A 124,842-nucleotide genomic window follows, 5' to 3' on the forward strand; every position below is an offset into this window, starting at 1 on the left:
GGAAATGCCCACTTGACATAACACATCGCCCCACCAACCGCTTTTCTAATATTAACTAAAAATTGGGAAATTTTGAAATCATTGCACCGCTTGTGATGCTGCGACTTAATTATATTATATTTTTTTACGGATATATTGCGTAATTTAGCCTAACGTTGACAGATATTTTAGATTTATTCTAACGTCGATTTTTTGTTTGAAGTATCCCAACATTGCTAATTTGATGCCACCATCTAACCCAGGGAATAGTTGGTGAAACAAAAATAGTAACGTTGAGATATCTCAAGAAAAAAAAATGATATTGTGATGAATCTAAAAATATCTGTCAACGTTAAATTATAGGGTGTAATAAACATATTTTTGACAGCCATGCATCAAGAGAAAGATAAAGTAAAACAAAAGTGTATCTATATAATATGATTGTATATGCATTTGCCGGACGTCCCTACTGGAATAACCCAGCTCCAGCTCGCCGGCCCCTAACTGACCCGCCCCAATTCACCACCTCTGCGTTGCCCAGCAAGGTTCCCCTTCCCTCTCTGTCATTTCTCACGGAGCTCATTTTCTTGTTAGAGCCCCGATTAGAGCCTCGATTTGCCCCCCTCAGTTCGGCCTCTTGTGGTCTAAGAAGCCTGCCACAATTATCTGTCGTTAGAAACGTCTGATTCGAATTTTAACTATTTTCATAGCTGTTGAATGTTGATTGAATTGCAATTCAGGTTTTTAAGGGGCGTTTGATTTCAGAGTTAAACTAAGTTTGATTTTGATTTTGATTTTGATTATGAAAAAAGACAAATGAGATGATATTATAAATTTGACTTGAGAAACGTGTATTTTTGTTGTGTAGTGAGTAGAGTTAAAATCAAAATCATGATTTTAAAATTACATCATGAAACCAAACGGGCCCAGCTTTTGATTCAAAAATGAATTTTAATCAACCTTTTTAATTTTTAATTAAATTTGCGAGGGAAAATTCCTTGCAAATCCCTCTCAAATTTTTAAGGGATTTGCGAAGCATTTTCTCAGCCAAAATCTTTTCCCCACAAATCCCTCGCAACTTGTGAGGGATAACGGCCAATGCGAATCCTTGCAAGGGAAATATCCCTTGCAAATCTCTCGCAAAAAGAAAAAAACGCACCCAACAATTTTGCAATGGATGTCATCCCTCGCAAATCCTACTCAAATCCGAATGAAAGGACGATTTTGAGAGGGAATTGCAAGGGATTGTTTCCCGTCAATTCGATGTTTTCATGATCATAAGAGGGAGATGAATTATCATTTTCATGATATGGACAATTTAGTTTTATTTGAAAAAAGCACTATGGTGTCTATATGCATGAAATATATTTCATAAATTAAATGTGCTCAAATCGATTATATTAAAGCTAGACAATAGACATCTTTTATTATATGGGAGAAAGAAAATAGTTTGTCTAACTTTCTTTCTTCCAATTATGCCCATTAGAAATGGGATTGAGAAATTAGCAACCATTAAATTGAAAGGAAGTTAAAAACAAATTAATAAATTTAAACCTTTCGTAACATGCCCATTCTTTCCTAAATTTTCTCACAGTCCCGGCCTCCCTCTTCTTAATCTCACGATTCATCTCCTCTCTTTCTTCACCCTCTTTTCCTCTCTCTAATATTTCTAAAATTTTCTTCATTGTTATTATCTTTAAATTTTTTAATTTTATTACTTTAATTCCTTATTAATAATAAATATGTCTTAGATTTTGTAACAAAACGAATGAGTTTACATTATGTCATTTCATTTTAAAAACGGTTTATACTTTATTAGATATTTTATAGAGATCGTAAAAAAAGTATGATTAACCTGAAATGAAGGAATAATATGCATCGAACCGTTAGTCTTAGCATTGGATGGATTTGCCCCAGCCACCTCTTTTGTTGATCACTTTAATGAAATGTGTTGAAACTCACAAAAATCCGGTAGAAGCAATCAAACAAATAGAAATTGTTAGTGACTAATCACAAAAAGACAAATAGAAAGATCAACAAAATTAAAGCATATGGAAGTTGAGACTTACTTGATATGACGCACATATACATAAACAAATTACGGATGCACTAATACAAATGGAAGACACATAATCTCAATATAGCTCTGACCCTTTTTCTATATATATATATATAAAGGTCTATTCTGAATATTCTTGTTGAGGAGTGAGGAGTTACCGCTAGCAGTAAAATGTTGCCGGCATATATTTAACATCCTACAAAGGAGAGCTCTAACGTGTCACCCTTTTTCAAAATAAAAAAGATAAATAAGTAGAAGAAAGAAAAGGAGGAACGATGGTGCCCAAATTGTGCTAGTAGATTATGGGTGTGCTACTGGCCCTCCAATTGCCAGAACGACCGATCGATTTTTTCATTTCTTTTTATTTATTTATTTTTTGGAATAATTGATCATTCGATTTTGATCTATTGTTAAGGTAATGAAGTAATTTGGTCTAGCCATAACTGCTATATCGAGATATCCCCCAGTTTTGACACTTGTAAGGCTTATTTAGGCAAGTAAGTGTGCATCAACTAAAGCTTAAAATGATAGTTTTCTCCCATAAAAAGACAGACAAAAAATTAATTGGATTGGCAATTGTCAAAGAGAATCTTTCCAGAAAATCATCGAGTGATGCTTTTGAATTATTCTCGTGGCCTTCATACACAACGAATTAGAAAGTGCAGTATCTATATTCTTGGGGCTGGCCCTAATTAAAATGGCATAGAGGAGACTTTGAAGTTTGATGTTTTAAGATAAGAATATAACCCTCGGATCGATGGAAACCACATGTTGAACATACCAATTATATCTAATTACATTAATTCTCATACATCTAGTGATCTGCGAAATATGGTTATCTTCAGTAGAGATCTATATATGATGTCTGTGATGGTGCATAGGGATGGTAGGATTCATTATTCTAGAGTCATTAATATGCAATGATTCGTTGTTAATTTTCCTAATCATCTCCAGCGATCAACAAAAAGGGCAAAAGAATTACGATGAAAACACAATTCATATCTGAGGCTCATAATGCGAGAATGGTTCTCTCTTATTCACCTTTGGGGTCGTTAGGGGTAGAAATATTGTTTTTAGATGGCATTATTGTACTAGATCCATAAGTTTCTCTTGTAGTCGAAAAAATGGCATTTTTGTAGCCTTAAACAATTGATTTCGGCTTGCAAGGGCTGGTTTGAAGGAGAACTTCCTGATTGCAGCGACCTCTAGAGCTTGTTTAAATCGCGTGGACGAGGAAATTATGGACGGGGGTTCATGGAAAACTATTATACAAATTTGTGTAAGCCCTCCATAGTCCATTCATTCATAAACTTCCGTGTCCCCTGATCCAAACAAGTTGTTGATAATAGTCATAGTCAGATTAAGCCGCCTCGACCTTAAGGGTGAAAAAAGGTTCCTTAGTTAAACACACTATAACTGCTCTTATACCTATCTTATAGGGTGAGTGAGGATCTTACTAGGATTATTACACTCCGTCTTAGTTCTATTTAGATTCTTAAACTTTTCCTTCATTTATCTACCGAAAGAAGGGGTGCAGTAAAGTAATGCATGTTTTTACTTAGAATTCTAGATTCAATTCTTGTCGACAGAATTATTCGTATTCTTTATTTAATTTTTCATTTTTTGTATGAGTCTCTTGGATTTCCTTTGTAAATCATTTAAAAAAAAACAAACAGTTTATAATGAATCATATCATAAATACACTATATTATAATTCCTCTTATATGCATCTTATAGTGCATTAAGATCTTACAGTAGTCAAGATGCCACCTCGCTATTTTATTTATAGAATAGAGTTAGAAAATTCCACCATAAAAATTGCAAGTTTAGATTAGTACATTAAATATAAAAATTGCAAGTTTAGATTAGTATGCCAAAAAAATGGGATATAGATAAGGAAATTGGTCTTGCAAAAGAGAATCATGAGTTGGAAAACCTCTGTTGCACCAAATTTTTTCGATTATAAAAAAAAAATCATGAGACTAATATAATGAAATAAAAATTATAATAATTACTACATAAATAATTTCACTACGTGTATTGAAATTATAACCTCTTAATTGTTAAGTAAAGGCGTGCAATACTAAGTAACACTCTCTTTAATTCTTTCGCACCAATTTAATTGCTAGAACTTAGAATAATCGGTCTCCCTTGCGGTTGGACAACTGTCCTTTCCAATACATTCAGTTATCATTTTTTTTAACAAGAGATTTTTTTAATTCTTTTTTTGGGTAAGATAGGAGAATCTTTTTTTTTTCCAGTAGTGTAAGATAAGAGAATCATTTTAAAAACATAATTTTTTATGCATTTTTTAATATTCTCCAATGGAATTTTCTCATTTTTCCATCAGGAGTAAGCGGAAAGTTCTTGTAGTGATAGTTTGAATCTAGTATTAATTCAATGTTCATCTACCACATGCAATAAAAAATCTACGTCTAGAAGACCAACTAAATTGAAATGACCACCGGTTCATGATGTAGTGCCCATAGAAAGAGAATTTGTATGTATATTATCATAATAAAATATTGTTGATCTAAATCATTATTATTGCAAATTGTGGATTCAACTATATAACCCAACAGTACGCCTTCAATTTGGTTTTGATGTAGTACAAGCTGATTGTAATTTCTCTCCGTCGGTTCTTTCAAAGAGAATCTTGGCAGTGAAGGAGAGGGATGGAAACTATGACTTATTTTCTGGAATTTATTTTTTAATTAATTAAATGCTATCCATAATTCTAAAAGGTCCTGATTAATTCAGTTCGAGCGAGATCGATTTAGTAATGAATAAAAGTCTCCCAACATGATTTTTCTCCATTTATAAAATTCGAATCTTACACCTTAACTAAAGAGAATAAGTGTCAAGCCATTTAAATAAATTTACGTTAGTCCTATCCTCTATTTTCAAGGCACCAAGAAGGTGCAATTTTTTTTATACAAAAAGATTGCAACCCAATATATAAAAAGGATACAAATAAGAAGGTCAATGGGAATGGGTTAGCTAGAGGATATAATCATGTCGATGAGCAAGCTAGCATTCCATAACCAGTTTTTCCTGTCCCTCCATGTACAAATCTTATCCAAAATCTGAATATCTTAACTTTTTTTTTTTTGGCTTGGAAAGGTAATTCATTCATATGTAAACTGAAAGGATAGAACAAGCGGGCCAAATCACACCTCCATGTCCCGCCACAAAAGTCTACATTATGAGCAATATCTAAGAAGATCCTAAAATTTCAAATCCTCCGTTGTTTTTTTGTCCCTCCTTATATAGAAGAGAATCAAGAGACAGTGGATCATTTGGATAACTTTCTTCGTTTCTTGTCAAAATGAATGTGGCACAATAACGCACGTCCTACTTGATAATCAATAAATTTTACATTTGATATCCAGTAGGATAACTCATGTCCATTTATTAGCTATTAGAATTTTCATCTCATTATACTAAATCATAAACTTCTTCTGTAATTAAAAAAAAAAAAACTTTCTTCTTTTGTTTCCTTCTTCCCGATTCCTTCATTTTCAAGTACATTCTTCTTCGCGAACCCAAACAGAGAATGGTATAAACTACAGTCCAAAACTGGCTATCCCACGAACAATGAATCATTAGTGGATGTTCGACAGATACTTCCTCCCTTTCACTGAGTTATAATTGCGATTAGATCGAAAGCATCAAAAATTTCAAAATCTGCCACTATCTGATCTGATAATAATTATTTCAGAGTTAGGACGATTCCCGTACGTTGATTAGGAGGCCATGTGTAACCAAGTCTAGGGCTCGGTGTTTCCACTGCCTCAGGTAGTGAGAGCTTGAGGACAAATTAAAATTAAGAATCCCTTAATTTTAGTGAAAAAGACCAATTAATTAGTCCCTAAGAACTCTCCTCAGTGATCTTATATACGAAATTCCGATAAATCCGTACCAATTCAGAATCGAGTCTGATTGACCCATTAATGAATACAAAAAAAAAAGAGAGAAAAAAGGTATATAAGAACAAACAAATACGTTCATAATCTTGTCAATTATGTCTCTATTTTGACCATAGAGATGGAATTATGTTGATCCCTATTGACCGCGTTTCAAATCACAGAGTTCCGTCTCATACTTCATCTCAACCTCTTCCGTTGCAATGCCATTTCAAAATTCTGTTTATATTTTAATTTTTAGAAAGAACAAGCTCTGTCTCAATCATCTATCCCTATATCCTAGTTTTCTTGTAGCGAAAACCCTTGCAGCATAAATTTTCTCTGCTTGCAATACTTAAATGAGAACTAGGAAAAATAGGTGTCGAATCACTCTCTCTTCTCCTCTATTTTCTTTTCATTTATTTATTTTCTTTGCCTTTTTGGCTGGCATTATTAATGGTTTATGATTTCTGGAAGAGAAGTTGGTCGGAAAAGATGGGCTTCTAGAAGCCCTTCACGTATGAAGCCCAGAAGTGCCGTGGACCCACCACAATATACCATCCTTCTTCTCTTCTCTACCCCAGAGTCCCCACACAAGTCAAATTGCATGCCCACCAACTCCTTTCCCCCCCACACATTTTGATCTTTTTGATATTTCCTTGTTCATTAATTGACAATTAATGCAATTGTTACTTTTCTTCCTAAATGGGTTGCTTTCGTGAAATTTCTTATAAGGACAAGATAGGGATAATGATCGCCTTACAAGTCCATCATTTGCATTATAATGCATTACTTTGACACTTCGTGACTAGCTAGGCACGATGATGCCCGAAGAGAAGTTAATTTCAACTAGTATGAATTATTATTGCTTAAAAGGATACCATACTTTGACATTCACATATTGTGTCATGTTGTTTTTCATTTAATTCAATCTGATCGAAAGCTATGATTGTTGTGGTCTTAAAAAATAACAATTCATGAGTTGTTAATAAAAATACCAAATTCTTCAGTCGTACAATAATAAGATTGTATAAACTTTGAATAATTTCAAATAAAATGATGCAATCATTTTGATGATAAATTTCTCAATTGAGATTTTATAAGATTAGTTATAATACTTCAAATTTATTAAATTAAAGTTTACGTTAATATAATTATAAGAAATTTTAATTATTTTTTAAAATCATGAATATTTATTTATCAATGAAATGATCCTAAATGATTAAAATATTTTTTGATACTTTTTTGAATCTTTTTCTTATATCCAATATGTTGTTAGTAAAGCAATTTTTTATATTTAATTTCTTTTTAGTATATTAATATATGAATCAGTAAAATATTTATCATTCTCCCTATATATCTATGGCGGAGTCAAGTTTTTGTGTGTGTATATATATACACTCGTAAATTAATTATAACTAGAAGATAGGCCCGCACTTATGCACTGATTGGAATTACTCTTTGTTGTTTAAAATGTTATTAGACATAACGATTTTCTCGTTTTAATAATTTTAAATATTCATTTTAGAAATTCGTTAATATCATGAATTGAGAAAATACAAATCCATGGGAACTATGTTTAAAATGACATTAAATTGAAATATTATATCAGCATGAGCTCTTACATTATAAACCGGAGGCGTCTGCAGGAGCGAATCTACATTGAACCTCGTGAAGTCAATTGACCACACACAATTTTTGAAAAATAAAATGTGTTAAAATTTGTAAATAGTTCTTTAATTAATTTGATTAACTTTCTTATTCTCTAAATAAGTGTGATGTAAAATATAATCCGACCCCACTGCTTTCTCTTTGAATAATATTCACTAATTTCTTTTTGGCATTTATTGTGACTATGCATGGATGGTTTTTGTCTCCAATTTTATATGAAGAACATATTAGGAATTTAAGAGAAATTTAAAAATGAATAATTATTTAATTACTTCTTTTGAGAGGGCGTATGCTTTGATGCGATTATTGATACACAAAGATTTTGAAATATGAAATCTTAAAGAGAAATTTAATTTTTTACATATTTCCTATATTAATGATACCTAAAAATATTATCATTTTATTTTTAAGTATTCTTTACTATGTAAAACGAAAATCAAACATTATCTAATAAATTATTAAGACTATAGCTTAAGATCAACTGCAACCACTGATTTGCGGGTCTTGAATATGTCACTGGTGTATGAGTTCGTATAGCAGTAAAATCAATTGAATCACAACAGAGAAAAACCAATAATTATGGGACGACAAAGAAAATCCAAAAATCCCATCGTTTCTCCTACATCAAATCAGAGGGACCTTCCTATACCCATTACTTTCGTCTATGATAATGTTTTTCTTTTTATATAGTCTTTACATCTTTCATGGAATCGGCACCACGTTATCTCGCCATTAGTGAAATTATTATTGGTGGTCATACAAATGATAATGCGAGGAGATCCCTCCTCCATCCTACGTAGCGTTGGTAGATGTATCTTCTCGAGATCCGTCAATCCCTTTATATATTAAGGGAAAAAGGAAAGACTAAAAAAAAGTTAATAGGATTATTCTATGTAATTTTTTCAATAGAGAAAATTATGGGAAATATTGCTCTAGTAATTTTGAACAATCGAATATTAAAAATTATTTCTTTCTTCAAAAAGTGCCCTTCTCGAAATTTAAACTTTTATTATTCTTTTTACAGATATTGAAATTGATTATCAATAAACCAACCCTTTATTGGTATTACTCTATCGTAATTTAATATTCTTTACTTCGTCCGATGCGGAAAAGTACGTATTCGGGCAAATACACGTACGGGAAGTGTTTGTCACCACAAATATATTTTCGGCTGTTAAAGCAAAATTAATATCTTTTTCCGGCAATAATTAGTGGACCTAATACCCTCAATCATCTTTTCAACTCTTTAGATTTTAACGAAAATTCTAATATGATTTTGTGTTACATTGATACGCTTAATATTTTAATTTAAATATTTAGTATTAAACGTGTCACGATAACACCAATTATGTTAGCAAAACTCTATCTTCAAATACTTTTTTTTTTCTTTTCAAATCAATGTTTTTCAAACGCTTAGGCTAATATTTGAATGTTGAGCAGGCATCTCCCCAGAGAGGAAAGATATACACAGCCTGAGCTCAATCGGTGCCCACCGGGTGATTTGTATAATTGAGTTGATGGCCCAACAATTTGCTATTTTTAGGACTTTCTCATTGCATGTTTAGGCTTCAAAATCAATATTAAGCGGCACTACTACCTTTGTTCAGACTAAACGTATTTTTTGGGTTATAAAAGAAAATCCAAGGCCATCCATACATAACTTGAAAATATAATAGAAAAAAGATGACGAAGTAAAGTAGTGCGTGCTTGTCAATTAAAAAGTTATATGTTCGATATTCTTTATGAAATTATCCGTACCCGCAGCTTATTACGATTAGTTGTATTTTATAACCAAAAAAAAAAGACGGGAATTCCACAAGTGAAAGTTAAATAGAAAGCCTGATGGTTCCGCGTCTAGAGAGGGTACCCATACACTAAAACGTCCATCATGACTAAACTTTCCCTTCTTGATCAATGGACCTTCTCCTGTACTAATTGAAAAAAAAAAAAAACTCTGTAACTTACTAGAATAAGAATATTCATTCATTTCTCTTCAAGTGTGCTGTACATATAAAATCACATACCCAATCTGAATCTGAAAATATATGTATATATTAGTAAGGTTACTGAGCTTTACCTCTTAGTGGGCCGATTCGGCTTGACTAGATTAGTCGAGACCCAATTAAGCTTCTAGATATCATGTTTCACATCGAAAAAAAGGAAACATCTAATGCGCAAATTCTTGTGAATTCAAAATTCTAATTAATTGTTTGATTTATGAACGAAAATGTATTATAATGGGAAAACAAAGATGGAAAAGACGAACATGACATGTGATATTACATGATTATAGTTGGAGGGAGAGTACCAATCTAGAGTTACTTTTGGTTTCAAAGACTCTCGACATAATTTCCTGTATATAGATTCCATCTTAATCAAATAATAATATAAGAATCTACTCTCTTATACAGGTCATATCACTCGTCCCCACAACAAGATAGAAAAATCAAATGCATGCATGGCCGTTGTCATCCTGTGTCTTACAACTATTACTTTTACCTTTGAATATGCGATGCCTCTTTGGACCATACTTGAATTAGGATTGATTCCATGGATTAAAAGTGAATTAATTAGGGTGTACTGTAACTGAGGAGTATAAAACACGTAAGTAACATTGACTCTTGTGGCCATAAACGTCAAGTGGATATGCCGCTGCATGAGCAAAGACCGTCGACGACTTTTCCTTCTATGGCATAGTAATGCATGTCTACGTAAAGAAAGAGAGTAGGTGAACCGAAAGACCGTAACTATTTTCTTCCAAGTCACGGAGATGTTGATATATTTCATGTGAAATTTAGAAAATTAACCTGAAAAGAAAGATGATGCATGCAGGTATGCAGCTTCTTGCCTTTGAAATTGACTGCAAGTTTGATCGATGTTTCTTTTGGTTTGGTATGTATCTGCACGTCTTTCGCTTGTAACGTTTTACCTTGACGTAGCCTATAAGCAAGTGGGGTGTTGAAAATATATAATATAACGCGGGCCTTTGTCGCAAATATTCTAACGTCTTCTTTTTTTTTTTTTTGGGTGAATAATATTCTCACATTCTTAATTACATTTCAAGAACTGATAACATTCTAGTGACTGTATTTTATTTCCTATGTATTATTCCTTGTCCTATAAGAATTAATTTGGATTAATTAAAACTATGGTTCCATTAACATTTTGTTGCAAACTCAGAGAAAGGGGTATAATACGGCAAGCACACGCCCCCATCTAAAAATCAAGAGGTTTCATATTCGATTCTCTTTGGTGTGACTACCTATACCTATTTATTTAGCTTTCAATTCACTTATGTTAGGTGCAATAGACCTTCGTGTAGCCGTAGGGGAAAAAAAAATATTATGTTGCAATCCGCATGCACGTGAGCTGATGATGCAGAAAAGGAGGCCGAGACTGAGCTTTGGGATCTTTAGTAGCTCGGCCCATAAAAGGTCAATGCACAGGCCCAGTTAAAATGTGCCAGTGAGTGTAAGACATGATATGGGCTGCTGTCACGTGTGAGGCCCGTTATGGTCCAATGGGCTGGATCCCAATCTGCAGATCCATCATGCTACAAAGGCATCTACTTATATACCAAGTTCCAGCAAGACAGTGTGGTAAAATCATGTCCTCGATAACTAAGCTCAAAAAAGTTATTATTATTTTTCTTTTTGGCAGGAGTAACTTAGCTCAATTTGTCGATGAAATCGGACTATGATATGACAATGGAGTGTTCCCAATAATTGCACGCAATAAAGGATCAGTTCCTGCACACGTCTCACTTGTCACTGCTCTTTGATTCGTGATCCAGCCTACTATATATTCAAATATCCCCGCTTGGGGCATATGATCCCTTTTTGGTTAATGTAGAGACAAGTAAATGTAAACACTTATTGATTGGACCAAATCGTCAGAAATTAACGTATGATATTCTCGTAGATATGAATTCCATTTGAATTTCGAACATTATAATTATCTTTTGTAAATCTGCCACGTAATGATGCGTGATTGGTTACGCGAAAGATCGGGAATATCTCTGCTTAAGAGGGAATCGTCCCCACCTCGAACGGCAAAGATGCACGTGGTTGACTGCCTGTGGTTCCAAATGAAGTATAAATCTGATCCAATTTTTAGTCTTAAACCGGCAGAGAATAATATCCCATGCGGACCCCTACCTTCGGCGGAAGTATTAGTCTGGCTCAAGACAAAGTCCGCGTGTTCATCCATGCATGATCATAATTCTATCGCTTGATTAATTTTAGTAGTCATCATACATAATTTCTCTTACCCCGAAAGAAGATATCCATGTTAATACTTTTATATGATAGAATTAATTCGATCAGAAATATATTGATGAAGACAAAGTTAAGCTGAACTTGTTCCAAACCATGAATATTTAAATATTCTTTACTCATGAAATTATTAGTTATATATATGTGTGTGCATACTCTTATGCCTCAGTTTATGGTTATCATAATTAGGTTGATACTTAGCAAGGATTAGCTTTTCTAACCACAAATTATCAAATACTATTCGCCCTTTTTTTCCTTTTTGAAATTCTTTTAGCCTAAACTAATAAAGATTGATTAAACCGGTTCGGTACTTATTTTTCTTAAATAAGGTCTCGAATTTGAGTCTTATGAATGGAGAAAATCTTTGATTGGGACAACATTATCCCTTAATGGGCCATCCCAGCTCAAACTAAATTAATCGAAACAACTCGTCGGGCTTCCGGATATAAGGGTACAGATAAAAAAAATCTTATACCCTAATCATGATTAATATATTTACGCAAATATATATATATATATCAATTTACCAATATATTTAGCATTTAATGATTTATTGACTCATTACCTCTAAAGTACTCCACTTTTCAGTACTGAACTTATAAAAATATCATATACTTAGAATAAATTAATCAATTGAATCAGTAAATTATTAAGCTAGGCGCCGTCATGAAATAATTAAATGCTACGATACTCGCTATATCTTGAAAACTTCGATTGATATAATTGAATGATCAATTTAACAACGAGTTTGGTCGGTTTTCTTATTAATTAATAAAGATATAATTATTATTTCACCAAAAAAAAGGATATATTTGGTGCAATGGCGGTGCAATGGCATTATCCTCAATCTGAAATAAGAGATTTTCAATTTGATTTTTCGTCAGTAAAACTTATGGTATTTCTATATTTCTTTTCATTTATCCATCTCTTTTTCTATGTCTATGACTCTCATTTGTAACTAGAAAATAAAAAAAGGAGTATTTAACATTACGCCTACTCTTTCACATCATGAACCGAATAAGCCAAAATAACACTTATAATTAAGAAAATATGATATGAAATTGAGAGAGACGTGAAGGATTCGTAGAGTATCTCGTTTCCAAATTCCCAGCAATGGCATCATGATTTGGATTGCAAATAGTTAGGTCAAATATGATTGACAGAATATATGAAGCTGCACATTGGGAAAATGCCAAACTGAGCTCCGAGACGTGCATAAGCTGTATTTATTGGATATATATAAATACAATATCTTCGCAGTGTATATGTCGATATCTCGAGACATGTCAATTGTCGCAGCATGCTAATTAATTTCTTAAACTAAAAGGAAAATCCCTAAAAAGAGAAAAGATTTGGATATTTAAATTTATACAATCAACGAAAACGAAATAAAACTAATAGATTGAGGAGGAGTCGCATGAGGTAAAAGGAAGCGAGTCAAAAAAGGGCAAAGGTAGGGAAAGAGATATGGTCGGCCGCCCTGATAGGCTAAGCTAGCTCATGTGACATGTCTTTGTAGATTTTATGTGAGTATATGACAAATTAAACGGATCTTGATGTTCACAGATTAGCCATCAATCTAATTTCTCTGGTCAATTAATGTAAGAGTTAACAATACTAGTCGATAAGCTCCCGCATAAGATATGAATTTGCCACTATAAGTAAAATATATATATATATATATATATATTTATTCGATATTAACCTTCTCAATTTTCTCTATCCTTATTGATCAACTTTTATTCTATTGAGAGAGTAATATAGAGATATGAACCGATGTAAAAGAAGGTAGTATCCGGAAACTCTTTATATATAATCTTTTGAAATTTCCTTTAGAATCACTTATAAAAAAAAAATTCTTTCTAATGGAATTTGTAATAAGAATTAAATGTAGTTTGAAAATTAGATAGAAAAATTTGAGAAGTCTGAAATTGTATTACTTAAGCACTGTTATTAGAACCGGACCGGATCGGCTAGTTCGACCATTCAGATCAGGACTCGGCACCGTGATAGGTCCGATGCAACTAAATTGGCCGGTCCATGGGTTCAATGGTTGAACAAACATATAAGAAAAATTATTGATGATGGAAGGTTTTGAACCTCCAACCTCTCCCTCTATGTGCACACCCACTAACCAACTATGCAATAGCTGCTTATTACTTTATTTCTTCCTCAATGACTTTTGTTCCCTAGATATTATGCACTGCTACTAAATTTAGATAAATATTGTGCATTTAATTATCATCAATACTACTTTAAATAATAAAATATTATGATTAATTAAACCTTCGGCCTGACTCATCGAACTCCTGGTTGAACTCATAAACCTATGAATTCATACCCTATCCAGTTCGACGTCCGATCCGATTCCAATAACACTGTACTTAAGCCTTATTTCTTATATAATATATATAATTTACGGTATTTAATATACCGTGAGATGTCATTATGATATTATCTCAATTGTCTTTCATCGATCGGCTAGCAAAGAAAATGATAACTCAATGTAAAGCCTAATTTCTTCGTCCTTTGTGGCATGATTTGGCATTTCATGTCAACTTTTATTAGTGTACCTCCTGATCTTTGAAAAGCTACACTATAATACCTAACTTACTTAAAAAGAAAAAAAGTGCACCCGGGCTACTTTTCCGATGGCTTTTCCGGCCAAATATTAATTTATTAATTTCATATTTCAAGAAATAATTTCAAAAACTAAAAAAACGAAAATTAAAAAAGAAATAAAGAGATCAAGCTGAAAGAGGGAAGAAGGAGCAGGAGTGGAGAAGCAAACAAAAAAGAAAGCAAATCCCCTCCTCCTCCTCCTCCTCCTCAAGCCTTGAGAGCCAATGTAGAGTGAAGAGAAACCTGTACTGAAAATTTTCACATGGAAGATTGAGGTATTCACCAATTTGATTGCAAGGTTCTGCTTATTGCAATGACTGGTAGTCGGATTCTCCATTCCCATTTGCCTATATATATTATTGGCTAGGGCTTGAATTTGTGAGGTCAATTTGGCCTAAGAAGAGAAAGGACAGAAACATGTTCTCGGTTCCAATGACATGGCGGGTTGCTGTTGATTTATCTAAATGGGACAAGAAATGGGTCTCTCTCATTGTTCTTTCATCCTCAAGGCTCTCAAGGCTTGAGAAGATTGAGGGCAGACTCGTACAGCTGACAAAAGACTCAGACATGGCCTAGGCAATCGAGGTCTCTAGATCTCTCTCGCATCCTCCTCAAGCCCGACCACCACTGCTCCTTTCTTGTTCTCTATTCATTTTTTTTTTCCAAATATTTCTTTTTTATAGTTTTTGAAATTATTTCTTGACATATGATATTAATAAATTAAAATTTGGCCGGAAAAGTCATTGGAGAAGTCTTTCGGGTTGCACTTTGCTTTCTTTTAGATAGGTCGGATGATATAGTGTAATTTTTTAAAGGTCAGGAGGCACTTTACCACTAGGCCCAGAGGTTAGGGGACAAGTTGCATTTTACTCAAAATTATAATTCTATGAGAGCTTTTGATGTCACAATCTATGGTAAATTACACTAGTGGTCCAAAATATTTTAATAATATATCAGGTTGGTCCAAAAAGTTTTTTTGCTACTTGATGGTACAAAATGTTTCAAAGTTATAACATGATAGTACAAACCGTCATCTCGTCATTGACGCCGTCAAGCCGACACTGATGGTGCAAAATCGATTTTTATGGGACGTTACATGATGGTGCAAAATGTTTTGAAATTGTAACTTAATAGTACAGAATGTTTTACGTAAGTTACATGATGGTATAAAATTTACAGTATTGTAAAGGACGGTTTGACGGCGTCAATGGCGAGATTACAGTTTATATTATGATGTTATAACTTTGAAATATTTTGTACCATCAAATAGTAAAAAAAAAAATTTAGATCAATCTGATACATTATTAAAATTTTTTGAACCATCAGTATAATTAACCCGACAATCTAATAGTAGTTTAAACTTTTATGTTGGACGTCAACCCACCTATTTACAAGTTCATTTGAAAGTTAAGACGGTGTCGGTTTAGAACTTTTTTGTGGTCAAAATTCAAACTGACTCGGGGATAATTTCGAGAGGAGACACAGAGCTGCTCAACGTTGGAGTTTCTCCATCTCTGACGGTACGGAGATTTTTTCATCTCGGCACAGAAACATATGCACCGGACTTACCCACCTCCCTCCCTTGTTGAATATTGTAACAAGAGGGAAGAAAAATAAATTGTTCCTCTTGGATGCTCCACACAACCATACACGTGTCTCTCCATTCGACTCAAATTCCATGTGAATTCAAACCAAAATCAGATATCAATGAATCTCCTAAATCTAGTTAGTTAATTAATTAATTAATCAGTTAATTGATCAACGCGATTAACATTATATGCACATCTGGAAATCAATTAATCAAAGAGCCGGACGGCCAGTTAGGTATGACGAGTCAAAAAAACTTTAGCGCAGTACGACTCCCAAGCATAGACGTGGTATTGAAAGTTTTACGTGCATCACATAAGATCTGGTTATAAATCGAACCAGACTAGCAAGCTGTATCAAGTGGGTAAATTTTTTATGGTGCAATTATTAGAAGTGGCGATACTATGCACTCAAGTTTTTTAATAAAAAAATTTAAATAAAGTTCCGTCAAAATCTATTTAATTTAAACGAAACTAATTATTTACTAAGAATTTTTCAAAATACGTATAACTTACTTAAAATATATGTGTAATTTGTTCAATATTGAGCTACCTTACTATAATTTTAAGTAGTTTATTTACATGCATATTGTAACCACTTTTGAAGTAATTGCATCTTAGATCTTTTTGTATATTTTTTTTCGATTACAAGTGAGGCTCATGTGCCAAGTGCATTGAAATAGAAATCTTAAATATCTAATAAAGGGTACGGGTAGTTCCACTAGATATCGAACCTAAAATATCTTGGTCACCAGGCGAGAGATGCGCCACTGTACTATTCCCTCTCTTGATAGATCTTCTCGTATCTTTTGTAAACCCCATAGTCCATTGGTTAGGGTCCTATTATGGAAAGATTTGTAGCCTTAGTTAGCCGTAGATATCAATTCCCTATGGACTAGATGTATGCATACGATTGAATGAATGGAAGCAGTAAGCTTTTGCCCTATTCTAAGTTTTGATAGGTCCATATTGTAGTTCTTAAGCTCAGCTAGACTATAAGGGGTGTGTGTATTTCAGCCGTAGTAGGTTTAAAACGAAGACGAAGGTTCTTTTTATTAAAAAAAAAAAACTTTTTTTTTGTGGGCTATGTAGGCGAGAGGCATGTTTACCGACTGTCTCCCCTCCTGACGACCAAAAGGCTCGTCAGACGAATATTCAAACCTCGGACATCCAATCGACAACCTTAGCTTATAAATACAGACCTTCTCCAATGCCTTCCAATTCTTCTACTCCCAAAATATTTAAGAACTCACCAGTCACCACGACTATGTTCCCCTTCTTGAAATCCTTGTCGAGAACGGTCCACGGAGAGCAATGCAACGAGGAGCAGCAGCCAGAATATCTTCCCAAAATTATTCCAACTGTGAGAAGAACCCATGACGCAGCAGGGCATCGGCAGGAGGAAGAGAATTTAATCGTAAAGGGCGGTGCAGTGAAACCAGGTACTTGCAAGTCATTAACGGTGTGGAGGAAGTCGCTCTTGGTCAGCTGCAAAGGGTTCACGGTGATCGATTCCAATGGCAATTTAGCATACCGGGTCGACAATTATACCAGGCATCGTCCTCAAGAGGTGGTTCTCATGGATGCAACTGGAAAATCTGTCCTCACGTTGCGTCGTCAAAAGGTATATTGATTTCTCGTGCTCAATTTGCTAAGTTAGGATGCACTGCAGTATCGTCGTACTGAATAATTTTCGTGTTTGTTACGGTGAATTTGTTTAGTTATATAATTTCTGTGGAGTTCCATTCAGAAGTTTTGAGATAAGTTAATATGATAGATCATTGATAAAAATCTCGATATGGTATGAAAGGTCACTGTCTATACCAGTCTTCAACTTCGTAATTTGCGTGTTATAAGAGATGGTTTGGACCAATGTCAGTGTCATGAAACATGCATGATTTTTGTTTGACCAAACGAGCTCAATTGATTCGCAGAAGCTGGGGATATTGGGCAACTGGCTAGTCTACGAAGGGGAGGTAGGAAGTAATACCATCAAATCTAGGAAGAAGCCTCTCTGCTGCGTCAGGAAGCAGATGAATGCCCTGAGCAATGCCAGATCAAGGATCCTCGCGTCTGTTTCCAGTTGTTCGGGCAGCTTGAGGTCGAGCGGGAAGCGAGATTTCGTGATCGAGGGATCGTATGCGAACCGGTCATGCAAGGTGGTGGAGGAAGAGTCGCTAGAGGTGGTGGCGGAGGTAAGGAGGAAGGAGGAGATGGTCAGAGGGGTCGCGTTCGGGTTAGAGGTGTTTGTGTTGGTCGTGCAGCCGGGATTTGATGTCGGGTTTGCAATGGCACTGGTTCTACTGTTGGATCAGATGTTTTCTTAGTAATTTTGGCAATTACAAGATGTTTTTCTTAATTTAGTTTTTATACTAGAGGATGACCCGTGCGCATAATTTAAAAATAATTTTTTGAAAATCTCATTTATTTGCTAACTTTTGGTATTAATTTTGCTAATTGATATATTATACTCAATTATTTTCTATTTTCTTAGCTTCAATCATATCCATCCAAGGATCCTTTATTTTTTAAAAAAATAATAATAAAACTATTATTAAAACCTTTTTATAGATAAAAAGGGCCACGGTTGATTTGATTTGGAGAGGGAAGAGAGAGAGAAAAGGACGAGGGTGAGAAAGGGAGAGAAAAGTGGAGAAAATGGGTAGTTATGTTATCCGATGGAAGTTACAAGCATGCCTTCAATCTAATGGTAATTAAAAATTACAACATAAACTTCAAGGGTGAAAATGGAAGTTGAAAGTTAGACAAAGGGGGGTTCCTTCTCCTTATTGAAGAAGTACAGATTGAGAAAATATTAGGTAGTCTTATCTCACCAGCACATCAATCTAGCTGGTGAGGAAATACCAATAAAAATTTGTCAAATCATTCGTGTGGGCCCTCATCATTCTCTAGCATTTAACAGTGTTAACCTAACGATTGTCCTCTTTCCAGGAAAAAAAAATCCTTCCTTTTTCCTTCATCTTCTGTTCTCCTCTCTCCTGTACATCTCCATCGTTTATTCTCTCCCCCAGTCTTCTCTCTCTCTCTCTCTCTAGAAAATTCGGACGCCATCTCGCCGGCTCAGTGGAAATCGACCGCCATTTCCATCGTGTCTTCCATCATCCTCCTCTCCCTACCTAGTCTGTTCTATCTCGCCTCCCTCGATGGAAAATTCGAACACCATCTTGTCGGTCTCCATGGAAATCGGTCGTCATCTCCTCGGAGACCTCATTTCTCTTTGAAATTTTGCTTGATTTTGCCTAATACCAACTGGGCTAGTCAGCCTCCTCTCATTTTTCTTGTTCACCGGTTTATTTATTGGTGGGCTGAATCTGCAGGAAGCAGAAAGGCAGCAAGGAAGTGTAGTTGGGTCTGTTCTGGCTACGAGGGCTAATTTAATTGGTTAATTGACATTGTTCAAAAGAGAAGAAATGCAGCCAAGGAGAAGAAGATGAAAAAATCTGGTCTTTTAGGGGAAGTGAATAAGCAGCAGAGCTTGCAGGAAGAGGGAAGTTCTTCAATTTTGCAACGTGTTTCTTTTCTTTTTTTTTTTGGGTTAATGAAAATCAAAATCTCTGCAAAAAAAATAAAAAAATAAAAAAAATATTCTTAGCTAATTTATTGGGGTTAGAAAGTAAGAAAAGGTCAATTTATATCGACATATTTAGCTCCCTTTGCTTCTACAAGTGGCTTTTAACTCCTTTTGTATTCTTCATATATGTGCTTCATTATCTAAACTTTTTTAGATAAATGCTGCATCTCTATTACTCAATTTTGGCAAAATTTATAACAACAAAAGAAATTCCTAATGAGTATATATATATATATATATTATCCGCTGAAAAAAGTTTACAGGTCGGAAAGAGATACGACCTTACAGAACCAGATTGTAGCAAGAAATTTTATCAACAAGCTCAACAAATCAATCGTTCCTGTGAATATATGGACGAGATCAAAAAGCAAATCTTTCTTTAAGTCAACAATAATATAGAGATCAAATTGCAGAAGTAATACCGGCCGTATGCTAGCGCAAATCCAACTATTACTAAAGAACAAGAACTCAAAGTAAGTCAACTTGCGAAATCTATAATATAATATGTTTAATTATTTTAGAATACAAGTGAACTCAAATGCTTGTTCTGGCCAAGAATATAGAGTGAACAAAGAACTATAGAAAAAATGAAAAAAAATTCATCAACATTCATTCGTTCGCTCACAATAATAGTTATTAAGTAATAATATAGAACATAAAAAGAAAAATTTTATGATCGAATTACATATCCATGACCTTCAATAACATAATTGGATTCGAATAAGGTTTGGAAGAACTAATTTCAGAACTGGTGTTATTGCCCTCAAAAATATCATCCAAATACCATCTCCTGAAATATATAAATCTAAACAATTATCTCCTTATACTATGAGAGAATCCTTGCTCGCCCATCCTTGCATTATCGCCTAATTAGATAGAGAGGTCTTCATTTAAATCTGGAATTGTGATCAAATGATGGACTCTGCTACTATCATCTAAGACCTGAAAAGTTCTCACATTAGCATATATTATATTCAAATTGTTATCTTTACTTACAATCATTTATAGGAAAAGAAAAAAGTAAAAATGTTCTAACTTTACCTGACTTCCGAAATTCATACCGAGGGGGCTATTTCCATGCATTACAGTGGTGTTATACTGCATGTTCTACAATAAAGTAGCACAAGTTATTAAGACTAATAATAGTTACTATAAAATTACTAAGGTATAATGAAACATGTAAACACCTGATTCAAGTATCTTGACCTCATAAGATCCATAGAAATGGTTGCATTTATCGGCAGCTCTGGAGTCAAGGGATTATTGTGATTCGCTGAATAATCTAAATATTTAAAAGGTTAGTCGAGTACAATAAGTTGATCATATGTAAAGCAAAAACATAAAAAGAAAAGGCTTTGTTACCTGATGCTTGTCTTAGGTCTTCTTTCTTGGACTTTCTTTTCTTCCGCTTCTCAAGACTATGCTTTATTCTTTTATTAGGTACTCCCTTTGGTCTCATTTGCATTGGATCAAGCACTCGCATTTCATTTTCACGCCCAAAACTAGTAGTTTTAGCATCTCCATTTGCCAATATATTATGTTTTGTTTGCCCCTTTGTTGCCTTTAAATTTTTCAATTCTTTCTCAAGTTCATTCAAGCTTTGTTGTGCTAATTTTTCAGTATCATCATCATCCACACTCAAACTCATAACAGCAAAAGCATGTCGCATTAATCTATTAAGACGCATGGTCTTTGATGACTTGGATACATTTTTGGGGCAAGAGCCATCAATATCAATAGAAATTCTTTCCTTTGCAAATTTGGTCCATCTTTCTAGAATATACTGAGAAGGAATACTTGGACACTTCTTTGCGAAGTTCAATATATGTAAAGCATGTCTACATAACCATCCTAATGATTCGAATAGTTTGCAACTGCAGGTAAGAGTGCAATCAATTGAATTGAAATTCACAACATGCTCCATTTTGCTTTCATTTGCTAAAGTATATGAGTGCATTGGACCCCCTATATCCGAACTCACAATGAATACAGACATGCTTTGTAAAAATTCATCTTGAAACTTCTTAAAAATTACATGAGTATACTCATCAGATGCATGCTTCAATAAACCGTTATCCCTTACTACAAGCTTTTGTTTTCCTCTGGCACATTCAAAATCATCACAAACTTCAACATCTCGCATATTTTCTAGTTGCTTTTCATAATGATTGACAAACTCAGTTAAGGACATCACTTTACTAGCCATAGATTGAAAAACATTGTTTGTGCTTTCACTTCTTTGAGTAGATTCTGCTGAAAAAGTATCATTACTGAAAACATGAGACCATTTATGACGCAATTCATATAAACGATTCAGCCATTTATTATTTGCAAGGTCTCATTCCTTAACCATTTCACTCCAAGTGCTTTCAAACTCACATATAGATTCACAACCATGCAAAAGTCTCGAACAAAATATTTGCTTAAATTTGGGTTTAGATAAAAGATGGGGAATGTGTTGTGCAGCATTCTTAGAAATATGCCATGTACACAGACGATGCTTTGTTTCAAGAAATATTATTTCAATCGCCTTGGCCATAGCATGATCTTGATCAGTAAATATGGTTTTAGGAGCTTTCCCCATTGCATGTAGAAAAGTTTGAAATGCCCAAACAAAGGAAGCAATTGTTTCATCTAAAAGAAATGTACAACCAAAAATAACGTTTTTCCAGTGATGATTGACACCTACAAATAGAGCACATATCATATTGTATTTATTGGTACGATAGGTAGAATCAAAGAGCACAACATCTCCAAAACATTGGTAATCATATTTTGACAGTTCATCACACCAAAAAAGATTAGTCATTCTAGACTCATCATCCACTTGCAAGGAGTAATAAACATTATTTCCTTGATTTTGTAAGCTAATGAAATGGTCCATGACATTTTGACAATCTCCTGCACTAAATGCCTCTCTTCTTTTTTATTGTAAGAAATTATGACAGTTTCTTAAGATGAAACTAATGTTCTTAGACCCTCCGGACTCATTCTTAAGGTAGGAAAATGCCCTTGTAGCTCTATTACCCGCTTGTGCCATAGAACTAAGAACACTTTGACTTGTTTCAGTTATCTTCCTACACGATCTCATTAGATGTTTTTGACTATCATCAATAAATGGGTGATTATGTGTATAGAAATTCTCAATCAATTCCCATATTCCATTCTCAATTTTGAATTTCACGTAAGCTCCACATCCACATCTCTTTATAGTCCTTTCATATTTTCGATCTTGCTCAAAAGAATCTTGAGGTCCAAACCCTTGACAGCTACACAAAAAAATGCAAGTTCGCAGTTCACCGGTGCAATTGTAGTATTTCTTACCTTTGCGAATGCTGAATCCCTTATTGAAGGCATACAAATTGTATGCATTGTAAGCCTCTTCCTCGCTATTAAAAATCTGACCGACTAGTAATTCCAAGTCCTTATTCACTTCTCGTACAATAACGCTTGGAGTTGAGTCTTCTGCATTTGCCAAAGAAATAAAATCCAAGATATAAATCATATAGATACTTAATGGCCATTAGTAGAGAAAACACAAGAAAGATAAGGAGAATCATACCCATCAGTGAAACAAGATGATCTTCAAAATTACACAACTTTTCCCTTAAAAATGATAAGAGCTTAAATGCAAAGGAATATGTTCATCCATGAAATGCAAATTGGAAAGTAAACATGAGTGAAGAGAACAAATTGCAAGAACTACTTATAGGCAATGCATGTCTCTAAATAATTATTGCACAATTAGTATCTGCAAATTCAATAGTTTTGGCACAAAAATCTCAATTAAAAACAGTGCATCAATTCCTTCCCAAATGATCTCGATACATTTTGTCAATATAGAAATTCAAGATGGCATGCCATGTGAGATAACTTATCAATGGAGAAAGAATTATAAGAATGAAATTTCAAAGAAAAATGGAAAGAATAGATGTCATTATCTTCATGCAAATTTCTCTTACTTGCTCAATTTTGGTCTTCACTTTGAGGACTGCGTTAACCTGAGAAAAAAACCTCAGACAAATTAGAATAGCTAAGAAAGGGAAGAATCAAGAACAAAATCAACAAAATAAGAGGGAGATAACGTAATTTCGTATCTCTAATTAGCAGAGATTTTGATTTTCATTAACCCAAAAAAAAAAGAAAAGAAACACGTTGCAAAATTGAAGAACTTCCCTCTTCCTGCAAGCTCTGCTGCTTATTCACTTCCCCTAAAAGACCAGATTTCTTCATCTTCTTCTCCTTGGCTGCATTTCTTCTCTTTTGAACAATGTCAATTAACCAATTAAATTAGCCCTCGTAGCCAGAACAGACCCAACTACACTTCCTTGCTGCCTTTCTGCTTCCTGCAGATTCAGCCCACCAATAAATAAACCGGTGAACAAGAAAAATGAGAGGAGGCTGACTAGCCCAGTTGGTATTAGGCAAAATCAAGCAAAATTTCAAAGAGAAATGAGGTCTCCGAGGAGATGACGACCGATTTCCATGGAGACCGACAAGATGGTGTTCGAATTTTCCATCGAGGGAGGCGAGATAGAACAGACTAGGTAGGGAGAGGAGGATGATGGAAGACACGATGGAAATGGCGGTCGATTTCCACTGAGCCGGCGAGATGGCGTCCGAATTTTCTAGAGAGAGAGAGAGAGAGAAGACTGGGGGAGAGAATAAACGATGGAGATGTACAGGAGAGAGGAGAACAGAAGATGAAGGAAAAAGGAAGGATTTTTTTTTTCCTGGAAAGAGGACAATCGTTAGGTTAAATGCTAGAGAGTGATGAGGGCTCACACGAATGATTTGACAAATTTTTATTGGTATTTTCTCACCAGCTAGATTGATGTGCTGGTGAGGTAGGACTACCTAATATTTTCTCAGTACAGATTATGAGGTCCGGATATGAGAAAGAGTTCAAGATTGCAGAGCAGAGGAAGTCCTCTGTTCTGTTGTGCGTTGATTTTATGGGAAAATTGTCGCCCCGAAAAAAAAAAAAAAAAAAAAAAAGGGGAGGGAAAATGAAACTTAAATGAGAAAAGAATGGAGATGCGGGGTATCGATCCCCGTACTTCTCGCATGCTAAGCGAGCGCTCTACCATCTGAGCTACATCCCCTTGCGGTGTTCACTCTGGCATTTATTATTTATGTCTTACTAATCGGTGAAATCAACGGCATACGCTCCGAGCAACCAGCTTATCGTAATAAGGGAAAAGTTTGTACCAGAATTATGCATCTGCACCAACCGGATCATCGTGGCTAAAGATTCCGGATTAGTAGCAACCGAGTTGCAAAGAGCCGTCCTCAGAAGTGCAGATCACATCGAAATAGTGAATTTGTGTCTTAAGTATTGAGCAGAAAAATTGTGTCTTAAGTATTGAGCAGAAAAATTGTGCTTCCTACAACTACACGAAAAGCCACGTCCCCGAAAATTTCATAAATATGTGAGAATCGTGCAACAACCGAATCGTAATAAGGGAAAAGTTTGTACCAGAATTATGCATATGCACCAACCGGATCATCGTGGCTAAAGATTCCGAATTAGTAGCAACCGAGTTGCGAAGAGCCGTCCTCAGAAGTGCAGATCACATCGAAATAGTGAATTTGTGTCTTAAGTATTGAGCAAAAAAATTGTGCTTCCTACAACTACACGAAAAGCCACGTTCCCGAAAATTTCATAAATATGTGAGAATCGTGCAACAACTCAGTGTAACCAGATGAGACATCAATAACTCCAAGCAACCATATTGCATAACCCAGAAGGGCTGTGGAAGACCCGAAGTTCTTCGTATCTTGCCTCTTTCTTATGATTTACACAAAGGGCAAAAGAATCCTTTCTTGCTCTCTCCTACTTATCCCTCAGAAAGCTAATGTTACAACATCAATAACCCCCCGCTCTGTCTAGTGAAACCCAGACGTACATAGTATGTACACAACAATCTAATCGCTACATCATCATCGAAATGGAATCGAATCACTAAATACAGTGTCGGAGTAGTAAGATAATTATCGTGCCTGAGAAACCATAGGCTATCCAATGTCATTGCAACCCTTCCCTCCCGTCGTTCCAATCAGGCAGTATCAATTTCCTTGGCTTCGAAATGTTGACTACGGAAAGTTTAGTCTCAGAAATGGACTCCCTGACTAGCCTGCTTGGTGATGATCGACTCGATCGTGGAGTGGCCCAACTAATTGGTGCCTTAGCAAAGCACCTCTCTGTTGTGGAGAATTTCGGCTTCTTCGAGGGCCATATTTTGTCAGGATACGTTACGAGACCATTAGGTCTCAATGGGCTGGCTGGTAGTTCTTCAGGCTTGTCGTTGCCCAGTTTCAACTTCCAGGCTTTCATTGCCTTCTGCGAGGGCTGCTTCTTGGGCCATTTTGTCTTGTCAAGGCTTTTCTTCCTTGAAGAGGTTGCAATCTCGCACAGTGTTTGAGCAGCAGCTATTAGACTAGATGAGCAGTCCCCTGTCACGAGAATATATCCATCTCAATGTAGGCCAGAAGCAACTAAATGATCATTGTCAGCAAGCGTGCAACATAACAAAAGAACTTTTAATTTTGCATCCTTGACATAATACGCCGGAGGTCAGAATAAGATAATATTCCGGACCCAATAACCAGCACATTAATCAGATTTAAATCCGGGAATGAACCACAAACAGAAGTCATCCTATGCTGTTTGGGACTATTAACTAATATAGATTCCCTTTCAATGAAGCCCGAAGCGGAATTCTTGAACTTCACAAAAGTACAAATAATGTTGAAGAAAGAAGATCATACCTTGTTGCTGATGCTCCATCTCATCTCCACATCCTGTCGTTTTCAAGGACAGGTTATAACGAGGACACAAAATAGATATATAACATTTCTAGATTCTAAGCAGTGAATCAAGACATCTACTCACCTAAAGGAGCCCCAGAGGCAACAGAAAAAGCTGCTGATGATGATGAACCTAACTCACCAAAAGGTAATGCAGGAGATTCATCAGTGGCAATTTTGCTTTCCAATGCTACCATTTCTACTGTTCGGCAAGGGACCAAGTTCCAATCATAAGTGATAGAGTCCAAGTCCGTGAAACTATCAAGGGTACCCCTGAATAAAGCTGCAGGGTCCTTCATCCTCACCCATTTACCTGGGCAGGTGGATCTCCCTGTGGCCAACTTCGCTGCATCAGAATTGGTCCGACTGTATCCATTGAAGGCATGTGACCAAGGAAAAGGTGGTAGCCCTCCTCGGCGAGCAAGTACTTGCTTGCCCGACCGAAGATCAGACGCACTCTTTGAAGATGAAATGGGTTTGGCGGCATCAACGAGCAGAGAATCCAAGTCTTTGGGCGCTGGAAGTGCCAACCTTTTAAACAAGTCCAGAGGCAGATAGACAGGTGTACCAAGCGGATGCACTGGTGTCATTTCAGACTTCCTATAAGACTCCTGGATTTTGATAGAACACCACAGCAAAATCCAGGGTTAATTATCAACTTTCCCCTAATTATAAGCTCTACCACTAAAAGATCTGCGTTGAGCCCGAAGATCAAGCAAATGAAGCTCAGGAGGCTTCGCATAGTTCAGTGACAATTTTTATTATCAAATAACAATATTTACAAGAAAGATATCGGATTCACCCAAGCACAAAGATCCAAATAGTAATGCATCAATGGAAACTTAACTCTTAATACAGACCTCATTACATGAAGACAGTTCCACTTTGTTCGGATCTCCAGAGTCATCATCAACTGCACTTTCTTCCAAGGAAGCAGAGCTCAATAAAGAGCTGCATACTTTTATGTCCGGGTTATCAAAATCGGGAAGGTTCTGGGATTTGCTAGACTTTACTGGTTGAAGCATACAGCAGACCTTTCTGACCGACTGTATTATAGCTTCGTTCGCATTTGCTGCTTTCTTCCCCTTTTCTTTGCCTAAGATGGGACACTTGATTGTACCCTCAAGGATCTCTTTCAGTGATAGATCATTGACAAGCTTCATAACATCGTGGATATCTGACTTCAGACCATATACTCCTGTAATGAATTGAAATAACATATTTAGCACCTAAAACTTTCAAGACAGCTTCAGAAACAAAAGTAGCAAAACTGATTGGACAGGAAATGCAGAAAAGTAGAGCATCACACGAAACAAACAGAATAGAGATCTGTAAGGTCTATACTCATTGGTCATTTCTCTAGCGAAAAGATATGTAACTGGACCACCACACCCACTTCAGGCCAGATCCACCATGCTGCACAGTTAAACTTTGCCCTTTTGATACGATAACCAATTTGTGGTGCATTTATTGAAGTTCGCCGTTGAAAGACTTTCCGTACATTATATCGCTACAGCATTCTATAGCGGAATATAACTAGCCAAAACACTAATAGTGTGAGCAATACATATTGAGTTGTTTCTTATTCATTGACAGATGAAAATCTATGAGAACCATGCAGACAAACCTAAATGCAACTTCCCCATTCACAGCCCCCGCTTTACAATGGATTTTGCCTAACAGACTGTGTCCTTTAGAATATACTGTAGTCCTATTCCACAAGACTGTATCTTCGATGAGGGCTAGAATCTTGATTTACAAGATTATAATCTTCGCCAAAAGAAAACTAGATCAGAATCTCCATTTAACAACTAAAAACCAGGAGAACATGCTCTATATTCAGCTCCATTAAGCCTGAACTGACCTCAAAGACTGTCTTGAGCCAAGCCAAGCTCAACAAACTACTATTTAGCTGGTGTTCCTTCTTTTGCCCAATCTCTTGACCTGATGGACAACAGTAATGATTATCCACTAACTTGAGCTCGTTGTAGAGTGATAGGAGACAGAGGGTCCCATTGTCAACATGCAACATGCAAATACTTGTCCAACTATAACCATATCCTACCACATAAGTCCAATTATTTCACCTCTCTCCTTAAGGATTATACTTTATTCCTGGAAAACCTCACAGCAGACTAACCTTTTACAGTAACAACCACCTTCAGCCACATGGATCATGACCAAACCCATGTTTTAACCAATCAAACAAAAAAGCGGCCATGTCAATGATGTCATGCCAAAGGAACCACGCCTATTGAGACGCAATTCTCTGATTCCATTCACGTTTCATAGCCAAGACCAGAGACAGAAATCAAAAAAACTATTTCACATGTGGAGATTTGTAACTCAACGTGCTTGGCCTCTATCTTCAGTTTGACAAAACTAAAACAATTATTTGGTCAAATAGAAAATTTAGAGAGCATCATTCTTTCCCCAAAATATTTGGGAACTTAGAATCTCCCCAAACATTTTCAGTTATATTCTGTTCAATATATAGGCATCATTTTCTTTTTTTGGGGGGGAAACCAGAAATGCCTGCAGCAGAAAATATCACACACCGGATTATCAGGACTCACACATACATAATATCCTGCAAATTGCATGGATAGTATATCGTATTTGATGGTAGCAACTCGCAAAGCTTCTCTCTGAAAAGCTATTCAATAAAATCATGGAAACACCCAAAACTTTCATTAAGGTCATTAGAAAATTGAGTAAAACCTTTTCTGACAACTATAATAGCAAATAGAACCACGCATGCATGTAAGCAGCCAGCAAACAGCGCAACCATTTGTTAGCCAGTAAAAGAAAGCTGAATCCAGAAAATGAAATTATGCTGTGTAACAATGGCATACCTAGAGCATTGCTGCCAGCTGTCGATAAGTTAGAAACCGAAGAGCATCCCTTCACGGGGAAATAATCACTTTTAGTCCTCAGGGGAAACTTGAAATTTCTCCTATCGCCACGTTTGCTACCTATATTCCTTTGTTTGCCTGATTGACTCCTCTCTTTGATAGACACAGTAAAACACGAAAAGACAAGGCAGTTACTAGACACTCTTGCGTAGTGTAAACATCATCTGAGGTCATGGAAAGATATTCATTGAGTCATAAAACCTGTAAAAAGATGGCATAATCCATAGAGGTCAATCCTCACAACCTACCACTTGGGACTGGAATGAATAATGAGCATATGTCGGAAAATATGTTTCCAAATTGCCGGAAAAGAAACCATGAGAAACCGTGGCAAATAAGGTCGTCCCTGAGTTACTTGTTGAAATTATACGAGTTTGATCATGCAACTTTACTTTCGTTTTGGTCGCTCCTAAACACTGTAATTTACAGAACCAAAGATGAAAGTAAAGGGGACCAAATTAACTTTTTTTTTTGAAGAAAATTAATCATTACCTAGAAAGGTACTTTTAACCAAAGCTTTGCTGGATAAGTCTCCTACTTCATGAGCATCAGTAATTCTTGAACTTGAAGATTCTTCTTCTCGAGTTATGCGTGCTCTTTTGGAACATTTACCATTACTTCTTGAAACCTTGCCTGCTTTAAGTTGCAATTGGCGTTCATCGCCACCAGGAAGCTGGATAAATTTTGTGTGGCCAGTTGAAGGATTTGGACAGAAATCTTTGTTCTTGAAACTGGGCAGCAAATCATTGTGCCCGCGATATCCAGTGGCCGCAATTTTTCCCTCAAAAAGTGACTTAGAAGCATGGGCAGTGCCTGCCACATCTGAAAATGATTATCCCCAGATAGTAAGTAGCAGCACTAGAATAGCACAAACCAATCTTTAGCTGCAAACAGAAACAAGTGAGACCACATTTACACAATGTCAAATGAGCAACTTAGATCTCTAGTTTCTAGTTGAGTGTAATCAGATGGAGAATGAATGCTCAAATATATCTCCGGAAAGTTCATATCCAGGTCTTTGAGTAACAGAGAAATCCCAGGAAAGAAGTAATAGCACCAAGAAGGGTAAATCTAGTACCATAAGATCACCCTAAATATACAATAAGCAATTATTGTCCATCATCAAATCAACTGCATCACATATTATTCCTAGACTAAGACAATAACTCTCTTCTTGGAATATCACTTCAAGATTTCTCTAGTTTAAAAGGAAACTTGGGAGCAAGAGAATAACTTTATAGTACACTGTCCGTCTTGTTCCATTAAGTCTGGGCCAAAAGAATGAAACCCCCAGCACTACTCTGGAGCATTTCCTGGTTTTGGGTATACGCATGCTAGCTGCATTGGGACTACTGAGCTGAGCTAAGACGTATGGAAACGCATGATAACATTCGCAAGCAATTCTATGAAGTACCCTGCCTTCAGCTAAGCAGAGTCTCCAGGAAAGCACCAATCTCTTCAACCTACAGAATGACAAACTGCTAATCAACACGTATACAAAAACTAACTTCACATACAATCTTACACTTTAACCCGCGGATTTCCATCTACCTAGATAGTTCAAAACACAGCTACTGATTATCCGGTGGGAGCCAGCACAGTGATGTATGCAAAAATTGTTTTTGAGTGATCCTTAACATCCGATGTTCCCAAGTAAGGCATAGCACCTGCTCCTCTGCCTTTAGATAGTCACGCAGTGCAGAATCTTGGGCGTAAAATGCAGATTTTGAAACCTTCCGGGCAGTTAATGACTTCATGTCGGGAATAGTAACCGATACCTAAAACTTCTCCGCGGTCAATTTTGCCGGTCAGAGGTTCTAGAGATTATACCTTTTTCGCCGTGAAGCGCACTGAACCGCTCAATCGAGGGGGGGCTTGCGAGCGTGACGGGGCGGTCAAAATCGCGATGCTCAGCTTCCTTCACAGTGGGCCCAACCAAAGCTCTACCGAAGCCATCCGAGCCCATGAGCTTACACACTGGTGCTCCCGCCACCACATCAACCGGATAGGGCAGCTCCACTGCGTCCATCGCTGCCGGGGAGCGAACACACCACCATGCTCGGAGATCCAAGAAACCCTAGCCGTCGATCATAACACTGCCGGCTCGGCCACTGATTCGGGAGGAATCGGAAGAGGAAGGGAGGGGGAAATGGAGGGCCGGAGCTCGGCGAGCATGAGTGCGGCGAGAGGAGGCGAAGGCGGGGGGGTAGATTTCTAGGGCACGAAACGGGGGAGCCAAAGGCGGAGATATTTATAGTTTTCGGGAAAAGGGTGTGGAATTGGCCCGTCGGTGGGGTATATTGCGGTGCGGTGGACGTCACCGTAGTTGCCTACGCTCGCTCGGCCATTGTTCTTTGGCAAGGGACTTCACGTGGCGTTATCTACTATGCTCTAAAGGGGGCGGTGAGTGATCCACTGTATTGCAGCGCACCATTAGAGCTGGGGTAGCCGGCAGTGATTGGATGTACTTGAAGTGCTGGCATGGGAATCAACGGACTGCATTAGCAGCATTTCTCCAAAGGGTTTATTACCGTGCGTTTGATTTCAGAGTTAAAATTTCAAATTTGTAACTTTGATTTTAGTTATGAAAAAGAAAAAAAAAATGTAGGGCCTGTGGACCCCATCAATTTTGTTGTGTAGTTTATTGGGTAGTGTATAAGATTGTATATTGAATAATATATGGGCCCACCAATTTGACTTTGAAAAAGTATGTTTTGTTGTATAGTGTATTAAATTAAAGTTAAAGTTAAAATTTTAAACCACAACTCCGAAACCAAACGGAGTGTTAGATTTTGATAAGAGGACATTTTTAGTTATTAATCTTGTGTTTTTATCATTTTGATCATAAATATCTCTTTTGGCTATTTTTTATCCCTAATTTTTCGAGTTTTTTTGTCACTTTAGCCCCACAGTTACATTTTGCGTTAACTTTGCTAACATGCATTTAAAACATAATTTTTTTTAAAAAATTTAAGTTAATACAAACGAAATTAAAAGGACAAAAACAAAAAGAAGGAAGGGCGAGATTTGTGAAGCCTCCCAAATCAAGAGAAATCAAGGGATGGAGACTTAGGATGCTCTACCAACAAAGAGTGACCGGCTAGAGAGCCCTACCAGCAAGGAGGTAATAGATAATGCAGACTTAGGATGCTCGGCCATTTGTGTAGCAGTGTCAAATGGTGACAAAATGGGAAAGCTATTCTAATATTATGTAAATAGACAATAACTATTAGGATCAACACCATCGCCTATACTTTTATAAATGCATATGGCACTCTTACCTTTTAAAATAAGGTTCTTGTTGAGGTGCGTCTTATATTCAGCTCGAAGACCATGAAAATAGCAATGAGATCAAATGAAAAAGGAAGAGCGAGATTTGAGACATTTTTTATTGAAAAATTCACGTTTGGAGAGTTTTATTCATTTAGTGGGTCCACACCGTTTCGAATTGGATTAGTGACCCGTTAGGTTTTTATCTACTAAGATACAAGAAAAAAAGGTCTCTATTCCAGCTCGACGATGATGATGTGGCATGCCTAATCCCTCATAATAAAATATTATTCTTGATTATGTTTTAAATTACAAACTACCATTGTTTCTATTCAAAACTTTTTTCGGAGGATTGACTTCGGGATGAATAGCATTACTCTTTCCATTTTTTTTATATCTTTTGAATTTTTAAATGGGGTATAAAAACCTCTAGGAATATTAGAGATATTTTTGTAATATCTTTTGAATAAGGAAATGTATTAGAATTTTAGGATATCTTTGATATATTAAGAGAGTATTATATTTATTTAAAGGGGAAATGATCTTGTATCAAAACAACAATTGTGAATTTGAGAAGCCACATGTTATTCTCTCGGGTATTCTCAGGTTGAATTATTTAAATGGTGAGGATTGTGAGGATCGTGAGACATTTTTTAGATTGAATCTTGTAACGCGAGCCAAAAAACACGAATATGATCTCAATACTGTAAACCCTGATTTTTACATGCTTTATCCGTGAATATTTCCATTAGTTTAGCGAGTTTTACTACGTATTGTTGTATTATTTTTTTTCTTTTCTCGGTCTAAATTTTTCAATATTGTCCTTCTTCCTAATATTCTAACCACTCTTATTTTTGCCGACGTGATTGCAGATTTGACGCTACGTGTGAAGTCGATTAATGTGATATTGTCATTTAATATTCATGATTTTTTTTTCAAAAATGTTTTTAAATCGGAAAATTAAAAAAGAAAATTATGAAAATAGAAGAAAAGGAAGGTTGGACGGTTAAATTGAGAAGTATTAATTTATCGTATTATATATCTATCACTACTTATATATATTAGAAAAGAGGTGATTGGTGTGACATTCACTTTCCTACATTGCCCATAAAAAGATAGCAAAATTAATCTCGAACCATTAGATCAATGGTGTATTAGTAAATTTACACATTACTTCCATCCGTTCACCAATACTTTCTTCCACAATTCTCTCTTCATTTTCTCCCCTCCGTCCATTTAAAAGTTAACTCGTTTTTATTTATTTTTATTCATTTCATTATTACTTAGTTACGTCTTACAGCGTGTAGGACGGGTATCATCTCGTAATATTTAAACTGAATCTTTTATCGAAATAAAAAGATTTTTCAAATGAGAAAGAGGTGCAGTGTAATAGCTAATACCCTCATTTGGTAACCTAGAAATTTCAGTAACCTAGAGATTTCAGGTTCGATTCTCATAAGTGAAACTATTAGGTCATGAGCTTCATATTGTAAAAAAAAAAAAAAATTTTCAAATTTATTTGTGTAATTATAATTTTCATGCTCCGTTTAATTTTGCAGTTAAAATCATAAAAATTTTAATTTTAACTTTAAGTCAACACACTACACAATAAAAATACAGAATTCTCAATTTTAACTTTAACTCAATACACTACACAATTATTTATCATTTTTCACAATCAAAATCAAAATTACTTTAACTCTCAAATGCACCATCAAATTTTCTTCTTCGTTTTTTTTTCCAGCTGGGAAAACTAGAATTAAACGAAAAACAGCTAAAATAATTCTCCAAACGCCACCTGAGCGAGGGAGTCAGGTCAGTTAAATGTCGCTATTTTTGCCGTAAACGTGGGCGTCGTGCTGCGAATAGCCGAGAGAGAAGCTCAGGGGGCGGGGAACCCGTGGCGTTACGGCGGGATGGCCAGCACGGCGATAAATTCCCCACCGCCTTCCTCCGCTGTCAGCACTTTGTACCAACTCTCCGCCTCCATGGTGAACTCCTTGAGAGTCGCAGCCGTCCTCGAGCGGCTCTCGATGCACCTCGCTGCTCCTCCCGACCCTGCTAGCACTCAGCATGCCCACGGCGTCGAGTACTACAATCTCCTGCTCTCACTCGCCAGGTCCTTCCCCTTGCCTTCTCCCACTCCTCATTGCTCGCTTGTATAGGCTTTTCTCGCTTCCAGAACAAGTTCATCTCAGTCAGCGTGCTCTGATTTCTCCAATTTTCTGCTTTTGTTCCTTTTCCCCTTCACTCGTTCTATTTGTCCGAGGTGGGTTTTTGTCGGAAATCTGAACAATTTAGGCTAAATTATGCATGAAATTGTTTGTTTAGTATCAAAAAATTTGCTAGAGAACCAGCCGAGGCCGAATGTTTTGGAGATCCCTGTCCGTTGAGCTTGAGTTCCCTGTTTTGTGGACTTGGACTACGGCGTCTTTCCAGTTTTCCTTTACAATGGAGTTGAAGTTTGTAAATTGATGCTTATGCTCAGTATGGGTACCGATCTATCGATTCACTTTCTGCTTTTCATTGTACTGATTTTTTTTTTAATTTTTTTTTCAAAATCAGAGGGATTGATTACGCAGTAGCAAACAATGATATTCCAGAGAAGGTTGCACATATACCGGAATTACTCAAAGAGGTGCTTTGAGCAAGCTTTCCATTTGATAACGTTTGAGGCTTTTTCCCTCCGTGAATTGCCGCTTTTTACTGTATATATATGTTGTTACCTTTTGATTGGAAATAAGACATGCCTTTTTTTCTGTTTCTGTTATGATGTAGCATGATAGATGTTGAAAGCAAACTCAATCGAGGCAGGCTAACCCCTTTTAATTCGGACTGTTCATGTGGTCTGTTAAATTTCTTGCAGTTTGTCATTGTCGTCCCTCTATAGAGAGTATTATTGTGCTAGGTTGTCCACGCTGCACATAGCTTTCGTGCCGTGAAGGGGAGCTATTTAGGGAATTGTACATGTACATGGAAGGAATATTGATCTCATATCTTAATATTTGGTATCAGTTGGCTGTTCTCTGTAGCACAGAAATAATTGTGTTCTCTGCCGTTATTCTTATCTGTCGTTTCCTTGTTATGTGCCTTGTTGATGGAATTGGCTCTGCTATATAATCATGTAATGTGTCCTGTATGGTGAAGAGAAATATGAATTCCTTGCATAAATTAGGTGTGGTTCGTGGCTACTTACAGGATAAATTAAAAAGCTGTTTGTGGTCAGCACATTTTACTGGAGACACCTTTTGTAGCATATCATGCTTTGCTCCTTGTACTACCACTGCTCAGAGCTAATGTTGCAAGTGAGGTCTAAGCCAAGTGTTCACTAGTAAACTCTGCATGTCTGATTGCATTTTGTTCTGTACCTGATACCATAGTAGGTGAAATTAGAACTGGGCTTACAATGATTAATTTTTCTGTACATGATGTTAGACTCATGTTTATGGTCTTGCCTTGAGAGCTTGCAAAATTAGAACTCGGCTTTCCTTTTCTTTTGGAGGCTAGAAAACTGTGGCTAAGTTTTGATTGGGAAAATATGTAAAAGATAAAATTCTAATTGGCAGTTGAGATGCTTTCATTAATGAGAGATAAGCTTTCACTCTCTTTTGGTTTTCCTCAAATTTTGTTGTGAAATGCCACTTATTTGCATTTTGCACCTAGAGGGCTACTTTCCATGCTTTGAAAAAAAGTGTAGTACGAGAAAAAGGATCCCTTGTTGCTTGTATGATAGATTAATAGTTTCCCTGGATATATGTGTGCTTTATGCTTCTCCTAGCCGAACTTTTCCAGAATCCAGGCTTCTTTGTAACATAAATTAGCTTCGCTTTCATGCGCTCTGTTATACATGGGATGCTATATGCTCAACTTGCTAGAGGAGTCTCATATATATATGTGTGTGTATTTGTAATTATATGCATATGTGCTCATACAACGATACCTTCTTGTACATGTTTTTGGGCAAGTAGATTTGCCGACGGAAAAGTGATGCTTGCTCACAAGCACTCGTCATGGTATTGATGATCTCTGTTAAGGTACTTAAGACTCTGGTACTTTATTTCCTTAAGCTTGATATTGATCAAGAAGAAGGATTACTTTTTCTACTCTCTTTTGCACAATAGAATGCTTGTAAGGTTGGATGGTTTCCGGAGAAGGAGAGGCAAGAGCTCTTCGCCCTCTTTGATGATGTATGCTTCTTCTTCTGCTTCTGAAGAGTTAAATTCAGTTCAATGGACTGCCAGTAACATTGGTTTTTGGCCGTAACAATCATTTTTGCGCATATAGGTCGGAAGCTGCTTCTACAATCCAAGAGATATTAGTGAAACCTATGATTCTCTTTATACAATTTCAACAATTTTTGAGAGGTAGGGATTTTATTGTTCGGTAATCTGCAGAATTATCTACTCCTTACCTTCTTTGCGGGTTTTGTTTCTACAGATACTATCCACAAATGAAGATTGGTGAGATACTTGCAACACTTGAAGTAAAGGTAGCACACCATCCTCCTTTGATCATTATTATATTTCCTAAGTAGCAGTCGTAATCGTGATTTTTTTCATCTGTTTGTAGCCTGGATATGGGGCCTATGTCAGCGATTTTCACGTTTCGAAGAATACAGCACATTCTCCAGATGAAAAGATAGTAAGAATCTTTCCATTTAATGATTGTTAATGTTTCCTGATACGCTGCTGCTTACCATAATGTCTAACTCCTAAATTTTCTTCAGAGATTACTTGTGGCGCAGACAGATAAGCTGGGGACTTCTGCCTGCATAATAAGCCCTCCACAAGTAAAGTATGATATATATGTTAGCTGCCTCACCTTACACTGCTTTGAGCTGTTTTTAGGTTTCTGACACCTAGTTCCAACCTCTGTAGCTTTCTCTTAAATGGAAAAGGGGTGGACCGGAGAACTAATATTTTCATGGTATGTATCATTCTGCTTGTCTTTTGTGCGCTTTAAGGCATTAAGCCTTCAATATTCACTTTAACTTATCCCCTGTTTCTGCATTAGGATACTGGGCCTCAAATGCCCACTAATGTTACGTCAATGCTCAAGTATGGAACCAATCTTCTCCAAGCTGTGGGCCAGTTCAATGGTAAACTACTCCCCCTCTCCTCCCCACCCCCCCCCCCCCCCCCCCCCCCCCCCCCCAAAAAAAAAAAAAACCAAAAAAAATTTGAAAAAAAAAAAAAAAACTCTTATGATCTTGTCGGAAGTTCTGGCTGACTGATTTTTTTGTTCCCCCCCCCAAGGCCGTTGTTTGATAGCTCTTGCTTTTATGAGTGTGACGTCGCCACTTGATTCTAGTGAGCTGAAAGGTTATGTTTCACCAACTTTAGCTGCGCAAGATTCAGGTAACCCTGATGGAATAAGGACAGAAGTATATACTTTAGGATTGCTTTTTATTCTTTTCTATGCACATTTCAGCACTTTGCAACTTCTTTTTCCTGTAATATGGGTTCTTTATATGCCCACCGGTAATATATTTCGTTCTTGCTAATTTCAGACTCTGAAATTATTGAGGGGCCATCAAGAATATCTCTAAATTGTCCCATTAGGTATGTTCTGTATCTGGCGCAATTTTGTTTCTGTTTTTCATCCTTTTTGTTCAGTGAATCTGTTGATTACCTGGGGCATTCCATCTCTGTGAATGTACTGGACAGTAGTTTGAGTCCTAGATAAACATATCCACTCGCTAACTTTTAGGTCTACAGGCTTATGTTTGCTGCTTATCTGCCCATGATTCAGTATATATCTGTGCATTCTTTTTTCTACTGTCCACTGTTCCATGTCAGTAAGTAGAAACTTGTATGCCTTATGCCCGTCTAATGAGCTTTCTATTTGGACAGCCGTTCACGTATTAAAGTTCCTGTGAAAGGACACTCATGCAAACATCCTCAGGTGAGTTACACCTATAAATACACTGTGCATTGTTTATTATGCCCCAGCTGTAAACGTTGGTTTTCTCAATAATAATTGTTTATGTTCTGTTCAATTTCCCTTCAAAAGTTAACTTAAAAATGCTTGCTTCAGTGTTTTGATTTTAGTAATTTTATCGGCATAAATTCAAGACGGCCAATGTGGCGCTGCCCGCATTGCAATCAGTATGTTTGCTTCACTGATCTCTGCATTGATCAAAACATTGCTAAGGTATATCTGCGACTGCTACTGTTTGTCTGATATTTCCCCAAATCTGGTAAAAGATTGATCCACTTCTATTTTCTTTTATAATATATTATTATAAATTATGTTTTCTCCCATACAGATCCTCAAAGAGGTGGGTGGTGATGTCACTGGCGTCATGATCTCTGCTGATGGGTCATGGAAGGCTGTCATGGAGAGCGACGGTGATTTTGATATCATACACAATAAGATCTCTACGGCAGAAGGATCTACTGACCCTCCACCTGTAAGTGATGTTTTTGACCTTACAGAGGACAATGATGAGATGGATGTTACTGTCAACATTGAAGATGAAGACACGAAACCACGGGGTTTAAACCAGACTCACATTGTCAACCGTGATCCTGTTCATCCAGAAGGCGACTTCTGGTCGGGAGCTCTTGCAGGGCCAACAAATTCAAATGCAGGGTTGGACCCACAAGTTGCCGGTGGTGGAGCATTTGAGCCAATTATGCTTTCAAACCTCACATCTCCTGCTATTACTGATTCCATTTCTTCAGCACTCAATAATCAAGGGTTTCATGGGCTCAGGAATATCAGTTCCGGGGAGTCAATATTGCAAAGTCAGCTCTCTGCTGCAAATACTTTGCACTTACAGCAGTCAGTAATGGTAAATTCCATTCTGAATAACGAGAATGGGTATGGGAACAGGCAGCCAATTCCAGTGAATGTGACTAGAACTCCGACAGCAGTGCAAGCCCTGCCAGTTCAGCACCAAACACCAAATCCGCTGCTGAGATCAAGAAGTGATATGAACCCAGTGATCCTAAACAGTTCTTCCATAGCTTCTACTGCCACCCTTCCTCTGGCCCAGCAGCAATTTTTGAGATCTATTCCATCTTCATCTCCATCGTCACTTCACCCAGCCAGGACACTGCAGGTTTGATATCTCTCTTAAATTGTTGCTTGCGTTATTTCTTGGGTTCATACTTCAGTCCACTAGGATCTTTGGTATTTTAGAAGACTATTTACTATAATTATCCTCGGTCAAAAAGCATTACAGCCAAAACATAGTCGGGTTTTGTTTGGTTCTAGTAAATTGGTAAAAATTTTCTGGTTTCTCCACTTCCTTATTTTTGTTTAAAAGAAAATGAGGAAAGCAAGTAATGAATTGTTTTGGATAGCGCAGCCCATGACATGATCTCAAAATATCTTGCAAACTGCAGTCCACCACAAAATTCTCTTAATCTTCCATTTTTCGAGAAAATTGAAATGGTGGAGAAGTTAGAGCAATTTAGTGGAACCAGATAGAGTCATAGAGATGGGAGGCAATCAGGTTTTAATTATACACATCTGCTGTGTTCAATTTGTAACCCCTTTTTGAAATTCTGAGGGTAATACATTTTCTCTTCCTCAATTGGTTCAGCAGGCTACGAATCGCTCGGCTAGTCCTGCTCTGCAACAGCGTCCCAATCAACTCCAAGCTTGGCCTGGAACATCCACTGGACTCTTTATGGGATTCCAAAACCAACATCTACAGCAAGCCCTGAACCAGACCATGCTGCCTCCAATGAGCCAGTCCCCAACTACCCCCAGATACCCCATGACTCGTTTTCAGACTCCATTGGTCCAAACACCCACGACAAGTGGGGCCCCACATTCGAGATTCCAGATTCCCTCTCATCAAGGTAATCCTTCCCATAGGCAGCATGCGCCACCTCCACAGATAGGGATTTCTCGACCTCCTGGCTTTAGAGCGCCTACACCGAGCGAGGAGCAAAGAGGGAACAGCACTGCAGGAGGTCAACCATCCCCGAGGGTTGATGGGTCGGGAGATTTGGCATCGGAGCAGAACTGGCGGCCTGCAGGCCGGATGCGAGGTAGCATAACTGGGCGACCTTTCTCAGATGAAATTAGCCAGCTCGTGATTCAACCGACACAGCCAACTCGACCTAGTGGATCGCTAGCACCATCAAATCCCGTCTCCGCCTCTTTGAGCGCTCCACCCCATTTGCGGGCTTCAATGTCAAATAACAAAAATACTAGCACAGGTGATGCACAAAAAAACCAGTAACGGAAACTTAGCTATTTCATGGGGTGAAGAAGATCGGGTTTCTGCTTGAGCTGTGGTACCGATTAGATTGTATATGGGTTAGTCGATCGGATCACATGCAGTCAGAACTAGCTTTTGACATCATGAAGGCTGCTTCTACGTGGTTGGGGTGTTGAAATGTTGTTTATGTTCTGGGTTAGCTTTACGGGTTAATCTCGAACATGACTTGGGGGGGGGGGGGTGGGGGGATGGTGGTTCACAATCACGCATGCATGCTAACGCAGGTGACTGTTTGCTATGGGTCAGAAACACACATGCTAACCTACGGGCATAGGTTGTGTCTGTTTGCTATGGCTGTTATTAGCTGAGTGACTATAGCTAAACATTTGGTCGATGCCCCGATATCTCTTTTGTATGTAAAAAGTGTTTTGCAGTCTTGGGATATGTCTCCGTTTGGTCCACTAATTTTGACGGTTTTGGTTATGTCCAATTTCGTCATCAGGCCTTCGGGGAAAAGGTTAATGCCATCCTTCGGTCATATTTTAGCCACTAACGCTGTTGGCAAAAGTTATTTTATTTGAAGTCAATCTATGAGGGGAAAAAAAGAAAAAAAGAAAAAAAGAGAGAGAGACGTCAGTTCTGGACGGTATATGATGTGGTATTACATAATAATTATGTTACAGATTTGATACCATTTGTTACGATGTGTTTAACAATCATTGACTTGTGATATTACATGCTTTCTCCTAGAACTGACCAGTGCCACCACCCTCTCCCCTTAGCCGGCCTGGAAGTCATAAAAGGGGCAATTGTCTAGGTCGATTTACTTAACTCGACTAAAATCATCAGTTATCCTCTTTGTACATCGCTCTTCCTCTCTATCGCTATTTACTTAACGCACCGAATTGATGAAAATATCAACTCGCAACTATGTATAATGGTGGGAAGAACTAACTAACGAAATTCTCGAATTAATCGTACAGGTTTATTGTCTATTATTTGTGTCCTTGATAGCCAATTAATTCGTTTGTTGCAATCTCACTAATGCTTTCTTACGCCATGTTTATGAGGTTGGTAGAACGCGAAAAATTTGCTTACCCGAAAAAAAAAAAGGCAAAAAAAATTCGCACACAGAAGACAATCTGCCGGTTAGGTGTTTACAACAGCAAAACCTCATTGATGCGTGTTATAATCAGATATGGCATCGTGCTCGACTAGGGATGCCAATGGTATTGGTGGAAAATCATATTCGCGAATAACTACATCATCGCACCAAATAGTTATGGTATGGATATGATTTTTAATTTCAAGAAGTGCGGCGGTATAGTGCTGATGTGATTTTGATGAAAAAATCACGGATAAAAATCACGCTGCAATTTTATGTTTCTACGCATATAGATTAGACTAATATTTCAACCAACTTTCCAAGCCCAATCTCAATCTCACTTGATTTCCTAATCAACTTAATAAAAATTAATAAAATGGTAGGGATAGAATACTAATTTATGGATAATTTTTATTTAGTAGGTTTTTGTATTGTTTATTTCTTTAATTGCTATGTCTTTCTTGATTTTTATTTAATTTAATTTTGCGGTGCAGTGCGGTGCGCATAACCACGATTTTTTAGTGGTGCAAATATGATTTTTAATTTTCAAAATCATGGCAGACGTGATGCGGATACGGTGCATGGTTTTAAATCGCGATATGATTGCGGTTCTCGAAATATCCGCACCATTACCGCACAGCTGCCGTCCCTATGCTGGACTCGTAATTAGGCAGAAGAAGGCAATACAAAAACGGCGGCTATGGGCTCGGGCCACTTGTTGCCTTGTCGATTAATAGTATTACTCATAGCTGAATTATTATAAATACTGATCTTATGCATCAAGATTACTAATGCATAAATTTGGTCCTGCAGTTTTTTATCAGACCAGTAATGGACCGAGAGGAAAGCTAAGAAAGCGAGTCTACCCCCTCAAAATTACCATTTCTTTATCCAAAAATTCGCTTATATTCACTTAATTTTACGGTGAATTTCTCATCTTTACTCCTAATATTCACCCCTCAAAGATTTTGCGCCCCTCTTACTCGGAATCCTAAATCCCTCCTTGCACGGGACTATATATGGTCCACTTTCTTGCGTGTTGCGTTAATTAGCTCTCCAAGAATGAAGCAAGGACGAGTTCCAGTATGAAGGTTAGAATCATTATCTTACAAACTTTTCCTTTGCATATTACTAGTGTCATCAATTAATTAAGAGCCTAATTTTATTTCTTGGCTACCTTATCTCTATCTGTACTACCTATAGGGAAGAGGTACTATTGGTGTCACTTTTTTTTCCCCTCTAAAAATGTCTAATACCTAGCGTAAAAGCGAATAACCTGTCACAAGCCCATTGATTCCGCAGAATATCGAAACTACGACCTTCAATTCCCTATTGATTATTCGAATTTCTAGGAAATCGGCATGATTAAAAAACGCTCAAATTACACAAAAGAAATAAACTTTTCCAAAAATTGCATAAAATACTCAAATAACATAAAATTGCCCGTTTGAGACCATAAATGATGGAATTCGGCCTCAATCACATCTTTTTATGGCTGAAGGCTTGAGTTGTGCTCCGGAGGTCGTTTCCCTCGAGACAGGGTCGTTAAAACCCGTTTTTCTCGAAGTACCGATTTGGCACGTCTTCTGCCGCATCCTATAGCGTTTCGGTACTCGAGTTTAAGTATTGTGAATGGAAAAAATCCATGCTGATAAAACTTTACCTCTTGGTGAGTTGACTCAGGTCGAACTGAATTAGTGAGGACTTATTGGTCTTCCGGATATTAAGTTACACAGCAAAAAAATGCCTAAGACAAAAATACATAAAAAAAGAATTAACGGCCACTGGATCTAGGGATCAATCAGTAATTTTAGATTCTTTCCATAATTACCAACTACTCGACTACTACCATCATTCTTTCTAAGGTGAACTCCGAAGCCATGACTTCATCCCATAAGGGTTTTAAACAATCTCGAGAATGGAGGTTCATCTCTTGGGTTAAATCCAACAGTGATTGGCTCAAGCTTAATACGGATGGTGCCTCGAAAGAGAACACTGGAGCTGCGGGAGTGGGAGGTCTACTTCAGGAAATTGATGGAAGATGGTTGAGCGGTTTTGCTCACAATATAGGGATCGAGTCGGCTGTAATGGCTGAATTTGAGAGTTAGGTTACAGGAAGATCATTTTAGATGTGGATTCAAAACCAGTCCATTGACTGCTTATGTCAGATAACAATGGTGCTCCACATGTGGCTGGTCTTGTTCACGCTATTCGAATGTTACTTAACTAGAATTGGAGTGTCAAGGTCCATCATACCTACAACGAATGGAATGTCTGCACTGATTGGGTGGCTCATATGGCAACGCAATTGCCACTTGGGTCTCACTTTACCAAAGCTTTGACCAGAATCACTTCGCTGCTATTCGGCGACACCGTTGGGGCTACCTTATCCCGCTTTTGCTTGATGTAATTTCCTTTTAGTTTTGTTGTTTCGCATTTGCTGAGCTGCTGCTCCGATTAGCCTACCGAAAAAAAAAAGACTTTCTAGTTAATAGATCCGAGATTCGATACTTATTATGGGATTATATGTGTTCTTTATTTAGATATTGTGACTTCCTTTTCATTATATTAGATTCATGGATCTCTCTAGTAACAAATAGAAAATAAATTTTAAAACGAAAACAAGTGAATGAGTATTTACATTTTTAATTAAGAAAAAAGATAAACGTACCACCGCACTATGCATGACGTGGTCTAATATACATAATTTGTTCATATGTCACGCTCCTGTTGCGTTACTATCTTGTACGGCTTTAAAAAGGGTTTTTATTTGTCATTCTGCACTGCAAATACATGTGTCGTTGATTGTGGTTGTACTCCAACAATTGCATGGTTTTGACGACTGGGAGGAAGCAAATTCATTCTGCTAGAATCTGGTGAGCAACTGCAGTTGCTTCAGCAGAGGAGCCAAGGTCTCCATGAGCTTCTCACTCGGATGGTTGTGCTTCCCTTCATATGTCGTCACGACGATGCCCGAGTCCGTTGCAAGTCGCTGGATCTGTTTCTTCACATTGCATGTATGGTGCGTGCATCGATAATAGCTCCTGTGTGTGTGTGTGCACATGTCGTTTAAAACGAAACAATTCATTCAGTATGTACATTAAAATTAGAACTTTATTCAAAAAATAAGACCACATCACATGTGTGTGTGTGTGTATAAGGACACGCACCTCAAGTTTCGTGATGATATGATTTTAGGTCGACAATTTTAATAAAAAGGAGCCGAATATTTTGTTTTTCAACAACATATATTTGACCATAGTATTTGTTTCGTTTTGATAGATTCATATATAGTAGAACAAAAGTTAAACTGATCAGATTTCAGACGCAATATCGATTGACATGTCAAAACGTAGTCCAAATTAATCTGGAAATTTGAAATGAAGTTCGCATACTGAATCTTATTTTATGGGTCATTGCTTGCAACTCATTTTATATGCATGTGTAACTTAACCACGCAATATAGAACCCTAAAAAATTCAGATATATAGGACGATGATATGCACATATGTACCTGGGGTGACTACTGTTCTTCACAGCTTTTTGCCCGTACTTCCGCCACCGGTACCCATCATCAAGAACATCATCGGCACTCCGAGTATGGAAAGCAACCCTCTGTGGAACCGATTTCTTCGACCTTCCGGTCACTTTCCTGTTATCAGTAACTCTCGACCCGGCTGCTCCCAAGGATCCATCGTTAGTATTGTTTCCTTCACGACCAACAACATTATTAGCACCAACCATAGAGGTTAAGGACGCATTATCTGCAGGCGCTGGTGAAGTAGGCTTCTGAGAGTCATTGTTGATACCGAACTTCGTCATGGAACCGAAAAGAAAATTATTGACCCATTCCACATCCAAATTGGACAGCTGACAGTACTCTTGTAATAGGTTAGGAGGAAGCAATAATGAAGGGATTTGCAGGGAGTTAATGGCCGACGGGTGGATTGAGCTGCTCGTACCGAGATCTAGGGCTAGAGGTAGTAATGGAACTTTTCCATTCTCCATACCGAATTGAAATAAGGCTATTTGCTCCGATTCAAGCGTCCCCAAGTTAGGGTTTGAGGTTGGTGGAAGGTTAGAAATGGAGTGGAGAGTCCCATATTTATAAGAGAAAAGGCATAAGGTTTTCATAACTTATGGGTAAACCTCAGAAGTGTACGTAGCTAGAAAGCCATATCCACTCCGCCCACCAACTTCTTCAGTTCAACTGCCCTACAAATACTCAAGACCCTGTCTCTTTAAACTCTAGATTTCTTGCATGAGAATTAAGTCGTGACACTCCCGGGATATATAGCTCGCTCGATCGTGTTCCATACCGTGTATTGACTACTAATTCTGTACCATCGTGTTGTGTTATCATACCGTGTTGCTTGTTATTGAAAGTTCGATGTCATAATAATCATGAGACCACGTATTGCCAGTATGATTAAGTATGTATGTCTCGGTTGTGATTGGCTTGAATGATATAGACATACATGTACGTATAATGAATTCTACTGGCGTGTATATGTATGATACTGTTAATTGGCATGGAAAGGGACTTGAAGTACAAGGAGTTTTAATTAGGATATTGTTAAACAACTAAACTATCGATTATTGATGGCTTGAAGAAAAGAGCAATTGAAGATGGTGTGGTAGTTTGGAAAATGCATGCCACTTGGCAACTAATGATAAAACATGAAGATTAACCTTTTCTCGTGGATATGGTTTTGTCCTTCGACCAGCACGCAGCCGCCTTCTTCCAGTTTTCCATTTCGTAAGCAATCGTTGATTGGACTATTACAAAGATCACATATGCATATATATTATTATAGGGAGATTTTGAGATTCAATACCGGTTATTTTAAAAGATTAAGCTCGTCAAATATATCAAGGTGTATTCATTTATTTACAGTTACTCCCCTCATGCGTGCATTAGAATAGATTTGAAAGCCTATCGCTTACAATTTCATCGAACAATGCGTGCACGATCGAACCTGCACTTTTTTTGGGTTACCTTTTGTTCTTTTTCAGTTACCGAACCTGCACTTTGATATCATGTGAATTTTTAAAATGGCACAATTATCTAATTTTAAATTAGATTAATATTGTTGATACGACTTGATTTATTTATTCAATAAGATATGTGTAATGTTTGCATTACACAATTCTTTTGCTTTTTGCCATAAGGGAAGCAATGAACATAAGTCTGAGAGGTAGATTATAGACTATGCAATTAATAATTAACCTCATAGATCAAATGAATATACTGATCTAAAAATTTTCGCATGATATCAAAGCTCATGTTCAAATCGCTGTGTGCACGTGTAGCCCCCCTATTGAACCAATTCCATGTAATATGTCTTCAAGATTATTTTAATGCATGTGGGAAAGACAGTATTAATTAGGTAATAGTAAGCAGGGCATTAGATGTCAACATTAACTTTTGAGTAAAGAAAACCTAGGCCCAAACGCGCGGGCTAGTATTAAGAGAGGATTGACCACTTATAGCATAAGCTTATAAATGATATTAAAATGTTCACGACTAACAAATATTCACCCATGATTGCGTTAACATGACTCATCTCTTAACTATGATTTATTTCTTATTAATTCTATTTCAATTAAAATTCTTAATTTTGATTCTCAAATAAGTTGATAATGTGCTACAAAATAGTTAATTGAATATTTTTGTGTTTCCAAAACAATTAGATTTCCATATTTTGTAGGGTATAAAAGTTTGTGCTTTATTTAAGTGAATATACTAAGAACGTTTATAAACATATAATTATTTTTAAAAATCTTTTTTTTGAAACTATATGATATAACTTTTCATATTCCGTAACTAAAGAGTTTTTAGAATTTCATGATGATGATTATGTGAGTTAATAATACTACGACATTTTGAGCATTGTGATTGGTGAGAACTTCAAGAGTCATTCAATTATGAGCTAGCTACATCCTACATGGTATTGTCCGGTGCTTTGTTCTAGTATTTATAATTATATATAGATGCTAAATCCTCTCCCACCCAAAAAAAATGTTAAATCATCCTAAATGGTGTGTCGAAAATCATTCTAATTCAAATTCTCACTCACATCTAATAAATAGTCTTTGGATATTGTGAAAATTACAACTTATGTCATTGAGAGTGGAATTTTAAATCACGATAATTTTGAAGTTGATTAATTATTAGGAGGATATAGCAGCACTCATAATTAAAAATTAATACTTTACACTAAAATATTTTTAAAAAATTTATAAAATAAAAAATTTCGAAAAATGAGAAGAAGGGAAAAAAAAAAGATGCAACCTTTCCTGTGTCAACAGTGGTATGGGGGCTCAACAGGGAAAATTTGAACAAGTATGAAACTTCGAGGGTGCATTTGCGAAAAGCAATATAGCCTTCTCGAAACGCGAGGACACGGACCGGACGGAACAGCGAAACGGTCGGTTCGGATCCCGAAACGCGGAGGCAAGTTGCTTCGCTCTCCCTCCGCCGTTGAGCGCGCGAACCGAGAAATTTGAATCCGCAAGGACTACGAGATGGAAGATCTGTGCAAATCGTCGCTGACGTTCTTCTCCGATCAGCAGCTCTGCTATGCCGACGTTCTCCCCCCGCCGGAGGTCCGGGCGAGGATAGAAATCGCGGTGCTCAACTTCCTCAGGATACTGAACTCCCCGGAACCTGCAATCTCACTTCTCCCTCTGGTACTCTACGCATCTTCGTCACCATCACAATAACCATCACCACCACCTTCCTTCGAGTTCTTGAACAATGGACGAAACGCTCCCTCTTGATCGTGATCGTAACGTATGGTTCGGAATACTATGCACATTATCGCTCGATCGTTTGTCTCTGGTCAGAGTCAGATAAATTGTTTACCTTCATCATAGAGGTTCCGGTTGTTTGAGCCATTATCAAACGATTTGTTTAATCCGTTCAGCTCAATTTGCCACTCGGAGCTGGTGGTTTAGCTTTGGACTGCAGCCTCGTTGGAGGCAAAGTCTCGAATCTCTTTCTATTGTTTAGAATTTTGCTTGATTGGAATTCTTCGGAAATTAATTGCTGGATAACACAATTCTGAATTTCTGAGCAACACATCAGTAGCTTACTCGACGTATTTCTATTTGCATCGGAAGAACTTGCGTATCGAAGTTCTCGGCAGCCCATCTGAATAAAAGTTTCTACAATTTCAAATAATTATGAATTTTCTGAATTGGCTTTAGCACTATGTTGAAATGTTCAGATCAATAGAAGGATGAGTAACAGCAGAGTTAGTCGGGGATTATTGACTGATGTTCCGTGGATTTTCCTCTCTCACTCATTTTGCACGAGTTCCCTCATGAAAGCAACTGCTGCTAAAGCTTTTATTCGAGGTAGAGGTGGCTCTCTTTTCCGGCGAAGTTTTGCCTTTTCTTTTTTATCAGCTCAGCACCGTCAAGTTTCTTGTCCTCCACGGTGTTTCTTCTTTTACGTCTTGTAATTATGATGCCTTGCAGTATGGAAGGTGATGGAGATGTGCTTTCAGATCCTAGTTGAGGGAAAGCGAGTCACGCAGCGAGAGCTCTTTTACAAACTACTATGTACCTCACCCAATTATTTCAGTTCTCAGCTGCAGGTTAACAGGACGATCCAAGGTCAGACTGAACCTTACTTGCATTGAGATTCTGCGGTATTTTCTAGGCATGTTATTGAATGAGTTAATAAAATGGCATGGGAGACAGATGTTGTTGCATTGCTTCGTTGTAGCCGATTCAGTCTTGGAATAATGGCATCTAGCAGAGGACTTGTTGCTGGACGCCTGTTGCTGCAGGCATAGCTTATCCTAAAACCTTTTCCCTTTTTATTTCTCATTTTGCAAAATCTTGTTCCCTAACATCCAATTCGTTGCTGCAGCAAGTGACTTCTGAATGTGATATCTCTTATTGATCTTCCGCCTTTCAGCCTTTCCCTTGACCGACCTGAAATAAGTTGCTTTATTTGATTTCTGAGTGATTTGAAAGCTGATCGATGCTCTAGACTAATTTGAGTGATGAGTAATCATTTTCTATGCAAAATCATGAACTACTGGAAAGAGGTAGCAGGAAGCATGGTTATTTCAAGGTTTTGTAAACATTTTTAACTATGTGTGCTGATTCCGATGGTAGTTTAAGGAAAAATGCTCATCTCAGATGTCCTGTGCAGTTCTTTCTGTATGATTACTTTGAATAGTATCCTGCAGAGACTAGCCCTTTATCTCCTTTTCAGCTTCAACTGAAATATCTTTTCCACTCATTGATTCTTAGGAGCCAGGTAAAGAGGAGATTGATTGTGGTGCAACTGGCTCTTCTGGACATGCAATCTCTGGAGACCTGAGTTTACTGGGCAATTTGGTCATGAGGGCAGATGCACGCTACATCATCTTGGTGGAAAAGGTATTCTTTTTACTTGTTTTCTTTTTGAAGAAAGACACAAAACAGTTCTGAATCTTATGCTGCCTTTTCTTACCTTGGACTCTTAGCACGCAATATTCCAGCGCCTGGTGGAGGACCGTGTTTTTAATCAGATTCCGAGCATATTAATCACGGCCAGAGGATACCCAGATATAGCAACCAGGTAATCAACCTAACAAATACTAGTTCACAAATATTCTGATGCATCTCTCGCTAGCAACATCGTGCTAAAAGGTATGTGTTTGCTTAAGCTAATGGGATAATTAACCTCACAAATTTGAGTTGTTCATAGATTTCTCCTTCATCGAATGAGTAGGAATTTTCCTGAGCTGCCAATTCTAGCACTGGTAGACTGGTAAGAATATCCCTATCCTTGTTAGGTCAAGCAACATATTGTCAGGAAATAGAAAGCCGATTCGTGAGACTTTGTTTTGCTAGGAATCCTGCTGGATTAGCTATTCTTTGCACCTTCAAGTTCGGAAGCATAGGAATGGGCCTTGAAGCGTATAGATATGGTAAAACTCTTTTGGTTACCGTCTCGAATAGAAATACTGTCACTCTAGAATAAACTTGCTAATAACCATTCATGCTTTTCGCAATCACTTCTCCCAGCTTGTAATGTGAAGTGGTTGGGATTGCGAGGAGATGATTTGGAGTTAATTCCTCAAGAATCTCTCACTCCATTGAAGCCAAAAGACCTACAAATTGCGAAAAGCTTGATCTCTTTGGAAATCTTGCCGGTATAGTATATTATCTCATACACTTGTACCACATACACAAGGCCTCGAGTTGTTGCTGATCACATTCAATCCTGCAGGAAAGTTACCTGCAAGAGTTGGCGCTAATGACACAGAGTGGCTGTAGAGCAGAAATCGAAGCTCTCTACTTCAATGGGTATGATTATTTGGGAAAGTACATAGCCACGAAAATCGTACGGGCCAATTACATTTAATCTGCTAACTGTAAAAAGGTAGCAGAACACTGCTAGTAGCAGACATGAAGAGAAGTTGGACTGATAAAACAGAGAAAAGAATGCCTCCTAACTGATTCAAAGTCCTATTAGTAGAAGCAAGATGATTTTCTGGAGTTGGGTCGAGATCAAAATCTAGGAAACATACACCTCCCAGGTACTCTAAGTGGATTGACAAGCTGTCGACGTTTGACCCCGAATAATTTTGGACAATATAGCACGATAAAGGGAGCTAAGACCATCGGTTAAGCAGGTAATTGTCAGTCACCTACTTGATATGCAACTTTTAGTCAGATACTGATACATTCTCTTCTGCAGAGCCTATAAAACTTATCGGTTTTCAATTGTTTGATTGTACATGTCAATTTGCTGGAAGTTGCACATTTAGTTTCGGTGATTAATATTCATCCAATATTTCTCATTATCGTCATCTCTCCCTCTAGACGACCATGGGGCAGGTTAAGTTTCACAGAGTGCTGGGGGACATCTGATGTAAATGCTTGGACAAGTTCTCTCCGATGTGAAACGCAAAGAGTGTTTATATAATGCTCACTATGAACAGAATTCATACACTCAATGTAGTTGCAGAACGGACATAGTCAGAACATCATATGAAAGCACCTATCTATCTATCTATACATATAGTAAAATTGTCTTGAAAACAATAAATGCAATTCAATTAATGCAGTTAAAATCTATTAAAACATAAATACTATTTTTAAAATTGTAAACATAATATAATCTATATATAATAAATAGTAAAGCAGGAATAGAGGATTAACGTCGTCGCTCCAATCTTCAAATCTTCAGCTCCTCATGGTTCGGCGCTTTGCATACCCCATGACATTAATTAATTGAAAATAATGAAATACTAATAAGAGAGTACACTAATTTCTTAATCAAAAAGTAAACAATAAATGGGCTTCACTTAATTCATTTGAAAATGTATGTAAAGATAATAATTATTTAGAAATTAGAAAAATTATACTAGCAGAAAAGTTACAATATCATTTTTTTAATCAAATGCAAGAAAAAATGAACCGTTAAGTTAATGAAACCATAATTTCGATTAATGCATCGAAAAAGTATAAAAAGATTAATATTATTTCAAAATTATGAAATAATACTAACAAATAATACAATATTTTTTTAATCAAAAGCAAGCAAAACTGAATGGTTAATGTTAATGAAAATTTTAAAATTTTACTAGAAAAACATAAAATACTAAGAAATGAAATCTATGAATAAAACTGTATTGAACACTTTCAATTTTTATTCGAATAGTATTTGCATTTTATATACAAATTTAATGATCATGTCAAAATACTGAAATTAATAATATATATATGACTTATTATATTTAACATCATAAATGCTTAAATACTACATGAAATACATACATATATATTATTAAAATAAGTTTGTGTAATGCACGGGATAATTAATTGCAAAATTATTATTGAATCCTAAAACTTACTCTATGTATGATTAAAAATTACTTTGATTTTTACACAAAACCTCTTTATTTTGTTGAAACTTATTGTTTCAAATTGCATTTCATAATGAAAACTAATATTATAAAAAATAAGAAAATGATCATTCTAAATGTGATCAATTAAAATAGCATGATAACCAATATATGAAAATTAAGCCGTACAACACACGGGGTAGAGCATTAGTTTTATTATTATTTTTGGCAACAATCATTTAAAAAGAAAATTTGTTTCACCATATTCAAAATTCATTAACTAGTTACCTACCAAAAATTCGTTAACTAATTAACTCTGCTACTTTCAAGATCGCACGGGTTTATGGAATATTTATTCTATTTAAATTTTTACAAAGATATTGAATATTATAATTGAAGGTACTTAAAAAAAATCGTTTTCTAGCAGCTTCAATAAAACAATCAAAATTATATGCATAATCTTAAGCTCATAAAATTAATGTATGTAAACCAAAGTTACGAAAAAATTACTTTTAATTCTTTTACCAATTGATTTTTTTAATGAACATGTCACTTTTAATTGGAAATAAGACATATGTACATAACCAAATCATTTATCATATAAATAGTTCTTAAATAAATATAATAAATACATAAATATACATAATATTTTTTTTCGAAATTAACCTCTTCCGGTCAATGTTTACATCACAATAATATTTAAATATAGGTATGTAATTTTTATAAATTTAGAGGTATCTACTAGAAATTGTAATCTAAATTATCGTCAATATTCAAATAATTAATCTTTCCTAAATAAATTTGTTACTGAATAATTATTAATATTTTAAAATTTCTAAAATGAACTATACAGATAATATTAAATAAATTATAATCTAGACGAGTTTTTTTACTATTACGTCATCAATGTAAAGGCTATATATATACTCAAATTGTTCCACTATCAATAAGAGTAAGAAACTTACATACACCATCTCTTTAAAATATTTTAACATGTGAAATGTGAACTTCTATCGATTTATAAAACTTTCGAGATCATTTTATCATGAATCATTTTGTAGAGAATTAAATTAAAATTGATAAAATATTTTGTAGAAAATAAAAATTAATTACTTATTTGAGTACATTTAATCCGTCATAAATGTACCGATTTTATTTTACATTATGTATTATAGATATAGATTAAAAAAAAGAAAAAAAAGAAAGAAAATAGGGCAAATTACAAAAAAAAAACTCAAATTTTGTAAAAAGTCTCAGTTTTGTCATAAATTTTGTTTTGTAACAAAAAAAACCATAAGTTTTCTAAAATGTCTCAAAAATGACCTCCGTTATAACTTCCGTCAATTTTTGCTGCTGCTGATGGTGGGTCCCTTTAACAGTCCACGTAGGTCACACGTAGGCAAAAATTGACGGAAGTTATAACGGAGGTCATTTTTGAGACATTTTAAAAAATTTATGGATTTTTCTATTACAAAACAAAATTTAGGACAAAATTGAGACATTTTACAAAACTTGGGTTTTTTTTTTGTAATTTACCCAAGAAAATAATGTGAAAGTTTCCGTCTTAATTCAGAGCACACGTGAATTAGAAAACCGTCACTCTATTCTTTATAGTCAGTAACCACCTCTCCTTACAAGTTAATTCGCACAAAAAATTAACAGTGCGTTTGGTTTCAGAGTTAGAGTAACTTTAATTTTGATTGTGGAAAAGGACAAATATTGTGTAGTGTATTGAGTTAAAGTTAAAGTTAAAATTTTTGACTTGAAAAATGTGTATTTTTGTTGTGTAGTGGGTTGAGTTAAAGTTAAAATTAAATTTTTTGTGATTTTAACCCTGAAAAAAAACGGGCTAAAGATCTAAACTAAACAATTCCAAGACTCCAATATTCATTCGCTCTGGAAGACCAATATTTCATTGAAGCCAGAAGTCAGTGTCCCACGAGTAAAGCACGTGCCGGATGAGGGTTGGTATATATATACATATATATATATATATATATATATATATATGGATTAATTGCACCGGTGGTTCAAAAGTTTCATGAATGTTTCAAGTTGGTCCAAAATGTTTTTTTGGTAACTTGTTAGTACAAAAAGTTTCAAAACCGTTTTAATGTAGTATATTCCGTCAATTGTCTCTAATGCCATTAATATTTTGCTGATGTGGCACGTCCTATGTGTCACTTTTGTTACGTGAAACCAATTATAGTGTGCCCTGTCATTTAAGAGAAAATACATTTGAAAAAATCCAATAAAAATACATAAAAAAATAAAAAATTTAGAAAAAAATAAAAAATATTTTTTAAAATATTTAAAATATTTTTTAAAATATTTAAAATATTTTTTAAAATATTTAAAATATTTTTTAAAATATTTAAAATATTTTTTAAAATATTTAAAATTATTTTTAAAATATTTAAAATATTTAAAATTATTTTTAAAATATTTAAAATTATTTTTTTTTTAAAAGTTTTTAAAAATAATTTTAAATTTTTAAAAATAAATTTAATCTTCCCCTTATTTAAAATTTTTCCCCCTTCCCCGTTTCCCTTTTTTTTTTTTTTTTCCCTCCCCTTCTTTTTCGCCTTCTTTTTCCCCCGTTCTCCCCCCCCTTTCCCTTTTTTTTTTTTTGTTTTTAAAATTTTAAAACTAATATTTTTTTTTTTTCTAAATTTTTACTTTTTTGTATTTTTTATTATTTTCTGTATTTTATTGGACTTTTTCAAATTTTATTTCATATTAAATGACGTGACGCATTTTGATTGATTTCACGTAATAAAAGTGACACATATGACCAAAGTTGTTAGAATCGCGATTCTACCTAGAATCGGTCAAGGGTCGTAGAATCATGAATCGCGATTCGAATCGTGAATCGTAAGATTCTACCTGTAATTAAAAAGAGAATATATATATGTGTAGCATACTTTCCTAAGCAAAAAAAAAAAAATCAATCCTTGATGTTGGGAACAATCACCTCTATCTCATATCATATAACCTATTTGTGTTCCTGACAATTCCGTCCCTAATATCATTCAATTAGCTCCTTATCATAAGCATTATTCATACGATAATTTTGTCCAATCTGCCTGACCAAGTATACAAGAGAAAATGAAGAGTGAGGATTCTTTTACTGTAAACTTGAGATGAAAAGAACAGAGAAAGCAAAAAGAAAGAGTTTGTTCCAACCGCAATACTTTGCGCTACTAGTGTTAAGCTCTATGAAATCACAATTTGTCCACCTTTGATCTAAGTAACCGTAAATCTTGGCACTTGATGTTACCGTTAACGCTGAATGTAATGGATGGCTCCTGCATAGATATGCAAAAGACAATAATAAGCTCGAAAATGCTGATGAGTTGCTTACTAGTGTAAGCTTGAAATAGGCAGAGAATTTTACTCTGTCATATAGTCAAGAGCATGTCCCACTAAAGCCTTCGAGATAGAAAGTTATATTGGAATAAGGGAGGAAGAAAGGTTGGCACTACTTAGAATGAGGGCTCACGAATAGGAACAAAAGACAATTTTGAAATACAAAAATTTGCTGATGAAATACATCCGAAAGAAAATAGAGAGAGACAGTACAGAGTCTACAGAGTACAGACCTGAGACCACAGATACAAAATCGATACAATCGGAGTCTCGGACAAGCTAGCTCGTTGAAAGAAGCAGGTGAATGGAAGCTCGCGATCACAGGTGGATGAAAGATTTAGGGCAGAACTCTTCAAAACTTGAAGATTTAGGGGCAATGGTTGAACGACAAGCTCGAATTAGAAGGATCGACGATGGAAGAAATTAGGGTTAATTGGAAAACTCGACTGGGAAGAAGGAAGAAGGAGGGGAGAGGTTAGTAGGGGGAAAAAAGAGGGCCTCTGGGCCTGGGTTTCGGCCCGCTTCGAGACCCGGTTTGGGCCGACTCGGGCCTGAATCCAAAATCGCAGAATTGGGCCGATTCTGCGATTCGGCGATTAAGCGTGCAATTCAGACCTGATTGCACCATCCCGATTCATTTCGTTAAATCGGAATCGGAGACCCCCTCTGGAATCGTAGAATCGTACGATTCTATGATTCGAATCGCGATTCTGATAACCATGCATATGACGGGTCACATCAACAAAATGTTAACGACCTCATGGCCAATTAACAGAATGTACTACATTGAAATGATTTTGAAACTTTTTATACCAACAAGTTATTAAAAAAATATTTTTGACTAACTTAAAATATTCATGAAATTTTTTAGACCACCGATGCAATTAACCTATATATATATATACACACACACATTCATATAATTGTAACATTTGAATGTATCGCTGGCCAGCTCAGCAAGTGAATATGAAGTACGTCATGTACGATGAAAGTCCATGGACTGTGCATGATGCCAATCATGACATATGCTTGGTTGGACCCATGCATGGATCATGTGAGTCGGCATTAAATATAATATAAATTGATCAATGATATGTATAATTCATTGTTGTCCATCCACATCGTTCTCCTTTTAATTTTATAACATAAATTAGTTCTCGCTTATTTTCTTATTGGTCAGAAAGGGTATTTGACCTAAAAATTACGAATTAAGAAAATCTAATCTCTTGCAGCCTCTCTCTCTCTCTCTCTCTCTCTCTCTTTTTCCTTTTTAAGCATCATCTAATCTATATCTTGAGATGGTCCTTGAGTTCATATACTTTTGGTTTAATGTATGGTATCTATTGTTGAAAATCATCCCCTAACTAGCGATTTTCTTTCGTTAATCAGGAATGCTATATATATATATATATATATATATATATATATATCTTAATACATGTCCATAACTTTTCTTTTCACCCTTCACTTTTTTTTTTGCGGTATGCATGTTTATATCGAAAAGCTCAATAGGCTCCGACTAATTCAATCAATTCGGGTCAGCCCCCTTGAGAGGTAAATCTCTCAAAATGTGAATTTTCTCCATTCATAATACTCGAACATGAAATCTTACTTGAAAAGAACACACGTTGAACCCCTTGAACCAACTTATATTGATTTCACCCTTCACATTTTAATTTCATTCACTAAGGCATGTTTGGTAACTCGGTTATAGGGTGTAACAAGATTTCACATCCATCCAGGAACGAAGCTAGACAATTATGCTTAGATTGAAATACAAATTATGTCCTTCTGAAGTGGAGGAAATTTGGACTATGTTGGATTGATGGGATAAGATGCATATGGATTATTGTATATTCAGTAAAAAAAGATGGGATAAAGATGGAATTTAAATATGATCGAAGATTGGAAGGATGCGAGGAGACAGCCATTGAAGCTCCAGGGAGCCATCCAATCCTCGATCATGTTTAAATTCCATCTTTATCCCATCTTTTTTGACTGAATATACAATGATCCATATGCATCGTATCCCATCAATCCAACGTAGTCCAAATTTCCTCCATTTTTTGTCGTATAAGATAAATAACTTTTACCTGAATGAGTGAATTTTCCAACCTAACACATTCTCTCTCACTGCCCGCAAAGGATTCGCTTTTTCTTTAAATTTCTATATTTTGTAGACCTTTATTTGATCCATTATTTCTCCCTCTCTCTCTCTCTGACAAGTACAGCTATCAGGGAATATATGATTTTCCTGTACTATATTAGGAAGCTCTCGCTTTTCTTTTCTTTTTTTCCTTTTCTTGGTGACTCTTGTATTTTGTTATGTAGTTTATGCCTTCTTTATTTTGGGTTATCTTTCTCATCTAGTCTCGATTATCTAGGCACGACAACTTGTATAAATATATCTTCTTTGCTATCAATGAATTGTGCCTTTCAGCCTATCTCAATATTTCACAATAGCAAGAGGAATAATGTGATCTTCTTTTTTTCATACATACAATGAAAATGTTAGTAATTATATGATTTTCCCTACATATATGTACTCGAACAAGACATATGAAGTGCGATAAATAAGTTTATCTGTGCTATACAACTTACAGTTGCAGACTGATACATTATCCTCTGAATCGTACAATTTTTTTTTAAAAAAAATTACGTATCATTTTATATTTAAGTAAAAGTTACTCACACGACTTTGATGTGCCAGTATATGATCAATATTCTCATGTATTATAGTATTGTAACGCGAACTCCAATAATTGTTGGGGAAAATACAGAGCATAGGAGAGGAGAAGCAAAAAGGGAGGGAAAAAATAAGGCAAAAGGGACAGAGAAATCCACATCTCGACAGTTCAAAATAGGATAGAACCAAAATCGAATAGGCAGTAGCCCGGAGTCCAGTTCGATCTTCTTATTCAATCTTCTATATCAATACAAACCAAAATAACATTATTATAATCTTAACAGATCACACAAGGATTTGGATTCTCCTCTGCATACACCACTGGCATGTACGTCTGATGAGGATGGTAGACCCACGGATAAGCATAATAAGCCGTCTGAAGATCGGCAAAATCAACCTTATTCTTATCATCTCCTCCTTCCTTCTTGCTGCCGCCGTCATTCTTCTTCTCTTCCTTGGCCTCGCCTACCATCTCTATCTCGGCATGGCAGAGCTTCCTCAGCTTGCTGGTCACCTCCACCGCATCGACCTCCCCCGTCACCGTCATCTTCTTCTCAATCATGTCTATGGCCACCGAGATCACCCCCGGGATTCCAGAAACTTTAGTCATCGCCTTCTGCTTCTCTTTGCTGTCGCGCAAGTGCAGTTTCAACACCAATTTCTGCAGACACCCAAACAGATTTCCAGGTCATAAAAAAGCTCACCCCAGACAAACAAGCACTCTATATTAATGCAAAGACTGGATCGTCTCGTCTCGGTCGACCAACTGCATGCAGGATGCCAATAATTAATAATTGCTGGTGTTCCAAGTCAATAGGAGAAACCTAGCTCACCTTCATCTTTTTGCTTGGGATATGAGATCAAAACTCAAGGCCGGGCAGAAGAACAGATCGTATTCGAATCACCCGAGTCGACTCCGATAGAGAGGCGAAGGACGTACGTATGTTCTCTCTCTTTCTATATATGATGATGCAGAACCGTTTGTAATGTAAGCCGAGGTTCAGGGGTAGCTAGGGAGAAGAAAACTCCTATCCAATGAAGAAATGGAGACCATGGGACTGACAGACGGGTTTCATGTCATATATATATAGAAGTAGAGAGCCGTACTGGCTCTCCTTGTCCTTTTCTTCTCAATGCAATTCAATTCAACTCGGTGTTCTAGACTAGCTAAGATTTTAAATATTCACAAAAAAATTAGTTATAAATTATAATAATAAATACAATAGTTTAATAATTGCCCGTAGCAGCCTCGATAACGTGTATTCTCGATGTCCACTTATCGGGTTGCGTTAAAATATTGAGCAAATGCTGCTCACCTGACCTGTCGCAGTTCGTTAAACATTCGCTTGTTGGAAAATCCTAGGGAACGGTTCATGGACTGTTCAGGAACCATTGACTTCCTCTGGATCAACGTTTCGGGATGGATCTTAATTAAATTAACCCAAAGACGATGATAGGTTCATGAACTGCACATGCACTGTGCCGCAGAATTTTCCCTCGATGATCTGCAAAGTACTTGGCTGTAAACGGTTTGGGTCAGTCGGGTTTCAAGTTTTATTTTCGGGTCCTGAATTTTTCATTTTCAATTGATTTTGGAGACAAAACCCAGCTGAGAACCATATAAAAATACGGGAAGGGAAAAAAGAAAAAAAAAAGAAAAAGACCACTATTGCATCGGGTCTTTCTGGTCGGGTTGTCGAGTAACCTGAATTTACATGTTTAAAAGAAAAGGAATGCTTCTAATTCTATTTTTATGCTATTGTTCACTCACTGCTTTACCTAATAAAAGGCCATAAGTGAAGAAAAACACACAATATAACACAATTATATTCTACTTCGATGAAATGAAATTAGGGACAGGATCAAAGGACTGTAGAGGCTGTATTGTGTTTTTAATTCTCAATTTTTAATTTAATAAATAAATGTTTTAAATTCGGTTGAATTTGGTCCCATCAGGTAGGGTTGTGCAAGGGGCCGTTTGGTGCGGGTATGGAAAAATTTTCGTGGTGGTTTTCATTTTAAAAATCATCCCCGAGAACCGAATCCGAAATCAAGAAGAGAACCAACCCTCCACGGATTGGGTTTTTTCAGATCGGTTCTCGGGTAATCCAAATGCAATAAATATTTTTAAAAAAACTCAGTGAAAATTACGAATAAAATAAAATCTCAATTCATCACACAAAACTTTAACAAAAATAACTTCACTAAAATAATTAAAACTCCATAGATCTTAATAGTAGTATCACTGTCATTATGGAAAACTGAAATGGTTCATAGGGGTTAAAGCTCCATCAAACACAAAATCATACAAACATTAGAAATTTGGGTCGGATAGGGACAAACAGGTTTTCAATTCTAAAACCAAAAACCGTATCCGAATCCGAATTACAAAAAGTAAACCGACCCTAGAATTAAAACGGGTCCTAAAAGACCCGAAGATTCGGATCGGTTCGGGGAGTGCGGCTCGGATTTTCGGGTCTTCCAACCCTACCATCAGGTTGTGTTTTTAGAACCCGATACCCGAAATTGGAGAAAATACCCGCCCAAATTCCTGAAAGAATTTTCGGGTTTGGCTCATTATTCAAATTTCGGATGTTTGGATTTTTTTTTCTTGCGGGGCCCTAAATGGGAAAAGGATCAGCTCTATCGATCGAAAATTGTACGGTATATATATTTTTTCTTTTTCCTTTTTTTTTTGGTAGAACTGTTATTTTCACCCCCATCACCGTCGGATGGACCCGATTTACCTCCGGGCATTGATCCAACGGTTGAAAAGTTCTTTACAGGAGAAGGACCCCACGCGGGGCTTCTCCTTCCTCTGCGATGGACTCCGCCGGAAGATGTCACGGTTGTTGTCAGACAGTAATGAAGTCAATCCAACTGATATAAGAGGGGTAGTTTGGTCATTAAAATGTGCATGCTCCGATCATCACATGCATCACGGACGTTGGACTAGCCCACGCCATCGTATGAGTCATCGCCAGTTGGATCCTTTTGTCTACGTCTCTCTCAGATTTCTTTTCTTTATTTATGTCATCATCTATATATTACTAAGAGGGTTTGATATAACGGAGGGGTTAGTCGTGCGTATTTCACCAGGCACTCGAAAATTCCTCCGTCCCATCAATTTATGTTTGAATCGGGTTAGTTCATTAAAAAAAAAATGAAATTCTTCAAATTGTTAATACTTTTAATTTACAAGACTTGAATCAAAAAAATTTTCTTGAGAAAAACAAATATCAAATCACTTGAATTAACCGATTGATTAAGAGATAAGTTGTTATTTCGGATAGATATAATGTCATTGTTATCATTGTCAGCTTAACTGAAACAGTGAGGATTCCAGTTTATGTGGTGGTCACATTCACAGCAACGAACCAGATTTCATTAGATTTTTGGAGAAAGATGCTTGCATGAACATTGCATGCTCTTACTTTGCCTGCTGATTCAACTTCCTTATGTAAATTTATTTCCTCCTCCTGGGCCGTTATTTCTTTTTCCTCAGTAGACATGGCCACTATGCACATTTCTCAATAATCAGTATGTAACGTGTAATAGGCATCCTCTTCTTGATCATCAACACTAATTGCACACCATAAGTATGCATATCAACAACCCGTTTAATTTTCGATTTCTTCCACATTCTTCGTTCGAGTAATTAGTAGTGAGCAGAGGGTATCCATTATTAGATTGCGGGAACAACAAAGTTGACTTTGACACATCCTTCGTTCCCAAGAAAGTTATTATTTTTTCAATTGGTCTGAGAGTCGGATTGCTGGAACGCGACGTTGACTTCGACGACTTTCTATTCCAAGTCTTCTTGAGTTGGTCTAACTCTCTCGTTCACACCAGCCTTGACTTCTGGAGGTATACACATATAATAACCTATGAGATCTAACCATCCACCGATCAAACCAATGAACGGGCCAACCGAAGAATAAGATCAATGAAATACCTTCAACATTCAACTAACTTAGTTTTCGCAGTATCTCCCTTTGATTGCAAATTACTTCGACTATGCTAATGCAAGTAATTTGTTCAGATAGTTTCGCATCTCTTCTCCTTAATTAAGATATCAAGTTCGAGTTTGGTAAATGAAAATGATCAATGATTCATGATTATGATAATTTCACTCTTTAATGGATCGGGCTGACTCAAATTTGAATTACTAGAACATTTGGACCTTCAAATACCATGTGAAACTCAAACAAGGAAAAAAGACAAAAAAAGGAATTGCATGGACTTTGAGAAATTGGGGAATTAATTCAATAACTAGCTAGATGCATCTAACTACTTAAGCTGCATATTGGATAAGCATTGGCAGGCAAGCGATTTTGCGTGTGCCTCATCTACCGAAGACGCATTATGAAGCCTATGGCTTTTGCTCGATCGCAGAGCAGGCTCCTTTCTATATACGGGAGAATTAGTTTGGAATTTGTGAACGAACAAGTATTAAAGGATGTTAATTAATTTTTGATAATCAAGAAACAATGCAACCGAGACCATATATATATATCAATCATATTGGCATACAGTGTCGGATTTTTGTTACTCTTTGGGCTCAAAGGATTCAAGAGATGAGAACAATAACAACAGGATCGTGCTAAGTACTGATGCCAGAGTTACTAGACACGAAAGAGAACTAATAATAAAGACTTCATCTTGTAAAGATTAGGCATATATATATATATATATATAAGTACGAATAGCTTCTTCAATTATTAATATTCCAAAAATACCCTTATATCCTTATAAGTTTTTTGCACCCTTACAGCGTGCTGCACCTTTTTTGTTTCGTGACTTTAATTGTACACTTTCATAATGTCTATATTTTATATTCAGGCTCTTTTTGTGACTTTTACTCAAACTGTTTCAGTTATTGCCTTTTGTTTCATACTTTCATATTATTTATATTCATAGTTCATTTCCAACGTTTCGACTTTTCTCCCCTCGTGTCCGTGTCAACCGAGTTAGATCTTCATTTCAAGTATGGGTCTCTTATTTTTCTGTAACAATAAGATTTTCTGTGAACTTTCTTTCTCGGTAATATGTTGATACAATCTTCAATATTAAGTACCGATATGAAAAACGATCAACAAATAGTCACTTATTGTGAAGAGCTTTAAATTTAAGAAAATAAAAAAGCTTAGAACATGTGGTTTATGGGGCATAAATTCATATAACAAACGTATTTTATCGACTCTAATTTCGCAACATGAGAAGAACAATGTACAATTTTAAGAGAGAAAAAACATTTTGGATTTCAACTTTTGACAGTTTATTACTTTTGTACTAAATTTTTTTCTTTTTTGTTACGAGACCACTAACAGTTTAGTCCTCCAATTTTTCAATAGCCACCACTTAAGTACCTGAATTTTTAAAAACGGGAATTTGATCCCTCAGTTTCAATTACGTCTAACAGTTTGGTCTTATCGTTAAGTGATTGAACGGAAAGCTAACGTGGAAGCTCAGTTGGCCCAAACGGCGTCAAAGTCATGCCACCTAGGTACTGAAACGAAGTCAGTTCACAACCGGCACACCGAAAAATAAAAATGGCGTCATCCCTACCGTCCTTACCCCCCCCCCCCCCAACCCCAATGCGAAAACATCATCGTTTGTCAACCTTATGAAAAACGACGTCGGCTTCGTCCTTGCCTTAGTCTTCTTATTAGCAAAATCAGAATGTAATCCCAAATTCTCAAATCCTTTCAAAACCATAATCCCCAAATTCTAAAATCATCCAATTGAACCGTAAACCCTAGGCCCCAAATTTCTAGAATCCTCAATCAAACCGTAAACCCTAATTAGCAAATTCCCGAAATCCTCCAACTGATTGCGAACCCAATTTGGAGTACCATGAGTTGCAATTCTCAATCAGAGTGGAGCTGTTGTAATCACCGTCGGTTGCATGAGGATTCAGCCATCTACCCCAAGAGCAAGAGAACGAGCGGTATGAGCATGTCCAATGACGAAGATGATGGGTTATGTGATTGAGGGCGAAGAAAGAGCAGTCGGAGCATTAACAGGGATGAAGATATCTACTGTCACTGTGGGCGAAGAGCTATGAGGATGACTTCGAAAACCAAATGCAATCCTGGTAGGGCGTTTTATCGGTGCCCACAGTAGAGGAACAAAGGTCCGAGCTACGGTTATTTTCAATAGGAAGATGAAATTGGCTTGTCAAACTCCTCTCCTGATCAAAGGTTGATCAGTGAGCATAGGAGGAGGAATGCCACCAATGAGCTATAGTTGAAAAGGTTACGGTTTTTGTGTTTGATATTGGCTTCGTTGGTTATTGTTTTGGCATTGAAATTGTGGAAGTAAGCTGGCCTATTTGGTATGAGTTGGACTGTAAATGTGCAGTGGAAGTGCTTTTGTGTTGCTGTGATGGAAGTGGCCTTTGGAAGAGGCCGTTGTAGTTGATCAATTTGTTGGGTTGATCATTGTGTTGGTAGTTGATCAATGTGTTGGAGTGCTGGTATTGGTGGTCTGACACGGGTAGATGGTGTTTAAGAGTTGGTTTTTTTTTTCCTCAATGCTCTGCATGTATAAACTGAATGTACCTGATTTATGGCAATATCTAATGAAGAGCCATTGTTGATATCATTTGTTGCATCTTCACCAATTGAATGGCATTTATATTTTACTTTGCAACTTAACTGCTGCACTATTGGTAAATGATCTATACGAGCACTGACCACTGTGCACTAAGCACTGAGCACTAACACCGACCAACTGAGCATAGTCCAACAACTGTGCAGTAACACCAGTACATCTAACCTTGCTTCTACTGATGTATCTTTTTTGTCTGGAAATTGTTTTACCTGCAAGTTTTGCAGAACATAGATTCTGATGTATCTTGCTTTTACATTAGTATATATGCTACTGATGTACAACTACAACACAAGACAGACAAATAACTCAGTCTTGTTTAACTTCAGTTCAAAGACATAGAGAACTATGAAAAGAGCAAACCGAGGCACTCCATCAGTAACACCAACTAAGACATGGAGCAGTAATTGAGACATCAAAAACTAACTTCAGTAATACCAACTGTGTAGTAACACTATATTTTGAATATTCTTGAGAATAATTGTTGCATATATTAACTTCCATTACAAGGTTAGAGTCCAAATGGTCAGTCAAACATTTCAAGACCACAAAAAATGGTACCAACTGGTCCAAAAATGACAATCTGACCACAAGAAATTGCCATTTAGTCACCTATAGAAAATGTACCTGATTTGACATTGCATATACCATCAGTATCAATTATACCAAAAGCCCAACTTAATCAAATCATCAACTATACGAAAAGACCAAAAGAGGACTAAATATCAGTTCTTATAGACTTGCATATGTATTATCATTAAATATACCAAAAAACGCTTTTGCTTCCATTAATGATTCCTTAGTTGCTGCTTCAATTCTTCATGCTATTTCTTTTTCTGAACTTGTGTGGAGCATGATTCCTGAGTTCCCATATTGTGGCTTGAGCTAGATGAGGACCTCTTAGCTCGCTTGTTTGTCGTACTCCTAGTCGTCCTTGGAAGAAATGATGGTAGAGGAGGAGACCCTGCTGCATGACCACCAATCACTGACCTAGGGCCAGGAGCATGCATTGGCACTAAGGTAGGTATAGTTCTTGGCATTGGGGCAGGAGCATGAAGCGGCATTAAGGCATGAAATGGAGGTGAGTGAGCTGCTGGTGTTAGAGGCTTGCGTGGGGGTGACCTCAGAGTTTTCTAGTTGTTTCTCTATAGGTTTAGGCTAGGTGTCGGGATGAAAACTGGTATGCTCTTACCTGGTTGGCTTGGCTGCATCCAAGTCAGGGTGCTTGGACTTTGTCTTGATATCTGTATGCTCTCCATCCAAAAAACCAGTTGTGAAAAAAGCAAAATAAGCACTAAAATGCATAGAAAATAGGAATGACCAAAGAAAAAGATAAAGACCTCTTCTGTTTACAATGTTGAGCAAACTAAGACAGGTGCATCTTCCCCATGTTGTCTTCCAGCCATTGATTTACCCTGACCAATTATATGTAAATTTATATTAATTTAAAATTTATGCTGATATAAATAAGTATCAACTTAGTAGTATATATACCTTCTCCTTTGCATTTTCTTTTGTTGTTTTCTTCTTCTTCTCTCTAACAATTGTCCCAATACATCTAGTCCTGGTATGGCCTGTGTTTTCACACTTCGAGCATTCGATAGCCTTGTACTTCCTATTGGCCTTAAATGAATTATGTGCTACATCATTCTTCTTATCCCTTTTCTTTTTGGGCCTTCTACCACCTCTCACGTACTATGGTGGCAAGATTGGATCTAGCCTACTCTTTTCCCATTGTGCATGTCCTCTCAGTGGATGAATGAAGGGTATGTAGATGGACTGTCATGTTTCTTTGGAGAAGTATGCATGGACAAACAATTCAGGCTGCAACCCATTGTGGCATATGCAAACCACTGCATGATAACAGGGAATGCAACTAAGATCCAACTCCCTGCAAGACCAACTCTTCCCATTCAAGTCAACTACAAATTTGTCACTTGGACTGTAAATATGCAGCACTTAGAACATTGAGCCACCATGATCCCCCACCCACATTGGATGCCACTTGTTGGCATGTTTCTTAGCATCCTCTAGCTTGGTCTAAGCTGCTGGAGTGATTTGATCATGGTAACTTTCAATTTCTCTCCTATAATTATTCATCTTCACAGTCAGGTATTCTCTGATATCTTCCAACATTGTGATGATTGGTTTGCCTCTAAACTTGACTATGGCTGCATTGAATTGCTCAAATACATTGTTCACCAACACTGGATTCTTTGTTGATGAATTGAAAGCTACTCTAGTCCAGTTATGTAGATCAAATTTCTTCAGGTAAATCCAAGCTGCTTCATTTAATTCTTTGATCTTTTGTAAATGAGCATTGAACTCATTCATAGTCTTCGAAAAAGCACAGTCCCACAATAACCCCCTGATCTCCTGATTTCTCTATTGGCTCCAAAGATTTGCTTCCAAGTGCTTCACACAGAACCTATGTCTAGTTCCTAGGTATACTTCTTGAATTGCTGGCAGCAAACCCTACAGATATACATAATAGTTAGATGTGAAAGACATAAAGGCATATTAATAATCACATAAATTAAAGATAGAAATCACCTTTTGTATATCAGATATCACTTCCCAGCCATGCTTATTAGGGTACTCTATATCCTCAAACAGTCTTGTAAAAACCACTTCCATGTTTCCTTCGTCTCCATCTCAACAATTGCATATGCAATGACATAAAAAGCCTAGTTGAGATCTTGAGTCATTGCTGCTAATACAGTGCCTCCATAATATCCCTTTAAGAAACAACCATCAAGACCTATGAGAGGTCTACAACCCTTTAATGCCCTTCTTTTGGTTGCTTCAAAACAAATATAATTTTTCTCGAATCTAGGAGGCAAACTTTATTCCATCCTTTGAACACTTAACCTTGCAATTGACTGAGGATTGTTCCTTCTAATCTCTTGACAGTAATCCCAAAGTGCAGCAAATTGTTCCTTCTCATATCCTTCAACAGTACCTCTGGTTATTTCCAAAGATCTATACAACTTCATCTCCACCAATTGAACTTGATAATTATAAGCCATGAATTTCGCTGCATCTTTGGCTGTTATAGTAGGATAACTCCTCATGGCATCCACTAGCTTCTTTCCCACCCATTTTTTGTCTACTAGAGGATTCTTTAAGACCTTGTTGCAAGTGTGAGCGGGATAGAAGATCTTTATCTGGTAACCCCCCGCATGCTCAGCCCATGAACAGAATATCTTACACTCACAATGTTCCGCGACACAAGCAGTACTTCATCTAATCTTGTCATTCTTCTTAAACTTCACAACTCTCCCAAGATATATGTTATAGTCTTTCACAGCATCTTTAAATAGTTTAAGGGTGGGAAACACCATTTCTAACTCTAAGTGGACCTCATCAAATAGTGTCTGGGCAAAATCAGCAGGCATGATCCCATTGTCTTCGTCATCACTTCCTCTCAATCCTTGATACTCCTCAGTAATATGTCTTTCATAATCAAACTCGAGTATTTGAATATCATCATATTCAACCCTCAGAATAGTTTCTGACGCATCATTCTCAGAGGAGATGTTTATACCAACATTAGCTCTCCACTTTGACTTTCTCTGTCTTGAAGACTCGGCTACATTACTTGCAACCTTATCTACAAATTGAAAATGCTTCTGCGAAAAATTCCTTATCATCATCCTCATTCTCCTCATACTCCTCATACTCCTTTGATCCAGGTTTGTATGTTTCATTCTCACTCGCATTTGAACTAATCTCATATCCCCCATACGACCGATCATTCTCCTCTGACATTGTCTGGCATTTTAAAAAAGAAACAAACAAGGGATAGAATAAACAAAGACAAAACAATAGCATGCTACCCAACACCGTAAAGACAAGCATGGTCCACAACGAAAAAAAAGTTGTCCACCTACCAGCCAACATATAAATGCTAAAACGACAAACAAATTGAACAAAAACCAACATCAATAGTACACAACCACTGATCAGCATGAGGAAGTCTATATGCAATCTTCTATGGCAGGAAAACAACAAACTTCATACCATTGTAACCTTCACTCACCTCTATGAATGCGAAATCGTGTTCGATTTAACCTTCTCTCTATTTGATTCTTGGGTTAGCCAGGAAAATTCCTTTTTCAGTTTTGCAATTAGGTTTGACGGATTTTTGGGGCTGATTTTCGTGCCTTTGAACACCAAGACCGACGCATATTGAGGAAGCCGACGTCGTTTCGATGCTGCAAGGGAAGCTGCCAAACGCTGTCATTTTTCCGTGGCTGGGAAGCATGGAACGACGTCACTTCTGTTCTGCTACAGGGAGTATGTTGCCAAACGACTTCGTTTTTTATAAGGCTGGGAGGTGAGGACAGCGGGGCACGGCGCAGTTTTTGTTTTTCAGTGTGCAGGTTGCGAAACGACATCGTTTCAGTACCTACGTGGCATGACTTTGACGCCGTTTGGGCGAACTTTGCTTCCACGTCAACTTTCCGTTCAATCACTTAACGATAGGACCAAACTGTTAGACATAATTGAAATTGAGGGATCAATTTTCCATTTTTAAAAATCCAGGTACTTAAGTGGTGACTATTGAAAAATTGGTGGACTAAACTGTTAATGGTCTCTTTTTTTATCATTCCTAGCTTAAACCTTTTGTATTTTTGCCAATCTAGTCCCACTGTCATTTTTTTTCGTTAAAGAAGTTTAGAACAAAAAAAAAACCGAGATCTAATTAAAAGTGGGAGTAAGCTATAATTATTGAATACAACGCTCTATTTCTTTCGATAACAAGGGAAGCACGTTGACATAATATAATGAAATAAAAATCCTAATAGCTAATAGCTAATAAAAGGACATGAGTAGTCCCTCTCGATATCGAACTTGGAACTGCTTAATTTGCTAGGCGAAAACGTATGTCATTATACTACACCCCCGTTTTGATTGAATACAACGTCCTATACACCCGGTTTAACTGACAACCCATCCATCCTCTAGTTCAAAACTTAGAACCACAATAATAAGCAAGCCCATGGATCAACTCTGAAACTGCTTCACTCTCTTCATCATGGATTCATCCTCATCTCCAATCCGTTAATGTCCCGCGGACCAATCATAACACGTTCGATCGAATCTCTAACAAATTACACACGGATATGGATTCTCCTCTGCATACACCACTGGTGGGTACGGCTGATAATGATGGTAAAGCCAGGGATAGGTCTTCAGTAGCTCAGCTACATCAACGGTCTTCTTGTCATCCTTCTTGTCATCCTTCTTGTCCTCGCCCAGCGTCTCTATCTCCGCGTAGCAGAGCTTTCTCAGCTTGCTGGCCACCTTCACCGCGTCGACGTCCCCCATCACTGTCATCTTCTTCTTCTCCATGTCTATTGCCACCGAGATGACCCCATCCATTCCAGAAACTTTGGTCATCACCTTCTGCTTCTCCTTGACGTTGGCCAAGTCCAATTTCAACACCAATTTCTGCACAGGCGCGCTAACAGATTTAAACTCCGAATCGAGTGTTTTATAAATATGTGTATATGAAGAAGGATGTCAGGTGAGGTGACTGGGAACAGAGCAAAACATCAGGAGCACATATATATCCAATGCAAAGACTGGATCCTCTTGACCGATGAACATCGGTCGATATGATATATCAGTAAGTTGTTCCAAGTTGAGAGGTGAAGTCTCACCTTCATCTTTGGTTGGGATGAGATCAAACTCAGAGGATGCAAATACTGAATTTCTATCTGAGAGCTCTTTCAGTCTTAATGTTGATGTGAGGTGAGGTTGGGGTGCTTATGGGCTCCAAGAAAAGAATGGGGGGTTTATATAGCGGGAATACATAATGTAAAGGGGAGGAAATTACTTGGAAGAAATGGAAGACGAGACACTCGGTGTAAATTAAAAAGAAAAAGATAGGACCACGTGCAAATATGGCAGGCGATTCACATTGAGTTTTTAATGTGCAAATCTTATCTTTAGTTCAATGATTTTTATCTATTGAAACTTGAAAGTACCTCATTGTCACAATCAGCTTACTGAAATTAGTTTTATCCATCAGAGTGAAATCCAACAAAGTACCCATGTGATCTCACTTTTCTTGGATAAATGATATCATGGTTTGGCTCCACCGTAACAGGAAAAGATGTAAAAGGACACAAAAAGTAGTAATACTGACGTGAAACGTATTCAAAACCTCTTAATTCCAAATGAGAGTGTGTGTCGTGACATGATACCACTTTCTCTCAATATATCAGTCTGGTTTGAATTTTTATTTTGTTCACATGATAGAGGAAAAAGATAGTTCGCATGCAGCCAGCGTCTTGTGTCTTATAAAACTCGGTTCAGTCGATCTAAGCATAGAGTACCCATGTTCGATCTAATAACGCTGCTAATTCTGATCGGTTTTCGTGTCACATATACATGATGCATCGCAAATTTTGTTATCATTTGCAAGTATGACAGGCTATCAGTATCAAGTGTTATCCCGAACGAACGGCTAGGCTCAGCTTGACTTGTCGTGATTTTGCTGAAGATAAGTTCTTCTCCGGTCGACTTCTAGAGTGTAATGTATACAGACGTGATGACCGGGGCGGGACTGGGTCCAAGCCGTTGACGGGCGGGCATCCTATTTGGGAGGAGTCCAATTGTCCTTACACATCCCTCGTTCGTCTCATTTTCCTCATCTGCCGTGAACTACACCAAGGATGGATTTAGGGGTGGGCTCTTGAATTCGGGAAAAGTTACGAAATATTTGTTAGAATTTATCGAGTTTATCAAATTTTTAATAAAATTATCCTATTTTGTCCCCCTTGACTTTACGATATCGAGTCTCTTGAACTTTATCCCCCTTGAATGAATTTTTTAGAGTCGTCCCTGAACTCCACTACAAGATGGGAAGGTCAGATTGAGTTTTTTTTCTTGTGCCGGTATACATCATTAGGTATCCAGATATTAACTTACTGAGAAGTAAAATTCTTTTAATTGTGAAACTTTTTTTACTCGTGAGGATCATGAGACTCAAACTAAAATGTTATTTAAGAGAAATATATATCGAGCTGTCCGAATAAATTCATATTGATTGCGCATCACTTTCATTGTGTTTGTCGTACACTGACGCGGGTGACCGGGGAATCCAATCTGAAACGGAGAAGCAGTTTTTTATCATTAAATTTTAGAGTGAGGGTCACGGCTGGGGCCGTCCATTGTCTGCTAGGATTTCCTCCCCCCATCCTTTTCCGTTTTATATACTTTTCAAGAAATGAGTAAATAATCAATGCGATATAGTTCAAACGATTCAGCGTTTATTTTTTTTTAAATAAAGTTTCGAAAAAAAATTAATGTGATAATAACTTTATTCCTTAATGGATCGACCCGATCAAACTGAATTAGTCGAAAACTCATTGGACTTTCGGATATCATGATTCATATCGAAAAAGAATTGAGTCAATTGAGCAGGACAAGGAAACTTATCAATCATGAGAATTTCTAATGTCATTCCAAACGAAACAACGGTCAAGGCCCACCTTAAACAGTGGGCATCGTGAGAACAGTCTTAGCCTAAATTGAAAGGGATCCATATCCCCCCAACGAAATCCTACTTTCCTCCGAGTTCGTTTAAGAGTACGCTCCAGGCACTTCTTAATCACCAGCAACGAATATTATCATCATATTCCTCGGAGCGAATCGGTCCATTTTGCACTAACTGTATGCGCTCTATGCCAGTCACAAGCCGAGATAGTTCTTCGATTTCTCTCACATCACACCATCACGTTTGTTCGTAAAATTAGTGATCAGATAGAATTATGGCCCGCTTGAATTGAGAGTTAAAAAACTTTAACTTTAACTCAACACACTACACAATAAAAACACATGTTTTTCAAGTTAAATTTATAATCTCATCTCATTTATCTTTTTTCACAATCAAAATCAAAATCAAAATTATTTTAATTCTAAAACCAAATGCACCAATAGAGTATACTTATTTCAATTGAATTTTTATTTTATTTTATTGTTATTATTTGATTGGTCTGAGAGGCAGAACTGCTTGCTGGATACGGTTGGCTAGACATTTCAAAGTCTAAGTCAATCTGAAGTCCAGTGTTCGAACCCAACATCATTAGTTTCTAATCATTTTTATAATCGATTTTTAATAATAATTATCTATCTAATTTCACATTTATATATACATATCAATTTTTAATAATAAATTTCTTATATATTCTCACATCTATATATACTTACATATATATATATTCTTATGTATCAATATATTTATTAATATTTACAATCATTACACAAAATCAAGTAAAATTGGATCATTTTCTAACTCGAAAAACAACCGCAAGCTTAAATAACTGAGGAAATCTAAAATCATCCATTGATCAAATCAATGGGTCTCCCAAATATCCCACAGGCAGTGACTGCACCGATTAATATGTGCTTAATTTTATTTCTCTTCCTCCCCTCTTATAAACTGAAATGAACGGATGATTATTTCATGATAGATTATCTCTCGGGCATCGCAAAATTCTGAGTAAAAGGAACTGAAAAATTAATAGCCGGGAGCGAGAATAATTCTGAACTAATTAAGCTGCAGATTATGATTCCATGACCATGGATGAGCCAGCGATTTCGAGGGCCTCCTCCACTGAAGAAGCGTTCTGGAGTCTGGCCTTATCGATCGGGGGCTGGCTCCTCGCAAGCTTTGGTAGTAGTTGGAATTCCTGAACAAACATGAAGAACGAACGTTACTTCTTGAGATTTAAGTAATAATAATGCAACAGACAATGTAATTGCATACAAATGGTTGATTTTTGTTTCTCATGCTCCCCGAGAATTCAAGAGACATGATATGTAACAATTTGCTCGTCTCCATGCCTCCATCAGTTAGACATAAAAGAGGGGTAAAGCAGAAGTCTGCTAGTGCTAAAACCATGAGCAGGAGTCATATTTTCTAACCGGAAGCATATCACTGAAATTTTGCATCGATAAAAGTCTTGTTTCAAAAATGTTAGTAGACTGGAAACTTTTCATTCAAGGAAAAAGTATAAGAGCTTCCGGTTAAGTAGTTATCGAGGTAGAATTTCCTCTAGAGACCCAATGATGATTGCTCTGTTTATGTGGCGATTTGATTCCACCATGTTCGGATTCTCGCCTATCGAATGTCCAGGCAAATTCATGAGAATGATGCGTACCTCAGGACTTCCACTTTCCACAAGGACGCCTTTCAGTTTACCTAGAAGAGAATGGTAAAAGAAGTCAGCCCATTAGAAGCATAAGCAACGGTGCATGGGAGAGAGATGGAGAGATGGGGGGGGGGGGGGGGGGGGGGGGGGGGGGGGGGGGGGGGTTTACCAGAATCTACCCAGAAAGTAGCAATCTTTGGATCGAAGTTACCGACTTCAACTGCTTCGCCAACTGTCCATTGCAGCAACAATGAGTACCATAATTGAAAAAATCATTAGACAAAAAGTCCAAACACAACGGAGTGCATTTATAGAGAAGCTCTACCATTGTCCCCGAAGAACTGCCACCAAACTTTCCTAGGGCTCCCTTCGTACTCAAATACCCTTGAGTAGAAGTACGGGAGATAATCATATCTGCATGTTTTAGGCAGTGGCAATAATCAATACCAAAGACCTCTCTTTGCAGTCTATATACAACAATCGACTACGTGGTTTAACGAAAGAAGCAAACATACGTGTGAGTCTGTGCACTCAATAAAGCTTTGATGCAGTGTTGTGCTGATCTTCTCGCATGATCGACGTGTTCAACTCGAGCAATGCGATCATACATCTGACGATTGTGAACAACCAGAATTATATGATTGGAACAAATAAACGCTAGTTACAATACATTCAAAATTCATACCTTTAACGGGAATGCTGCTACATCTCCAATTGCAAAGATTCCAGGAACACTTGTTCGGAACTGTCCATCAACCTACATTTCAAAATCCAGTAGTTACATGTCAAATTTTATATCTAATGGAAAATGGTCCATGATAGACCTCCTCAAATAAGTGATACAAGAGGAATCTTGAAAGTTTGATCTAAGAGGAAGGCACATTCAAAGGCAGCGTGAATCAGTTGTTGGGAATAAGTCTTCTTTTCCTAAGTTATGGAAAACAGTCAACACATTTCAGATTCCACTATTTTCAGCAGAAATTTGCCAATGAAGTCTCATCAAACACGACATTTGGGATTCCAAGCCTGAATAACATACGTTGAAGAAAGAAGGATATACTTTTAAAGTGCCACGTGAACATAGTATAGCAAATAACTTGATTATCCTGACTCAAGAAAGATTAACCCCCGAAGAAACACAACTGCCATCAAAGATGCTAGATAGTTAAAAGAGTAGGTAGTCAAACAATCGATCGAGATGGTAGACACACTTTGTAATGTCAATTATAGTTTGCTCCATTAGGTTAGGGGCAAGACTACTTGCCAGTACGTGGTTAGTAAAATGGTCTTGTCCTCTTAACCAGGAGTATATTTATGCATTTATTAACAGTCCAAACATCCGAAACCAATGCAGAAATCCCAAAGTAAATAGTCCTCATTCTTACCTGTATGCCGCCAACTGAGGTATTTAAACCAACTGCCTCAAAAGGACTGACTGCAGGTTTAGCCCCAATACCAATAACTACCTGTCCAAAGAGAAAGTGGATGCCAAATGAAACTAGAATCCCAAAGATGACAATTCAAACAGACAAATACAAACAGTGGAGGACTGGAACTTCCAAGTATTCGCCCAGTATGAAAGCAGGTGTTAAGGAGGTGAATAAGCCAAGAGACGTACTGTGTCTGCTTCTACTATTGATCCATCTCCAAGTTTAACAGCAGAGACACGTCCATCAGAACCAGCTTCTAAGGTTTTAATGGAGGCACCCTGTCATTGTCAAGAAAATTGAAGCATGACTGAGTGAGAATTCACAGCACGTGCACACAAGTTGAGCCATCCACAATTGCATGCTCACAAGCACACAGAAAAAGGCAGGGAGGGGGGGTGTGGGGAAGAGAGGGAGAACCTTCATGAACTTCACACCATTGTCTTGGTAAAGTTTCTCATATCTTTGGGCAAGAGAAGGGGTGAAGAGTCTTTGTAACAGATGATCCTCTGGAAAAATGACCTGTTTTTACCTTCAAGAGATCAGTTACCATTTTACATCATCGAAAATTTCCAGATAAAATGAAAAGCAAATATCGCAAACAAATCCAGACCATGAGCATAGTTCTCTTCATCATATATAGTTGTGAAGAGGATAAATTCTGTGAAAACCATTTCACATCATCGCATAATTCCAGAATAAATGAAAAGTAAATATAAATAAATCCAACCATGAGCACTGTTTCATTCAATCATGAGCATAGTCATATATAATTGTAAAGAGAATAAGTTTTGTGAAACAAAAGTCTGATATACAAATTGTCGCATATGTAACTTCCTTTGAAAATGTCAGATGTGCTAATTACAACGATGGACTTGATTTTATCAGCACTTGTCTTCTTTTTCCCTCCAGAAATCAGTTAGCATTTTTCATCATTGTGTAATGTCAGAAAATGATGATGCAACTTATATTAAGGATAAAACTTAAAGCAAATGGTGCAATGAAACCAAACCAAAATGAAAGTTCCATCCAAACTTGAACAAAGGCCTCTTCGTCATATATAGTTTTAAAGTGGACATGCTCTTTTAACAACAGGTCTGAAATACTTTTAATCATGCAAGCCTCGCTAGCTTGAAGAACTAGGGAAATAGTATTGCTAATTACAACTATAAAGATACTCACTAGCTTGAAGAACAGAGAAGGAAAAGCAATATGAACATAAATCGACAGGGAATCCACAAAAATTTCCATGATCTGCTATTAACAATGTAACAGGCAGGAGACCAATTTGAAGATCAATTTGGCAGGGAATATCTAACTGTCATATGACCAGCAATAGAATAAATAAATAAATAAAAGTAATGGTTGTAACTTCAAACTTGCCATCTTTCATGGACAATACTCACTGAACCAAATTCAATTGGCACAAAACAGGAGAATCACTTACTGTTGTATCAAGTTTCCAACCAACAGCCGCTGCAGCGACCTCCATACCAATATAACCCCCACCAACAACCACCACCTTCTTTGCTTTTTCCTGGAAAATACAGAGACAATGTCTATATTACTTAAAATGTGATGCATTTGCAGGAAAAAAGGCAACACCAAGCAGAGGTCAGAAGAAATACAGCTGAATTCCTTTAATTAAAATAAAAAGTTCAAAAATCTAATGGAACGTGGGCCCATTTGAAATGATTTTTACAGCAGAAAACAACACGTTATATTTTTGGCAAAGGCTTTATATACCCGTTTTGAGAATTTTTTCTAATAAATTATCCTTAAAATCAACTTAAAGATACATTGCAATTGTATTATACGTCATATGAGTTTCAAGATACGATGTCAAGTGGACCTATAAGTTTTCAAACTAACAATCATGCTAAGATACTTTAGAAGAAGGATATGAAAAGCTAAGTTAAGCTAACATACCAACGATGATATAAGGGAATCAGCATCTGCAACATCTCGAATATAGTGAACTCCAGGAAGATTTCCACCAATTTTTTCTGGGAATCTGAAAGAATCATTATTGGTGAATCAGCTCATTAGCACTCAATTAGTCATATGACAGCATTCCTAGAATTAACAGATACTTTTTTTGATGCTTTGTTTAATTCCCTTAGTACCTCGAGGCAGTACATCCAGTTGCAATAATAAGTGATCCATATTTAAGAAGTTTGCCTGAATGAGTAGTCAATGTTTGCTTTTCGATATCAATTCCTGTCACAGGGTCTTCATATAACATCTGAACAAAAGAGGTAGATTTTATAAGTTATATGAACGAAGAATTTCCAAAGGAAGCAAATACACTGAAATTACAGAATTCTGAAAATATGAAGGAATCAATGTACAGCAAAAATAACATAGACGATCCCCAGAGTACCTCTATCCCTTTCTCTTTATACCAATCGGGAGTTTGCCTTTCTCCACCAGAGCCAACACAAGTATGAAAACCCTACATCAATCGAGATGATGGCTTAACTTAGGATGCAAATATTTACAGCTGCATAGATCAACAGTGCAACTTCCAGCAACCACTGAAGCACCATTAATTTGTTAATGAAGATATAAAGTGCATTTGATGAAAATTGCTGAGTTCCACAGTTGTCTACAAACATTACTTAAAGAGCCATGATCAGAAATCAGTATAAGGCTACAAAGAGCAAAATACTTACAGGCAACCGAGCAGGCTTTTTGTCTAACGGAAATAAGTACGCTTTCGTTAGAGCAGGACGCTCGTATGGTGCATGTGCCTGCAACACGAACAACACCACAAAATGAGCACCATATCACCCTACCAGCTTTCAGAATCATCTCAGATCGTATAACTTTTATCCACTGATCAAAAACTATATAAACTAAGTACTTACTTCTTTTGACACAATACAGAGCCTTCCGTCGGCCATGCCATGTTCAACAAAAGTCCGAGCTGCATAACCGGCAGCATTCCCTCCACCAACTATCACAAACCTACAAAAAACAAACCAAATGCCGCAATTTCTAAATCAAGACCATGAACTTACAGTTGTCTGAACCAGTAGTGTGATCTATCAACGGAATTACGAAAGTTTACGACATAATGAATCACAGTACTTACAAAAGTACACGTTAAGACAAACCATAATATGAACAGCGTTACGGGCAGGCTCTCGCAATGCTCAAAACTCGACTGATCCAACTTAGAAAAGTAAATGCTCGGAGCAAATTAGATGTGAACTCACTCCCGATTCTCATTGGCGAAAGCAGACGATGCAGCAACATAGCTCCTCCGGAAGCTTCTGAATCCGACGGACCAAGGCTGCAGAGGAGCTCGATCAAGCGAACCGGAACTCGGGCACCACAGAGAAAGCCCGTGCTTCAGCGACAGCGAATTCGAGACACCCGCCATGAACCTGCGAACCTTCCAAGCTGGCAAGCAAACCAAACCGTTAGCGGCTGAGGGAGAGAGGCGATGGGGAGGAGTGAGAGAAATCGAAGCGAAGCAGTGGGGGAGAGTGGAAGACCTTGAGACATTGAGCAGCTGAGGGTATATAATATTAGGCTATTGGGGGAATAAGTTAATGCTTGGGGGGTCAGAGGGTGGCTCTAGAAGAGGTCGAAAGGTCGTGACAATGGCGGATTCGCAACGGGCTGCCATTGGAACAGCACAAGAGGTGCCGTGGAAAACAGTTTGTCAACAGAAGCGGGCTCTGCTCCTCTCAGCTCAGCTTGCTGATCTGCTCAGTGATGACGGGCAGGAAGGAACCAGAAATGGCCATTTCCTTCTGGCACAATGGCACTTTGCTATTCGACGCCCGCTGCGACAGTAACCTCGTACTCCTGGCACAGCATACGCCTAGGGCGGCAGAGCTCAGCTCATGCCAAAGGAAATGGGCCGCCAGGTCGGTCCGGTCGGCCCGGTCGAGGCAGGTTTCTCAAAATCCGCACCTGCCCCCCTCGCACTCCTGGCCCGTTGGCCCACCTGACATTTGCCCCTGCATGGGACTGGCCTGTTCAGTCCCTGCTCATGCTGCCCTGTGCGGGTCAAGTTCGACCGGTGCGGGCCTAACCCGCACTTGACCAATTCTGAATACAGTAATTCGAGCAGATCTAAATAGTTCTATACAGGCGATTTACCTACCTAATGAACTTGCAGGATTTTCACGTGGACCAAAGTAATTTATTGAGTGAGCCTAACACGCCCTCATTATATTAAAAAAGAGGGAAAAAAAAAAGTTGTTCAAAGATAAAGCGGGTTTAAATCAGGAAACCTAACCAAACAATTCTCAATCTCGAGTAAATTATGAATATGGCTCAACCTATTGACTCTCCGATTGGATCCTCAAACCTTTAGACCCGTGCTTAGACCGGTTCGATACCTTATTTGTTTTTAATGAGTGATAACAATAATATCGATTATAGTTTCCCTATGATAAAATGACGTAATAATTATTTATAATCTCCGCACTTAATTAAGAATTAGATCCATTCCCTTAACCAGCTTGTTTTCATCATCAAACATTATGGTTGGCAACTGACCAAGAATGCTAATGCTACTGAGGAAATTGTCATGGCAAACGATCATTTGTTATCCTGTGAATGTAATTTTCAGTTATATGTAATTGTAGGTACTGTTCGAGCTGTAGAGAGCATCAAGCTAGTAAGAAGCTGGATCTTTGGAGCCCGGAGGTTGCCAAAGATTTGAGACGGTTACGTTTCACGCTAGAAACCGTTTCGAGCCGTTTCATGCCCACCCCAAGCTAGAAGCAGCCGTGGTTCCCGCCGGTCGAGTTGAAATTGCCATACCCCTAGTTCGAGCCATTTTCAGCCCAAGAGCGATTTGGTCCGACCTGAGGAATTGTGAATCTCCATAACTTGGTCCGTTAGAAGGCCCAATTGGGCACTGGCCCATGTCTCTCCATAACCATTCCTCCCAGTTATAAAACCCTACCTGGGCAGGATTAGGGTTTCCTCTGCAACAAGCAGTTCAGTTTGGGAAGAGCTCGCCGTCCGTTTGTTGCCGCATCCGTCTGCCCTTGCCTCTTCCTCTTCGCAATCATGGTATCTCTCTCTCTCTCTCTCTCTCCCTCGCTTTCTCTCCTATGAACTAATGCTGTATTGAGCTGCCTGTGATCTCTGCGCAAGTCTAAGTGTTGTCCGTCTTGATCAATTGGGAGGGAATTGTTTAATGAATGAGCAGAGCACAGTGAATTGGTACCTTGTTGGGGTTTAATAGATGTGAGAAGTTATGCCGTTTCTGGTCTATCTCTCTCTCTCTCTTTCTCTCCGTTTGTGAGCTGAATAGCCTTGCAAAGTCGTCTCTTTCAATCTGATTTGGATGATTTTCCCATCACGGAGGTTTAATCTTGTTTCATTTACTGTTTCCTCTCAGATTATTCCAGAGAAAAATCGACGCGAGATCTCCAAGTACCTCTTCCAAGGTCCTCATATCTATCGCTTTCTCCCGTTCCTTCACATATTCAGTAAAAAAAATCTACGCTTTCATTATGTACTCGGGCTTCGGGTTTTCAATTGACAGGCTTATCGTCCCAATGAAGGTACTGTGGGCAAACGGCCTTATAAATGTTGTGATTGGGACGCTAGTTTATGAAATACATGATGTAAAATGCCATGACTGATTGCCCTAACTGTGTGGAGTAGCATTCCTTATTAGAAATGGGGCATGGTGCAAGCTTGACTTATTTTATTTTTCCGCTTTTAATAAAAACTTTTGCTCTGTTTGGCCGCAACTCTATTAATTATCTCTATCCCTGAGTAATATAGATCGTATATGTTATTTCTTTAGATTTTTTTCCCCAATCCGTGTGATCAGTTCAATTATTTCAAAGATGTGAAGTGTTATACCGTATAAGGTAAGTTTACCCGTAAGGATGTTGCTCAGGTTTTTCTTCTTGAATCTTTGCAGAGGGGGTATGTTATGCCAAGAAGGATTACAATCTTCCAAAGCACCCGGAGATTGATGTCCCGAACTTGCAGGTGATAAAGCTGATGCAGAGCTTTAAGTCTAAGGAGTATGTCCGGGAGACCTTTGCCTGGATGCACTACTACTGGTACCTTACCAATGATGGGATTGAGTTCCTGAGAACTTACCTCAACCTTCCTTCTGAGATTGTTCCTGCCACCTTGAAGAAACAAGCCAAGCCTGCTGGAAGACCCTTGGGTGGCCCCCCTGGCGATCGTCCCCGGTATATATGCCTTCAGTCGCATAATGCCTTTATAGCTTTTTCCAATTGTTTGTCAAAGATTTATAGGGTGAATGTATTACATAGCGCATCATCACACATCTGCTTCTTATCTTGCATTCTGTATGAAGTGTTTTTCTCTAATTTGTTGAAATTGTATTGACTTTCTTTTCCTGCTGTCTAGCGGCCCACCACGCTTTGACGGAGAACGACGATTTGGTGACCGTGAGGGATACCGTGGAGGTCCTCGTGGACCTGGCGGTGACTTTGGTGACAAGGGTGGAGCCCCTGCTGACTACAGACCTTCATTCGGGGTAATCATATTTTGCTTGATAAGTTTACTTGTAATCTTTTACTTATTAACACTGATATTAGGTACTTTTGATTATATGAGGGGACTGTTGCTTGTTTTCTTACCTTTTTTTTTTGGGTATTTATGGTCTGATAAGCAAAACTCGTAATCTTATATTGCAATTTGTTTATCTCATTCAGGGTCCTGGTGGAAGGACCGGCTTTGGCCGAGGAGGTGGCGGCTTTGGTGCTGGATCAGCAAGCTCGGACCTTCCTTGAGGGTTTTTCATGCTGAGTGGGCGCTTTTATGAAGTTTTGTTCTTTGAAGGCAGAGAACATGAAATCTGTTTTCCTAGCTCTATCACATCATCAGATTGTTATCACTAGTTAATTCGCCCTTTTTTTCTATTCGACTTGGTGGATTGGAGTTCCGTTCCTGGACTGATTTTGATTTTAGTTTACCATCAAATCTTTCCTTAATGGTCTCATGTCAATCTTGGTCCATCTCATGTTTTTTCTTCAATGATATACAAGAAACCGCACAGTAAGGATCAAGTTGGCATTTCATAGCTCATTAGAATTTACCAAATAAAGTAGACGATCAGTTGAATCTGAAAGATGACACTAAGCTGTGCTGTTGAATGCAATATGACCTGTGATAGAGTGGAGAGTTTCGTATATCGATGCACACTCAGGATGGGTTGTATCGTTCACCATGAAGGCAATGTCTTGTCCATGGACCTCCACGCTGCTCCAGGCTGCTTCCTTTCCATTGAGTTCCTTCATCTCCAGTCTCACCTTAGCTACGTCCTCCCATCTACCAACACCCGCGTAAATGTTTGACATTGCTACCCTCCAAGCCTTGTTATCCCAATCCAAAACCGAGAGCTCCCTTGCAGCTCTTTCAGCTAAATCGACCCGGCCAAATGCACAGCAGGAGCTTAACAGGGCTCCCCATGCAGCTCTGTCGGGCTTTATCGGCACGTTCCTTATGAAGGCTTCAGCTTCATCGAGTCTCCCTGACCTTCCCAGCATATCCACCACGCAAGCTAGATGCTCTGTACTTGGCCTAGTCCCGTATACACTCTCTATACAGTTAAAGATCTCGAGTCCCTCCTTCATGATTCCTGCATGGTCGCATGCTGAGAGAATGTTCACGAATGTGATTTCATTTGGCTGCTCAATTCCGGATCTCGTTAGTTCTCTGAACACCGTCATAGCAGAATGCCCGTTCCCATTGACCCCGAAGGCACCGATCATAGAATTCCATGAGCTAATGTCTTTGCTAAGCATTTCCTTAAAAACACCGTGCGCCGAGTCCAATCTTCCCGTCTTTCCATACATGTCAATCAGAGAATTCTGTACAAATGTATCGCACACAAACCCCGTCTTGGTAATAAATCCATGAATGACTTGACCCAAACGATAGGAGCCCATATCGGAGCAAGCCTGCAGTACTGCTAACATTGTAACAAAGTCGGGACCACTCTCACCGTCTCCTCGTTCTCGGTGAATCTCTCTAAAATGCGATAGAGCCCTGCTGTAATCTCCTCTCCTGACAAGACAAGTAATGATAGTATTCCAGGAAACAATGTCTCTATTGGCCATCCTTGAAAAGAGTCGGACTGCAGATCCTATGCACTCATTCTTTGAGTACATGTCGACGAGAGAATTCTCTATCACCAAAAGCGGAATGATCCCGCATTTAATCAAGAAGCAATGGATCTGCTTCCCTAACCCGAATAGTCCAAGTTCAGAACATCCTTGGAGAATAAGGGCAAGTGTTTCAGCCTTGACATGCTGATCTTCACTTGTGGAAAGGAACTTACAGAAGACTTCTATTCCTTCAAGGAAGCATCCGTTTACGAGATACAATTCCATCAGAGAGTTTACCACAAAGTCATTCCAGCCCCATCCGGTTTTCAAGATCGCTCCATGGACCCACCTGAAGAACTCCAATTCACCGATCAACGAACAAGCGCGCAAGAGGCTGAGAACTGTGATTTCGTTGGGTGTTTTCCCGTCTTCCTGCATCCTAAAGAAATAGCTCAGAGCCTCCCTCGCATACCCATTCAATACAGCCCCAGAAATTAGCGAAGTCCACGAGACGACATCTGTGCAACCACTCCTTTGAAGAACCTTCTCTGCGTCACTCAGTTTCCCGCACTTTGCATATGAATCCACCAGAGAGTTCGCCAAAAAACTATCCAGGGAAAGCCCATATTTAACCACATAACAGTGGGCCGCTTCTACCAACCTTTGATGATCGTTAGTATTAGCGCACTGTGCACAAGCCTTCAGGAGCACCGAGATCGTGAACTCGTTCAGCTCCACCTCACCCAACATCTGCCCGAAAAGGGAAATCGCCATGTGGCTCTCCCAGTTACTGCAGTACCCCGACATCAGGGTCGTCCAAGAAACAACGGTTCTATGGGGCATTTCTTCAAATACTTGCTTTGCGCGGTCAAGCAACTCGCATTTTGAGTACATGTTCGCAAGAGAGTTGCCCGCTATTGCATCTGCGCCGAACCCAGATTTTATTACGAGGCCACGGAGGACGGAGCCGGTTCTGAGGTCCCGCGACATCGCACACGAGGTCAGGCTGTCGAGGGTGTCCCCGAAGCCAATGTCTGCAGCGGCTCTCGGGCCTGCAGGGAGAGTTTGACGAGCGAGGGGACATCTGTTGGGTGGAAAGGTCACGTTTCCATGGAGCTGAGGGCTGTGAGGAGATTGTGTTAGCATTGCAGAGTGGCTAGATATGGGAAGAAGACTGAATGGGTTTACTTTGGAATATAAAGCAATAAGATGAGAGGGGAGAGAGAATCTGATAGCAAACTATATGTTGACGTTTTTATTCACATCACTATTACAAGCTACATATATATAGTTTGAAGTAACATACACATACACATAAGACAGACATCCCAAAACCTCTTCACTGTCGGCTCCAAGCATCCGGCCCTCATCATCTCTCACTTCCAACACCTTCGCAACTCAGTCAACTTCCTCCATCTTGCTCTCCTCATTTCCTGCCTCCTCCAGCGGGGGCATGTCGGCATCCCCGCCGACGCTCGCATCCTCCTCGATGTTCAACCCAAGCTTCAGCATCCTGTGGATCCTCGACGCGAATGTGTTCGGGTCGTCGAGGCTGAACCCGGAAGTCAGCAGGGCAGTCTCATACAGCAACAGGACGAGATCCTTCACCGACTTATCGTTCTTGTCCACCTCGGCCCTCTTGCGCAGCTCCTCCATGATACCGTTATCGGGGTTTATCTCCATGGTCTTCTTGCTCGACATGTATGCACTCATGCTGTTGTCCCTCAGCGCCTGAGCCTTCATGATCCTCTCCATGTTTGCTGTCCATCCATACTCCCCTGTCACGAGACAGCAGGGAGAGTCCACAATACGATCCGATACAACCACTTTCTCGACACGATCGCCCAGTATCTCCTTGATCGTCTTGCATAGATTATCAAAGGATTTCTTCTTCTCCTCCCTTTTCTTTTTTTCCTCCTCCGACTCATCATCGAGTTTCAGTCCCTCTTTCGTTGCAGAGACCAGTTTCTTCCCATCATACTCTTTCAACTGCGTGACTGCGTACTCATCGATCGCATCAACCATGAAAAGGACTTCGTAACCCCTCCTCTTCAGCCTCTCCAGGAAGGGAGAGTTCTCAACAGCCTTCTTGCTCTCACCTGTAATATAATAAATGTCCTTCTGGCCCTCTTTCATCCTTGTCACATAGTCTTTCAAGCTAGTCATCTCATCCCCGCTCTTGGTCGAGTAATACCTCAACAAGTCCGCAAGCTTCGCCCGGTTCTGACTATCTTCGTGAATGCCGAGCTTAATGTTCTTCGAGAAGGCCTCATAAAATTTCGTATAGTCGTCCTTGTTCTCTGCAATCTCAAAGAACATCTCAATGCACTTCTTGACCAGATTCTTCCTGATCACCTTAAGGATCTTGTTCTGCTGCAGTGTCTCACGGGAAATGTTAAGGGGTAGATCATCGGAGTCGACAACGCCCTTGATGAACCCGAGGTATTCAGGGATCAGCTCCTCACAGTTGTCCATGATGAAAACCCTCCTCACGTATAGCTTGATGTTGTTCATCTTCTTCCTTGTGTCGAAAAGATCGAAAGGTGCTCTCCTTGGGACAAATAGGATGGCTTTGAACTCGAGCTGTCCCTCAACTGAGAAGTGCTTGACGGCAAGGTGATCTTCCCAATCATTGGTCAAGCTCTTATAGAAAGAAGCATACTCCTCTCTGGTCACCTCCTCCGGTTTGCGGAGCCAAATTGGTCTCTGTTTGTTGATCTGCTGCCACTCATGGGTCACCTCCTTAACCTTCTTCTTCTTGGACTTCTTATCTTTGTCCTCGTCTACTTCCTCAACATCGCCCTCCTCTTCCTTCTTGCCTTCCTCGTCCTCATCGTCACTGACTTCTTTCTCAACCGTCTTCTCGACCCAGAGATAGATTGGATAGCTGATGAATTCAGAATGCTTCTTCACAAGATCCTTCAATCTTCTCTCTTCCAAGTACTCGAGCTGCATCAAAAATCTTACCCACTAAGCAAAGTTGCCAATCACAAAAGGCCGCTCATTTATACTGGCTAGTCACATTTCAAAGGCACTGCCGCTAATGGAATAAGAGACCAACTATGGACTTACATACATGAAAATAGAATCAACGGAGACATCGCTATTTGAAATCATCAGCCTAATGTCATTTTTAAACATAATGATCGAAAAGTTTGCTATCACAGCCGATAGATACCGCAGTTGTTTATCTATTTAGGATATGAGACATTGGTCTCTCACTCACCTGATCATCCTTGAGGAAGAGCGTGACTTTAGTCCCTCTGCCCAACGGCTCACCATTAATGTCCCGAGTAACGGTGAAAGACCCACCAGCTTGAGACTCCCAGACATACTGCTCATCATCATTGTGCTTCGTGACGACAACAACCTTGTCGGCGACAAGGTAGGCCGAGTAAAACCCCACACCGAATTGCCCTATCATGCTGACATCAGCCCCAGCCTGCAGCGCTTCCATGAACTCCTTAGTCCCTGACCTCGCAATCGTCCCCAGGTTGTTCACCATCTCTTAAGAAACCACACACCCATTTTCAATCCAAGTCAATACTTAAATCTCGTCATCAGACGAAAAATTAGGAACCGGGAGGAAGATTAGGGAAGAAATTCGGCTACCTGCTTTGGTCATCCCGACTCCGCTATCGATCACGGAGAGAGTTTTGTTGGCCTTGTCGGGGACAATCCTGATGAACAGCTCGGGCTGAGCATCAAGCTTGCTCTTGTCCGTCAAGCTCTCGAACCGAATCTTGTCCAGAGCCTTTAACACACATCAACATTTCCATTTTCAGTATTTGGCGCCAATATATATATATATATTAACACAAGCACACACGCACAAACACAGGAACAACAGCGAACGAAATCTTACATCGGAGGCGTTGCTGATGAGCTCGCGGAGGAAGATCTCCTTGTTGCTGTAGAAAGTGTTGATGATGAGGCTGAGGAGCTGATTGATCTCCGCCTGGAAGGCGAAGGTCTCGGATTCTCCCATGTGCACATCCGCCATTCTTCTTCTCCTCCGATGATGATCTTACACGCACACAGTCACGCAAAGAGAATACGAGCCGCAGTTACGCGAATTTGTCTTCGGACAACGACGTAAGGTACCTGACGAAGCAAGGGGAAGATGGCTACGGAGCTTATATACGCAGAGGAACGGAGAGGATCGGAAGCGTCCGGTGGCTTCTTCAGACTTCTTCTCCTCTGTGTGCTTTAGGTGGCAACAGACTGTTGGGGGAGAGAAAGAGAGAGGGCGGGAAAGGGAAGGAGGAGCTTGGCGGTTTCTAGAGGTCTCTCCGTCCTTTGGGCTTCTCCAGGCCCATCGATGGGCCCATGCATGAATATGGGCCGAATGGAGGCCCAATAGATCAAGAAGCAATTCTGAAGGTATTGTGCTTTGACGTTTTGGATTTGTCCCACAAACCTTTACCTTGCTGGGCTTTTCCATTTCTTTATTTGTCCGACAAACCATTAGCGTTCTTCTTCTTTTTTTTTTTTTTTTTGCCATGTTAATTGATCGACTCGGTGATCTTCCCTTCCTCCCATTGGTTTCGTCGAGGTCTGAGCTCCTAACTGTTGTTGAAGCAAAGCACCTATTTTCCTCCTTTCTTTTAAATCTCCCTTTACGAAGTCGAATCCAAAGCATGCTCACCCAAATGCCGATGCGGTTAGATATTCAATTAGTGTTAATAGCAATCAATCACAATGTCTGAAAGTGAGTGTGTGTGAGAAAATTCAGCAGCAGTTGTCAAGCATCAAACTTTGGCCAGTTGATGGCGAATTAACTCCATTTCTCGCTAGTTAGGTCATGATCGACGGAATGGGCAAGGGCCATTTCCAAATCTATACTAGGATATTCACCTGTGGTAGTCGGTCGTAAACATGAGATTTGAGATTCTAAGAATCATGTCCTCCTCGTCCCTATTCGTGTTAGAAATTGCCAACCCTATCGCTGGACAGCTTCAAAAGGCAAAAAGAAAGAGCTAATGAGCCACGGTGGAGGAGGATGATGATGAAAGGAGAGCAGATATCTCGTGATCACACAACCGCCATATCCCACCAGCAATTAGTCGATACAATCATTAATTAATACATGCATGCCTGCAATACTCCCTCCCAATGCTTTCGTGTTAAACTTCCAGAGATCCCTCTCACTTTGCTTCCTTTGCTATCCACAGAAATGGCAGCATACTCTTTTCTTCTTTTCTTTAATTTTGAGGGAGACTCATGAGCTTAAAGGGATTGGAAAGTGTGTGTATTTATATATATATATATGGGATATAATAAATTATAAAGGAATATACAGAGTTTCTGTGTAAATGTATCCATCTCATGGAGGGAAGGGGAAACATGGGGGGTTCGATTCCTTTAGGAAGGAGACAACTCATGCAGGAAAAAGATGGTGATACTGACCCCTTTAAAGAGGCCAATTTCAGTGTTGTGATGATTTATATATGTTATATATGCCCATGAGCTATACATGCATTGAGAATTGAGACATTACAGCTCACGTTTAAGAACAAGGAATTGAACGATAATAATTAGAAAGAATGGCCACTCATTGCCAATACTTATAAATGCATAAAATTAAGTGCGAAAGGGGGCCAAAAAAAAAAAACAAGAACTCTTCAAAAAGATTCAATAGAAATTACCCCCCCCCCCCCCCCCCCCCCCCCCAAAAAAAAAAGCCAATAGAACATACATGTGTTTTGCTGGGTTAAAACTCAAATTCGATTCACTAAGAAATCATGCGATAGAATATTTTCTATTGGCCAACTGCACAATTTTTGTGACTAATTTATTTATTGTGTGAATTTATAGAGTGTTCACTAATAATTAGTCGGATAAAATCTGAATGCTTCGCTAAAAATAATGAAGTTTGCTAATGTTAATGTGCATGATATAAACCTTTTGATTTTCTTCAAAAAACCAATCTCAGAGAACATCGACTAGGATTTTAAGATTAAATCTTGTTGAGATATGTTGTCCCACATCGAAAAATTGAGAAAAAAACCATAAGCTTACATGAGGCTTGGGTCCAGTAACCTATCAGTTTAAGCTTTCGAGTTGCAGATGGGCTCAAGTCCGTATAGACCAAAGTGGGTATTTTATAAATCTATGACTCATTTCTCCCCAAATACTTTTTCGGACCTTAAATTAGTGGTGATCCGAAAATATATCATAGGCAGAATGCAAGCAGTTCGAAACCAATGAAGAGCATGAGAAAGTAGTTACATTTTTTCATGGTCCTTCGAGAATCAAATGTTGGCCTGGGACAGATATATGAAGCCTTTATTTGCAAAGAAAAAGGCTCAAAATTAAATGCATAAGATACCAAATTCATTTTCCAATCCGTTCGGCTTGCGTCAACATTGGATCGATCCACTTGTGTTGAATTTATTGGACCGGGCCTCTATTGATTTTTGTTGAGTTTGAAGACCAGTTCTAATGTTTGTGAAGTAAACAATTGAGTAGAAGTCAATAAATAAAAGCTGAGCCAACACCATTATAAAACCGCCATATATCTGAGAATAGAAAATTCCTAACTCATTACTCAAATCCATAGTCACTTTTGCGACATGAATTATAACATAAAAAGGCACAATCTTCAAGTTTAGTTGCGCATATAGTACGGCGTCAATTATTATGTTAGATTATAACGATAACGGCTAATGTGGAGCTAATGATGTTGCGTGGTACAACAAGATTGGACAAGTAGACTCCACGTGTTTGTATTTAATTAAAAAAATAAAATAAAAGAAAGGGGATTCAAATTAATAAGAGAAAATGAGGAAGGGGTCGATAGTGGTAGCTATACCGGTGGCTACCATCTCCCAATTGAGGTCATCGACCATTGCAGGAACTCAATTATGTGGGTGGTGGCCGTAATCAGGGCTTCGAAATTGGAGGCTTTCATTTTAGCGGTGAGGGCCTTAATTGTGCTTCCGACAATCTACAATTCGCTCCATTCCTTCTTTTTTTTTTTGAAAAAATTCTTCTTTTAAAACTTTTAGATTTGTTTTTAATTAAATAAAAATATGTGGGATCCACTCGTCCAATCATATTGTGTCACGATGCGTCATTAGCTATTACTATTATATTTGACGAATAATTGATACCGTACTAGAATCACAGCTAAACCTGAAAGGTCGTATCTTTTTATATTTTTTTTAAAGATCATACTATATTTAGAAAAAAAGCAAATGTAGTGTATTTCTGTATTATTTTTAAAATATCGTGTTATATTTAAGAAAAAATATAAAAATCGTATATTTTTATATTATTTTTTTAAAGATCATATTATATTTAGGGAAAAAAAGAGAGTGTAAAAGTAGTCATGTCCCGGTAATTAACCCATAATATTTTGGGCCCACTGATACTGTAGGGTGCAAGTGGAATTACCTTGCCACCAAATTGTCCCAAAGGTATATATAGAAAATAAAAGAAAATTGCTAATTTTGTGTTGACTTTTTTAATGGTCATACAATGAGTGCAAACTTGAAATGAAAACACCATTGGTTGACTAACGACCTGGCAAGCTACTCAGAGAACAACTCTTGTTCCCCCCCCCCCCCCCCCCCCCCCCCCCCTATTATAAAGAACAGCCCATCAAATGGAAAATAATGATGTTATGATAAATCGCCGGATCTTAAGAAAAATCTTAAATAGTTCTTCGTCACAATACTGATCAGGATCCAAATTTGGTCATGATTAGACTCCGTTGCTCGGGCACTCAAGCACCGGGAGCACGATTGTGTTGTCCTCTAAGATGGTACTGCTGATGTCAACTTGCACGGATTTATGTAACCATCCAAAATTAATTACTTGCCCCAAGCCAACCTACCATGTATTAAATACTGTACCCCCAAGTTGGAGTGACTCGACGCTCATTAGCAAGATAATTCTGTGGCTAGATAAAATTTATAATTATAAAAGTTTTATCTCAAAATAAACCGATCCAATTTGAATCTGAATTGATCGGATCAATTGAGTTATCCGAATATCACTTGATATATAGATATATATATACCAAATTAAGCTTTCTTTTTTGTGTTTTTTTTTTGGGGCATAAAAATGTTTGTCATTAATGGGGAACCGTTTAAAAGTCTCGTTCACTTCACGGATTTTCAAGTCATTCATCGGATCGAAAAAAGGCTTCTTCTCTCGGCCTTCAAACCTTTCCCTCCTTCCCTCTCCCGTGCTCTGCTCACGGCTCATTTCCAGAAGAACCCATTAAAGAGGAAGAAGAAAGCTCTCTCTCTCTCTCTCTCTCTCTCTCGCCATTAAGGCCGTGGTTAGATTAGATTAGATCACTGGAAACAGAGCTCGGACACAGAGAGAGAGAGAGAGAGAGAGAGAGAGAGAGAGAGTAGAGAGGTAGAGGTGGCTTCAGGTCTGTCTCCGATGGCTGCTGCTGCGAAGGAGACTCGGTCTGCTGCTTCCGGCGAAGGGACGAGCAACATCAGGGGAGTCCTCACGCACGGCGGTCGCTATGTGCAGTACAACGTCTACGGCAACCTCTTCGAGGTCTCCACCAAGTACGTACCCCCCATTCGCCCCATCGGCCGCGGCTCTTACGGCCTTGTCTGGTGAGATTCTTGGCTCCCATCTCCAAACGAAACTTGCTTTCTCCATCTCCACTGCTTCCTTTGTATCTTTGTCAGTATCGTCGTCTGTGCTGTTGATTTTTTCGTCTGGTTTGGCTGTTATCCGGTTCATTTCGCTTTCCAGTCAAATGGTCAATTCGGCAGAGCTGCCATAGACGCTTTTGTGCTGATTTTTTCTTGCATCGTATGATTTGTGTCTCCATTGTTTGATGATGGAGTGATTTTTGTTATTCATGATTGTTTAACTACTCAGTTTTGTGTTTAATTGTGATTTCCATTGCGCGACTTTCTAAATCACGACGGGAACTTGATAATCTTCAGCTCCTCTTTTGCGGCTTATTGAGTCGGATCTCGAGAAAGTCATCAATAAAGGGGGGGATATATGTGTTGCGTTGATGACTACTGGATACCAGGAAATCTAATGATCCATGATGCCTCAGTTACCTATTTATTTGGCCATGAAGTTTGAAACTTTGACAATTCCTTTGTTTTCTCAGTGCTGCTGTGAACTCTGAGACACGGGAGGAGGTTGCGATTAAGAAGATCGGTAATGCATTTGACAACAGGATAGATGCCAAGAGGACGTTGAGAGAAATAAAGCTACTCCGCCACATGGATCATGAGAATGTATGTCCGGCTGCTCCTTTAGGTCCTTTGTTAAGCTGAATGACTCTACGGTCTGAAAGATTGATTCACTTTCTATTTCTCTTCATCTGGTGAATCGGTGTTTATAACACCTCCTAGTTTTCCTACCGTGTTATGGCTGGGGTTTTCATAATATTATAGCGTGTAATCATGTTCAGAATCAAAATTCGGAAGTGATGCAGCTAGGGTGTTAGATTCTGCCCTTTTTCTGCTCCTTCGGTTCATTTATGGTTCACTTCCTTTTGTCTTGCAGATTATTGCCATCAAGGACATCATAAGGCCTCCCAAAAAGGAAATATTTAATGATGTATACATTGTTTATGAGTTGATGGACACTGACCTCCACCAGATTATTCGTTCTGACCAACCATTGACAGATGACCATTGTCAGGTTTTGGCTCTAGCCCCAACAGGATAGCTGCTATGTTCTGCTCTTTGCTTTCAAGGTTTTGCAGCATGCCGAGTATCATGGAGATGCTCTTCACTTGTTTACATTGCAGCTGAGTCAATGCAAAAAACAGATCAGAGGGATAAGTTTATAACTGGCTAGATCATAAATATGATAGCACATGGGGCCATTCTCCGGGAGATGAAAGTTCTTCATTTAATTAAATCAGCATTCTCTGGTTTAACCTAGCTAACCTTGTCAAAACATCTCTGAAGATGTGCCCTGTTTATCGCATACACCAAACCCATTTTCACGCGTTCTTCATATCTTCTTCTACATTTTCTTGTATTGGCTATTTTTCATCTCATTCTCAGCTAATTTCCATCATAAATGCGAAGACTCATCTATGATTCTACAATAAAAATTAAAGTCATTGTGGGCAATTCGGTTATAGATAGGGAGCACAGTGATGAACAAATTGATATAAGCATTGAAATTCCGACTCTGTTAGACTTGTGATCACTTCATAGAAACATCTAGCTCATGTCTGGAAGTACTTACCATTGCTCAATGCCTTCTGCTCCTGATAAAAATGATTCTCCTTTATGAGCTGCTGTATTAACTTGCCTGGAGAATTAAAAGTTCCCACATTTTGATATTTTGTGGCTGCAGTACTTCCTGTATCAGTTGTTACGTGGCCTGAAATATGTGCATTCTGCCAATGTCTTGCACCGTGATCTTAAGCCTAGCAACTTGCTTCTGAACGCAAACTGTGACCTCAAAATAGGAGACTTTGGTTTGGCAAGGACAACCTCTGAGACAGATTTCATGACTGAGTATGTTGTCACCCGTTGGTACCGAGCTCCTGAGCTGCTCCTTAATTGCTCAGAGTACACCGCTGCAATCGATATTTGGTCAGTTGGTTGTATTCTTGGTGAGATTGCAACCCGAGAACCTCTCTTCCCTGGCAAAGACTATGTTCATCAGCTGAGGCTAATCACAGAGGTACACATTTTTCTCACATCACTGTGGCTTGCCAACATCTATCAGAAGTACAATAACCAAGTTGAGGACTATACAAACTTTTATTTTCAGGTGAAGCAAAGAATTATAGTGAGGCTTTTTCTTCACAATATTCCACATCTCAGTCCATCCTTTTCCCACACCTGAAATTCTAAATGATGGTCATTCACTGTCTTTGGCAGTAATAGATTGGTCTGCTTGTACTGTGGCAAGATCGTGCACGTTTTATTTGTTAGTCTATTTACTCGTGCCTCCAAACTTTTCCACTCTGCTACTGAAGCAACAATACTATATTTGGAGACAATCTTGAAACAGTTTTATTGACATTGATCTAATGAACATGCAATTTTTTCATTTTCCCATCTGTAGTTAATAGGTTCTCCAGATGATGCCAGTTTAGGATTTCTCCGGAGTAACAATGCACGCAGATACGTCCGGCAGCTCCCACAGTACCGAAAACAACAACTCTCCACCAGATTCCCAAATATGTCTTCAAAAGCTGTGGATCTCTTGGATAAGATGCTTGTTTTCGATCCCACCAAACGCATAACAGGTATGAACCATACTAGAACTATTCTAAGATCTCTGTACTATGTATATACATTACCAGACAGGGTGATCCAACCAGGAATCAAAGCCTTGCCTACTCTGGTCCTCTGACAAACTGGATATGCAAATGAATGCTTTGAACTGGCCAGCTTTTTTTCTGAAAGCCTGCCGATTTCAAATGGTCGAGGCCTATGGACTTGCTTTGTTATTCTCCCTTTCTTTTTTATATTGTCATATGATCTTCATATCTGCACAATGAGATTGTTATGCTGTGTTTGGTTTCAAAGTATGATTTTAAAATCAGATTTTGATTTTAAAAAAGAGTGGTATAAATGGGGCCCACTTTTTGACTTTTTTATGAGTTATTTTGTTTTGTTGTGAGTAGAATTAGGTTAAAGTTATGATTTTAAAATCACATTTGCAAACCAAAGAAGCCGTTAAATTCACGTCGTCAAATGTTTTTTCTTCTTTTTTCTTTTAAGATTATTTCAATAAAAACTGGTTGGACCTATGAAGCCCCATTGTGATTCCAATCAATTATCAAAGCCACGTGTGTATATTAAATGCTGATACGATTATCAAAACTGAATTGCATGACACTCATGTATCTATTTGCAGTTGATGAGGCCCTTTGTCACCCTTACTTGTCGTCTCTGCACGACGTCAACGATGAGCCCGCTTGCCCACAGCCTTTCAGCTTTGATTTCGAGCACCCCTCTTGCACAGAGGAGCACATTAAAGAGCTCATCTGGAAGGAATCCATGAAGTTCAACCCCGATCCCGCTGATTAGGATGAATGAGCAGTGCAGGGCTTCTTGTACTCTACATCTACAGAGGTCATAGAAATAAGCTTCACCTGGGATGTAATATATATTCGGTGGCCTTCTCCTCGAGCAGGGAACTACTTTAATTTAATTGCTGCGAACAAAAATCGAGATCAATTTCTGTAAAAGGAGCTAAGTGAACTATTCAAGGGAGAATCCGCTTCTCCTGGATTAACAGTGAGGAAATATTAGTGCAGTCGTATCTCTTATCTTATGTTTCATCGCTAACTTAAAAACCAAAGAGTGAGCACTCCATCAAATATCATACTTCCCTATCTGCATGCCCTTGCTTGCCTTATCAGGAACCTAACTGATGGAGCAGAGTGTTCGGTGAATGTAGTTTCCGTCGCTATTCCTCACGGAAACTTCATCGAAAGGACAGGTATGCGGATCTGTTGGAGTCAGAGTCGGTAGATGATGGGGTTGTTTACTATGAGTTGCTACTCAAACCCAGTTTGCACTCTCATGGCTTGTTCCTCTCTTTGCCTCCATTTCCATCCCATCCGACCATGGAGCGTAGCAACCGAATGGAGCAAGAAGCTTGTAATGCGGGTCGGTACGCATTCTTTGCTTACGCTCTCATCATGCTCCTAGCTAGCTCTGAGACTACCTGCTTAGATCTCCGTAGTCTGTCCTCATGTTGAGTGGATCATATGTGAGTTAGAGGACTACAAACATTTCGGATAGACCATGAAGCCCCCTTCTCAGCTCTAAAAATAAATAAAGAAAAAAATAGTATAAATAAAAGAATACTATGGTGTCTTTGGTTTCAGAGTTAAAGTAATTTTGATTTTGATTATGGAAAAGAATAAATGATTATGTAGTGTGTTGAGTTAAAGTTAAAGTTCAATTTTTTGTGATTTTAACTGCGAAATCAAACGGATCATTAGAAACTCCTTCTCTGTGAATTGCAAAGCGAATTAACAAAAGGACTAAATATTCAATGAGAATTACTAATTTATTTTGGATGAATAAGAACCAATAAAAATACTAAAAATCTATGGACCTATTGTGAGATCGGTTTCACTTTCAGGCATCTTAATCGAGTGTTACGCTTCCAAGTGAAAATATTTGCTCTAAACAAAGAGCGCGAACTTATTGTTGTGGACCGGGCCTCCCGCCTAAATGGGCCTTGTCTTCGATTCCCTTCTCAACAATATATTTCACGGAAAGGCCGCGTGTCGATTGTGAATGTTCGGGAACGTTCGTTTCATCGATACTTAGCATCAATCGCAGAACCTCCAATCCACCACGGCCGGCATCTTCCATTTGAAGCCAGCCAAGAGCCGCCATTGACATCAGGTAGTCGAGTTCCTTTCCCATCTCCTATTCCCTTCGAAGGTTAGGCCTTCCCCCTCTTCTGCTAAATTTCGCGGAATTCTGATTCTTGAATCTTAGTTGCAGTCTTTGTGTGATCGATGGTTGAACGACTGATCATGTACCTGTCTCTGCGATGATCATCGATCATGTTATGCTCGTCCGTGATAGCAAATGTCTTAATGTACCGTTTGTGTTTTGTGATCCTGTCCTTAAATTAGATTATGAGCTAGACTCGCTGTTTCATCATTATGGAGAATTTGATCATGCGATCCCGCTGCTGTTGACATATATGTAGAAATTGCTTGAAAGAATGAGGCTTGAAGTATATGTAGAAAGCTCGGTTTATGTGGTTATGAAGGGTTCTGAAACAAACGAGATTCTGCTAAACGATCATTATGTCTCGGTTTCAATGTTGGACAGGTCATGTCTTAAAGTTAATCTACGACATGTTTTTTGTGTTATTCTTGAGTACGTTCTACCTTTGCCTTATATACGAGGAACTCAGAACCTTTTTCTACATAGTGTTGGGTTCATGGGTTGAATTGCTGAATTTCAAAGATAAAATGGTTCTTTCTTTGCTTTTACATTTTTTTTTGTAATTGATTCATAGTCCTGTGTGATTATCTAGTCTCTTTTGACAAGGGGACTACCTGCTTTCAGCAGAGCAATATAAGTTGCAAGTAAATGCGCGGAAGAGCTGCTATCTTGACGGCAAAGGGTAAATTGGAGCAAATCAATCATATAACAGGATCATGTGGTAAGTTTCAGGTCTTTATTTCATTTGGTTCGAAAATACTAATTATATATATATAGACACATACTCGATCTTAATGCTGTATTTTGATTTAATCAGGTACCTTGGCCACTTCGACGCCACTTAAAAAAAGGGGGAAATCCAGTAAGGAAGGCAACTCTGTATCCTTTGAGAAGTCAGATCCAATCGTGGCCTTCAGCAAACCTCCACCACTGCCACCTTTTCTGGGGCCACTCGTTGTTCTCTCCTTGCTGGAAACATTTTCGAGTCGTGATGGAAATGAGGATTGACAGGTGATCTGACTCTGCTCCCGTGAACTTGCTGTTCTTCTAGTTGAAGAAAACCTTTAAAATGTAAATAAGAATGCCGATTGTATAGAAGAGTATCTGGGCTGTGAATCTCCAGAAGTTCATGTAGCTTTCGAGGAGCGGATTTATGAAAGGTGCTAGTAGCAATGAGTATGTGTGCCGTGCCCATCGGATGATGACATGAGGACTCCTTAGGAACCCTGCATGAGATAGATTTTCAATGAGGGGGGTGGCGCTCATGCTTTAAGTTGTGTATATCGTTCGGATGTCGTAAGTGCCAATGAAATCTTACGCACATTCAGCAGCTTTTGGGAACTTATCGAACAGTGATGTCACTATCTTTAATAGTATCTGCCATTTTCAGTAAAATTCAGTAGTGAGATCAAATGCTAGACCTCCTATGTCGGTTTTGTCTCAAAAAATCAGGGAACTGTCGAGGAGAGAACAAAACTACCAGTCCTAGGCCTCCTGGTTTGATAGGTGACTCGGTAATTACTTGAGCCTTCCTGCGTGACATTGATTAATTCGTGTATGAGTATGACTATGTATTTTCGTATAAAACTGGATTAATGTATTGGGAATGTCAGCGTCAGCACCTTACTGTGAGTCCTTGTCCTTCACCTTCTCTAGAGAATTCGTAGAAGCTGCAGCCCCTTGTAAAAGGAATCGGTGTCTCTTTCCATTCTGCCAATAAGGTGGGGGACATAATCGAGCCATGAACTGAAAGGTACATGAATAGTGCAAATAAAGCATGCTTCATTTACCTAGATGCCAATTCACCCATGCAGTAGCCCCGTCCTCCTCGATGTTTCTGATCTTAAACCTAACAGTTTTGCCCATGCTTGTAGCTAGTTGTTTAAAGAATTTCATGACCTCCTGCATTCATTGGTTGTAGCTCGGTAACTAACAGATTGTCCTGGAAAAGAGGGAAAATAAGGAATGCAAGGGCTATTAATACCTTCTTTCCTTCGAAAGGTTCGTAGAAGGAGAAGTCCTCAATACGACAGTCTTCTGATATGATCTCGTCCATCCCCTTCATGTTCTTCCCATTAATGCACACGTAGAGCCGTTTTGCCATACCAGCGGGACCGGGTGGTTCTGTTGTGGTGCTCGGGTCGGAAGCACCCCCTGTGGCTGTCACCTTTAGCAAATGGAGCCTGCGGGTATTGGAAAATCGTAGACCTTCTGGAATCCTCATTATGTTCCGTTTGAGTAGGCGCGTCTTAGTGCAAGGTGGTGGGATGGCAAGTCTTGTTGATATTGACGCATTTGGTGGACGAAGTCGTGCCAAAGAGCTGAATGAGGTAATGGAAGCAGCCATCATTCTGCGGAAGTGCAGCGATGGTAGTTTGCAGATGTGCTCCTTATCGTGGAACTATATTAGTAGTTGGATTATTCCTTTCCTACCTTCAATGCCCTAAGGCGCACTTCAGGAATTTGAAGCACTCAGGACACTTCCCTTTGGGATTTGCCCATAGAATATGTTTTCCCGTTCGAGTCCTTTACCCTTCGAACAAGGGTATCTCTTGCGCGAGGACTTTGGTCAGGTGTTTGAACGTGAAGTTAGCCTTGCATAGTAGGAGGACAGAGGACGGTAAAATTCGAGATCATCGGCTTCGGATTGAGGGTACTGTTGTGCTATTATGGTATATGAATTCTACCTGTGAAAGCGGCTTACCATTGTCGATTCGTTCTGTGGGGCATTGTTCTGGGTCTTTCTTTTGAGGACGTAAATTCTCCTAAAAATTTGATGAACATTAACTTTGTTCGGACGTTATTTTATGAAAGGTTGTGGAGGGATGGGGTGGGTTATGGAAGGTTCTATAGTTCTTCATAACCTATGTTTGGATAAACTTCATTAAATGGTGAGGTGGAATGGTGTGAGAATTTAGAAAAAATCTCGACCCTTGATTATTTATTATATAATGTTATTTCAATGGTTAATATTTCTTATTTCTTTATAGCACATCAAATTCGTAGGATTAAAATATAAATGTTGTGAAGGGTTATGGTAGGACTAAAGCCTTATTTGGATTCACAATAAAAAAAACGACAAAATTGACAATTTGGTCCCTGAAATATACAACTCACGGCAAGTTTGTCCCTGAAATATATTCAGTGTACTAATTGGTCCGGACGTTGCAAACGTTAGGACGAATTGGTCCTTCCGTTCGAAAAAATGAGAGATCCTTGACGGAACTTGCCCCTGGACGCCGTTAATTGCACTGTTGGTCATTCCTCGAAGTGAAAAGGCTTCCTGCCCCCAAATTGCTGTTCACTCAAACCCTAATTGAGCTTGTTGCTTCCCCTGCAATCACCAAATTCACCCAAACGCCTCAAGATTTCTGCAATTGAGAGTGTCGCCCGTGATGTTCTGAAGTTGCAATCGTGGTTGTTGGTCGTTTTCCAGTGAGAAGCAAAACTGCTTGGTTGTGAAAAACTGGGTGAGTTTCGATTTCGTGAAAAACGCAAAAGATAAGGTGACAAGTATCAGATTACACTTTGTTAAGCATTCCTTCTGATTAAAAGAAGAAAGTTGTCCTTTTGTTATCTAGACAAATTGAAACAAGCGAAATATAAGTGCAATTTTTGCACGTGAAATAAAGAACCGTGTTCTCCTGTTGTGGTTTGCCTATTAGAATGTTGCCAAATTTGATGTTTAATCAAGACTGGCGTGCGTTTAAGGTTTGTTGCAGATGAGTTGTTCGAGAATTCAGATGCTGTAATAGCAGCATAAAGCTTCTAAAGCTCTGGTACCATTTCTGGCGAATTTAATTCTGTGAAACCACTTCTTGTTCGGTTAACTTGTGTCCACAATAGTTTGTGAACAATAAGGAAAACGAAGGATATCTGAATGTGTCACCTGTTGGAATATTCAGCGCAAGGAAGAGGTGACGGACAAGACTCAAGGAAGAAAAAGAGGAAGGCCACGGAAGTATTGTGAGTTTGCTACCGAATTTCTTATGAATGCCAAATATGAAAATTGGAAATACATATATCATTACATTTAGCGCATAGTCTTTATTTGTCCTTCCCAAATAATTCCGATGTAAGTTTTATGTATAAAGCTCGGCTTACCGGCATATTTTCCATTGCGTTGCTTAAATGTTTCCTAATAATCAAGGAAAATTTCAATTCATTGTATCAAATAGATGATCCAAGTGTTCAACTCTCATGCAGGCTCGGATGATGGCCTACTCCAGTCAACAATGTGCGGTTCACACCCTCGAGTTGGTATGAGCAACTACCAAGCAGCATTATTTCATTTGTATTCTTGGCCATTATGACTTGCAGCTTTCACAGAACTCCGTTGTTTCTGTGTTTAGTTTTCTAATCAAATTCATGCCTTCTCTCACAAAGGACACTCGTCTCTTAGTGATGATGTTCAAATGGCTTCGAGGGGAGAAGCAGAAACTCGAACTGAGACAGAAACTTCTACTAAGATGATCGTCGTGACTCCACAAGGTGAGAGTGAGTCCTTGGCTTTTGTGAAGAGCTCACCAGCTTGGAAAGCGGTTCAGTCTATGCAAGTGTTCCAAAATTCCCTCAAAATCCTCATTTTCTTCCTCTGACCAAGTACCGGAAGAGTTTCCGTGAAGGGCTGGCCATCGGTCATATGGTAACGTTGGCTATCGATCATATGGTAATGTTTGCGAATGTTGTTGAAGAAGCATTCAGGCCGAAGATCACTGACCCTGTGCACAGCTTTATGACATGTCTTGAAGCACTTCAAGACCTGGAACCTCACGGATTTCATGTCAATGCCACTAAAGCTCGTCTAACGAAAATGCTCTCAGTAATAGAGCAGCTGCATAAGCTGCACAATGAGGGTGTAGAAGTGGAAGGTCGAATCTCGGAGCTGACTTCTGAGAATGACGAAATAGAGGAAGAGATTGTGAAGCTCAATGAGAAGATAAGGAATCTGCAAGATGAACTTGCCTGTGCTGCAGCTAAGAAGGAGAATAAAGATCCAGAGATTATTGCTTTAAGAGAAAGTTTAGCTGCTATCTCAGCATCAATCCAGAGTGTCCAGCTCGATCTTGAGGGTGTAACTTAGTTTAGTTGAGAGCACTAAGCTTAAATAGTTGAATGAGCTGATTCTGAAATTTGGTATCTTGGTCGTTCCATCTCCTGTCAAGCTCGTCCTTTAGCACTAAAACCGGAGTTAATAGTTTTATTTTCTCAAACTTGGTTAGGTAGTTCGCCGCAGTCTGAAATGTAAACTGTAAATCAAGGTTGTTGAACCTGCCATAGCAACAACACTTGACATGAAGGTATTTTAACATGCTTTCGAGGTTCGAAATCATTTTAATGGATGAAAATTTCATTTATCACGCATCCCGATGGTAAGAGAGTTCGGCTGTCTGAAAGTCCTCATAGCATCCATTCTGTTTTCACCACCATAAGGTTTTCAATGAAGATCATCAGAAAGACAACAACAAGAGAAACAACAATCGAACTATATCATCAAAGAACTAGACAAATATGAGAAAGCATGACCAAAACATTGTTCACGACTATGAAACGAAAAAGAAAAATACATGCCCCAAAAATAAACCATGATTGATATATTTAGAAAAAGAGAGGGAAAGGAAATCGGAGGAAAAATTGTTGAATATGATAATGTATAACCGATGAAAACATATCTATGCAGAAGAGCAGCAAGGCTTCTTTGTGGCGGCTTCCGATTCGCCGACGACGATTGTTTTCCCTTCTTTGATATTAACAGGGTCGGGCTCGTTAGAAGAGAGGGGCTTCTTGCTAATTATGCAATATATCTCTGACAGTATCGTCTGGAAGGCCTTCTCCACGTTGATCGCCTCAAGAGCAGAGGTCTCGATGAAGGACATGCCTTCTTTCTCAGGGTAGCTCTGAGCATCTTCGGTGGCAACTGTACGGAGGTGCTTCAAGTCAGTTTTGTTACTGAAAACAACCCAAAACTGCCCAAACGACCAACAATCAGGAATTGAACTGACCTCTTGTCCATTTGCAACGCAGCAGAACAGCCTTCGAGCGCTCGACCCAATCCCGCAACGGTTGATCCGAGGTGCTGCTCACTGAAAAACGACCAACGACCGCGATTGCAACTTCGGAAGATCACGGGCGACACTCTCAATTGCAGAAATCTTGAGGCGTCTATGTGAATTTGATGATTGCAGTGGATGCAATAAGCTCAATTAGGGTTTGATCGAACAACAATTTGGGGCAATTTGGGGGCGGGAAGCCTTTCACTTCGGGGGACGACCTACAGTGCAATTAACGGCATCCAGGGGCACCTTCCGTCAGGGACCTCTCATTTTTTCAAACGGAAGGACCAATTCGTCCTAACGTTTGCAACGTCCGGATCAATTAGTACACAGAATATATTTCAGGGACAAACTTGCCGGGAGATGTATATTTCAAGGACCAAATTGTCAATTTTGTCATAAAAAAACTTTAACTTTAACTTTAATTTTAACTCAATACACTATACAACAAAAACACACATTTCCCAAGTAAAAAAATTTAACTTCAACTTTAACTCAATACACTACACAACAAAAACACACGTTTCCCAAGTTAAATTTATAATCTCATTTCATTTGTCATTTTCCACAATCAAAATCAAAATCAAAATCATTTTAATTCTGAAACCTAATGCACTAAGTATCTCTTCTTAATCCTCCCTCTCTTGAAAATTCTAAAAGCCAAACATGGGTTATTACAATCCCTCCATAACTTATTCCCCTTAACTCTTCACAACTTTCAATTCAAACAAGCAATCTTGTTTGAATAAAGGTTATGGAGAGTTATGAAGGGATACATTGTGGAGGGGTTATAATAATTCATTTGATTTTTTTTAAAAAAAAATTTACAGGAGAGGATTATAGAGGGATAATTGATCTTATCATAACCTTTCATTACTTTTGTATTTTAATCCCATCAATTTTGGGTCTTATGGAGATATAAAAAGATCGATCGGTGAGATAACATTATAAAAAATCATTAATGGTCAAATTTTTTTTATAAATTCTCATACCATTCTACGTCATCTTTTAATGAAATTTATCCAGAGATAGATTATGGTGAATTAAAGAATCTCTCTAGAACTCACCTCACCTCACCCCTCCATAACTCACTCCACCCCACCCTCAATAACCTTTCATAAAATGCCACCCAAACAAAGTGCGGGTCATTTAATGCGTGGGGCCGCTCATGGTCCAAAGAAATTTCGGGGCCATTGTTTCATTTCATAGGACAGCGTAACGCACGAAGGCTGATAGCGCGAGTTGTTGTGTACTCCCATAGTCATATTTACTGAAACTGTCATTACGGACCGTTTGGATTCAAAGTTAAAGTTACTGTGATTTTGATTTTGATCGTGGAAAATGACAAATGAGATGTGATTATAAATTTGGCTTGGGAAACGTGTGTTTTTGTTGTGTAGTGTGTTGAGTTAAAGTTAAAGTTAAAATTTTTAAATTGAAAAATGTGTATTTTTGTTGTGTGTATTGAGTTAAAAGTTAAAGTTAAAATTAAAATCAATTGACTTTGAATCCAAACGGGACATATTTGTCCCTGACGACGACGACCAGACAAGCTATCCAAATCCAAATATTAAAGTTATAAGAATAAATAACGACCAACTTAAGTTATTCTATGGCGTGCATGCCCGACCGACAACGGAAAACCGACGTAGAATATAATTAACTCGTCGGGCGAAATGGTCATGTTTTGTACATGTCGGCGTAAGCTCCACATCTTGACTATATATACATATGACATATTAACAGCTTCCTCCATGAACTTTCCCTCCTGGAATAAGAGAAGAATACGTAAATGTCGGTACTCTCCCTCGGGGGGGGGGGGGGGGGGGGGGGGGGGGGGGGGGGGGCAGTGGGCTCATCGATAATGAATGGTATGTTGACGGATGGGAGGGGGCTCGGGCTTTGCTTTGGATTCTTACTACGATGGGCCAGACCAAATCAGAGCAGGAGGAGGTACCGACGGGCATGGGCGGGGCCACCTCGTACGTCACATCCCTACTCCTGTTGTGTTCCGGTCCGATGCCGCATCCTTAGGCTGACGTCTCTCTCGCTCACACCGTCTAAAACGGTTCATGCAGAACTCACGATAATGCTAGGCCGCCTCGCTCCCTCCCATTCCCATTCCCATTCCCATCAAACTTTCAGATATTCGAAATTGATTATATTATTATTCACAGGAATGTAGTGTTAATCATCATTTAGCGTATAGGTTCAGTTTACGTTCGATGGGTTCTTGTTGTCGTAATTAAGATACAAATCTCGGCTTGTTTCAGCTTGGTCACGAGGTATTTGTAGTAATTATGTATATGGCGTTTTCTAAACTCTATAAGTCCTTCATAGCATACTAATATTTTCTCTGGTATATTGTTCTATTTCTAAGACATAAAATTAGCAAATAACTATTTCATTGGCTAGGTCGATCTGTTTGGAGATATTACAGGGATCACCCTGTCTCGCTTTTGTATTAGTTAATTTATTTATTTATTGTTAGTGGGGCACGGCCACCTAATTCCCCCTTAAAAAAAAAACAAACAAACAAACCATCATTTCACCGAAAATAATAGCAAACAATTAATCAGATAATCCATGACATTGGGTTCTGGAGGACCTAATTTATGAGCCTATTATTTTCGGTCAGTTTTTCACATACAACATCAATGCTTGTTGGAAGATGCATATGATCAAATCATATGACTAATAAGATACGAATGTAACTGAAAAAAAGGATATATATCGATATGAAACTAATACGTTTTCATAAGATTTATAAATACGACATGGATATATATATATATATATATATATATCTACGTGGATATTAGAGATGCCGGAGGATCGGAGTATACTGCAAGCATTATAAAATGACTAACATCGGTATATCACATATGTAAAGTATCCCAAATTCACGGATTCCAGAAATAGTATTCTCCTTCCGAATTCTCGCCCATCCGAACAAAGGAAGAGCTCGTGGATTTTTTTTAATTTTCCAATCAAATAGGAATAATTTGCGGTATTTGTTACCATTTTCAATTCTCTCCGGACTTAAAACACATAAACCAGTGGTCACATTAATGGTTTCGCACTTTACTCTCACATAGCTCGATTTCTCAAGGTGCTAAATTCGAATTGCCTTTATGTATTTGTATCAAAATATTTATTTTGATAAAAGTGTGCTATTTGGACATGATTTCAGCACCAGATTCTGCAAATCAGATTAGATCTTTGATGGTCAAACGCTGATCGGATCGGTGTTTGCGTTGGTCGTTCAGTTTATTTGATATGTTCGGGATTGAATATGAGGGTCCGAACCCGAACGTTGCGTAGATCATCATTACTGTTGTCCACCTTAAAGAAATCAAAAAAATTCTCTCAACACTTTTTTTTGAGGAAACACATACTCATGTTTCATCAATGCGTGCTATACCGCAGATAAAATAGCTCTGCATGAGCTGTACATTACTCGTCGTGTACAATTTACCATCAACTTTCTATTTTAATTTCCGGCGAATAATTAGCAATAAAAATCATAAAAGAACGAAACAATTAATAAAAACATCCACGAAACAGAAAAAACGCTGTAGGCTCTCTCTCCCCCTCCATTGTCTCTGTCATCTGCTTTCCCCTTCTGATCTACCCAGCAGTAATTGTGAATGGAGTCGACTCCCACAGTGCGCCTTCCATTACGTCCCTTCTCCCATCCATTGAATTGATTGATCCAGCCGAAACCCTCAGCTCTCATCCCTTAACAATGCGGAGCCCTCCGATCCCATCCCTCAGCTCCGAGTGATTGATCTGTAAACCTTGCTTTTGACAACGGAAACAAAGAGGATGAAACCGGCGACGACCCTGAAAGATTCGGAGAAATTGCTCCTCTGGGATCACCAGATGAGAAGCCCATCTGGCGGCGGCGGCGGGCCCCCGGCGTCTGGGCCGCAGTCCAGGGCCAAGCTCATGCTCTGGCTCATCCTCATGGTCTCCGCCACTTACGTCCTCTACACGCTCAAGCTCGTCTCCACCTCCAAGGCCTGCGGCGGCGAGGACTGGCCCTTTGCCTCTTCCACCTCATCCTCCAGCTCCGCCTCCCGCCGCCTCGCAGCCTCCTCCTCCACCGCGGAGTTGATTCGGAATCGGACGGAAACAATTACAGATAACGATTCTCGAGAAGCCCAGCTGAGGTCGGAGAGGACGGAGCTCCGGCATGTGGTTTTCGGCATCGCCGCATCCGCAAAGCTGTGGGAGCAGAGGAAGAACTACATTAAGCTCTGGTAATGTCAGCCGCACTCTTTCACACAGCGCCGACAATGCTCTCATTCAGTAACTAAGCTCTAATCGGTTCCATTCGATTTTGCTTGAAACTGGGTTTGAGGAATAAGTGTCAGCTTCAGTATTAGCTCTACTCTGTTCTGATTCAGTGACCGCATTTTTCAAGTTAGAGCGGCCATTGAATCTGTTGATCAGTTGAATTTGGTGGAGATCTCATGTGGGAGTGTTGGATTTTGCACATGCAGGTACAGGCCCGAGGAGATGAGGGGCATAGTGTGGCTGGACAGTCCCGTGAAATCCGGCCCCAGCGACGAGTCCCTACCCCCGACGAGGATCTCCGGGGACACGTCTGGATTCCCGTACAAGAACCGGCAGGGACACAGGTCAGCCATACGGATCTCGAGGATCGTGTCGGAGACGCTCCGGCTGGGGCTGCCGGACGTGCAGTGGTTCGTGATGGGGGACGACGACACCGTGTTCGTCACGGAGAATCTGCTGAGGGTGCTGAGGAAGTACGACCACCGGCAGTTCTACTACATCGGGAGCCTGTCGGAGAGCCACCTGCAGAACATCTTCTTCTCGTACAGCATGGCGTACGGCGGCGGGGGGTTCGCCATCAGCTACCCGCTTGCGGTGGCGCTGGAGAAGATGCAGGACGGCTGCATCCGGAGGTACCCGGGGCTGTACGGCTCCGACGATCGGATGCAAGCCTGCATGGCCGAACTCGGCGTCCCGTTGACAAAGGAACTCGGTTTTCACCAGGTCCCCATTTCTTTCCCTTTTCCATTTTTCTCCTTACTTTACGTACTAGTTTAACATTCGTATTAATTACTCAAAAGGGTATTTTGGGATTTTTCTTTGGAGTTTGTTTGTTCTTGTCCTAACGTTGAGGCTTTAGTCTAACTTAATAATAATTGAAGAAATTGGTTAAGTAAAACGAAATTTCTGGAAATAAGTATATATTATTATTATTTCCTGAAAAGGAGACACTCTCAAGTGGAAGTTGTTGAGGTCCCTTTCTTTTCGGACTTCATTTCGCCATAATTTTACTCTTTCCTTATGCGGGCAAAGTCGTAATCGCCTTTTATCGGAGCAGTAATCATTCGACCGACTACTTCGTCGGGACAACTTGTTGTCCGCAACACTAAACCGTGCAAAAATGTATGCTCTCTTTGTCATGTGTTCTATGGTCGGTGATACCTCGGATACGTTAGATTGCGATTGTGGAACAACTTGTCTAAGGATATGTTTCATCATTTTTTAATTTATTCCTAAGTTTAAAGTAATGGGCATGTTGAAATTTAAGACGGGCGTGATAATTATTGTTTTAGATGTGTAGTTTGGGGTGTGGTCTGACATTTCACGGGCAATCATCTCGATGCTGTCTACGACTACACTTGGATTCTTAGAGGTCTTTGTGGGTCCCAGCTGTCGGTGGGGTGAAGTCAGTGCCACGCGCGGCCTCTGTCCGTGCAGCACACTCTCTTTGCCGCCTAAACGATTTTGACTTTTCTTATAGCTTGCCCAGAAGATGCGAAGATACTCACTTCGGTCTTCGAAAATTCCTTTTTATTCATTGAGGTCCTGAAAGAGACCAAAGGAATGAATTTAGTTCTCGTGATCCATTGAACAACTATCTCTTGACAGAAGAGGGAGCCTTCAATAGATAAAATTCGAGAACGAACTTAACTTAAAGAAAGTGGCCTGTTTTGGCATGATTAGAGCTTCACTGTTCGAATTACACTTGATATTATTGTTGTTAGTTGATCGTGACGATTATTTTTGGTTGGACTTCTTTCAGTATGACGTTTACGGAAACCTTTTCGGGCTGCTCGCTGCTCACCCGGTGACACCCTTAGTTTCCCTTCACCACCTCGACGTGGTTGAGCCCATCTTCCCCAATGTGACCCGGGTCCAAGCCCTGCAGAGGCTCACCGTGCCAATGAAGCTTGACTCAGCTGGCCTCATGCAGCAGTCGATCTGCTACGACAAGAAGCGGGGGTGGACTGTCTCGGTTTCATGGGGCTTTGCGGTCCAGATTTTCCGTGGGACCTTCTCCCCCCGAGAGATAGAAATGCCCTCGAGGACCTTCCTCAACTGGTACAAAAAGGCAGACTACACAGCTTATGCCTTCAACACTCGGCCTGTCAGCAGAAACCCATGCCAGAAGCCCTTTGTCTTTTACCTGTCGAATGCAAGGCTCGATTACGAGAAGAACCGGACTGTGAGCGAGTATGCCAGGCATCGAGTCCCTCATCCTGCGTGCAGGTGGAAGATGGCCAATCCTGAAACTATTGACTATGTGGAGGTCTATAAGCCAACGGATCCAAATATGTGGGATAGGGTAATTCCTTTTCTATGGTTAAGTTGGCTTCTCTTTATAAGAAGTTTTCTGTCAAACAGGACTTCGATCGTTTAGAACTGGCACTCAATAGAGCTAATTTCTAACTGCAATCTTTTTTACTCTGGGCTTTTTGTTTCTTGGATTGATGGACAGTCTCCGAGACGGAACTGCTGTAGGATCATGAAGTCATCCAAGAAAGGAAGCATGAAGGTTGACGTGGGTGTATGTAGGGAACGCGAGATCAGTCAGGTGAGGTGACGACTGATCAATTTTATTATTTTATAGGCCATAGTTATCAGTGATCCGTAACATATAATGGTAGCTCCCAGCTCTTCCTCTGTCATTCTGACTCTCATTATTCATTCTCATGCTTCCACTCGCGAACGCCAGAGGGGGCTGACGAATTGTTGTCATAAACGAAACATATTTATTCATGTATAAAAAAAGGAGCAGCCCGTCTCGTGTCTCATATATGTATGTCTTTAACGCTAAGGTCTTCCAGTTGGATCTGTAAGCCCCATGTTGATCAAATGGCCATGAGGACCTTATGAACCGTCATGACATGAATGGAAGGATTGCACCAATCTTGTAGGAATGAATCAATTCTCATGGATGAACTCATGATTCCGACCCGAGGCTTTACGATATGTTTTGAGAGAACGATTCTTCCAGACTCAAGAAAAGCATTTTATGTCATTCTTGCATTAACGAAAGCAGTTTATGGCATTCTTGCCGTGCGGCATAAGCGGACTTAGGAAGGAAGGACAGCCTGGTTGAGGAGAAGTAAGTTGGTGGACAAAATCGAAAATGGGATAGAAGTTTAAGGACTAAAACGGACTTGGTTCTAAGTACAAGTCTCTCTCTTCAAATACGTCAAATATTTTGTCGGGCAAACTTTTTCGTCTCGATTGAGGACTAGATCTGACTCTCCGGAACGGAAGGACTAAAAATGGGCCTGCCCAGACTCTTCCCGACATATTAATGGGTCGCCAAGATGGCGGGCCCCTACCAACTCTTAATGGTTAATTGTCCTTATATGATTTTTAATCATTCGACATAAATACTGTTTGATCTTTTAGTTAGATGTGATCAACGATGCTTTATGCGATATCGACATGGGTTTGTCTGAAACGTTATTGTCGGTCATATTTACATTCTTTTGAATTTTTAACCAGCAAACCATGAATTATAAATATAATGATGTCCAATTTCCAGGTAACATTCCACACCTCCATTCTTTCTTCAAAGAGAAGGCGATAGATAGATAGATAGAGAGACATGCCGGCGATGAGCCGCCACCGTACCTTTCCAATCGCTTTATGATTATTCAGAAGATGGTTTCATTGAACACTCAAGGTCGAAGCAACCCATAGGTAAGCCTAGAGAGGCTCCTCAGAGCCATGTTTGTTTCGCGAGAAAGAAACCGGTACCAAATGCAATTAATCCCATGAAAGAAGACCGGAATTGGTACTAAATGCAAGTTAACCTGGAAAGAAGACCCGATGAGAAACGATCACGGCTCGACCACAAATTTTCAAAGGAAGAAAAATGGATGAGAATTGAAAGAACAAGGCTTGTTCAAGTTCCCCCATGGAGAGGATTGCAAGGCCAGCAAAAGGCGGTAAAGGGAAATTGGTACGCCTCCTCAGAGCTGACAATAACGCTTCATTTTGGGCCGGACCCATCAGAATTTCATCAAGGCTGGGCCTTGGAAAAGCATCTCCAGGCCCATATACATCTCTCTCTGTTGATCTGCACCTCTTCCTAGCGTCATCGCATACATCGATGCATATGGTCAGAATTTTCGGTTCTAGGTGACGTTGAATGATTTATTTTTGGTTCATCAATTCTCATAGATCATAACACCCCATAGTCAGTGGTGTCGTCGAGTGACCCAAAGCTGATCTGTTTGGATCAACCGTAAAAACATATTAGGACTTATTATTCGAAGGAGAACAAACTTCGAGGAATTCTTCTTCCGTGGGGGAATTACTTGGAGGCATTGCGAAGTGTCATTGACACGATTCTTGCTTAAGTTCGGAAATGGCCATCTTTCCAGAGATGGCATAAAAGGGACTATGGCTGACTATATGAAACGCGACCAAAGTTTCAAAAAACGAATATCTCCGGCATAAACTCGATCCCGTAAGAGCAGTCAAACAATGAGCGCGCTCATGTGTTGGTCCTCCGTTCAGTCGCAGCGACTGCAATCTGCAAAGACACATTTGTGACCGTTCAACCATACTTAGTTTTCGACGGTTCACCTGACAAGCCAAAAACATCAACACCAATGCCAATGGGGCCTAGCCCAAGTTGAACCGTAAAATCCATATCGACCACGCATTGTTCCACATGCATCTAACCTACCTTCCTGCATTGGTCCCGATACTGCGATGGTACTAGAGAAGTCAGCTCCTGATATCGACCTTTTCAACCTGACACACCTAAACTTCAACAACGTGCTCGATTAGTTCGGCAGATTGTATGCCACGGTGATTCATCCATTAGCAGCGAGAGTCCGGCCTACCTCAGTCCCGGGCAGTGAGGTGTCGGGGCTTTAGAACCGTAGATATTTGCCATATAATTGTATAACTGCTTAGCTTCTCATCCACATAATTTGATCAGGACTTCTGCTTCCAAGCCAAAACTAAATATGACCACTCTTCATCTCAAATTGTCTTCACCTTCTTCCCTTCCTATCCCACAGAGCATTCGAACTCTTTCTAATACCATTCAATGCTGCGCAAACCCGAAGGAGACCAATCCTAGGACAGTTATCCCGACCAACGGGCATGTGGCCTTTCCTGAGATGGACCTCCTTATCCGGCGGGCTGTTGTCCCGCCTCCCCGGCCTCGTAGGATTATCTTGGTCCGGCATGGGCAGAGCGAAGGGAACGTGGACGAGAGCATCTACACGAGGGTCGCGGACCCCAAGATTGGGCTCACTGATGTGGGCAAGCTCCAGGGCCGGGAGTGCGGGCTGAGGATCAGGAAGATGATCGAGGACGACGGAGGGAAGGACTGGAAGGTGTATTTCTACGTTTCGCCATACAAGCGGGCACTCCAGACGTTGGACCACTTGGGCCGGGCGTTCGAGCGCCACAGAATCGCTGGAGTGAGAGAGGAGCCTCGCCTGAGAGAACAAGATTTTGGTGAGTTACAAAATATCGAACTAATACGGTGAATCTATCATGTATAGATATGTTGCCACAACATTCTAGCGCGTCTTACATTTTTGTTCATCTGTATCACGAAAAGGGAATTTCCAGGACAGAGAGAAGATGAAAATCGAGAAAGCAACCCGAATGGTATATGGTCGTTTCTTTTATAGATTTCCTAATGGAGAATCTGCAGCAGATGTGTACGACCGAATCACAGGTAACAGTCTTATGTGTCAATCGTGTCTGCACGAGAATATGATCATAGAAAGTGTGAAAACAGATGCAATATAACAGTGGAAATACAGGATTCAGAGAGACCTTGAAAGCGGATATCGACAAAGGAAGGTTCCAACCGCCAGGCGAACAAAACCAGAACGTGAACTTGGTACTAGTTTCTCATGGTCTTACGCTCCGAGTGTTCCTTATGAGGTGGTACAAGTGGACAGTGAAGCAATTTGAGGGGCTGCATAACCTGGGCAATACGGGAATGATCGTAATGGAAAGGGGCCATGGTGGAAGGTAATTCACACCGATTAATGCTGCTACCTCTGAGTTTATATTAGCCCGACCCCCGCCAAAATGAATGCCAGAGATCGTATTTATTGTCTAACAGCACTCGCTAACGCTATGTCCTAATTTATCTGGAACTGGAACCACCTTCAACTTATCTGAATGCATAGACTGTTGACGTAAAAGCGGAATTGTTATTTTACGGGATGTGTTCAATCTCCAACCCTTCGATATCTGCAGATATAGCTTACTAGTACATCACGATGAGAAGGAGCTCAGGGAGTTTGGACTGACGGATGAGATGCTGATTGATCAGGAATGGTAATTTCAGGCAGTAATGAAGTCTCTGCTCTTCGATTGCATTCGCCTTCAGGACTAATCCAATGTGTCTTTGTTAGGCAAAAGCAGGCGAAACCTGGGGAGCTGAACTACGACTGCCCCATGTTGAATTGTTTCTTTCCTCACTTCAACACCGAGATGGAAAAGATATCGGATAAGAATGCCGTGATTGTAAGCAAAGAAGTCGAGGGGATTTCCGGTGACTAGCATGGAATGCACGAAGAACGCATGTATAGAAGCACGGCATTTCCTTATCAATCATTATAAATGAATACGTGCTGAATCTCTGCAGAATTCGGGTTTTAGTTCTGCTACTAATCTTTTTTTTTTATAATATTAGCAACTCTTTCTGATCTAGGATGAGAAATAGAGACGGCTTCTTTGATAACTGTATGTACATACTACGAGCATCAATTACGACGCTCCATCTGCAAGATTACACATATTAAACCGAGTAAGAAGCAAGAATGTCTCGACAAGGAGGGAGAAAAAAAAAAATAATAATAAAGTAAAAGGGGAGAAATATAGCGGAAGTCCTAAAAGTTTGACATTTTTATCGATTGAATCCTATAAGTTTTACTTTGAAATTTTTAGTTTTATAACACTTGCTCCTTCGACACTCTTCCCTCGTATCGTTACTGAGCACTAGGTTGATGATGTGGAGTTTGACAATGTTAAATATTTTCCAAGTGTCCATCATGTATACAAGTGGAATTTAAAACAATATTAAAAAAATGTTTTCAAAAAAACATAACATAAAAAAGAAAAACAAAGGAAAATGAAAACCAGCATGATCCCCTTGTCGGGGCTATTTGTTGGCGGTGAGGCCTCATTGACGGCCAGATCTGAAGCTTTCTGGCGGACCAGAAGCAAGTCGATATACGAGGAACCGTGATTTTATGGATGCTGCACTAACCGGTTGCTCATTAAGGTCAATTATTGATCGATCCAAATCACTGAAGCTCCGAATGAGGAGTAACTCGAGCACCGGCAATTATGATTCTCTCTCCCAATCTCATTCTCCCATGTAACCATCACCCACTTGTTGCTTTCCCTTTGATTTCATCACTTACATGCATCATTCAACTTTTGCTGCAATTGCTAATTGATTTGCAATTTGACCAATTTCTCTTGTTATCTAGTTGATTCTTGTTAGGATTTAGACTTATTGAGAGACGGGTAAGTTTCCTCGATAGATTTTTGGAGAATGAAATCTTTTTTTTTTTTTTTGTTGCCATTTTGGTTTACAGAGATCCCCATGGATCTCTAATGTAGGAGGTGTGGGCCTTGACGGCAGCTCCAATCATGGGATGAGCTGACACGTTCATGGTTAATTGCCGACCTCATCCCTGAGGTTGGGGGTCGCCAACAAGCCCCCCATCCCCGGCAACCACCTAGCCCCCGAAAAGGGGCTTTTTTTATGTTATGCTTTTCGAAAATATTTTTTACTATTTGTATATATTCCACGTATTTATTTAATAGACACCTAGAAAATATTTAACAGTGTTAACGTCCATGTCATTAACCGTTCGTCCTAAGTAACGATTTGGACCAAAAGTGTCGATGGAGCAAACGTTATAGGACTGAAAAATTCAAAGAATAACTTATAGGACTAGATTGAGAAAAACGTTAAACTTTTAGGACTTCCACCGTATTTCTCCCAAAAGAAAAGAATCGCAGAAGCAGCAAAAAATCACACTATAAATGGAGATGCGGGGTATCGATCCCCGTACCTCTCGCATGCTAAGCGAGCGCTCTACCATCTGAGCTACATCCCCCTGTTGCCTCCTTGGCTGTCAAGATTATTTATCAAATCAAGTTTGATCTCATCTGGTAAGACTTCCCTTATAATCGGAAAAGGAGGATCAACAGATTTTTGTCCATACACATTCATCCTGATAAATCATTCTCAAAAGGTGCTCCAGGAATTATCAATTTCAGCCAAAAATGCGAAGGTTTACTATGTTATTTGGAGTCTGAAGTTTGAACTTCCATTAATCATCCAACCTTGTAAAAAGAAATCCATAGCTTAGCCATCAAAATGGCCATTCTATCTCGACAGAGATAATAGTCATTCTATCACAGATTGGAACCTTGACCACCATTAACTTCACTAAAATGAGCAACAACTCATAATAGGTAATCAACATATATACCGAAATAAAATAAATTATATGGGCAACTGAAACCGTTTTCCGGGAGAAAAAAGAAAAAAAATTATATAGTAGTTGAAACCGTGCATCTTTTCACAATTGCGGTGATTGCCGCTGTTCCTGTTTTTCGGCGAGACAACTGAGGTAAGTAATTCACATAGCTGCCCTCATTAATACCGACTATATCATTCATTTCCAAAATTAGCCAAGCATGAACATAGATCCACAGCAAGCCTAATCCACTATAACAGAACTCTTCACATGATGTCTAGTAGGATGCACGGTAACCGTACCGAGGACTTCAATGACTCAACCCATGAGTGTTGCGATCCCAATGTTGAAATAGAATGTAAATTTGCAGCATTTGGAAATCCTTGCAAGTCCATGTGATCTGCCAAAGTTCAAGCAACACCGGATTAGTTTGCTTGCTTTACTATGATGAGTGCAGTAACTTTGGCATCATCTAACAGTGCCACGCAGAATTACCGATGTCTAACTCCTTATATTCTAGTGAGACAAGGTATCAATAGTGAAGGTCATACATCATTTCCATAATTTGGGTATCAGCAAGAGATTTGTCAGGGCATCAGGCCCTGAAAATGGGGCATGGATAGCAATGAATGAAGGAGAAACAGATTTCTCTATTCAGCATAAACTGAAAAAGCTGTCAGTGAATATCCAACGTTCTAAAAATTAGGTATTGATCTTTAAATGAGCTACAATCCTCTATCAATGGCCACACTCGTGTGTACTCTAATGTTCCTCACAGGGTTGAAGAATTAAGTCGAGAAAGGGCTGAAGAGAGAGAAACACCTTAAGAAAAACATCATCTGCTGTTGCCATGGGAACACAAATTTTCATGAGTTCTCAGCAGGTCCGGCAGTTATCTGCAGCTGCCTCAGTGGCCGCTGCTCCCCATTCCGTCTCCAAAAAGCCCTTCTCCACCAAACCTCGAACCCTCTTTGTATGTTGGGGCAATCCTCGCCCGAGTTCAAGAACCTATCAAACCAAGCAAGCATTATCTCCTGCTGCCAGGCCAGAGGGAGGGTAAGAATCGTATTGCTGAGACCCTCTTCAATTAAGTGCCTATCAAGCCCTCTTGAAGCTCTCCTCATCCACGCGAAATCGTCATAAAAGGGCACCAACCAGGTCCTTAGAAGCAGACACCTCGCATCCTTCGAAGCCAAAAGCTGCCCCTTCCCAATACCCACAAACAATCTCGCTGTCACCCCACTGACCTCGAACCTGTGGACTGCAGGTACTTTAGGATGAGCTGTGGATAGTTCGGATTGTGAAGCCCATGATTTTAGGAAATCCTCAGCAATGTTTCTATCGATTAATATATCCAAAATCCAATGCAAATTATCAGCCTGCCGAGCAATCTGAGCAACCTCAGACAAGTCTGATTCTGCAGCCTGCAAGAAATGCTTACAAAGCAAGTGCAAGCATCCCTCACAAGCGGAATATAAAGAGTCCTTTCTGATATCAGTCTGTGAAGAGTTCTCACGGAGCATCTTAGAGACTAGCCCTTTCATGTCTCGCCTGGCCTTCTCATCCTTACCTTCAAGAACTACATGCAGAAGCTTCAGTAGAACATCTTCATTCTCCCCTCCCTCTTCGGTTCCGTTGGAAACCTCCACAGACACCCTCTTTAGAACTTCACCGGCAGCAACTCCATCAAATCGGAGCTTCGACAGTAATGAGGCTACTTTTTCTTCTTCATCTTCAGCCCATGGGGCTGCTTCAAGGTATTCCAAACAGGACAATACCCCTGCATCAAAGCCAATTGCTGCCGAGACCTAGAAAAAAATGTTAAACCAATTAACTTTACTGACCAGCACCCATCTAACCGTATTTTCAGAAAAAGAACTATTGCATACTCGAAGGAAATGTTCTTTAATAATTCTGCGGAAAAAGTTGGTGAATACAATTACGGTCCATCCTAAATTCTCAATTATCATTGGCTCAGAGAACCAAATTTTTCTGCGCATGAAGACGTCACAGTAGTTTAAGTTCATTGTTTACCAGATTGTCACATCATTATGATTGAATCATACCATAACGCTACTTCATAGACATGATATGATCCAAAGACACACCAAGAGGTTAGTGTTTGACAATCTGCCTTTAACTGGAGCGCCATTGTCCACATCAGAGACGCAATAAAAGCTACAACAAATTAAAATATTCTATGAACCGTAAACCTGAAACAAGCTCAATTCCTGAGATAAATCTGAGACAAAATGTAAATAAGCCGGGAGAAAACGACAGAATGCTAAATTTAAATTATCCTGTAACTGCACTGGTCATCCTCCATAAGTTCATAGTAGTAAGCAATTGGGACTTTGAGAGCTCAGACAAATTAAAACATGACAACAACATGCCAACACCTAACTGACAGAAATAGTACAAGCTCTATCGAGATTTTGGATCATAAAACCAAATTAAGCATTAATCTAAGGAGGAAAAAGCAGAGGATTTTACCTTCAAGATACCGAGAACGCGGCTAACATCCTCCTTCATGAGCATCCTCCTCAAGTCCTCGCAGTACATCAACCTCAGAGCCTCAATGTAAACCTCAATATCCTCGCAGTCCGCAATCTCCACAATGTATGGCACCCTCGCCCTCTGCTGCTTTATCCAATGATCAGACAGCTTCACTGCGAAGAAGCGACTATGAGCCACGAGAATCTGTCGATGGACGCTCATGGAGACGCTGATTCCATCCTTGGAGCTCAGGGTAAGCTTGATGTCGCCCGTAGCGGCGTCGTTGAAGAGATTCCCAGGACTTTTCGAGGCCAAAATGTCCGAAATCCGCTGCATAGCTAATGCCTGCCTATCCACTGGAGGTGGAACCTGGTGCAGAACATTGCCAAAACGATCAATTAGCCATAGACTGCATTGTAGTAATAACTGACAACATCATGAATTTCCCCGAAGACCGTATCAGTTGGGAGAAATTATCTCCACAACATCGTCTCCATCTAATTATGTTAATTTCCTCACCGACAGCAAATGCGACTGTTAGAAGCCCAAACTAATCATAGGAATACACGGAGCTGCTGCTGCTCCCACTGCACTGTCGGGCAAGAAGAAGGCGGACGAGGAGGGGGAGGAAGAGAGTTCAACGATACCTGAGCTTTGGGGGTCAAAGGGTTCATAATGGGATGGTGGGGAGTGGGGATCTGGGCACGAGGGTGGATGTCGGGCTCGCTGGCCATCATCTCGAAGAGGGTGGGACTGGATCGGGCCTTCTCGTGCAGCGGGGGAGGCGGCGGAGAAAGTGGGTTGAGGAGCCCCGCCGTGAGAGCAGAGTTGAACTTGGTGAACCCGTTGCTGCCATCGTGGTGCCCGGAGGTGTACTCCATGCCTGGCGACGGTGAGAACCGGACCCGGAAGGGGGAGTCTGGAGGGGTCGGCAGGATTTCAGGCTCCGGGCTGGCGGCGGAGGTAATGTTGGTGGGAGGGGTGGTAGCGTCGCCACGGCACTTGCGGCGCTTGGGCTTGGCGACTGGTTGGACTTTAAGCTGGGTAGTGGTAGTTGCTGCTGTGGCCATGGAAATGGGATTGAAGGAAATGATTTTGTTTTTGTTTTTTTCCCTTTTTTTTTGTTGTTGTTGTAGTCAATTTCGGGATTTTTTCATCGTAAACAAGGGAAACTGATGTCGTTTAGCTTCGGGCATTGAGCATCAGAGTCGGAGTGAAGTGAAGGACAGCGAGAGAACGAAGGACGGCGGGGGAACCGAGAGAGGGCAGAGAGAGATGGAAGTAAAAGACGTGGGAGCGGACTGGAAGAGCAATAAATGGTGACAGAAATAGAAGAGAGAAAAAGGAAGGAATGAGATGAGATTTTTTTTTTGTTAGAAATAGAATTTAGAAAAAAAAAAACATGATTTATTATTATTAATTTTAATATCATAAGGCGAACATTTTCTGTTTCTCGGACACTCATGCCGTGTCCTTCCCGCCCCATCTCATCCCCTCACATGCTTTCTGTTAGGATGGGCAAAGGGAAAGAGAAGAGTACGGCGGTGGCCCCATTGGTGGAAAGGCCGAGACCGGCGAGTAACCGGTCCACACCTCCACAGTTACGATCACGAACAATTGGGTCGAGAGTCGAGACCATAAATTTCTCGTGTGAAATTAAACGTTCACGATTCATATGAATATAGATGAAGAAGTTGGACCGCTGGTGAATTAACGATAACTTTCGTATAATGCATGCTCATGGCCATGAAACTTATTCATTTAGCTGGATTGTCATGCTACGGGTCAGGGTCCAACTAGTCCCTTTAGAGATTTTGTGTGAATAGAAGGGGAAGAAAGAAAATGGATGAGATGAATGGAAAGTATGGTCTTCTCTTCTCTCCGACTTTCTTTCCATTATCCTTCTTGTCCCTCTCCAAAAGCTCCCTCTAGACCAAGGAAAGCACTTTCCCTCCCTCTATTTCCCTCTTTGCAACTTCCCTCCAATGATTTCATGTGCCTATATCAAGAATCCTATTCCATAGGACAAGTCCGCGTATCATATAGAAAACAAAAAATTTATGAATACGGTGACGATTTTGATCAGTTATATATTTCCTTTTTCTTACGTAATTCAAAAAAAAAGAAAAAAGATATGACTCTTTCATAAATTTCACTTCTTCTAAAATAGGATTCTGATTACACTAGGTTAAAAACGTCTCCATTCAAAATGCAAATTTGGTTAATAAAGGAGTAGGAATTTCCCAAATAGTAAACATTAATTAAGAGGAAGAAAGGTGGAAAAGAAGGGTCTTTCTTTAAGGTTATTTGGGGCAGTTGGCTTTTGGCTTTTGGCTTTTGGGAATGGAATGTATGGATGATAGTGGGGAATGCGTGAGGATCAGCCTCTTGATGACTTCATTATAGGTTTTACGGATTTAGGAATCCCATATTTAAAAAGATAAAAGTCAATATATTTATAAAAGAGTTAAAATACCATTTATTTTTTTTTAAAAAATTAAATATTACCACACATCAATTTAAGTTTTTAAATTAAATATGAAGAATTTAATCACTTATAAATTCAGTAAAAATTTTAAGAATCGAAATGTGATAAGAACACTCTCGCAATCCTCTCTTGAGAGATGGGAAAAGAATTTGGTGAGGCCCCACGTATGTGTTTCTGGATCCATGTTGCCTTCGATGATAGAATGGAGCAATGTCTTTAGTTGGTGGGATTGCTTCACTTGTCAGTTTTGTTGCCAGTTGTGTCATGTGTGGGTTCATTTTGGAATTATTGCTACTTCTTCCTCCATTTTGGATCAATCCAATTGAGTACGTTCCCCCCCCCCCCCCCCCCCCCCCTCTTTTCCCAGTTGGTAGCACGTTTCCCCTTTTCTTTGTTTTCTTTTTGCCCCTTTTTTTAATATATTTTTATAAATACTATAATGTATTATATATTGATTAATGATGATGATAATAATATCGATAATATCAATGGGAAACGAAACGAATTATTTGGTATAATTATGCCGTTCTTGTTTTGTGGCCGAAGGCATTATTTGTTGACTCGACCACTACAACGGCAATGGGAGGCTTCGACAACATTTGCATTGCACTGCAGGCCAGGATATAATAATAATTGAATTGAACGCATGAAGGCACTGATGATCGATGGCCTGAGGCTGAAGTCGACTCATCTCATTGCTGAAGGGATCATCATGGAACTGGTGCGTGTCAGCTCACGTGAATTTTCTTGCTTGATGTCTCTCGTATCGATTCCCCTGCGGACTAAACTCGAGCATGACTGTCGAAGCACGATTACATCGTGCCCATATACTATAGCGGCGTAGAGAGCAATATAAAGAGCTACATTTATCAATGATGAAAGGTTTATTCCGTGTTCTTTTGAATAATCCAAGCTACAATGACATAATTGCGAGGGATAGTGTGATTATAAACCGTCTCATTGCTAAAGAATCTCACCTAATTGCAAAGTAAATTGACTCATGTCTAAGTTTCAATAATAATAATAGGAAAAAAAAGGCCTAAGCTCATGGTGACGAAACTATTTCTTCTATGTACCTAAATTTTTCATTACAATTACCTGACACGAGACTTCGAATGTCAATAGTCGTCCACTCATTACAGTCTAAATTGTAGCATCCACTCTCATATGACACACGTACTTTGAAACGCAGGCTCCTAATATCCAACCATAAGGCCGGCAACTCCTCCGCTCTTGGACCAGCTGAGAGGATGATACTACTGACACGAGTGCATCTATGCTCTGTACCTTCGGCTTTAAGCTTGACCTTGCCAATACGAGCTTTCTATACAAATTCTTTGTTATTATTGAATATCAAATTCAAAATCCCTCCATTCCACACAAAAATTAGCGTTTTTATATCGAGGTACTTTTTGGAAGTAAGATTATATCAGTGTACTTTTTTTTCGTTGTGCACACCGGTATCCAAAAATTCAATGATCCTGATTAGATCCGAGTAAGGTCGACTCACTAAATGGTAAACTTCTCTTAGCATAAATTTTTTTTCATTTATAAGACTCAAATTCGAGACATTTTTAAGAGGAGCAATTATAATTTACATTAACCCCAAGGAGTTTGGCCTAGTGGTTAAGATGCGCCTAAACTTGCACCCGATTCCGGGTTTGAATCCCCTGAGGGTCACCAGAGCGCCTTTGGTGTAATTACCCGCTCTGTACGCTACCAGGGGTTCACAGAACCTCGGGAATTAATCGGGTGAAGCTTGAACACCCAAGGTTAGAAAAAAGAAAAAAAAGTATAATTTACATTAGTTATATTAGTGTACTTTAATGTTTGCTTAGGGTTCACTTTGTTTAATGCTTCGCTGTCCTTAGGGTATCATGTGATCCCCCACATTCTTTTCTCTTCTCTGTCTCTATGATTCCTTTTCCCCCATTGTTGTAAGAACGTTATAGGCAAGTGGCTACGTTAGAAGAATGAAAGGTTTTCTTAGTCAATAAAAAATAAATAATAAAAAAACAAAGAAAAGAAAGAAAAGGAAATTACACCCATATGCCTCGTTATTTTCCAGACATATTTAGTGACAGCCACAAATCAACTCCCATATGCTTTTGTGGGCTCATGGTCATCACCTAAATTTTATTTGTAACTCTGACTAATTTCACCAAATAAAAAAAATCAGAAGGATGAGGTAATGGTTTTCTCACGCTAAGTAGTAATGCAACTACCCGACATATATAGGTCTAGAATTTCATCGTTCACGGCTTAGAGGAAACTAAATATCGACTGATGAAATGCTCTAATTGTAAGGAAAAAAAATCGTCAATGGTGCATATGGGAGTGTTTTGGATCTCCAGATGAGTTAAGGGGAGGATGACCTTACCAAAATGAGCTTGGAGAAAAGAGGGAACCACCCAAGACATTTGATGGGCCGAGCAAATAAAAAACGAGTTGATCTTGATTGATTTGGGCCTCTACCAGCCCAAATCTCGTCTATTGGGCCTGAAAGTAGAAACCAGCACCTCGAAGCATCTGGGCTCCAACTGAGGTTTTCCGATGAACATACGAAACAAGAAACATGAAATAATACGAAAGTTTATGATGAACAACAAAATATTATAAAAGGGGGCGATTGCAGCTTGAACTCTGTGGGGCAACTGAATTTTAGGGAGAAGGAGACCTCATAAAACTATGAGACATCCAAATACGAGAAATCGGTTTTTTTTTTCTCTGGGTGAATCGAGAAATCGGTTTTCTAATTGCTCCTCAATCTCTATTGGTCCAGTTCACGTTCTATGATATGTTTATACAACAGAAAATCTCTCGTTACATACAAGACTTTCTCGGATCAAATCACGCACCCTGCCCTATTCTGATCTCGCTTTCCCGAATCTGGGTAAACTTTAAAAGTAATTTGGAAATCTCTCCATTTTTTGCCTAATTGTCTTCCTATATTCAATATAATAATATTTGCACCACTCGAACTAACGATCAAAGTCCCAAGTTCAATCATAATCATCATGATACAGGTCAATCTTAATTTGTCTTTCAGCGGAAACCGAACGCATTTGAGATGTCTACCTGATCAGCCAATTAGTGAACATAAAACCGCACGATTGGTAGTTATTAGAACATTAACAATGTCGGACCCTTTTAGGAAGGACTGAGGTTAGGCAGAATAACACTAAAACTGGCCCTTCCACAAGCTAAAACACTCTCACTTTTTATTTTTTAATTACAAGAAATGTCCATAAATCCAATACAATAAAATAAAAATCCAAATGAGTGATAAAAATACACGAGTAGTCTCACTAAGTATTGAATCTTGAATCTTTTAATTACCAGGAGACTACACCCCCTTCGACGCATTATTGTTAATGCATGTTATAAGGCAATGTCCCCTATCCTTAAGTAGATCTCTATGCAAAACATGATGCCTTTCTTAATTAGTCCTTAAATACTAAATTAAAAAAAACAATATTTATGTACCCTCAATTGATCTCTCT

General features: G+C 38.9%; 17 protein-coding genes, 2 long non-coding RNA genes and 2 other non-coding genes across 33 annotated transcripts; 9 read left to right on the top strand and 12 right to left on the bottom strand.

Annotated features, from left to right (window-relative positions):
• The first annotated feature begins 17,191 nt into the window (after positions 1-17,191).
• Positions 17,192-18,477, top strand: LOC116205764 (protein LURP-one-related 17). Its single transcript, XM_031538426.1, has 2 exons — positions 17,192-17,720; positions 18,031-18,477. The coding sequence occupies exons 1-2, from the start codon at positions 17,307-17,309 to the stop codon at positions 18,421-18,423; spliced, it is 807 nt and encodes a 268-aa protein (XP_031394286.1). The 5' UTR covers positions 17,192-17,306; the 3' UTR covers positions 18,424-18,477.
• A 561-nt stretch (positions 18,478-19,038) lies between these two features.
• LOC116205277 lies at positions 19,039-19,847 on the top strand. The gene is made up of 2 exons (XR_004156483.1): positions 19,039-19,303; positions 19,435-19,847. It is a non-coding gene; the product is annotated as an uncharacterized LOC116205277 (long non-coding RNA).
• Positions 19,848-20,304: 457 nt separating this feature from the next.
• Positions 20,305-24,597, bottom strand: LOC116205274 (protein FAR1-RELATED SEQUENCE 9-like). Of its 6 annotated transcripts, none has more exons than XM_031537822.1 (6): positions 24,166-24,583; positions 23,651-24,027; positions 21,051-23,153; positions 20,876-20,970; positions 20,730-20,795; positions 20,305-20,630 (listed from the first exon to the last, which is right to left on the bottom strand). In XM_031537822.1, exons 3-6 carry the CDS (start codon positions 21,892-21,894, stop codon positions 20,559-20,561), a joined length of 1,077 nt encoding a protein of 358 aa, XP_031393682.1. In that variant the 5' UTR covers positions 21,895-23,153; positions 23,651-24,027; positions 24,166-24,583; the 3' UTR covers positions 20,305-20,558. The 6 variants fall into 6 exon arrangements, with proteins under 6 accessions (XP_031393682.1, XP_031393680.1, XP_031393681.1 ...); XM_031537820.1 differs by having other exon boundaries at positions 23,651-24,034; XM_031537821.1 differs by having other exon boundaries at positions 21,051-22,373; positions 23,013-23,153; positions 23,651-24,583.
• A 123-nt stretch (positions 24,598-24,720) lies between these two features.
• TRNAA-AGC lies at positions 24,721-24,793 on the bottom strand. Its single transcript has one exon. It is a non-coding gene; the product is annotated as a tRNA-Ala (tRNA).
• A 591-nt stretch (positions 24,794-25,384) lies between these two features.
• LOC116205273 lies at positions 25,385-31,737 on the bottom strand. 2 transcript variants are annotated; one of them, XM_031537819.1, is made up of 7 exons: positions 31,244-31,737; positions 29,906-30,226; positions 29,354-29,506; positions 27,359-27,696; positions 26,584-27,109; positions 26,460-26,492; positions 25,385-26,144 (listed from the first exon to the last, which is right to left on the bottom strand). In XM_031537819.1, exons 1-7 carry the CDS (start codon positions 31,440-31,442, stop codon positions 25,717-25,719), a joined length of 1,998 nt encoding a protein of 665 aa, XP_031393679.1. In that variant the 5' UTR covers positions 31,443-31,737; the 3' UTR covers positions 25,385-25,716. The 2 variants fall into 2 exon arrangements, with proteins under 2 accessions (XP_031393679.1, XP_031393678.1); XM_031537818.1 differs by having other exon boundaries at positions 29,906-30,235; positions 31,244-31,735.
• Positions 31,738-34,476: 2,739 nt separating this feature from the next.
• Positions 34,477-41,563, top strand: LOC116204004 (E4 SUMO-protein ligase PIAL2). Of its 3 annotated transcripts, none has more exons than XM_031536013.1 (16): positions 34,477-34,802; positions 35,249-35,321; positions 36,652-36,717; positions 36,805-36,870; positions 36,968-37,047; positions 37,121-37,172; positions 37,253-37,324; positions 37,410-37,477; positions 37,561-37,609; positions 37,697-37,781; positions 37,939-38,040; positions 38,193-38,244; positions 38,536-38,587; positions 38,720-38,836; positions 38,952-39,749; positions 40,236-41,563. In XM_031536013.1, exons 1-16 carry the CDS (start codon positions 34,600-34,602, stop codon positions 40,881-40,883), a joined length of 2,583 nt encoding a protein of 860 aa, XP_031391873.1. In that variant the 5' UTR covers positions 34,477-34,599; the 3' UTR covers positions 40,884-41,563. The 3 variants fall into 3 exon arrangements, with proteins under 3 accessions (XP_031391873.1, XP_031391874.1, XP_031391875.1); XM_031536014.1 differs by having other exon boundaries at positions 40,239-41,563; XM_031536015.1 differs by lacking the exon at positions 35,249-35,321 and having other exon boundaries at positions 34,664-34,802.
• Positions 41,564-44,557: 2,994 nt separating this feature from the next.
• On the bottom strand, positions 44,558-46,167 carry LOC116203143 (probable WRKY transcription factor 12). The gene is made up of 2 exons (XM_031534807.1): positions 45,482-46,167; positions 44,558-45,011 (listed from the first exon to the last, which is right to left on the bottom strand). The coding sequence occupies exons 1-2, from the start codon at positions 46,099-46,101 to the stop codon at positions 44,834-44,836; spliced, it is 798 nt and encodes a 265-aa protein (XP_031390667.1). The 5' UTR covers positions 46,102-46,167; the 3' UTR covers positions 44,558-44,833.
• A 2,193-nt stretch (positions 46,168-48,360) lies between these two features.
• On the top strand, positions 48,361-51,894 carry LOC116203285 (meiotic recombination protein SPO11-2). Its single transcript, XM_031534960.1, has 10 exons — positions 48,361-48,660; positions 49,200-49,329; positions 49,453-49,590; positions 49,678-49,766; positions 50,239-50,367; positions 50,454-50,548; positions 50,678-50,740; positions 50,824-50,900; positions 50,998-51,125; positions 51,203-51,894. The coding sequence occupies exons 1-10, from the start codon at positions 48,496-48,498 to the stop codon at positions 51,335-51,337; spliced, it is 1,149 nt and encodes a 382-aa protein (XP_031390820.1). The 5' UTR covers positions 48,361-48,495; the 3' UTR covers positions 51,338-51,894.
• A 7,115-nt stretch (positions 51,895-59,009) lies between these two features.
• On the bottom strand, positions 59,010-59,938 carry LOC116202808 (heavy metal-associated isoprenylated plant protein 39-like). Its single transcript, XM_031534423.1, has 2 exons — positions 59,712-59,938; positions 59,010-59,539 (listed from the first exon to the last, which is right to left on the bottom strand). Exons 1-2 carry the CDS (start codon positions 59,715-59,717, stop codon positions 59,156-59,158), a joined length of 390 nt encoding a protein of 129 aa, XP_031390283.1. The 5' UTR covers positions 59,718-59,938; the 3' UTR covers positions 59,010-59,155.
• A 10,257-nt stretch (positions 59,939-70,195) lies between these two features.
• Positions 70,196-71,317, bottom strand: LOC116202805 (heavy metal-associated isoprenylated plant protein 39-like). The gene is made up of 2 exons (XM_031534418.1): positions 71,160-71,317; positions 70,196-70,947 (listed from the first exon to the last, which is right to left on the bottom strand). The coding sequence occupies exons 1-2, from the start codon at positions 71,163-71,165 to the stop codon at positions 70,600-70,602; spliced, it is 354 nt and encodes a 117-aa protein (XP_031390278.1). The 5' UTR covers positions 71,166-71,317; the 3' UTR covers positions 70,196-70,599.
• Positions 71,318-73,724: 2,407 nt separating this feature from the next.
• On the bottom strand, positions 73,725-79,887 carry LOC116205793 (monodehydroascorbate reductase, chloroplastic/mitochondrial). The gene is made up of 17 exons (XM_031538452.1): positions 79,588-79,887; positions 79,306-79,492; positions 78,955-79,054; positions 78,760-78,837; positions 78,468-78,539; positions 78,211-78,329; positions 78,014-78,098; positions 77,532-77,621; positions 76,505-76,606; positions 76,276-76,365; positions 76,043-76,123; positions 75,343-75,414; positions 75,173-75,267; positions 74,983-75,071; positions 74,827-74,889; positions 74,667-74,707; positions 73,725-74,195 (listed from the first exon to the last, which is right to left on the bottom strand). The coding sequence occupies exons 1-17, from the start codon at positions 79,595-79,597 to the stop codon at positions 74,070-74,072; spliced, it is 1,500 nt and encodes a 499-aa protein (XP_031394312.1). The 5' UTR covers positions 79,598-79,887; the 3' UTR covers positions 73,725-74,069.
• Positions 79,888-80,968: 1,081 nt separating this feature from the next.
• On the top strand, positions 80,969-83,051 carry LOC116202508 (40S ribosomal protein S10-1). The gene is made up of 5 exons (XM_031534085.1): positions 80,969-81,124; positions 81,456-81,504; positions 81,990-82,269; positions 82,451-82,580; positions 82,759-83,051. The coding sequence occupies exons 1-5, from the start codon at positions 81,122-81,124 to the stop codon at positions 82,834-82,836; spliced, it is 540 nt and encodes a 179-aa protein (XP_031389945.1). The 5' UTR covers positions 80,969-81,121; the 3' UTR covers positions 82,837-83,051.
• A 51-nt stretch (positions 83,052-83,102) lies between these two features.
• Positions 83,103-85,364, bottom strand: LOC116202505 (pentatricopeptide repeat-containing protein At4g39530-like). Its single transcript, XM_031534082.1, has one exon. The coding sequence runs from the start codon at positions 85,297-85,299 to the stop codon at positions 83,182-83,184; it is 2,118 nt and encodes a 705-aa protein (XP_031389942.1). The 5' UTR covers positions 85,300-85,364; the 3' UTR covers positions 83,103-83,181.
• Positions 85,365-85,382: 18 nt separating this feature from the next.
• LOC116202506 (heat shock protein 83-like) lies at positions 85,383-88,397 on the bottom strand. Its single transcript, XM_031534083.1, has 4 exons — positions 88,019-88,397; positions 87,766-87,907; positions 87,380-87,660; positions 85,383-87,102 (listed from the first exon to the last, which is right to left on the bottom strand). Exons 1-4 carry the CDS (start codon positions 88,154-88,156, stop codon positions 85,552-85,554), a joined length of 2,112 nt encoding a protein of 703 aa, XP_031389943.1. The 5' UTR covers positions 88,157-88,397; the 3' UTR covers positions 85,383-85,551.
• Positions 88,398-92,275: 3,878 nt separating this feature from the next.
• Positions 92,276-96,399, top strand: LOC116202507 (mitogen-activated protein kinase homolog MMK2-like). Its single transcript, XM_031534084.1, has 6 exons — positions 92,276-92,738; positions 93,254-93,383; positions 93,655-93,792; positions 94,462-94,794; positions 95,182-95,365; positions 95,980-96,399. The coding sequence occupies exons 1-6, from the start codon at positions 92,554-92,556 to the stop codon at positions 96,150-96,152; spliced, it is 1,143 nt and encodes a 380-aa protein (XP_031389944.1). The 5' UTR covers positions 92,276-92,553; the 3' UTR covers positions 96,153-96,399.
• Positions 96,400-97,370: 971 nt separating this feature from the next.
• On the top strand, positions 97,371-99,477 carry LOC116205770. 5 transcript variants are annotated; one of them, XR_004156570.1, is made up of 4 exons: positions 97,371-97,526; positions 98,169-98,262; positions 98,359-99,294; positions 99,463-99,477. It is a non-coding gene; the product is annotated as an uncharacterized LOC116205770 (long non-coding RNA). The 5 variants fall into 5 exon arrangements; XR_004156571.1 differs by having other exon boundaries at positions 97,372-97,526; positions 98,166-98,262; XR_004156569.1 differs by having other exon boundaries at positions 97,372-97,487; positions 98,166-98,262.
• Positions 98,533-99,921, bottom strand: LOC116205769. The gene is made up of 6 exons (XM_031538431.1): positions 99,526-99,921; positions 99,332-99,443; positions 99,164-99,251; positions 99,022-99,073; positions 98,864-98,918; positions 98,533-98,767 (listed from the first exon to the last, which is right to left on the bottom strand). Exons 1-6 carry the CDS (start codon positions 99,889-99,891, stop codon positions 98,589-98,591), a joined length of 852 nt encoding a protein of 283 aa, XP_031394291.1. The 5' UTR covers positions 99,892-99,921; the 3' UTR covers positions 98,533-98,588.
• A 7,227-nt stretch (positions 99,922-107,148) lies between these two features.
• LOC116205720 lies at positions 107,149-110,672 on the top strand. The gene is made up of 4 exons (XM_031538368.1): positions 107,149-107,859; positions 108,103-108,619; positions 109,659-110,201; positions 110,355-110,672. The coding sequence occupies exons 1-4, from the start codon at positions 107,423-107,425 to the stop codon at positions 110,457-110,459; spliced, it is 1,602 nt and encodes a 533-aa protein (XP_031394228.1). The 5' UTR covers positions 107,149-107,422; the 3' UTR covers positions 110,460-110,672.
• A 2,049-nt stretch (positions 110,673-112,721) lies between these two features.
• LOC116202763 (phosphoglycerate mutase-like protein AT74H) lies at positions 112,722-114,654 on the top strand. The gene is made up of 5 exons (XM_031534373.1): positions 112,722-113,353; positions 113,460-113,579; positions 113,668-113,881; positions 114,113-114,193; positions 114,271-114,654. The coding sequence occupies exons 1-5, from the start codon at positions 112,855-112,857 to the stop codon at positions 114,416-114,418; spliced, it is 1,062 nt and encodes a 353-aa protein (XP_031390233.1). The 5' UTR covers positions 112,722-112,854; the 3' UTR covers positions 114,419-114,654.
• A 1,262-nt stretch (positions 114,655-115,916) lies between these two features.
• Positions 115,917-115,989, bottom strand: TRNAA-AGC. The gene has a single exon. It is a non-coding gene; the product is annotated as a tRNA-Ala (tRNA).
• A 331-nt stretch (positions 115,990-116,320) lies between these two features.
• Positions 116,321-120,168, bottom strand: LOC116205357 (BTB/POZ domain-containing protein At1g63850). The gene is made up of 4 exons (XM_031537936.1): positions 119,499-120,168; positions 118,849-119,220; positions 117,178-118,163; positions 116,321-116,755 (listed from the first exon to the last, which is right to left on the bottom strand). The coding sequence occupies exons 1-3, from the start codon at positions 119,919-119,921 to the stop codon at positions 117,222-117,224; spliced, it is 1,737 nt and encodes a 578-aa protein (XP_031393796.1). The 5' UTR covers positions 119,922-120,168; the 3' UTR covers positions 116,321-116,755; positions 117,178-117,221.
• Between the last annotated feature and the right edge of the window lie 4,674 nt (positions 120,169-124,842).

The sequence above is a fragment of the Punica granatum genome, chromosome 4 (assembly GCF_007655135.1).
Source record: "Punica granatum isolate Tunisia-2019 chromosome 4, ASM765513v2, whole genome shotgun sequence".
Taxonomy (NCBI): domain Eukaryota; kingdom Viridiplantae; phylum Streptophyta; class Magnoliopsida; order Myrtales; family Lythraceae; genus Punica; species Punica granatum.

What these genes read in the sequence shown, in the direction of transcription:
- LOC116205764 (XM_031538426.1), top strand. Translation starts at nt 17,307, where the DNA reads ATGCCTTCCAATTCTTCTACTCCCAAAATATTTAAGAACTCACCAGTC. An exon ending in TCACGTTGCGTCGTCAAAAG is followed by an intron (nt 17,721 to 18,030) that starts GTATATTGATTT and finishes ATTGATTCGCAG; the next exon opens with AAGCTGGGGATATTGGGCAA.
- LOC116205274 (XM_031537822.1), bottom strand. Translation starts at nt 21,894, where the DNA reads ATGGCTAGTAAAGTGATGTCCTTAACTGAGTTTGTCAATCATTATGAA. An exon ending in AGACCTAAGACAAGCATCAG is followed by an intron (nt 20,971 to 21,050) that starts GTAACAAAGCCT and finishes TTAAATATTTAG; the next exon opens with ATTATTCAGCGAATCACAAT. An exon ending in GTATGAATTTCGGAAGTCAG is followed by an intron (nt 20,631 to 20,729) that starts GTAAAGTTAGAA and finishes AGAACTTTTCAG; the next exon opens with GTCTTAGATGATAGTAGCAG.
- LOC116205273 (XM_031537818.1), bottom strand. Translation starts at nt 31,442, where the DNA reads ATGGACGCAGTGGAGCTGCCCTATCCGGTTGATGTGGTGGCGGGAGCA. An exon ending in TGCGCTTCACGGCGAAAAAG is followed by an intron (nt 30,236 to 31,243) that starts GTATAATCTCTA and finishes AATCATTTTCAG; the next exon opens with ATGTGGCAGGCACTGCCCAT. An exon ending in TGCCTCTGGGGCTCCTTTAG is followed by an intron (nt 26,493 to 26,583) that starts GTGAGTAGATGT and finishes TGAAAACGACAG; the next exon opens with GATGTGGAGATGAGATGGAG.
- LOC116204004 (XM_031536013.1), top strand. Translation starts at nt 34,600, where the DNA reads ATGGCCAGCACGGCGATAAATTCCCCACCGCCTTCCTCCGCTGTCAGC. An exon ending in ATTCTCCAGATGAAAAGATA is followed by an intron (nt 37,325 to 37,409) that starts GTAAGAATCTTT and finishes AATTTTCTTCAG; the next exon opens with AGATTACTTGTGGCGCAGAC. An exon ending in AGCTGTGGGCCAGTTCAATG is followed by an intron (nt 37,782 to 37,938) that starts GTAAACTACTCC and finishes CCCCCCCCCAAG; the next exon opens with GCCGTTGTTTGATAGCTCTT.
- LOC116203143 (XM_031534807.1), bottom strand. Translation starts at nt 46,101, where the DNA reads ATGAAAACCTTATGCCTTTTCTCTTATAAATATGGGACTCTCCACTCC. An exon ending in AAGAACAGTAGTCACCCCAG is followed by an intron (nt 45,012 to 45,481) that starts GTACATATGTGC and finishes ACACACACACAG; the next exon opens with GAGCTATTATCGATGCACGC.
- LOC116203285 (XM_031534960.1), top strand. Translation starts at nt 48,496, where the DNA reads ATGGAAGATCTGTGCAAATCGTCGCTGACGTTCTTCTCCGATCAGCAG. An exon ending in TGCTAAAGCTTTTATTCGAG is followed by an intron (nt 49,330 to 49,452) that starts GTAGAGGTGGCT and finishes GATGCCTTGCAG; the next exon opens with TATGGAAGGTGATGGAGATG. An exon ending in ACATCATCTTGGTGGAAAAG is followed by an intron (nt 50,368 to 50,453) that starts GTATTCTTTTTA and finishes TTGGACTCTTAG; the next exon opens with CACGCAATATTCCAGCGCCT.
- LOC116205793 (XM_031538452.1), bottom strand. An exon ending in ATAAAGAGAAAGGGATAGAG is followed by an intron (nt 78,330 to 78,467) that starts GTACTCTGGGGA and finishes TCTTTTGTTCAG; the next exon opens with ATGTTATATGAAGACCCTGT. An exon ending in TGGAAAGTGGAAGTCCTGAG is followed by an intron (nt 74,196 to 74,666) that starts GTACGCATCATT and finishes ATGTTTGTTCAG; the next exon opens with GAATTCCAACTACTACCAAA.
- LOC116202508 (XM_031534085.1), top strand. An exon ending in CTCCAAGTACCTCTTCCAAG is followed by an intron (nt 81,505 to 81,989) that starts GTCCTCATATCT and finishes GAATCTTTGCAG; the next exon opens with AGGGGGTATGTTATGCCAAG. An exon ending in CCCCCTGGCGATCGTCCCCG is followed by an intron (nt 82,270 to 82,450) that starts GTATATATGCCT and finishes CCTGCTGTCTAG; the next exon opens with CGGCCCACCACGCTTTGACG.
- LOC116202505 (XM_031534082.1), bottom strand. Translation starts at nt 85,299, where the DNA reads ATGCTAACACAATCTCCTCACAGCCCTCAGCTCCATGGAAACGTGACC.
- LOC116202506 (XM_031534083.1), bottom strand. Translation starts at nt 88,156, where the DNA reads ATGGCGGATGTGCACATGGGAGAATCCGAGACCTTCGCCTTCCAGGCG. An exon ending in TCATCAGCAACGCCTCCGAT is followed by an intron (nt 87,908 to 88,018) that starts GTAAGATTTCGT and finishes TGTGTGTTAAAG; the next exon opens with GCTCTGGACAAGATTCGGTT. An exon ending in TCTTCCTCAAGGATGATCAG is followed by an intron (nt 87,103 to 87,379) that starts GTGAGTGAGAGA and finishes TTTTTGATGCAG; the next exon opens with CTCGAGTACTTGGAAGAGAG.
- LOC116202507 (XM_031534084.1), top strand. Translation starts at nt 92,554, where the DNA reads ATGGCTGCTGCTGCGAAGGAGACTCGGTCTGCTGCTTCCGGCGAAGGG. An exon ending in GGCTCTTACGGCCTTGTCTG is followed by an intron (nt 92,739 to 93,253) that starts GTGAGATTCTTG and finishes TTGTTTTCTCAG; the next exon opens with TGCTGCTGTGAACTCTGAGA. An exon ending in TGACAGATGACCATTGTCAG is followed by an intron (nt 93,793 to 94,461) that starts GTTTTGGCTCTA and finishes TTGTGGCTGCAG; the next exon opens with TACTTCCTGTATCAGTTGTT.
- LOC116205769 (XM_031538431.1), bottom strand. Translation starts at nt 99,891, where the DNA reads ATGATGGCTGCTTCCATTACCTCATTCAGCTCTTTGGCACGACTTCGT. An exon ending in ATGGGTGAATTGGCATCTAG is followed by an intron (nt 99,252 to 99,331) that starts GTAAATGAAGCA and finishes CCTTATTGGCAG; the next exon opens with AATGGAAAGAGACACCGATT. An exon ending in AACCAGGAGGCCTAGGACTG is followed by an intron (nt 98,919 to 99,021) that starts GTAGTTTTGTTC and finishes TGAAAATGGCAG; the next exon opens with ATACTATTAAAGATAGTGAC.
- LOC116205720 (XM_031538368.1), top strand. Translation starts at nt 107,423, where the DNA reads ATGAAACCGGCGACGACCCTGAAAGATTCGGAGAAATTGCTCCTCTGG. An exon ending in AAGAACTACATTAAGCTCTG is followed by an intron (nt 107,860 to 108,102) that starts GTAATGTCAGCC and finishes TTGCACATGCAG; the next exon opens with GTACAGGCCCGAGGAGATGA. An exon ending in AGGAACTCGGTTTTCACCAG is followed by an intron (nt 108,620 to 109,658) that starts GTCCCCATTTCT and finishes GACTTCTTTCAG; the next exon opens with TATGACGTTTACGGAAACCT.
- LOC116202763 (XM_031534373.1), top strand. Translation starts at nt 112,855, where the DNA reads ATGACCACTCTTCATCTCAAATTGTCTTCACCTTCTTCCCTTCCTATC. An exon ending in GAAAGGGGCCATGGTGGAAG is followed by an intron (nt 113,882 to 114,112) that starts GTAATTCACACC and finishes CGATATCTGCAG; the next exon opens with ATATAGCTTACTAGTACATC. An exon ending in ATGCTGATTGATCAGGAATG is followed by an intron (nt 114,194 to 114,270) that starts GTAATTTCAGGC and finishes TGTCTTTGTTAG; the next exon opens with GCAAAAGCAGGCGAAACCTG.
- LOC116205357 (XM_031537936.1), bottom strand. Translation starts at nt 119,921, where the DNA reads ATGGCCACAGCAGCAACTACCACTACCCAGCTTAAAGTCCAACCAGTC. An exon ending in CTTTGACCCCCAAAGCTCAG is followed by an intron (nt 119,221 to 119,498) that starts GTATCGTTGAAC and finishes GTTCTGCACCAG; the next exon opens with GTTCCACCTCCAGTGGATAG. An exon ending in GCGTTCTCGGTATCTTGAAG is followed by an intron (nt 118,164 to 118,848) that starts GTAAAATCCTCT and finishes ATTTTTTTCTAG; the next exon opens with GTCTCGGCAGCAATTGGCTT.